This window comes from Xyrauchen texanus, chromosome 13 (assembly GCF_025860055.1).
Source record: "Xyrauchen texanus isolate HMW12.3.18 chromosome 13, RBS_HiC_50CHRs, whole genome shotgun sequence".
NCBI lineage: Eukaryota > Metazoa > Chordata > Actinopteri > Cypriniformes > Catostomidae > Xyrauchen > Xyrauchen texanus.
Genome location: NC_068288.1, coordinates 42,206,072 through 42,350,250, shown reverse-complemented (window position 1 = coordinate 42,350,250; position 144,179 = coordinate 42,206,072). Strand labels below are relative to the sequence as shown.

General features: G+C 38.0%; 3 protein-coding genes and 1 pseudogene across 3 annotated transcripts in view; 3 read left to right on the top strand and 1 right to left on the bottom strand.

Moving 5' to 3' along the window:
* LOC127654273 (RIPOR family member 3-like) overlaps positions 1 to 39,837 on the bottom strand; it is a 52,037-nt gene extending 12,200 nt beyond the window's left edge. Inside the window, exons 1-13 of the mRNA XM_052141395.1 lie at positions 39,577 to 39,837; positions 11,136 to 11,244; positions 7,851 to 8,000; positions 7,604 to 7,682; positions 7,422 to 7,445; positions 6,706 to 6,759; positions 6,455 to 6,604; positions 5,304 to 5,367; positions 5,166 to 5,209; positions 3,661 to 3,786; positions 3,141 to 3,286; positions 671 to 800; positions 147 to 359 (exon numbers count right to left, since the gene is read on the bottom strand). Coding sequence (XP_051997355.1) covers positions 147 to 359; positions 671 to 800; positions 3,141 to 3,286; positions 3,661 to 3,786; positions 5,166 to 5,209; positions 5,304 to 5,367; positions 6,455 to 6,604; positions 6,706 to 6,759; positions 7,422 to 7,445; positions 7,604 to 7,682; positions 7,851 to 8,000; positions 11,136 to 11,233 — 1,278 coding nt within the window. The 5' untranslated portion in view covers positions 11,234 to 11,244; positions 39,577 to 39,837. The remainder of the gene's footprint in view (positions 1 to 146; positions 360 to 670; positions 801 to 3,140; positions 3,287 to 3,660; positions 3,787 to 5,165; positions 5,210 to 5,303; positions 5,368 to 6,454; positions 6,605 to 6,705; positions 6,760 to 7,421; positions 7,446 to 7,603; positions 7,683 to 7,850; positions 8,001 to 11,135; positions 11,245 to 39,576) is intronic.
* A 6,072-nt stretch (positions 39,838 to 45,909) lies between these two features.
* LOC127654068 (chromodomain-helicase-DNA-binding protein 6-like) lies at positions 45,910 to 111,384 on the top strand. The gene is made up of 38 exons (XM_052141039.1): positions 45,910 to 45,999; positions 50,422 to 50,473; positions 68,277 to 68,788; positions 70,362 to 70,509; positions 73,097 to 73,246; positions 73,376 to 73,441; positions 75,150 to 75,208; positions 75,595 to 75,712; positions 76,219 to 76,305; positions 76,863 to 76,997; positions 77,222 to 77,343; positions 78,058 to 78,301; positions 78,430 to 78,606; positions 79,504 to 79,647; positions 79,871 to 80,126; positions 82,291 to 82,501; positions 84,407 to 84,602; positions 84,736 to 84,900; positions 85,928 to 86,107; positions 87,337 to 87,447; positions 87,878 to 88,080; positions 89,123 to 89,322; positions 90,357 to 90,516; positions 90,926 to 91,015; positions 91,129 to 91,232; positions 91,470 to 91,599; positions 91,691 to 91,766; positions 91,865 to 91,913; positions 92,872 to 93,127; positions 93,799 to 94,007; positions 94,108 to 95,943; positions 96,394 to 96,533; positions 98,001 to 98,216; positions 98,511 to 98,987; positions 101,236 to 101,457; positions 103,695 to 103,838; positions 103,920 to 104,024; positions 106,719 to 111,384. Exons 1-38 carry the CDS (start codon positions 45,977 to 45,979, stop codon positions 107,811 to 107,813), a joined length of 8,868 nt encoding a protein of 2,955 aa, XP_051996999.1. The 5' UTR covers positions 45,910 to 45,976; the 3' UTR covers positions 107,814 to 111,384.
* Positions 111,385 to 115,223: 3,839 nt separating this feature from the next.
* On the top strand, positions 115,224 to 138,294 carry LOC127654055 (retinoblastoma-like protein 1). Its single transcript, XM_052141004.1, has 22 exons — positions 115,224 to 115,498; positions 119,748 to 119,881; positions 120,804 to 121,004; positions 121,088 to 121,152; positions 121,287 to 121,415; positions 126,255 to 126,400; positions 126,558 to 126,622; positions 126,805 to 126,991; positions 127,642 to 127,808; positions 127,920 to 128,032; positions 128,121 to 128,224; positions 128,322 to 128,459; positions 130,209 to 130,373; positions 130,551 to 130,686; positions 130,845 to 131,078; positions 132,689 to 132,876; positions 132,990 to 133,166; positions 134,377 to 134,448; positions 134,646 to 134,730; positions 134,911 to 135,059; positions 135,171 to 135,335; positions 136,780 to 138,294. The coding sequence occupies exons 1-22, from the start codon at positions 115,340 to 115,342 to the stop codon at positions 136,948 to 136,950; spliced, it is 3,150 nt and encodes a 1,049-aa protein (XP_051996964.1). The 5' UTR covers positions 115,224 to 115,339; the 3' UTR covers positions 136,951 to 138,294.
* Positions 138,295 to 142,200: 3,906 nt separating this feature from the next.
* On the top strand, positions 142,201 to 142,679 carry LOC127653779 (ral guanine nucleotide dissociation stimulator-like; annotated as a pseudogene).
* Positions 142,680 to 144,179: the final 1,500 nt, after the last annotated feature.

The following is a 144,179-nucleotide window of genomic DNA, read 5'->3' as shown; positions in this document are numbered from 1 at the left end:
GTTAACATGGTTACAAATGACTAATAATTTGATAAGTTCCCTAGAAATAATGCACAATTAACTGCCTTTTTCTTCCCACTGACCTCTAAATGAAAAGGATTTTTTTAAAAACTAGTAAAATAAAAATAAATCACACAATTTCATACATCTCCTAGAGGTGTCTCCAGAAGATCGTGGTCCTGTAATTTGGTGTCCAGGGCAGGTTGGGGTGTGAGCGGTGGGTCGCATGTCCTCTCATAGGCTGGAGGAGTGAGGGCCTGGGTGGAATCAGCCAGGTAGCTAAGTAAAGTCACGCCCCTAGATTCCCGAGAGCCAATGGAGAAAGAGCCATCTGCATCCTGTAACTGACGCATCATCGACTATAGCACAAAGAGACGAATCAAACCATGTGATGTTATGTAAACTCTTCAGTAGAAAGGCCAGTATAAGAAATCACCTTAGAAATGTTTACAGCAATTTATAGGTATTTAAAGGTGAGAAGTAGAATATTTGCTCCATTAGCAGTAGGCCTACTAGTGTTTACACTCTTTAGGGAGTCAACTTAAAATGGCTTTGTTGTCTGCATAGTAAACTAGGACAAGATAAATTATTTTAACGTCTGAAAAATTACACATTTCAACTTTTCTGTAGACATGCAGAGAGTGTGTGTGGATGTAGTTCATAAACTCACTAAAAAGTATTTCTCTGTGAAATTGGGTGTACTGGGAGGTGTCCAGCTATATACAGATCCTTTTCTACTGTGGATCGACTGGCGACTGACAGACGCTGTGATGGGCCGCACCTCACTGCTATCAAATGGACTGCAAGAGAAAAAGACAAAAAGTGAGAGAGAAAGAATGTCGTCAAAAGACTGGTTCTAATCAGTTTCGTTAACTGAAATAAAAACCTAATTTAATAATAAAAAAAACATTGCACCGCGTGCACGGGTCGCAAGCTGTTTTCATGCTGTGCTGAGGTTCGGTCACTTTGGTAAGGTCTCGGATATGTGTGTGGCTGAACTCTCACTCAAGTGTCCTGTCTCGTCTTGTTTGTCTATTGGAATGGGTGCATATCGCCTCATTGTCTTAGCAGTGTGTGCTCATGCAATTCAGATGTTTTGCCTTCTTGAAAGAGCATGTGTCTTTGTTATTGAGTCTGTATCGCTGCATGCTTCTCTGTCTTATTTCACAACCCGCTTCCTTGTTTGATTCAAGAGGGTCCTGATCACTCTGTCTGTGTTTATTATGCAATACAACATGCTGACAGCGCATTATCCCTAACACATCTGATGGTTCTGTGTTATAGCAACCATGTACCTAATAACAACTTAATAATAAATGCTCATTGACATGGTCACTTTGTTTTACTCTATGAAAAAGTAATACAAATGTATAGCTAAACTCTCAGGTTTTGAATACAGGTGATGTGTTGTGTGGCAGTGTGTCATTTGACATAACTGGATGATGGAGTCTGACACTGTTGAGAATAACCAGAACCGCAGGAAATGAGGTCACACACAACGGCAAGAAGAGACACTGAACAGGCTGTTCGATGTGTTTAATTTAGTGACGCTGTAAAAAGAGGCTGTGAAAAATCATTTGAACCTGGACTGTGTAAAATGAAAGTTGATCTGTGTGTTTAAGAGAGAGACGAGTTAGTGATGGACTGTTTATCCCACCCCTCTCTCGCTCCCTCTGCAGTCAGCTGTTCTTCCACAGCTGGTGTGTGTTAGCTGATAGCAGAGCCTCACTTACAGGTTGTGTGTTTGTATGAGAGATAGAGAAAATGATCTACAATATGCTGTTAATAGCACTCTTACTGTAAGTTGTCAACAGCTTTAAGACTGTGTGCTTGCAAATTCAAACGTTGGTACACTAAACTAGCCTTAAACATGCTATTAAAGGAATGTTCCGGGTTCAGTACAAGTTAAGCTCTATACTTTTGAACAGTCAGTTTTTGGACATTTATGGATTGGCATCATTAATTGTAAGAGCCTCACTGTAACCCAGATTTTAAGGGAATCGAGGAACGAGTCTAAATGAATTTCTGTGGTAATTAACATGATGCACACCAATGTTGTCTTAAAGGGATAGTTCACCCCAAAAATTCTCTCATAATTTACTCACCCTCATGCCATTCCAGATGTGTATGACTTTCTTTTTCTGCTGAACTCAAATGAAGCCTTTTTAGAAGAATATCTCAGCTCTGTATATATGTGCATACAATGCAAGTGAATGGTGACTAGAAATCAGAAGGTCCAAAAAGGACATTAAAACTTGAGACACAAAAACTTCAGTGGTTTAATCCATGTCTTCTGAAGCGATATTCTAGGTTTGGGTGAGAAACAGATCAATATATTTTTTATATAAATCTCCACCTCTCCACCAGCCCCAACCAGTAGGTGGCTAAATATGAAAATGAAAGTCACTTCCACACCAGAATGTTGACGTGAACGTGGAGATTCATAGTAAAAAAGGACTTTAATATCGATCTGTTTCTCACCCACACCTAGCATGTTGCTTCTGAAGACATGGATTAAACCAATGAAGTTTTAGAGGTTACTTTCATGCTGCCTTTATTTCCTTTTTGGACATTCTGAGTTATGTGGTCACCATGTACTAGCATTATGAGGACCAACAGGGCTGAGGTATTCTTATTTCAATCTTTGTTTGTGTTCTGCAGAAGAAAGATAGTCATACACATCTGGGATGGCATGAGGGAGAATAAATGATACATTTCATTTTTGGGTGAACTATTCCTTTAACTTGTATTGAAGCCTTTTCATTGAGTTCAGTAAAAGTTATTTAACTCCAGTGACTTATTATTATTATTATTATTATTATTAGTAGTAGTAGTAGTAGTAGTAGTATTTTTTTCAATTTCTATATAGACACATACCTTGACAAAGTCTTGACTACAAAGAAAAAAGGAAAAAACCTATTGAACATGACCACCATTATTGAAGAAGAAAAAAAAAAGTTTATTGAACACGTTAAGCATGTTATCACACTACGTAGTATGGTGGAAGTTGCACAATGGAACCTGTTAGATATTGACACTGATTTGAGAAGGATACCTCATTCTATATATATGAAATATCATCCAAAGAACAGAAATACTGTTTTACTTTCATCTTTCAAACACAACACATGTGCACTTACTTCCAAACCACCTCTAGTTGTAGCTTGATGGTTCCCAGTTCTGTAATGTCGACAACCATCATCTGCGGTCGTACTGTGAAAAATGCTGCACTCCTACACATCACCATGCCCACAAGGATGGAGCTCAACCCCTTGACCTCTGTTACCTATAGGATTGTTCAATATTTGTGATCTCATTTTGAATAAAGTGACTATTAAGTGTATAGGAAGATATAGAGTAATAAGTCATTTTTATTTGAACCATTTGTTTCGCCATCTTGATTTTCATCTATAGACAGTGAGACCTTTTATAAACATCATGCTGTTCGCCAAAAAGCTTCAGAGAATCTGTTAAACATCTCTATAGGTCTCTCTCTCTGGAGTCTGTGGGTGGACTCATATGAAACTCTATCTAGGTCTACCAAACAATATATGGACAAAAGGCCTAGAAGTGTCTGTCATCTGTCATCTCAACCCCCACAGGTGACCTTGACAGGAAGTGGTATTTGCGCAGGTGTATGTGTGATGTGGACAAGCTCACCTTGATCTCAAAGTTCCCGTGGATGTGAGGGAGGAAGGCCATTTCCTCTTCATCCCACAGCTGTCTGTCATCCGTCTGGATCCGCCCTCTGATTTTCCATCGCTGTCGGCCCAATCGGATCAACACCTAGACAGAATGAGCTGTTCAATGCAAGGGCGTAGCAGCCGCAATGGAGCTTATCAAGTGTAACATTAAGATATGACATAAGATACACTTTCCACTTCTTGAAATGTCTATGTTAATGTATCACATGATTCACATGTATTGAAACATTCATTTATTCAGACGAACGAAAATTTTGTTTCATGCAGATATTAATGATAGTTTAAACGGCCTGGTTCGCTGCTTGGATTGTCAAGGACTGACCGTCATGATTTGTGAATCAGAGGAACCTTTGATCCTGATACTGAAGTTTTGATACTGGCTGATTGAATACATGCTTCAGAGGAAGATTTTACTAGATGAGCACTCGACGGGAAGAAAACGCTGGATTTACGTGAGGTTTGTGAATCGCATCTATTTAAACAAGATATCTGCACATTTTCAGATTGTATATAATATAAGTTTTATTGATATTTTCAAAATCAATAAAAATATTTTATTTGGGAACAAAAAATTCCCCAAAAATGCACTTTTTTGGGCTTCAAAATCTGAGGTACCATTCACTCCCATTATAAAGTTGGGAAGAGCCAGGATATTTTTCATATCACATTTTAGCAATTTATCATAAAGTGCTTCACCAAACATAAACACTCTGTAAAAGACAACACATTCACACTGTAATAAAAGCAAATCTATACAAATATGTTTTTAGACAAGACTTAAAACAAACACAGATTCAGCAGTATCCCCTGGTAAGCTGTTTCATCACCTTTCTGGATCTTGGAACAGTCAACAGTTCACGATAAGAAGATCTAAGGTGTCTAACTGTTTCTTTTAAGGTCTTAAAAGTTCATATTCTGGCACCAAACCATGTAAGGTTTACTTACGTTCCTACTTACATGCTTACACTTATATTCCAAGTCTTCTGAAGCCATACAATTTCTTTGGGTGAGAAACAGACTGAAGTGTTTGTTGTTATAGACTGAAAATCTTCCCATGCTTCGTGACTCTGAAATCTCATAAGCATTTTCACATAGTCCAACAGGTATGTCTCAGATCGGTTAGGAGACACGCAATAACAAATGGTGTCACCAAAGGAAAAAAACAACTTAAAATGTTCTCTGTTTCTCACACAAAGCTATCATATAGATTCAGAAGACTTCATTTATATGGACTACTTTCATAGTGCTTTATTGTCATTTTTGGAGTTTGCCAACGTCCATTCTCATTCACTTTCATTGTACAAGAAAGACCAATGTGGACATTTTGCTAAACATTTCATTTTGTGTTCCACAGAAGAAAGTCATTTTTGGAATGATGTGAGGGTGAGTAGATGACAGAATTTTTATTACATTTTCAAGTATAACAACAGTAACTGGTTGAGATGGGTTAAAGCTCCTCACCTCATACTGATCTCCGGGGCACAGCCGAGCGAAGCCTATCAACCCTGCCTCAGAAAAAGAAAATGAGATGGAGAGGAATTTTTAAGAGATAAATGTTCCTCAGCAACTCAGATTCCTCAGATGGCAGGTGCTTTGTACCTTTCATTTTGATTTGTAGTTCTCCCAGCAGGATTTCCAGTTCTCCTTCCATTGCACACATGTCCTGCAGGTCAAGATGAGTGTTAAAGGGATAGTTCTCCCAAAAAAAGTTCTCTCATTATTCACTCACCCGCATGCCATCCCAGATGTGTATGACATTCTTTCTTCTGCAGAACACAAAGATTCATAGGAGAAAATCTCAGCTCTATAGGTCCAGTAGGAGTTACATTTTGTTCTGTTCTCACCCAAAATCAATCGGATCACTTCAGAAGACATGGATTAAACCACTGGAGTCTTGTGGATTACTTTTATACTGCCTTTATGTGCTTTTTGGAGCTTTAAAGTTTAAGTCACCATTCACTTGCATTGTATGGACCTACAGAGCTAAAATATTCTTCTAAAAATCTACGTTTGTGTTCTGCAGAAGAAAGACAGTCATACACATCTGGGATAGCATGAGAGTGAGTAGCATAAATTATTTTACACTTTTATATTTGGGTGAACTATTCCTTTAAGTAAAGACATTTCTGAACTGAGACTGAAGTTTAGTGTCTCCTTTAGGCTGATTAAGTTTAAATGTTGCAAGTTAAAGTGCACTTTTTCTAAAATTTCTTTGGAAACACTCTTATTAAAGAATGCAATGCAGTACAGTGATTTTACCATGAGTAAGGGGTGTTCACAGGTATAAGTTCCATAAAAGTCATGGAAATTCATCAGTTAAAAAAAAAGTGTGCCGACCCTTTTGTTTTATTCAAGTCAAAAACATTATTATGACTGAATAAGCCTGATAACACTAAATTACACCAGTAAAAGTAATTTAAAGGGGTCAGATAGGTAGAAATAGATCCTTAAAAGTGAAATGTGTCATTTCTGTGCCACTATAGCTTCAACAAACATAAAAACCATCAAACATGTTTCCCAGAACACTCTCCATCTTCCATTGGTTTAACAAACAGATAGCCCAGCCTCAAACTCACGCCATTGGTTGAGCCAATGTTGCTGGATCAGGCTGGTCGGGATGATCAAACAAACCGAGCAATGCTGTGAATGTGCCCCAGAATCACGGTATTTGTACTTTTCAGGAAAATCAACCTACAAATGACTTACTTATAGTTGTTTTGTGTGTGTAGTGTGTCCATGAGAGGCTTTACCTCCAGACTGTGCCTGTGATTACGATTCAGCTCCAGTAAACTCTCTCTAGATTGCCGTGAAGAAGGAGAAAGTGAGAATGCCCTCCTCATGTTCAAAGCCCCTTGGCACAATCTCCACTGGATACAATAGGACTCATACAGTTCCTCTACCTGGTAAAAAAACACACACAACCACACTCGCAGTACAGTGAGATATATTGATACTATGCAATTTGAAGAGATCAAATGAAATGAATATTTTCAGGTGTTACCTTACTAATCTGAAACTCTAGACGTCGTATGTATCTCTCTAAGGCTCGTATCTCCTGTTGTTGGCAAGCAGAAGGTAAAACATAATTGGGTCATTGACAAATAAGGTTGTCCAAGATACAAATGAGAAAATCAAATTTAAAATGCAAAAGAAAAAATGATGAAATGGCTTTAAAAATGTGATGTAACTATCAAGTAAAAGATACAGTAAAAATACAGTACTTTCCTATCACCTTAAGAGTGTACAGACATAATCATTCTTTTCAAAAATAGTTTTCAAACATATTTTTTAAGGTACAAATATTTATTTATTTATTTTTTAGTCAAAAATATTAAAAGTTTACTTAAGGGTTACTCCTTTTGACCTGAACATAATGTGCATTTTCATTAAAATGTCAAAATAAAGTCAGAATAAAAATAAATAATAATAATAATAATGAGTACTTATTTATTATAATATTTTCTTATAATATATACTTATAATATAAAACAATTATAATAATACAAAATTATTCCAAAATACTAATGCCAACATTTTTCTTTCTTTCTTTATTTTTATTTTTTTCATTTTAGTTTCTAATGAGACTTCTATTTAATTTGCTGCATTCAGGTGGTCACACCACTTTTTTGACTTTAAGTCATAGAAGTATTTACATGTTTCCACTCAAAATATCAAACTACACGCATATATATATATATATTGCTAAGGAAAACGTACCTTTTCCAAGTCATAGAAAAAAGCCTGAGGAATAAATAACAGAAGATATTTTTTAATTGAACAATTTGTATTAAAAAAATGAATTAATTTCTTAGATCTTGGGAATTTTTAAGATAATTTGTAAGTAGATTAAGAATAGAGTAGCTAATGTTGGTCCAGGATAAATGTAGACCATGTCTCACCAGTCTGGAGTTTCTCTTCATGTCTCTGTGCTGGGATGACAGGAAGTCCAGCTCTGTTTGATGGTTTTCCAAGTAGTCCCTATATATATATATATATATATATATATATATATATATATATATATATATATAATGAGGCACAAAGATATCATTAAAATTCACAAAATCCAAAGAACTGTGAATTTGAACAGTTACATGTTGTTATTAATATGCAGAGCACTCTTATTTGAACAAACATTACACATACGTGAGTCCTTTTCTCAAGGCCTGGAAGATTCTGTCCACCTGTTCTGGCTGTTGACCCCAGATACTGCTGCCCATCCGGCTAGAAGAGGAAATTTTGGAAGGTTTCCCTGCCACGACTTTTGTACGGAGAGAACTGCGAGCCGAGGAAAGTCTGCAGAGTGAGAAAGAATAGGTGATAGATGAGGAACGAAGGGAAAATTAAGATTATTATTAGTATTCATCCTTATGCAATTTTATGGGCAACTTTTCTTTTCATAAAGGTCACATTAAAACTGACTTTGAAACTTTTTATCAGGCCTTCATAATTGATTTTTGCCAAAAACCAAAGTTTCAGGATTGAACTAAGTTTAAAACTATGATTATCTAAACAGAGTGAAATAAACATAAACCATTTCAATATTTATTATGCAAAAATGATTTCTATCAATGACTGTCCCACAGTTGTGTCCTTTCCACAAAAAAGCTCCAAAAAGCACATAAAAGCAGCATAAAAGTAATCCATACGATTCCATTGGATAATTCCATATCTAAATTCCTTTTTACTATAAATCTCCACCTTTGACCAGCTCAAACCAGAAGGTGGCGATATGCAAGAAGAATGCAAATTAATAAGACCAAAAGAAAAGAATGTGAAAGTGGACATTCAATGTAAAAATAGGACTTAAATGTTGATCTGTTTCTCACCCACACCTATGATATCGCTTCTGAACACATGGATTAAATTATCTTAATTTGTGTTCTGCAGAAGAAGGAAAGGCATACACATCTGGGATGGTGTGAGAGTGAGTAAATGATGAGAGAATTTTCATTTTGGGGTGCACTATCCCTTTAAATAAATGCAAATAAACTTTCGGTACATCTAAGAATCCTCCACTTGGCGAAGTTTCATCACATGCTTTCTACAGCACTTCCCATAGGTGTGATGATAGGAAGCACCCACAATAAAATCAGCATAATCTTCTCCATTTCTGCCTGAACAACCATGTTCTAGCAGTGAATGCTCAGCCAGCAAGCATAACAAACCCAATGACTCTGCAATGCACTGTAAATAAACAATTGTCTTTGCTCCAGGGAATGCATTCCTCAGCACTGCTCTGGGGGTCAACACATAACACAAGCCCTGGCTCTCACATCAGCATATGCATTCCTGCCTTCAACACTGACATCTCTGGTGTAACTCGAGAGGCCTCAGTGGACAATGACAGATGTGTCACTTTTTCAGGATAAAAGAGATACACAATGTTTACTCAAGACTTCCTCTGCTGATGTACAACGTTTTATTTGCGTGTTTGAATAGGGCAGTCAATCTATTCAAATGTTTGATGTAAGTAAATAAATTAAACGCAGATTAATTAATCGCAATTAATCACATACTTAACATAAATAATGCATACATGTAAAAAAATAAAATAATATATATATATATATAAATGCATATAATGTAAAAATTCAGATTGAAATATATTGCATTATTGTTGCAGACGAGTAAAGCACTGATTGGTCAATACAAAAAGTTACTTTAGAAGTCAATAATGTAAATTATTTATTCCTGTATATTTAAAAACAGGCCTACAGCCCACAGCAATCCATTTTGCAAATGAGTTTGTCAATCTGTCCAGTTCTTACAGGACGCGTTCTTGCATTCTGTCTGCACTATTTGTAATTGTTTGGTCCATGTGCAAATGCATCAAACTGACATTTTCGAGTCTCACTGGTTGTCAGCATCATAAACACAGTGTTTTTTAGATGCTGTGTCAAGATAAAAGTTGTTGAAACTTTGTAAATTGTATCTCGAGAACCTTGCATTCTGTTGTGCTTTGTCAGGCTGTCAAGAACGTGTCCTGAATATGACTGCCTGCCAGATTCTGACTCCCCACTATCTGACTGGCTCTTATCCTTAAAACCCACCCTTACATTCACCCTTAACCCTAACCTCATTGGTCCCTACTCCTTACCCTCTATAGCCCTTACCTACACCTACCCCTAAACATTAGGATACTAGGGAGTCAAACTTCGGCACAGCACCACCTCTCATTCTGTGGCTGTGCTGCTTGTGAATTTGATTAGACGTGCTGACTGCCCCCTACTGATGTGTCTCATAAAAACACAAAGTTGCATGTAGTTCACGCTTGAATTGCTCCAATAGAAGGAAAATACATACTTTTATTTTGGAGTATACGTATGGGTTAGGGAGCATGCTAACATTATTGAATATGTTCTTTTTTTATATATTTAATTGCACTACTTTAACGTGTTCAACCGACAGTCCTAGATTTGGTGTTGCATTAGAATAGCTATTTAAACAGCTTAAACCAGCCTATGGTGGGTTTGTGGTCTTAGCTGGTTTAAGCTTGTATAGCTGGTATCACAGCCTGGCAAAGCTGGTGTAACTGTTCAGCCTGTGCACAAATTCAATCTAAAACAGCTTGGCCAAGCTGGCAGACCAGCTCGCCAACTTAGGCTGGTTTAAGTGGCTTTTTTTCCAACAAGGATAAAATAAAAAAATAACTCTAAAACACATTCTGTTACATACTGCAGAACAAATAGAAAAGGCATGTTCGCGTGATATATTTGCTTGCATGAATTAGTCAATACCAAACAAATTTGTATACATTGTCTAGATAAGTAAACTGAGTGACTATGAACGACTTGAGGTGACGATGTTGAAAATGTAGTGAATTCAGACATAAGATCATTGGTATGAACTGCTCATTTGACTATGCCCAAAAATCTAATATTTAACAGAAGCAGAATATAGTCTAAAAGAATGGAAAGTCAGTACTTTAGTATTCTGAAAATCCTATAGAGAATACAAATCCTGTGACAATCTACAAAAGTCAAAAGAATGCTTGTAGTCTGTTTCGCTATAACTAAAAAATCCTTGATTTTATAGGAGGATTATAGGATTATTTTCTTGGATGGAAATGCAAGAATGTAGTGTTATTGTGACATATACATTGAAACCCTGCACAACAGCATTAATGCACACACAAACACACACATACACACAGAAGCAGCTGTGCTTACTTATGTAAGCTGTCACACTGCACACAAAGAATGCTTGAACCCGAGTCTGACCTGAACATCCTCTCAGGACCTTTGGTTCTTGAAATAACTATTCCCATTATGTAACGCTTGCTTGCTTATATTTAGGATTGTGTGGAATTTTTGAATTACAACCATGGGCAATTAAAAAAAATAATTTAATCACATCAGATATACAGTATAAATTCTGTTTCAAAAACAAGTGAGATGTATTCTATCTAGTGCTCATTCTAGTGCTTACCGTCTCCGGCCACCAAGTGTGTTAACTCCAGTAAAGGAACGGCTCCTCTGTACCATCCTGCCTTCAGCCGGACAATCAAACTTAAGCTTTACTGACATCTCGTCTCCACCTATAACACACACAAATATTGCGCAGTATACTTCAATTATGTCAGTAGGGGAAAAAAAAATATTTAAAGGAATAGTTCACCCAAAAATTCAAATTCTCTCATCATTTACTTACTCTCAAGCCATCCCAGAAGTGTGTAACTTTCTTTCTTCTTCAATAGACAAATGGAGATTTTTAGTAGAATAAATCAGCTCTGTAGGTCCTTACAATGCAAGTGAATGGTGACCAAAACATTGAAGCTCCAAAAAGCACATAAAGGCAGCATAAAAGTAATCCACACGACTCCAGTGGAAGCGACTCCATTGAAAGCGACTCTGAAGCGAACTAATCAGTTTTAGGAAAGAACATAACAAAAGAGAACTCCTTTTTCACTATAAATTTGACAGCAACTGTTTCTTGGTAATCATGATTTCAAGATTGATTACATTTCCGAGTGCCATCTAGTGCTGTGCACATGTGTTAAGTACAAGAAAGTGTCATAGAGCTTGAAATCATGATGGTGCCTACAAACTGCAATGGCACGATGTACATTGAAAAGTAAGTTTTTACCAAAAACGATAGGATCACTTCAGAAGACATGGATTAAACCACTGGAGTCATATGGATTATTTTTATGCTGCCTTTACTTGATTTTTAGAGCTTTAAAATGTTGGTCACCATTCACTTGCATTGTATGCATTTACTTGCATTTGTGTTCTGCAGAAGAAAGAAAGTCTTACATATTTGAGTCTCAAAAATTATTTTACATTTTTTTATTTTTGGGTGAACTGTTCCTTTATAGGTCCTAGTCCAATAGAAATTGGTTGATTCAACCAAAAATGAAAATTCTGTCATCATTTAATCAAATTTAGGTAATTCTAAACCCCTTGACAAGAAGATAAACGTGTGATGCTGAATTTTAACACAGTTTTTTTCCCCTTTCAGTTAAAGTGAATGGTAACCAGTGCTGGATGTAATTTGATTACAAAGTATTTAGTTACTGTAATCTAATTATTTTTAGTAGTGTAGAAACAGTAGTGTAACACATTACATTTTAAATTTGTGCAAACAGATTAAAGTTACAGACTTACACATAAGTTAATTATTTTTGAAGGATCCAATGAGTTTTAAAAGCAACATGTGTGTGTGTGTGTGTGTGTGTGTGGCTTCAAGAGAGCAAACATACATCTGTCTTGTACTTCATTAATGTTGTTCTTTATTTCTTTCATATTATTTATAATACATATTAAATTCAATTTTACTTCAAAATTAATTTTCTTTTATATCGTTTCTTGCTATTGCTATGCATTATTATTTCCATTTAATCTAATGTTGCTGTATTGTCTTCAAGAGTAAAAGATAAAAGAGTTGTCTACATTTCAAGGTCTTCAACATCGCAGGATAATGTTGTGACGCAGTAGGTTTCCATTGCCGTTGTTTGGTATAATAACACTTGTTAAAGTTGTGTTGGTCAGACGAGGTCAGACTGAGCATTAAGATTATTCAAAACATTCTGCTCATTTTCACCATCACTTTGTCTCCTCCCAACTCTTTGGCTAATAGAAGAGTTAACAGGCTGTTAATTTTGACTGTTTTTTTTATATCAGACTAAACTCTGATATCTGATATTACATTTGACCTGTGGCCTAGTGGTTAGTGCATATACTATAGACAGGCTGATCTGGGTTGCTCATGTGATGATGCAGGTTTGAGTCTAGCCTGTATTGCGTCCCAATCCCATCCCACTTTCAGAATTTCCATCTTTTGCAGTGATAAATAGTGATCAAAAGCCCCCTGAAAAATTAAATATGTGCTCCTACTCTTGATGACCCCTTGGTATGATTCTCCAACTGATATGACAGAGCGTCTATAACCTCAGTGACAGCCTCCCCATTCTTCTACATGAGAAATGTCCATGTCTCTGTTCTGTCTCTCATCATCCTATTCCTTTCTCTGTTATTGTAAACAGTTTATCAGACACCGAGGCAGCAAAACCCCTACAGTGCCCCCCGAAATTATTATAGTTTATTAAAGTTTAAGAAAACTTTTTAAGGTAATCTAAAAATAGCACAATGCGCTTTTCCCAGCGCATTTCAAAATACATCTCACTGCATTAGATAGCACAATAAGTTTCTCAAAAAATAAATAAAAATTCAACACAAGCATGCTTTTCCAAGCAAAACATTTCACATGAAAAGTTTTAAATTATACACCTACAGAGCTGAGATATTCTAAAAACCTTTGTTTGTGTCCTGCCTTAGAAAGAAAGTCTTACACAACTTGGATGGCATCAGGATGAGTAAATGTTGACAGAATTTTCATTTTTGGGTGAACTAAATATTTAAGTGCCCAGATCATTTTTGGGGCCACTGTGACCTTGTAGATCTCCTTTCTTATCTTCTCAGTGGCCAAGGCACTGCTGCTGGTTGTAGTCTTTGTCTTTTGCACCTGTTTGGCTAAGGACAAAATTGAGTTGACAGAGACATAACACTCATTGTGTGTATCCAAATGGAGTAGAAGAGAGAATGTTGTAAATGTTTTGGTTTGCATGTAAACAGATCACAGAGAAGCATTATAATAGCACATGACATTGTTCACCCAAATAAATAATTTACTCACTCTTGTGGTGTTCCAAACCTGTATGACAGAAACATTTTACTGAATATTCTGGTTCTCCTTTTCAAAACAGTGGCAGTTGATAAGGGCTCACTTTAAAGCTTCAAAGGGCAAAACATAAAAAATTTCAATTCTTATAATTTACTTCCCCTCATCCCATCCCAAATGTGTATTTTCTTTCTTCTGAAGATCACAAATGAAGATTTTAAGAAGAATATCTCAGCTCTGTAGGTCCATACAATGTAAGTGAGTGGTGACTAAAACTTTGAAGCTCCAAAAAGCACATAAATGCAGCATAAAAGTAATCCACACAACTCCAGTGGTTTAATCCATGTCTTCTGAAGCGATCCAGTCAATTTTGGATGAGAAAAGACCAAATATAACTTACACTTCCTAGCACCATCTAGCGCTCAGTGCATGCATCAAGCACTAGGTAGTGTAATCGAGCTTAAAATCATGATTGCCAATGTAACGGGAGTCAGCTAGTGTGTAAACCTCACTCTCCTGACCTCAAGAGGTGCACTAGCGACTGACGCTAGGGGCTGTAGCCTTTAGCCTCCTTATTAGCACACCCGCCTCCCACGCCGGAGACGTCAGTTTGAGTCCCGTTTGGAGCAGGGCGATCAGGACCGGTTACAATGGTGCCGTGACCCGGATGGGAGTTAGGTTTAGGGGTTGTGAGTGTAACGGGAGCCAGCTGGTAGATAGCTGTGCTGTGTGTAAACCTCACTCTCCTGACCTCAAGAGGTGCACTAGCGACTGACGCTAGAGGCTGTAGCCTTTAGCCTCCTTGTTAGCACACCCGCCTCCCACGCCGAAGATGTCAGTTTGAGTCCTGTTCGGAGCAGGGCGATCAGGACCGGTTACACCAAGTAGACTGCTGATGTCAATATTTACAGTAAAAAAGGAGTTCTATTTTGTTCTGTTCTCACCCAAAACCAATTGGATCGTTTTAGAGGACAAGGATCAAAGAACTGGAGTTGTATGGATTACTTTTATGCTGCCTTACTGTGCTTTTTGGAGCTTAAAGTTTTGGTCCCCATTCACTTCCATTGTATGGACCTACAGAGAGGAAATATTCTTCTAAAAATCTTCATTTGTGTTCTGCGGAAGAAAGTAAGTCACACATCAGGTATTGCATGAGGGTGAGTAAATGAAATGAGAATTTTCATTTTTGGGTGAACTAACCCCATCATAAAAGTAGTCCATGCAACTTGTGTGTCATGTTCTTAAGTCCTCTGTAGGCATACAATAGGTTTTGGTGACGAACAAAATGATTTTTAAGTCATTGAAGTGGTCATTTTGAGAGCATGAGAGAAACTTGTTCACATCTGTGTTCTCGTGAGAACTTGCATTGTTTTTTTCTTCACTAAACACATTTGGAAGATGTTTTTATCCAAAGGGACTTACATTGGTATACAAGATACACATTTTAACAGTTTGTCTGCTCCCTAGGAATCGACCTATGACCTTGGAGTGGCTAACGCTGGTGTTCTACTAGTTGAGCCACAGGAATCCAAAATATATATTGATAAACATATCAATATACATATTTGCAAATGACATCTCCAGTCTAGTGTCTATAGCAAATATACACATATGCAATATATACTGTATATATTTAAATGTTGTATGCACACAACATTCTCAGTGGGATACACAGCAAGACTTCTGAGGGCTGGCCAAGGAAAATATTAGCACAGGGATCATGTCTAGCATGAGAAACTGCAATACTAAAACTTTTTTCCATTTGTTTTTTGGCAGAAGGAAGAAAAACAGAAGGGTGGATAGGGGAGGTATCATGGATGTATTGGCAGGAACCATGTTTCTGAGCATGATTGCTGTAATACCAACAAACGCAGGGAAATTTGGTTTGGATTGTTGTTGCACTGCAGCCATGTGGGATAATTGAACATGGCGAGAGTGTTAACACTTACTGATAACGTTAAGCGTTCAAGTATGTGAATCTTCCTGGAAACAGCTTGATTGCCATCGATCATTTGTACAGGGGACTCATGCGATTTGCGCCAAAGGGAATAGATTGCAAGTCCAGAGCACACAAAGCCAAGGATCAAGAAAAGCACAGGATAATGATGGCATCAAAGGGAGGGAAGGTTCAAATTGTATCCCATAGACTTACACTGAAGAAGGGACTCGATCCATGTCTAGGGACCAGAGGATTGTGACTCCTTTTTCCACCCAAGATACACATTTTATTTATGTGCTAAACAATTTGCGAATCAAGTAGCGTTTCCATCACGTGTGTTTAAAGGAATAGTTAACCCAAAAATGAAAATTCTCTCATCATTTACACACACTCATACTCATCCCAGATGTGTGTAACTTTCTTTTTTCTGCAGAACACAAAAGAAGATATTTAGAAGAATATTTAAGCTCTGTAGTTCCTTTAAAATCAATGAATGGTGGCCAAAACTTTGAATCTCCAAAAATCACAAAGCCAACATTAAAGTAATCCTGGTTAAATCAAAGTCTTTAGAAGTGATATGATAGGTGTGGGTGAGAAACAGATAAATATTTAAGTCCTTTTTTACTATAAATATCCACTTTCACTTTTTACCACCTTCTTTTGTTTTTTGGCAATTCACGTTCTTCATGTATATCGCCACCTACTGGTTTGGGCTGGTCAAAGTTGGAGATTTATAGTAAAAAAAAAATCAATATTGATCTGTTTCTCACCCACACCTATCATATCACTTCAGAAAATATAGATTTAACCACAGGAGTCTTATGCTTACTTTAATTCTGCTTGTGAATTTTGAAGATTCAAAGTTCTGGTCAGTATTCACTTGCATTATATGGACCTACAGAGATGAGATATTCTTCAAAATATCTTTGTTTGTGTTCTGCAGAACATAGAAAGTCATACACATCTGGGATGGCATTAGGGGGAGTAAATGATGACAGAATTTTCAGTTTTTGTGAATGATCACTTTAAGAGAACAAAATTGTCACTTCTGGGGAAATTGGTGCAAAATAGAAATTTAAGCCAAACTTCATGTTTGCTAGCAACAGATATCTTATGTCGCGTCAGACAGTTCTGGGAGATAAAAGTAGTAAATTATTTTCATGACAGGTTATGAGTCCAGCATTTCAGAATAGTAAGATTAACATTTCAGATGCTATGCGATAATATTGTTTATATTCTCTGAGCAAATTATGTGTTCAAATAGATTGTTGAGGCATAGTCACATGACTTTTTTAATGCACATATTTATTTCTATATAAATTCTATATATTTGATAAATTAGTTTCCATTGATTTATGCAAATGTCATCTTACAAAAAAAATATCATAATAACTAAAAAAATTATCCACTACAGGTGGGCGTATAAGTGTTAATGTGTATTTTGGAGATTTTCGTTGTATCTTGGTTTTTTAAATTTTTAATGCAACGTTCCAAAATGTACATCAAAATTTGGATGGAAATATGGATGCAAACCAAGCTGTAGACACTTGGCTGTGGACTCTTGGCTTGGGCCAGTGAGCAACTATTTGGCAACCACCTTGAAATCCAATTATTGTAAATAGATTCAGATACATTATTTAGAATGTGACATCAGAAAACTTTATTAGTTCCTTGGATACGTTCACTTGGCATTAAACCTTCAACCATTGCATTAGCCTATATTCTTAACCTTGAAACTACCACCATGTTTGAGATAACCCTTAAGAAACTCTATACCCACATCCCTCAGAATCTTTACTTGTAAATGTTTGAAACGGGAATGAGTTTTTAATGACACCCATTAATATGCTGATATGCAGCATGCCTTACATCAGCGCCTCAGATAGGACCCACAATCCTCAGTTTCAAAGCTAACTTCAACGCTTAAACTTGTGCGACCCCATGTCCTCATGTGTGGACTGTGTTATTTGTCTTAACTATACACCTTGCAAAATTGTGTTTCATTTAAACTGACTGATCTCAGTTCAGGACACTCTGGGCTGTCATTAAAGGGTTACACTTTTAACGGAGTCATGTGACAAAACAACATGCCGCCGATCTCAGCGGAGTTTGTCTTTGGGAGAAACGCCAACAAAACTACATCTGGTAAGAAACCTCATTAAGTTTTTTATTTTGCATCCGGTCATTCCATCCTTGAAACATGTCTGACCTCCAGGAAATCCAGCTATTCCCATCAGACGATAAACTCTCTTTTCTTCCAAACACACCAACAATCTCCTCTCATGCAAGATTGGATCCTTCTTTGCCAAGCACGGATAGCCCTTCTGAGCGTTCAAGCTGCAAAACCCAGCTCTCACCTCCTCCTCCAAGGCAGCAAGCTTTAACTGCGTCTCGTTCCCCATCTTCCAGGACTTCATCTCCTCATTCTCTCGCCGTTACTCCTTCATGTCCAGTTTTATCTGCAACAACTTGCAGTTCGCGACAGCCGAACCCGACATAGTAGAAGCCCCCATCAACAAAGAAATAGATTCTGGATCCACGATTGGTCATTTCGATTCCCCCATTTGAATTGTTCCTCAGAAGTCCAATTGGAGTAGCCACTAGGAAATTCTCTGGTAAAAAAAAAAGCCGCTTTCTCATCCATCTATCTGCCACTCATGGCAATTCCCAACCCAGTATCAACAGTCTTATTTCACTAGATGAATCCTCCTTGCACTACCACAATATAGACCAAGCTATAACCCTCATTAAAATTGCCGGTTTCAGAGCTTGGCTACCAAAAGAAGATATAACTTCAGCTTTTAAAATTATTCCTATTCTCCCCGATTTCTGGCATCTCTTTGGAATTCGCTGGCACGATCAATTCTACAAAACAATTATGCAATCCCCTACCTCATTCATCTCCTTGATGACTTCCTCGTCATTTCCCCAAGCCATTTTCCTGCAACAAAACATTTAACAAAAATGTCTTCTCTGAACTAGGAGTTCCCCTCTCTCCCAAGAAAACCTCGGGCCATCTACATCCCTGTAATTCCTCGGAATCCTCCTAGATTCTAACAAATTCCAAGCCTCCCTTCCCAAAGAAAAAAATAGACAGAATTATCATGATTGCATTAAATCTACTAGAAGAAACCCAAGCACGATTTGCTTTCTCTCCTAGGCCAATTAAATTTCACTATGCGCATAATTCCCTAAGGCTGGCTTTTTATTTCCCACCTGCTTACACTCGCTACCTCAGCTCCAGATCTAGATGACATCATTCATTTCATTTGAGGACTTCCTTCCCCATCTGTGACATTTGAGAGCCCATGTACCTTTGACTCATGGGCTCCATGTCATGGACCCAGCTCATAGCTCCACATGGTGCAGCAGCGCCTGCTCACGACTCCAGATCGATAAACACAGTGGCAAGATGTGTTAGCCTTTCAAATTTTATGCAGCCCCAGCTGACACTGCCACTGCAGTACTCACTCCTGTCTAAAAATAGAAAAATGCTGCAGCGTAGTGCGTCCCAGCATTAAACTCCATACAGCTCCCCCGCAAATGGCAGCTCCCTCCAATGCTCAACAGTGCCCCGCTCACAGCTCCCACAGAAACTAGGCAACCACCATCCCTTGCCATATATCTTCATCCCTTTCAATTTACGCCTTATGGGGGGTTCTTCCATACTTCCAAGCCAAATAATCATCTACATCAATTCAACCTCTAAGCACCCCTTTACGTTCAACATGCTGTCCTAAACTCCTTCTGCATTTTTGAGGGGTACTTCAGAGCTTGAGTTAAAGCTGCTTCCTTGAACCCCTCCACCATGGACCGCAAGCCAAATAAGTTTAACCTTAATAGCTTAAAGCTTATATGGGCAAACAAACTTGTGAAATGAAGTTCCTAAACGTACGTTTGGCAGGAACGAGCCCATCTAATATTTCAATTAACAACCAGAGTATATAAGCTACTGCTTACCTCTCCTTGATCTCAGTTGTTTCCAGTATCCCTCCACTTCCCCAACTCCACCTTTACCCAAGGCATCTTTCCCCAATCAATCATCTCCTATATTAATAGTCCCGGGGGTACTTCAGAGCTCGAATTGAAGCTGCTTCCTCGATCCCCTCCACCATGGACAGCAAGCCAAATAAGTTTAACCTTAATAGTTTAAAGATTATATGGGTAAACGAACTCGTGAAACCTGATTGAGTCAAAAGACTCTAGTTTCATCCGATATGCCATTTAAAAAACTTTATTTTTACGAATCGTCACACTGTTAAACACAATGAAATTATATTCATTATTATATGAATTGCGCATTATCACATTGAGAATTAATGGGTTCATCAAAAAGCTGGAAAGAGTTGCTTTCAGAGGCTTTATATGGAGTTAGGATGAAAATAAGGTGCATTTCGAACTGTTCTGAGACCAGTGCAGACAGACAGCACACAGGAGGTTAAGTCATTCACTAAATAGGGAGCAAGAGGGTGAGGGAGCATCCTGTAGCTTTTCTATGCAGCCAAGTGCATTCACTCCTAACATCCAGTCAAAAGTTCAGTTTCAGGCTGCAGATGATGTTTGGAACATGGAACAATGTTAATCAGTACATATATTTAACATATAATCCTAAATTTTATTTTAACATAGTTGGCAGTGATTGGATGATGCTGCCCATTACTTTGAATCAGAAATAATTATGCTTATTTCTGATTGGTAAAATGCTTCAGCAATGGCTAGCACTTGTTTGTTTGATAGTGCAAAGAGAGAACATTTTTTAATGATTTTATTGCAAATTTTATTGCAAAAGTAGAAAAGAACATTGTAACATAAAAGTCAAATCAAGTTTTCATAGATCTCGGTGGAACCTCCTTAGCTTCTATGGAGTGGTGGTGGTGTAGTTGGCTAAAGCACTAAACTTTTAAGCAGAAGGTTGTTGGTTCGAGCCCCACAGCCACCACCATTGTGTCCTTGAGCAAGGCACTTAAGGGTTGCTCTGGGGGGATTGTCCCTGTAATAAGTGCACTGTAAGTTGCTTTGGATAAAAGTGTCTGCCAAATGCATAATTATAAATACAATTTTTATTTGTGATTTCCAAATACACATTGTTCCAAAGCAGCTTTACAGAAAATCATCTGTAATGACTGTAACATCTAAAATGAACATGAATAACCAGTGTAGAGTCCACCTCCAAAGTCTCACCAACATGAGAAACTCTAAAGCATTTCGATGTGGATTTTTCTGAGCTGTACCGTATGTTGTATATTAAGAAAGATTTGTGAGCTCCTTGATTGGAGATTTTTGTTCTGACTTTTGTATTTTATGGTTTATGATTCTGCTGTGAACTGGAACTCACACTTGAGTCATAGTTTTTCTCTTTTAAATAACTTTGAGGAAAGAGGGCTCAGGGGGGTCATAGCTGTGAGTGAACTCTGCCCCCCTCAGAGTAAACCCCAGAGAAAGAATACGCACACACACTTACCCTATCGATTTAGCCTGGAACAAAGCCATGGATGACACATATACTTGAATAAAAAAAAGACTTGACATAGAACATTAATTAATGTAGAGTTGAAACGTTGCTGTGCTTGGAGAAAAACCATCACCTCATTGATATTACCCAATAAAAAACCATACCACAAACAGGACTGAAAAACAGATGGAAAAGCAAGATTTGTTAGTATCATCAAGAGGATAAGCACGGAAAGCAAGTAGGGAAGCCAGTTACTGCAACATTTCAAGGCTACATCCACATTAATCTCTATAAACAGCGTTTTCATTTCGTCATAGTAAAAGTGTTTCAATGCAATAAGAAAGTATTGACAGTGCAAAAAATAAGTGTTTATAAACTGTTAATCCACTGTTTAACTCGTGATTTGTGTGAAAGTTAATAAAACTGCTGTTGTAGTGCCTCTAGTGTTTATTTCACCAGAAAACTGAAGCGAAACAGAACGAGTCACATAAAAATGCTTTTGCAAAAATGCAGTTATAGTAAAATGCTTACTATGAGACCAGGTTGCATTTATCCTTAACAACGCTATCGAAGTGGATAGCAGGCACAACAACACTGCTACAACATGGGCCACCATCTTGATTGTTTTGGTTTGAATGGATCACATGACTGCATCACATGGCAACATCCTCATTTTCTATGATTCCAATTTCCCAGTCCACACTACAGTGCGAACACTGAGGTTTCAAATGTTTTGTCTTTAAAGTCTTTAATGGGAATATTTTGTGGTGCTTGCTCTAACGTTGGCTGGCTACAGGTAGACGAAGAGACGATGATGAGTGACAAACACAAGTGCAGTTTATTTACAAGGTGTATTCCAAAACATGACAATGATAACCAATGAACACTAAGGACTCTAAACAAGATAACAAGTCTACTAAGAACCTAATGAAACAATGAACCAATAGGGACAAGACACAAGAACTTGGGAAACACATGACAAGATCACATGGCAAGGAAACAGGAACAAACATGGCATAGAACTAATTTAAAGTAAAAGACATGAACAAAAACACATACAATCCTGACATATCCCCCAAAATGACTTGACATGGTTACATGGCAGGACATGGGAACACTGTTAAACAAGGTGTTGGCGTGGTCTGGTGAAAACATATGGGGGGCCATGAGAAGCTCAAGGGGTGGAGTCACGGAAGGCGGAGCCATGAGAGGCTTGAAGGGTATAGCCATGGAGAACTGGATATCTGGAGAGTAGCCGAAGACTCAAAAGTGCCAAGATGGAGCCGGCGGTAGGGAGGACCAAGGCGGCACCGGAGATTCGGAGGAACAAGGTGGAGCTGGGGGATCGGAAGTAGGGATGGAGGTCCACAGTGGAGCTGAAGGATTGGAGAGCCAAGGAGGAGCCAGGTGATCATCAGACAAAGGAGGAGCTGGAGTGATGAGGGACCCCGTTAAAGCCGACAGGCTGAAGGACCGTGGTGGAGCTGAGGGAACGTAGAGCCAACGAGGAACTATGGCTTGGCGGCCACCTCCCCCACATTGAATGATTAACCACTATTAGTAGGGCAATGTTGATATACTGAGCCAGGCTGTGGGCACTCTATGCGCCTGGCATCAGGAAAGAGATTGACTCATTCAGTCCAAAGCGAAAAAAGTCCTTGGGGGAAATCTCATTAAAATTCTTCAAACTTTTTCTTGGCGTGGGGGAAGTAACTGAACCGCTGGGTTCATCTTGGTGGGTCGAGTATTCTGTAACGTTGGCTGGCCACAGGTTGGTGAAAAGACGATGACGATGAAGTGCAGTTTATTTACAAGGTGTATTACAAAACATGAATCCAAACGTGAGAACAAACATAAACGAACTGACTTGACTTGAAAAGCTGTACACCAACAAAAAAAAAAAACATTTGACAATGGCAAACATGAGGGTTAAATAATAAGACTTGGGAGAGCACATGACAATGAGAACCAATTGACACTTAGGACTCTAAACAAGATAACAAGACTGCTAACAACCTAATGTAACAATGTGGAAAATATCCCACAGATTTACTCCCGAGCCATATCTAGGGACTAGAATATCATAGAGACTTGGGGGTGGGCTAAAGTTAAAAATCACTAGTAACACCTTAGCAACCATATAGCAATGCCCTGCCAACCAACAACAACAACCTAGCATCACAATTTTTACACGGGCAAGCACAAATCTAGTTACCACTAGAAGTTAATAAGACTTATGAAATGGAGTTCATGAATTTGTAAACGTGCCAATAACCTTCTGTTTAAGGGTAGATATTCTTTGGTAGTAAAAGAGAAACGTGTGAGACAGAGAGCAAGGCGTACAAGACAATGCAGAAATTTGCCTTGGGAGAAACAGGTTGCTAGCGCCTCAAGTGTTCATTTCACCAGGAAACTGCCACGATACAATGAGCAACGGAAAAAATATTTAGCTAAAATGTAGGTATGATAATGTGATTCCAGGAGGCCCAGTTGGATGTGTCCATAATACTAACTCTTTTACTTGATTTACTTGGAAATTAACCGATCTGTTCATAGGTGCATAAGCTTAACCTGTTTTTGTTTACCATAAAGAACTACATTTCATTTAATTTAATTTGAGACATAAGCAGCTTGATTAGATTTAAAGATCCAATGAAATAGAATGATGAATGCCATTTTCAATTCTGTGTTAAATTATTTCCTATTGAAGGAGGAAGTTGGGGTGGTACATATTGAAGAGTTTGTCCTTTTTTAAGTAGCCAATAGCCTTTAGTTTACAGCCCATCGGAACTACATTTGACAATTAATATCAAAATGAACAAATTCCAGCCGCTTTATCACCAATTTATAGCTGGGAAATTAAATAAAATACAAGCATTAAGGGCTGTTCACAGCGAACGTGTTTTTGTATCCACCTGTGCTTTTTTGCCCAATTGTTTTAAGTAAACGCGGTAGATGTATGGGTTGAACCGTTGCGCTGCGTCCAGCTCTTTTTTCAACACCCCGCACAGGAGTAGGCATTTTTAGACACCATGTCAGGTAAAAATTAACAACAACTTTTAAAAGAGCATCTCGAGACACCTACCTTCTGTTATATGTGTTGCAGTGATTCTAGCTTTCTTAGCGCAATAACGCGATTTATCTGAATGGCCTCTTAGTGTCACAAAAGGCACACAGGCGAAGAGAATTTGAATGGACAATGTTTTTTTCACTCCCGTATGAACAAGAATATGTCATGTATAATATCATGCATATGTTTGGTCCGTTTTACCAGAAAAGAAAGTCTGTACATTTGCATATTCAAAGCTAACAGAGTTGGACTAAAAGCCAAAAAACTGTTTCCATGGGGTCTATAAGATTATTCTGTAAGGGTTAAAACTCAGAAGTTGGTTTTCTGCATGCCAAGCCATCACTTCTTTTAAAGATCTTCTAAACTTGAACAGTGTCACAAAACTTAAGACTAGTTTTAGGACCATGAAATTCTTTGGCCTCATTCTCGTTATTGCAATGTAATAAATGAAAGAATACATAAAAAAATAAAATATATATATATATATATATATATATATATATATATATATATATATATATATATATATATATATAAAATTATTTTTTATTTTTTTATTTTTTGTTATATGATAGTATGCGTTGTGCTTTCTGTAACTAAACTTTTTATAAATTGTACTCAGGCATTCATTGCCAGTTATACAGTATTGAGAATATATTGTCAATCACATTAAGAATAATTGGAAATTATAAAAACTCTTTATGCATTATTATGATTATGAGAATTATTATATTCTATTATAACAGAAAAGAATAGAAAATTAAATTATAATACCTATGAATAATAATTCTCTCTCTCTCTCTCTCTCTCTCTCTCTCTCTCTCTCTCTCTCTCTCTCTGTCCAATCTTTCCTTTTCTTTCTCTCAAATATACACATGCATGAATGTTAACAGTCATTAGATGCAGGCAGTTATAATGAGATGGCCCAAGAATGTCTGGCAGGTCATAAACATCCGTGTTAATGTGGTAACTTAAAGCCACATGTTTCACTATTACAACAAACAAGCTCGTAATTCCTCCTTAAACACAAAATATGGCAAAGCTTAGCGTGTTCAAGGATAAAGGGGATAGTCTTTATATAAGAACTCCCGATGTTTGGTGGTTGAGTGGAATGTTTTCGCCAGATGTATTTCTCTCTTTGACCTATCATGATTCATGACTTTGTCTCTCAGTAATCAGTTCCTGATTTCTGTCCCATATATCGACTGCACCAAACAAGGTTCCTCGGTATTCTCATGATAATAATACTGAACGATTGCTTATCATTTATTGATAATATTTATGAGAATGTTTATCTTATACAAGTAAACCTTTGTGAAGGATCATACACTGTAAAAGTACAATTGTATGTAACTGAGGTTTGCTACATGCTAACAAGCTATGAGCAAAAATAACAAATATACAAGCAACAAATATAATGCCTCAGTTAAATGTGAATTACAGTTTACAGACAGCAAACATGGTTTGTAAATAACTGCATCACTTGCATGAACATTTATACAAATCATGGTAAAAACGGTTTTACCAAAACAGTCTGATGGCAACTTGAAATTGAAGATATCACACCACTTCGCTCATACAAAAAGGTACGACTTTTGTTCCCTGTCACAGAGTGAAACCCTTTTTGTCATCTTTCTGTGTCCAAGGACTCTTATGTTGAAACGTTCCAAGGACTCTTGTGTTGAAATGTATTTTGGTCTTCCTCATCAAGCCTGTGTTCCTGATTTCATCCCTCATTGTTTCCAGTCATCTCTTGTTTAGTCCTTAGTCTTCATGTGTATATAAAGCTCTCATGTTTCCCTTAGTCTTTGTTGGTTCTTGTTCATTTATATGCATGTTAGTCTAGGAATGTTGCATACATAGTTAGTCAGCCATTTCCCTTTTGCTCAAATGCTTTATTTTCATTATTGTTTCTTCATCTTCTGAGTACCATATTAACACTCTCTCATCTCGTCTTTCCCAGTAACGTGACAGAAGAACCGACCTACCAAAGATGGATCCAGCAGAACAAATCGATCGACTCACACAAGGGACTTCTTCGGTGTATGATTATTGTGTAAGGTTTTGGAGCTTGGCCATTTAAGTGAGCTGGGGTAAGAGAATTCTCAGAACCATGTTCTGGTTAGGACTGAATAAACCTGTGAGGGAGATGGTCCCTTTGGACTGTGATGGTCTGCCCCTTGGTGACTTCATTGCTAACATCGTAATGGCTGGTCTTCTGCTATCGTTCTGGCGCCCGCCGCCAAGGTCAACAAGCCCACGCCCGAAGCTGTGTCCATTCAAGAACCAGCTTTCATGACTGCTCCAGCCCTAGAGGAATTTTTGGGGGGAGGCTAATCTGGTTCCAGTGGTCTCCGAGCTCCAACGGAGACAACTTTCTCCCCAGCCTTGGTGGTCCTACAGATCTCCTCCGAGCCTCCCATGACTCTGCCTTCCTTCGTTGAGCACCCCATGGCTCCGTCCGCCTCTTCTGATACTCCTCCAACATCTCCTGAGCTTCCTCCGGCTCCTCCTGGAACTCAAATCCCTGTTGCTCCTTCGGCTCTGCCTCCGGCTCCTCCTCTGGAGTCTCAAACCTCTGCACCTCCCAAAACCGCCAGACACCTTTCCCTTCCTGGAGTCTCCTCCCTGGCCTCATGGCCATCCGCAGTCTCATCCCTGGAAAGGAGTCGCCCTTTGGGGGGGGGCTTATAAATATAAGTGGCTATAACTTTACACAGAAAGGTTAGCTAGTGATTTTATCTCACTTAAGTAATGTTATTATCTGTAAGTGTATATATACTGTACCATGTAGCACCATGGTCCTGGAGGAACGTTGTCTTGTTTTGCTGTGTACTGTACTAACTGTATATGGTTGAAACGACAATAAAAACCACTTGACTTGACTTGACTTGACTTGACCAAAGGCAAACATCCCTGAGCAACAAATTTGGTTGATTTGGCTTTTGTGCAATAACAAACAAAAAAGATTTGTAAAATTTTTGGTATCTGATCTCATTAACCAGTTTATGGCAGCCAAGAAATTGGTCAGTGTCTCAAAAGTTCAGGACCTAATCAAGTCTCCTCACCAGTGGCTTAACTAAGTTACGTTTTATAATTTGAGTTACATTTACATTTATGCATTTGACAGAAGCTTTTATCCAAAGCGACTTACAGAGCCCTCATTACAGGGACAATCCCCCCAGAGCAACCTGGAGTTAAGTCCCTTGCACAAGGACATAATGGTGGTGGCTGTGGGGATCACACCGACAACCTTCTGCTTAACATTTTAGTGCTTTAGCCCACTACACCACCACCACTCCATCTCATGATGTCTTCAATCTGATAACATGAAGAAAACACTATTGTATGTGTTACTATAATGAAGCAAATTAGTGAAATGGTAAAGCTCTGAGCCAATTAAAGTAGGATTTTGCCAAAAGATGTTGGTTAACATTTTGTCAATTGTTTCTCTCATCCACATTACATCCCATGCTGACTTCTGGTGAGGACAGAACATTGGCTTCTATGTTTGTCAAGCTCTGAAAATGTTCATGGATAACATGAAGTAGACCAGGTTTTAGGGGTTATACAGAAGTTTTGGGTTTGTCACCACACGATTTGTTCCATAGACTGTCATGAGGTTGAACAGGTTTAATGCTGCTTGGTCACATCCTGTGCTTGCAGGCCTCTGTTTTTTTTTTTTTTTTTTTTTTATTTAATCTGTCAATATTGTTGGCCCTTCCTGAAGACAAGATCTTTTATCTTTGCCATTTGTGCAGTTGCAATAGCATTTGTTATGTTTGCATGTAAGGCTTTAACACACTTGAGTTCCTCTAAAGTGATACTTGGTTTAAAGTGCCACCTGTAACATCCTACTTTCGACAAGCAGAATCACGGTGATGCTTATTCAGTATGTGTAGAGTCACAAAACAGAACTAAAGGCCAAAGTAAACTTCGGTTTTCCATGTGTCGTCACAGTGACAGTCACAGAAACAAATGCAGAACAGCACGAAATGATTTATTTGATTAATAGGGGAAATGCATTTCTTGGAATGTCTTCAGCTCCATTCTTTGTGCGTAAACAAATCCAAATGAGTACCACTGTCTGATTGAAAGTACAAGAGAGATGTTTCAAAGCAGACCCTGGAAAGGCCAACAAAAGGTTCAATTAAGGATTATTTTATTCATTTGTTTATTTTCGCTCTGACTGCATTTTTGTTGAGTTTTAATAGATCCCAGAGCTTTGGCAGAACTGTGCATCCTGTTTGTGTGTGCCATAGGGGTTTAACTGTGTGAGAGGCAGTCTTTATTTACGAGTTTCCTTTTTTCCCACTGTAATAGTTTTGTAGTGATGTTCCTACTGTGCTTCAAGTAAAGAACTCTTCCATGAGAATCGGTCCTCAGTTATAAGGTGACTGATATGCAGCCCTCAAATGTGATTTTAATGCAAATATCATTGGAATCTTGTGGTTTAATTCAAGGTAATTGGTTTGTGCCTATGCAAAACTTGTTGCCATATTGCTAGGTTTTTCTAGGTGGTTGTCAGGGTCTTGCTTTGTGGCTGCTCAGATGTTGTGTTGTTACTAGGGCATTTCTAGGTAGTTGCTTGGGTGTTTTGGTCTGGTTTGATGGGCTGGTCATTGTTTACTGGCAATGAGACTGTTGAGATACTGAGATGGTTCACCCAAAAGTGAAAATTCCATCATAATTGGTTGCCCCCTGCCCTCCCTTCAAGAACTGTACACTTCACTCTGGACCCCACTCACCCAGCCCAGTACCTTATTGAACTGTTGCCTTCCGGTCGGCACTACAGAGCACTGAGCACCAGAACTGTCAGGCACAAGAACAGTTTTTTTCCCTCAGGTTATCAACTCATGAACAGTTAAAACTGACCCATTGAGCAATAACTATGTGCAATATACAGCTTAGTCTATTTATAATTATCTAACATATCCTACATCTTCTGCCATTACATTCCATGTGAATTTTATGTTATTTTGATTAATTCATGTTTAATTTCTTCTTTAAAAAAAATCTTAATCTATTCTTTTAACACTCTCTCTGACCTTCCTCTCTACTTGTGCATCTCTGAGCAATTTACAACTTTGTATTAGCACTTCCCTTATTACTGCCTCCTTAGGATGATTCGCATCTGTTGTATTCCTTATTTGTAAGACATTTTGGATAAAAGCGTGTGCTAAATGAATACATTTAAATGTAATTGGGCAGCCACGAAGGATCTTGATATTAGTCTAATGACGCAGTCTTGTGTAAATATATATTGGGCAAATAAAAAGCGCATTTAAATTATCGCAACATTCACGCTAGTGCTTAATTTTATATTGCCAGCAAAATCATTGCAACTATATCATGAATATTCAATATGTCACACATGCAGCCCTCATTTGGAACATCATGAGGGTGATTAAATGATGACGGAATATGAATGTTTTGGTGAACTTTCGCTATTTCTACCCTCTGTGTACTGGTGCTTTAAATAACCCAGAATCAAGAACTTGTTTAATCTCCAAAGACCCATATAACCAACTTGAAAACCCTCGAGGAAAATAGTTCTTGATAAGAACATGACACTTCAAAGAACCTTTGAAGAACCTTTCCACGTTCTCTACTCAATAGCTTTTAGCAAAATCAGTAACAAGTGTTTTTACAAAGTGGGGCTTTCCGCCCTGGCTTCGGTCCACTTGTGTCCACCTCACTTTAAGTTCTTGACCAAAACCATTGTACTTTTGGCTTCATGTTTGATGTGTAAATCCTGCCTTTCTTCTACACTTCCTGAACTTCTCTCCTTTGTTTTTCTTGTGTAAATGAATACAGTGTTAAAACATTCGATAAAAAAAGAAATGCTCATCGAGGATGAGAGTGTATTGGAAATGTGGGTATCTCAGCAGGGTGTACCTTCTCTGAAGTCAATGACTGCATGTTATGAAAACAGTGTTCTCTCTCGTCCTCGCACACACAAGTTTGCATGCGTGTTCGTTCTTATTCACATGCCCATGCCACACCTTTACAAAATGTAATCTCAGCTTACATTCCTATACTTTTTTAAGTAATATAAACAGGGTACACTAAACTACAGATTACAGAATACATGCTGTAAAATGTAATTTGTAACATATTCCTTTAGATTACTCAAGGTCAGTAACCTATTTTAAATATTTTGGATTAGTTCTTCAGCACTGGTAGATTTTTTCACTTGTTTTGACTATAAAAACTCTGCACGCATGTTAAAAATACATTCTCTGGAAAATCTAAATATCTAATGCAGTGTTGTTTCTAAAACAAATGACAATAAAATGCAACGTAATCTCTTCAGTAATCAAAATACTTTTAGCATGTAACTGTATTCTAAATACCAATGATTTAAACTGTAACTGTAGTGCAATTCAGTTACTTATATTTTGTATTTTAAATACGTAATCCCGTTACATGTATTCTGTTACTCCCCAACCCTGAATATAAACATAAGGAAATTGTTTTCATATCTGATTGCAGAAAAACAACTTCCACCTCTCCTACTTTACATTTCCAAATGCTTATATGTAACAGATATGAAAGCGTCTTACCCCCTATGGTATACCATGAGTGTGGAAATACACACACAGAGACTCGCAGTCAGATCTTGCAGCCCACATTGTAGCCTCTGAAATTTATAAAGTGAGTTTCAGTTTTTTCTTCTGACATCTCAACAGAGAGACATATGCTGCGGGCACTTAAACATGCGTGACCAAATTTGGGGATTTCAAGACTGTGACAGTTTACTTCCAACAATCCAAACTTACATTTTAACATACAATTAAACTATAGCTTAAAGCAGGTTTGTGAACACCATAGACATTGACACATTATTCTTACACCTATTTATATAAGTATCATTGGTATCATTGACATTAGGCCAAAAAAAAAAAAATTCTAATTTGCAATCTTCATTTGAACAAACCTTAAAAATTCTGAAAATCACAAGATACATTTTTTCAACACTTGCTGTCTTATGTCTTAAGATAATGTAAACAGACAAAAAAGCAAATATGTATAAAAACATCATACTTTGTGTAAATGCTGCCTCTTAAATGTGCCACATGATCTCACAGGTATTAAGCCTGTTGTTCCCTATCTGTCACTCACTCGACGTTGTGTCAATGTAGTGACTCTAGGGGTCACTCTTGGGAGCCCCAAACACCTCTGGTGAGTGGAATTTGCATGCGGTCCCCCTGACATACGGGTATAAAAGGAGTGCAACCACTCATTCAGATTTATTCTTTGAGCCAATCGGTGTTGAAACATTTGACTGCCAATCCATTCACCTCTGCAAGAGAAAGCAAAGAGCGCACTCCGATACTGCTGGATTTTAGAGCGCATCACAGTAGTTTCTCCCCCTCACAGAAGTGCAGAGAACCCCCTGGGCACTTCGGCAACATGTGTTGAGCACTAAATGAGTATATTTCTCCTTAAAAAGAGAGTATATTCCCTAAAAGATGGGAAGCATCTTTTTAAAAATGCCTTTCCTGTTATGTGGAGTTCCTGGTTGCAGTCGTTATCTCTCCACTTCTGATGGTCACGATTGCTTCCTTACGTGCCTGGGCTCCAGACACGCTGAGACAGCGTGCGTGGATGGTTAATGTCGGCACTGCGAGAACATGACCATGGCCATGTTGCGATCGCAGCTTTCCTTCCTCAGAGGGAAAGCCACTCCAGCCGCTCCTCGCCTCGGTTCTACAGCCCGCCTGCACAAGACCGCGACGGTTAGCGCTGGGGGTGATTTGGGGACATTAATGGAAGTAATTCCAGGTGATCCCCACAGACCTCCCATTCCCCAGCATGCTTGTATGCCCCGGTTGAGTTCTGTGATGAGCCAGGCAGCCCACTACAGAGCGGATTTGACCTCTCATTCGGCACTCAGGAGGAGGATGAGATATCAATAGCAGTGTCCTGTTGGAGGCTGATGCCGAGCTGATGGCCATGCTTGCCCAGGTTGCCGCGAGCGTCGAGCTAGAGTAAAACCCTCCACCCTGCCCTGAACCCTCACGGCTTGATGATCACACCACTCACGTCCTAGGCTCCCATCCAAGGCCTGTAAGACCACGTCATCTCTGACGGTGAAGGCTTACAGTGCTGCAGGGCAAGTCACCTCCGCTCTGCATGCCATGGCCCTCCTGCAGGTCCACCAGGCCAAGGCACGAGGGTGGTCCTGACCCGGGAGTAATTAAGGAGCTGCGCTCGGTAACTGACGAAGGTCATAGCGCGGGCTCTCGGGCAGACAATGTCCACGGTGGTGTTCCAGAAGCTGCACCTTTAGCTCAACCTGGTTTAAATGAGGGATGCTGACAAGATTCGCTTCCTTGCAGCCCCCGTTTCCCAGGCTAGCATTTTCAGTGACACCATCGAAGATATCGCACAGCAGTTTTCAATGGTAAAGTAGCAGACCGAGGGTAAGAGGGTTCCCCTAGAGCAGATCTCCAGGTGAGTCGTCGTCAACTGCCTCGAGTTGCTTGCGATACTGATAGCCCTGCAGAGGCTTCAACCATTGATCCAGGGCAAGCATGTGTTGGTCCAGATGGACAAAACAGTGATGGTATCGTACATAAACCGCCATGGCGTTTGTGCTTGCCCCGCATGTCGCAACTCGCCCACATTCTCCTCCTCTGGAGCCAGCAGCGGCTCAAGTCACTGTGGGCCACTCATATCCCGGCAAACTCAATCGCACAGCGGACACGCTGTCACAGCAGGTGATGCTCAGGGGAAAGTTGAGGCTCCACCCCATGTGGTCTGGCTGATTGGGAGTCGATTCAGTGAGGCACAGGTAGACCTGTTTGCCTCCCGGGAGTCCTCCCAATGCCCGCTGTGTTATTCCCTGTCCGTTCCCCTCGGCAAAGACACACTGGCACACAGCTGGCCCCGGGGTCTGTGTAAGTATGCATATCCCCCATTGAGCCTACTTGCACAGACGTTTTGCAAGGTCAGGGAGGACGAGGAACAGGTTGAATCCTCCTAGGTCGCACCTCGTTCCCTCATGGGACATCTCTGTGGTCCTTCTGGGCCTACAGAGAGCCCCTTTTGAGCCCTTAGATTCAGTTGAGCTTAAAGCCCTCTCACTGAAGATGGCCCTCCTGACTGCGCTCACCTCCATCAAGAGGGTTGGGGATCTGCAAGCATTCTCTGTCAGCGATACGTGCCTAGAGTTCGGTCTGGCGTACTCTCACGTGATCCTGAGACCTGGCCGGGCTATGTGCCCAAGATTCCCACTACCCCCTTTAAAGATCAGGTGGTGAAACTTCAAGCGCTGCCCCGGGAGGAGGCAGACCCAGCCTTGTCGCTTGCTGTGTCCGGAACGCGCTTTGCATATCTATTTGGACCGTACGGGGAGCTTTAAACACTCCTAGCAGCTCTATGTCTGTTTCGGGGGACAGCAGAAGGGGAACGCTATCTCCAAACAAAGGATTTCCCACTGGATTGTGGATGCCATTACGTTGGTATACCAAGCCTAGGGTGCGCCATCCCCTTTGGAACAATGAACGCACTCTACTAGGAGCGTAGCCTACTCCTGGGCCTTGGCCAATGGCGCCTCTATAACAGACATCTGTAGAACAGCGGGCTGGGCAACACCCAATACCTTCGCAAGATTTTATAATCTCTGGGTTGAGCCAGTTTCGTCCTCTGTGTTGGTAGGTACAAATAGGTAAGGATACAGGCAGTTGGCCGGGTGTACCGTTGGCACCCAAGCACCTTTCCCCTTCCGAGGGGAAGACGTGTGCTCTTTCATCCATGTGAGCTCCTGGGATTGGTGAACCCTGAATTCTTCCCTCAGCACCTGCGGCGAGCAAATACTAGGTATACTTAATTTTGCTACATTTCATTACTTCCATTCCAAATGTTTTATGTTTACTTCAATACTTGATACTGTTGTTAAAAACTTCAAGCACTGTTTTCTTAATTTGTATCATTGTTCTGTTGTTTTTTTTCTTTTCTCCATTGCTTTTAGTTTGTTTCTTTGATCATTAGGCCTATTACTGACTTTGTTTACATGTCTTGAATGATTGCTTGATAACTTTAAACAAGGTTAACTTAAATAAGTTAGTTTTCTGTTGTGGTATCGAAATTAGTGTTGAGAATCATCAAATTGCTTCCATATGTAAGTGTTACCGGTCCTGCTTGACCTGATCCGAACTGGCGTCTCCAGCATGGGATGCGGGTGCGCCAACGAGGAGACTACAGGCTACAGCCTCTAGCATTAGGCACTAGTATGCTTTTTGAGGCTAGGGGAGTGAGGTTTACACACACTGCACAGCACATACAAGCTGGCTACCTTTACATAAGCAAAATGGATATTGTAAAGGATAAATACCCAAAATAGTCGGAATCTTATCAAATGAAGAGCTTATATATTATTATCGAATTGAATTGGGAAATCTGTGTCAATACCCAGTCCTACACACAAGTATTTGTGGGCCAAGCTTGAATATGCGCAAGCACCAATGAGATTTGAGTAGATGACAATATTTTAAGTGAATAATGGATTACATTTCAGTCTGTTCCTCACATAAAGCTGTCGTATGGCTTCAGAAGGTTTGGTATAAATCATACATACAGTACAATGTCATAATAGACTAGTGGTTCCCAACACTGTTCCCTGAGGCCCCCCAGCACTACACATTTTGGATATATCCCCAATCAAACACCTGATTCAACTAATTAGCTGATTAGTGGAGACTCAAAGACCTGAATTGTGCATCAGAAAAGGGAGATATACAAAATGTGCAGTGTTGGGGGGCCTCCAGGAACAGGGTTGGAAACCACAGGACTACCTAAAAAATGAAAATTCTCTTATCATTTACTCACCCTCATGCCATCCCAGATGTGTATGACTTTCTTTCTTCAGCAGAACACAAATGAAGATCTTTAGAAGAATATCTCAGGTCTTTGGGTCTGCAAAGCGCAAGTGAATGGGTACCAAATTTTGAAGCTCCAAAATGCACATAAAGGCAGCATAAAAGTAATCAATATGACTTCAGTGGTTAAATCTACAGTACATATATCCAGAAGCAATATTATAGGTGTGGGTGAGTCATATGGATTACTTTAACGCTGGCTTTATGCGCTTTTGGAGGTACAAAATGTTTAAAAATTTACCCATTCATCAGCATTGTGAGGACCTAATAGAGCTAAAGTTTTCTTCTAAAAATCAGCAGAAGAAAGTCAGTCATACACATCTGGGATAGCATGAGGGTTAGTAAATGATGAGAGAATTTCCATTTTTGGGTGAACTGTCCCTTTAAATTATTTTATTTTAGCTTTCATTGTATAGAAAAGAGCAGCATTAACAGCATTCCTAACATTTACTTTTATGTTCCACAGAACACATGAAAGCCATACAAATTTGGACCGACATTATAGGGAGTGAATGATGACAGAATTGAAATGTTTGGTAAACTATTCCTTTAAGAATGTCAGTTGTCTACCCAATAGTTCCTGATTAATCAGTGTGAGCTGGTGAGCATCTGATAAAGGTTTCAGACAGATAGTCATTTGTTTTTGCACCTGGCCATATGCTATCTGAAGAAGATGACCAGTTTACTTTGGATGAACTGCCTATGTGTGTAAGTGTAGATAGTGTGGGACACAAAGACATGAATGCACGCATACACACACATGGTCGTACATAATCAGGATGCAAGAGTTTTGTACAGTATAGAAATGGGAATCATTATACGGATTTGGTTCTATTTCCTGAACAGAAAAGCCAATGGATTCACAAAGCATTCTAGAATGTTTATGTTGTGGGTTTAAATTCAAATTAGAGGGTGTGTTTAATTCTCACAGGCAACATTAAAGTCGAAATGGCTTTCGAAATCATCGCTGCCTGGGAAAGCCCCACCAGCTCACACAGATGTTGAAGAATCAGTTACTGTAGCTCTGAGAACCAAAACAAATTTATTAGAAAATTTTCCAGGCACAATTAATCAGTTTCAGCAAATTAGATTATTGTAAAAATGTACAGTGTAAATGTCATAATATATGAGTATGGCAATCATTCAGTACTTTCAATCAAAGGATGGTCTGACCATCTGGTACGGTCACTGTACCACGGTACTGCAACAGTACTGTATTTAGTTAGGGATATAATTTATCAGGCATCTCTAAATCTTCAAATATCATTATGTCCATAAAAAGCTATCATAAGACATTTTATCACATTATATTGTATATTATCCATAAAAGGCCTCTATGGAAGGATGTAACATTACATTTCTTTCCTTATTTCCATATTTAGGGTGAACCATCACAATCCCTCACTCGCTGAGATATAACATAAACACAACTACCAAGTCGTCCAAATCTCTGACAGGTTTCTTAATGCAACATGACAATCCTGTAACTTGGCTATCAATGGCTGTCAACTTATTTCCTTTCACACCTGCTGCTTATGATTGGAATCACAGATTCCCAGATTCTTTTATAGGGTGTTGCTGTCCATTCAGATGGAAACAAAGGCAGAGGAGAGCAAGAAAAGAGATTAAAGGACATATTTGATAAAAAAATATTAATTGTGTCATCATTTATACACCCATGTTCCAACCATATATAACTTTCTTTCTACTGCTGAACACAATATTATACTGTGTTATATATAATATTATATTATATATAAATCCTGGACACTCATTTGCATACTATGAAAATGAATGGGGACTGGGTCTGTCAAGCTCCAAAATAGCAAAAAGTTTGTATGACTAGTGCACCATATTACAAGTCTTCTTAAAGGGACAGTTCACCCAGAAATTAAAATTCTCTCATTTATTCACCCTCATGCCATCCCAAATGTGTATGGCTTTCTTGCTTCTGCAGAAAACAAATTAAGATTTCAAACTGGTCTCCTGTGCCTGTATGGGCTTTTTGGAGCTTCAAAGTTTTGGTCACCATTCACTTGCACTGTATGGACCTACAGAGCTGAGATATTCCACTAAAAATCTTCATTTATGTTCTACAGAAGAAAGAAAGTCGTACACATTTGGGATGACATGAGGGTGAGTAAATGATACAGGGTTTTTGTCTTCATTTTTGGGTGAACTATTACTTTGTCATATGATAGATTTATTTGATGAAAATACATTATTCACTTGATGCTGGAATGGAGTTGACATGCCAGTTTTTTAGTACATAAGACTTTCATTTGAGAGGTTCTGCAGATAAGGATATCAGTGAGTAATGAATTACATTTCGGTCTGCTGCTCACAGGGAGATATCGTATGACATAAGAAGTAAGACAAGATACGTTTAATGCATTACTTTTATGATACTTTTCTTGTGATTTTTTATTACTATTTTACCGCTTGACAGGTCCAGTCCCCATTCAACTTTGTAAAACAAAAAAGGACGGCAAGGGGATTCACCTTAAAAATTAACCTATTGTGTTCCACAGAAGATAGATGGAAATGGAAAGTCTTACTGTTTTGAAACACCATGACAGTGATTATGAAAGAATGCTCAGAAGCATTTTGAGATAGCTCATTTGTAGTGAAGTTTCATATTCCCACAAGAGGGACATCACACAGAGAGAGAGAGCGCTAGTGTATTTAGGAAAATGGAGAGATGAGTTAACTATGATTGTGGAGTGTAAATTGAAAAACGTGAGAAGCCTCTCTGTGAGCTCATATTTTGAGGCCAATGAAACCTGTTTTTTTTTTGTCCACAACAGCTGGTTTGCATTAGAGCATGCCAAAGAACTCAGTTGAACATCATTTGTCATTGTGGAGAGGTTAGCAGTCTTTCAGTGCCTTTGGTCAGAGAAAATAAAAGTGAAGGTTTTTAATGAGTTTAGGATGATAATTTTACAGTCTGTACATTTCTCAATTCATGACTGTTTGTAAAGGTATTCTAACATACTGCTCCCTATTTCTGCAGTAAATAATCATACTGTGTGCAGTATGCAGATTTTCTACATCCATGAAATACCCATAAGACCTGCTTCATTTGCCATAGTGAATAAGAACTTGAAACATTCTCACCCAAATCAATCATATTGCTTCAGAAGACATGGATTACACCACTGGAGTGAATTACGTTTATGCTGCCTTTATGGAGCTTGACAATTTTAGGCCCAATTGACTCATATTGAACCAACAGTCTGCATAAAGACTCCATTAGCACCCCGTGGAACATGTATATTATAATCCTATTTGTTTTGTGTGCATTTGTCAGAAAGCTAGTCACTTGAATATGTCCCATTTGAATCCCCAGCGCTCTCAGTAGTTCAGAGATACATTGTTACATTTCCCAAGAACACAAAACATTAATGCACACAAGAAAGGAGCGTCCAACTTTTGGTTCTTTCAGCCAATCCGTCCAGTGAACCTCCTCCCGGTCCAAATGCCACAGGTGACAGCACCACAAAAAGACTTCCCCATACAAATGTAAAACAAAATAGTGTAATACATTAAGCATTCATGCTGCCTTAAAATTTTAATTTGCATCAACTTAAGAGGGAAAGTTCTTTAAACAACAGAAAGTTGACTTAAATCAATATAAACTGTTAAATAAGCTTAATATCCTTTTAAGTAAACTTTACTTTCTTAGTTCAATCAGCTTCATTGTAATTACATTAAACTACACATAGAAGATTATCATTTAGTTCTAGTGATAAACATAGAAGTACACACTGTCAGAGGTCCCGTACACTGCCATTTGATAGTAAATGGCCAGTTGATGATCAGAAAACATCCCTCTATTAAATTCAGACACGATAAGAAGCACCCATACTATAAAGAAAAAACGTTTTATTATATATTTGTCCATATTTTCATGCACATACATCACATGTATGAATACACTTATTAGATAGTCCTTTTGTGATAACTGGCATTTGCACTGACACCCTTTTATAGCAGTAAGAGTAATAATTAAAATGTCTTAAAGGGGCAGTTCACCCAAAAATGAAATTCTGTTGAGCCTCTGTTGCTACATGGGCTGGTTGGGATTCTCAAAAAAACAGGGCAATGTTTTGATTGAGTTTACTCTTATATATCATAGTTGTCTGTGAAACATAAGTAGAATAGGAGAAAGTATTTCAACATCAAAAACTGACACACCTTAAAGTTTTAGAAACCTGCTTTTTGTCTTGCCTGGAAAAACATCACATTTCACTCGCTCAGCAAATAACATTTTCTTTTTCTTGCTATAAACTGAAAACAAAGGACAGCTCAAATAAAGATACAATCCACATTCAAAAAGGACAGTACCTGATTTGTAGTCTGTAGTCATAATATTAACGAATAACAGCACATGTTTCTCTTACCTTATTCAAAGCCCTTCTATTCCAGAGCCGGTTCACGTCTGACTACTAAGCGAATGCTCATGTGGGTTCATCTCTGCAGCAGTGTGCATGCATGTGTTTGTGTGTTGCTACAAATTTCTGTTCACTCCTGATAACGTGCGTTTCTCGCCACGAGACTCCAGGACACAGAAATGACACCTGATTCTGAGAAACTGCCTTTAGATGGCAAAACAAAAAGCGACTGAAAGCATCAACTACAGTATTTCTTAACGCATCCTCAACTTGCCCAGTCTCAAAATGATCTTTGTTCTGCTCCGGCTTTAACTTTTACACTACCTCTCTCTTTTTCCCCTCCCATTTTTCTTCATATGAGCCTTACTGCAGGTCATGTACCATGTCATTTCTGCTCAGTCACACCAGGCTAGCAACACATCAAAGCTGTAAATCTAGAATTCTTTCATTCTTTTCTTGGCAGCTCTTGCACATTTGGCAGTGCGACTGCACTGAAAAATTTGAACTGTTTCCTTGTAAACTCTATAAGTCCATTAAACATTCTGTGAATACACAGAAGAGATATTTGGCCATCACCCCCAAGGGCTGGGGTTTAAATTAAACTGTACTGCTTTTTACATATTTTCTGGAGGAATCATTCTTTTTAATAGGTGTATGGGGTATGCATACTGGATTCTGAATGGGCAGACAGATATGAGTGAAAGATATATCTGCTGAATATACACTCATTTAAATAATAAATGGGAAAGAAATATCACAAAAGAGATTTTTTTTCTCCTTGGCAGTAAGGCAAGGCAACTTTATTTATGTAGCACATTTCATACACAATGGCAATACAAAGTGCTTTACAGAATTAGTAATACATTTAGTGCATCACAGTGCTCAGTGAATAAACACACAATGCTAATAAATCCTGTGCATGTGAACACGCTTATGTGTAAGATGCTCACTGAACCGCTGCTATTCTGAAACATACAGTACCATTTTAGCAATTGTTTTTCATATCAATGTAAACAATTGTAAATAGTACAAATGATCCATATGAACAACAAACATGTAATAAAATGTGAAATAAATGTATAACTATATAAATATTTAAAGGGACAGTCATCCATTATGAAATACTTAAACTTCAACAAACACTGTAAATACTAAAGAAATGAATAATATTGCAACTGAAGAATGTGAATATATATTGGGTCTTTACGACATAAAGCTGAGTGAATGATAACAAAATTAGCATTTTGGGGTGAACTATTTAAAAGAAAGGACAACATACAGTATAATTAATAAAGGTTAGAAATTCAGCAGAATGACAAGTTCTGGCTAATATTATGTAACTTCTGCCCTCTGCTGGTTTGACATTAACATCATCTGTAAACAGTGTCTCTTTTGTGTTTTATCAAAATTATAAATTGAATATTAACAAATAAAGTACTAACTTTGACAGATTGAATTAGCATAAGTGTATTTCAAGTGTGCTTGCACCAACTTTATAAAATACCACTTGGCACCCCTGATGTTAAAATCAGTAAATCTGTAATGTTAATCAGATGCATGATAATGTGTTTAGTGTGATTTGCATATGTGAGTGAAAATGTATGTAAAAACATTACCCACAAGGTTGTGAACCATTTTAACAGGACAATATTTTATATTGTCACTAAATGTAATTCTTTTTTATTTTTGCAAGACATGGTCATAGGTTGTACATGGCTGCTTGATCTAGGCTAACTAGTCTTCTTTCTTGCTTGCTTTCTCTCTCACTCACTCACATTATAGGTTGTGACGATGAAACAGATGGTTCATGAATCGGCAGCTGAGAGCAACCTTAATCAAGATGAACGTGAGAGGTGAAAAAACACAAGAACATCCTTTTTTCTGCAATGCTGAAGGTAAACCCCTTTAAAGACAGACTCAACAGAGCTATTCCCTGTGCTTGTCCTTAAAGCTGCTGTAAGCAATCTTTTTGGATTACCACAGATCAAATGTCCCTACTTCCTAACAGATATCACTGAAATGAATGCATGTCTTAAGAAACCACACGTCTCTGAAAGGCTCTTTAAACAGCAATAATGTGGGTGGAAAATACAGATCCCACTTTGTGAAAGGCACAGAAGTGCTTGTATCTACTTAGGAAGCTAAGTAGATACAAGGGGATAAAACTGTACTTACGTAACTACATTGTTTTACATATGTTTTTTTGAATCTCTCTTAACTTTTGCTATAATCTGCTGGTTTTATGGAATTAATTTAAAAGTACAAGCGCAGTTGCAGTGAATTTGGGATCAGTTATTATGGGTGTAGGTCAACTAAGTCTGTCTCTATATGTGAAAAACAGCTCTTAAGAAGGCTTTGACTACATATTAAATGATTCTGCTCATATCTTTCACTCAGAATTTGAAGTCATCCCTTCAGGTAAATGATACAGAGCTCCTAAATTTAGGACTGTAAGAGCTTCAATATGTTTATCTGAGGTAGGGGATGATAAGTAAGAAGGTCATTTATATAAAGGTTGAAATATGGTGCTGTACTACTTTATTTTCATTTTGATACTTTTATAGATTTGTATCTGTTTTGTTTTATTCTGTATATTGTAGTTTCTATTGGGAAGACACGCAGGCTTGAGTGAGGTTTAAGATGACATTTATTTGATGAATGTAAAACAGAAATGTAATGTCTCTCTTTGGTGTAGGCCCCATCTGGCGGTCCGAGGGAGTTGTACTCGGAACCGTCATATCCAGCCGGAGATAGGAGACAAGGGCGAGGAGCATACCCCCGTGCGGGACGGGGCTCAACTGGTGGTGGTGGGGTGGTGGAGGTTGCCGTGTTAGCACACTGAAACAGCAATGTGATAGATTGTGAGCAGACTTATAAAGCAATGACTTACATGCGATTGGCTAGGAGTTACCCAGCTAATGATGTGATGATGTACAGCTGCTAGTCTTCCCGCTAGAACTACGCTGCGCTTTCATGTATGAAGTGTATGTGTTTGTCACCAGATGCTGCAACAGAAATTGCCCTTTGAAGGGACATTAAAGATTTACTAACTAAACAGAATCTGAGTGCAGCCTGCATTTTTCTTTCTTTGGAGCTGTCCTAATGAACTTCTAAAAACGAACTGTATACACACTGGCGGCCAAAAGGTTTGGAATAATGTACAGAGTTTGCAGTTTCAGAGGAAATTGGTATTTTAATTCACCAAAGTAGCATTCAACTGATCACAATGTATAGTCAGGACATTAAAAACAGCACCATCACTATTAAAAAATTTTTTTTATCAAATCTAGACAGGCACAATTTCCAGGAGCCATCACTCCAACAACTTATCCTTGAGTAATCATGCTAAATTGCTAATTTAATACTAGAAAATCACTTGCCATTATATTAAACACAGTTGAAAGCTATTTGGTTTGTTAAATGAAGCTTAACATTGTCTTTGTGTTTGTTTTTTAATTGCCACAGTATCCAATAGACTGGCATGTCTTAAGGTCAAGATTAGGTCAAAAACCGCCACGGGCTGTGCATTTTAAGTCTAGGCTTTCAGTGCGATTCACGCCATTAAGAAAACACAGTTTCACAATGAATAAGACTGTGTGAATAATCATACATTATGTGGCAGTCAACTAATAATACCAACTGACATTTTAAAAACATGTCCACGCATGAAAGCTAGAACTTGACAAGACACTTAATGCTCAAGCAAACCTAATTTTAACTGCAGTATGACTGTTTTGTGAAATGAACGCCAAAAATCATAATTTTTCACATAAATCTACCAAGGAGGTCTATAATACCTGGAAAAATATATCTAATAATATTTGCGATTTAAATGTTGCTTGCAGTAAATTTCATTTTGTCAGGGTTATACGGTTATGCTGCGTTCCATTCAAGTTGGATGTGAGATATTCCTACTTGATATCTCCAACCATAAATGCATTCGCAGGGCTCTATCAATCAGTTAATAAAGTGATTAATAATCAGTTATAATTAGGGGGAAAAAGACCATCAACTGCCTTCCTATTTCTACAAACACTACTTTTATAATACAATACATGCATGTATGACTTTTTTTCTCTAGTTCCATACAATGCAAGTGATGGTGACAAGAACTTTGAAGCTCCAAAAAGCACATAAAGGCAGCATAAAATGATCTATAAAACTCTTTAATCTGAAGGTTTAATCAATGCCTTCTGAAGTGATCCAATCAATTTTGGGTGAGAACAGAGCAAAATACAACTCCTTTTTCAGTATAAATCTTACACTTCCTAGTACTTGATGCATGCACAGAGTGCAAGATGGGGCTAGACAGTGTAATCTGGCATGAAATCATAATCACCTATGTAACTTTTGGAGCTTTAAGATTTTGGTCACATTCACTTGCATTGCCTGGACCTACAGAGCTGAGATATCTTTTTTCTTTTTATTTTATCTTAATTTGTGTCCTGCAGAAGAAAGAAAGTCATACACATCTGGGATGGTCCGGATGTCATGAGGGTGAGTAAATTATGAGAGATTTAAAATTTTTAGGTGAACTATTCATTTATGAAAGCACCATTCAATGTCAATCAAATAAATGGTCTTCACTTACATAGCGCTTTTTTTTTTTTTTTTTTACCTTTTAGAGGTTATAAAGCCCTTTACATTGTGTCTCATTCACACACCAATGGAGGCAGAGCTGCCATGCAAGGTGCTAGCCTGACATTGGGAGCAACTTGGGGTTCAGTGTCTTGCCCAAGGACACTTCGGCATGTGGAGTCATGTGGGCCAGGAACTGACCCGCCAACCCTGCGATTGGCAGCCGACCTGCTCTACCATCTGAGCCACAGCTGCCCCTATATGTGACATAGATTAATTAACAATTGCTTAGTGCCAAAGTCTCTTAATCTGGTCTTCAGAGGTCCCCAGAGTCATTTCAAAAGTGTAAATCTACAATACTCTGGCTAAGTAAATAAGTTGTTTGATTCAGTAGTGTAATTCGGCCAAAATGTACTGTGACGTTACAATAGTACAATAATAGCATCTGATGGAAATACCATGGTACATTGTTATATTACAAAAGTACCAAAAATATAATTTTGTATTGTATGGATACTTTTGTGTAGGGATACCATGCGGGGTACTGAATGATTATTAACATACCGTAATACTGAGGTACATGTCCAAAACACCATACCAAAATATGTTTTTGCTATATGGTTAGTTAAAGGCAAGCAACATAGTAGTCATGGTGATTTGAAACTACATAAAACATTACGAACAGGTAGACCCTACTGTGGCAGTAGTACCATGGTACTGAATAGTTACTATATTCATATGCAATGGTATTTACCTGGTACTCCAAGGTAACTCAAAGAATACCATGGAACAGTCCAAACAGCATGGTATTGCCATGGTATGTCAAAAAGACCACGGTATTACCATAATACCATATCCAAAACACTACACTGGTACCATGGTACTTTTTGGTAAGTGCAAGGAAGTAAACCTACATTTGCATAACCAAGACTGAATGATGCACAACGTTAAGTTTTCAGACACTCTATCGAGATTTCAGAAACCCAAGACATCACAAAATTATAACCCCTGTTATCCTCACATCCGGGATATGCAACATGAGCAAAGACGTGGAATGTAATTTTTTTTTCTCCTCTCTCAGACGCCGTAATGATGGAGTAAAAGCAGCACGATTGGTGGATGCAAGCAAGAAGAAATATAAAACCCAACAGCACAGCATAGCTTTAGCACTCCCGGATGCGACTCGATAAACGCGAATGAATCCTTTCCGCAAGACCCCTCAGACAAACGCGTGTCGCGTGCTTTCGGTCATCAGCGAAGAATTTAAACAGGGAAACCTCCTGAAATGCACAGAAAAGACCCACATCCACACAAGGGGCTAAAAGTGCACAATGGTTGCAGGCGGTATGTGTCTCTCAGACAAGCTTACTAGCACAGCATCGCTTGCGTGACAGCTCACAGACCAATAGGAACATCCAGCGGCCCAGCTGCGCTCACATGCGGCCAATGGCGAATAGCAGAACCCGGGCCTAAACGCAAGTTAGGCTGTTGTCGCAGGCGGCCAGCGCTAAACTTCACCAAATAATAGCTGTTTGTATTTTGGCTGCCGCAGTAGCCATTTTAGGTAAGCACATCTTTAAACTTTTGTATTTTTAGCGCGTCGCGCGCAGAGACGTGCGAAGAAGGTGGCGCGCGGACGCGTCAAACTCATGCGTCCCGTCATGAATGAACGGCTCTTGTGCGTTAGGATTAAAGAAATTGCACTGAGTTTTTTCCCTTCCCCGACCCCCACCCCCTCTAATTTTTTATGCATTTTTCTAAACTGTCATGGCGTTTAGTGTCCTTGAAAATAAATGCGGAGAAGGCAACGTGTAGGTTTTCACGGTAGCTGATGTCCGGAGCCGGCGTGTCCAGGTAGGTGAGGTCGCGTTTGATGGTCCCTCCGCGGAGTTTGAGCGGCTCTTCGCACATGTAACGCCTGAGATATAGACCGCTTTGCCGTGACATTACAGTTAGCACGCTGGCTAGCGCCCTACAGGGGCTAATATATGGGACACGATGTTGGTGTCTTTATAAGAGTGTTTTTATAAGTGGAGTGGTAAGTTTGGCATCTGTTGAGGCACAAAGCATCCCATGACTGGTATCAAGTACAAGGAACAATGTAACTTCTTGCACTCCTGTGGTTTACTTCAACCCGTTGCAATTAATGTGTTATTACGGATTTATATCTCTAATAATGTTTAATTTCTGCCACAACTTTTTTCTTCTTCTTCCTTGTACAGTTAAAATTGTATCACAGGTAGATTGTCACCTGTCTTAACTCAAGGAATGGGGAAGTTGCTATCTAGGGGCCTGACTGTTTTTTTAGTGACACCAATGGAATTAGTGTGTTTTTACAGATTTATTTTTTATAACGATGTTTCATTTTAGTCTCAACTTTGTTTTTTCTTCTCAGTATACTGAAAATTGTACCACAGCTAGATTGACACCAATCTTAACTCAAGGGATGGGTTTTGCTATCTAGGGGCCCAGCTGGTTTTGGTGCAACCCCATTGGAATTAATGTGTTTTTACGTATTTAAGTAATATTTTTTATCCCTTTTCTCCACAATTTGGAATGCCAAATTCCCACTACTTAGTAGGTCCTTGTGGTGGTGCGGTTACTCACCTAAATCCAGGTGGCGGAGGACAAGTCTCAGTTGCCTCCGCTTCTGAGACAGTCAATCCGTGCATCTTATCATGTGGCTCATTGGGCATGACACCGCGGAGACTCCCAGCACGTGGAGGCTCATGCTACTTACCATGTGCCCCATTGAGAGCGAGAACCACTAATCATGACCACGAGGAGGTTACCCCATGTGACTCTACCCTCCCTAGCAACCGGTCCAATTTGGTTGCTTTGGAGACCTGGCTGGAGTCACTCAGCACACCCTGGATTTGAACTCACAACTCCAGGGGTGGTCAGCATCAATACTCACTGAGCTACCCAGGACCCCTTAAATTAATATTAATGTTTCATTTTAGTCTTAAATTTGTTTTTCTTCTTAGCATACTGAAACTTGTTTCACAGGTAGATTGTCACCTGTCTTAACTCAAGAAATGGGGTAGTTGCTGTCTAGGGGCCCAGCTGGTTTTGGTGTAATCGCATTGGAATTAGCATTTTATTTTTATAGATTTATGTTAATAATATTATTAAATTATTTGGCAAACCTTAATGTTTTTTTTTCTTAGTACTCTGGGAACTGTATTAACTTGTGGAATGGGTTTGTTGGTATCAAGGGGCCCACCTTTTTTGTAGTATTTGTCATTGTTTTTAGGTTAAATATGATTTGCATTAGGGCTGCTCGATTAAGGCAAAAATCATAATTAGCCTATGATTATTTTGGTCAATATTGAGATCATGATTATGTAACACGATTACTCATTGACTTTGGAAATGTCATGCATTTATTGATTTTTAACAGTGGATTTCCTTGAACTTGACTTGTAAACTGCACTGGGTAGGGGAGGAGGCTATTGTCATATTGTAATTATTTCATGTCATGTATGGTAGTCAAATAAAGGAAAGCCTCCATCTCCATCATTTACAGCAGGGGTGCTCATAGATCTATGGAATGAGATCTACATTTTTCATCATGTTATTGCAGCAAGATCTACCATGTACAATAAAGGCAATACATTATCACAATACCAAAATGTCAGTAGTCGGTAGTGAAAGTAGACGATTCTCAATACCAGCTTCAAAACCATAACATTTATGCATTTAATAACAAATAATAACACTAACTAATGTTAATTATGAAAGAATGGTTCCAAGTTCTTAAAGGGTAAGTTCACCCAAAAATGTACTCACCCTCAACCATATGACTTTCTTCTTTCAGTCAAACACAATCAGAGTTTTATTAAAAAATATCCTGGCTCTTCCAAGCTTTATATTGGGAGTGAATGGTACCTTAGATTTTGAAGCCCAAAAAAGCGCATCCATCCATCAAAAAAGTAATCCATACGGCTCCAGGGAGTTAATAAAGGCCTTCTGAAGTGAAGTGATGCATTTTTGTAAGGAAAATATCCATATTTTAAACTTTACAAACTAATCGCTGGCTTCCGTTCACGAGAGAGTCGAGTGTATGACGTAGGCGTTGCATAAGCTCCGGTGAAAAGTGACGAACTCGGAAGTGCAGAGGATATTGGAAGATAGTGATTATTATAGATTATAGCTCCTAAAGTAAATGTACATTGTTTGTAAGGAGTTTTAGATATTATTTTGGAAAATATGCCAAAAAGACTCATTAAAAACATGTATAATGGGCTAAGACTACACTCTCACATTTATGTTCACTTTAATCCATCTTTAACTCACAAAGACAAACTTTCTCTTCTTAATAGAGCTTTCTTCATGATAAGATACACACAGTGAAAATGACACACTTATTATGATTCTCTATGTCGCGGGCCATCACGTTATAATCTAACTGCAGCAAACGCATACGAGTGACGAGAGTCCCCGCGCAAGAGTGTGCATCAGCATGGAGAAGATTCAATCTTTTCCCCGGTCATTTCATGCAACTCATAAACGCGGCTTTAACCACACAGAGAAATACCAGTTTCTGAGTTTATTTTCATAACCCCCTTCCTTATTATTTGAACTTTAACAAAGGATGCTTTAAAGATATATCTTTGGGGTGTTTCATTGCAAACGGAACGTGGCACAATAATTGTTTTATCTCGATTATCTAATTTTCATAATCGTTGGAAGCCAAAATCGTAATTGAAAATGACATTTTATTAATAGGCCCAGCCCTAGTTTGCATAAGCAAAGTTATCAATGCCTGTAATTTTGGACACATGAAGTGAAATCTTTGTAACAGGTGGTTATAGTTTAAAGCCGGTTATGTTAAAGGTGACTCATTTTGATTTCAGTTTTACCCCAATGCAATGCAAATGAGTACATGACCTTGACCTATTCTCTACACTGAAAACCCTAATAAATTAAGTTGACTACTCAACTGATTGAGTAAACTCTTTCCCTCAATTGAATTAGTTATTGGTGTCTCCAAAATTTGTGTTCATATAGAATGAACTTAAATATTAACGTTTAGGTAACTAGATGTAGGTAGGCTTAACTCAGATTTGCTATTTAAATGTTGTTATTTCAAATTAATAATTATAATGAATAGACTTAAATTTAGAACATGCTATAGCATAGCCTAAAAAATGCTTATATGCCTGTACTTCAGTTTCACATGCACAAGGTGAACTGAGATAGTGTTAACAGGGTCCATCTTGGCCAAAGGGGACACAGATCACCTAATAGTGTCAACTCACGAAACAACTATTGCAACAAAACAACACAAATAATACTTCAAAAGAGCTAAAACCTCTATAAATTCTTAATAACAACTATTTAATAGCTACCATAAATTCCCTTTGACTGCGCAAACATAATTAAATAATAACATCTCAAGGTGTTGAGAGTAACAACAACAACTTACATATATATAGCGCTTTTCTCAAACTCAAAGCGCTTTACATAGTATAGGGGGGAATCTCCTCAACCACCACCAGTGTGCAGCATCCACCTGGATGATGCGACGGCAGCCATAGTGCGCCAGAACGCCCACCACACACCAGCTATTGGTGGAGAGGAGATGGTAGAGTGATGTAGCCAATTCAGGGATGGAGATTATTAGGAGGCCATGATAGATAGGGGCCAATGGGGGAATTTGGCCAGGACACCGGGGTTAAACCCCTACGTTGGGGGGTATTAATGGGGGTATTCTCCATTGCCTTAATTTTGTACTCAATAGTTGGAGTTATAAACACTTCAAATCTTAAAATTCTAGGAACTTATATATTTGAGTTATGAGCTTAATTAAGACAACTTGATTTTTCCAGTAATGACAAGTTACTTGATAAAAATGCTTTTTATTTTATATTTATGTTTATGTTTGATTTGTGATAAGACATGTGTACAAAAAGTTATTGTTTGCTTGAACTAATGCATGCAGGCTCACAATTTGTCTTCATAACATTGGAGACTGTCCCCAATTTTCCATCTATTTATTTATTATTTATTTCAGAGTCTTAAGAATGCGATGACATGGATTTCAGTTTGCACTGCCTTTGTTTTTGTTTATTGAAACAAATTGATGCCTATTTTGAACTTGTGTACATGCTTGATAGACTATCATATTCTTTATGTTAATAAATGGGCTACACAGCAAATTATTAAGACTTGAATACACATATTAACTATCTAAAGTATAAGTTGTGTTTTATTTGCTTAAGATAATTGTTATTTTTTCTATTCATGTGTCCTTGTGTCTCTGTATTACAGACGCAGACACGTAGTTCCAGAAAAAATGAAAATACAAAAGAAAGACAAGCAGGTAAGTTTATCGTTATATATGCTTTGATCAGAAGCTGTATGAGAGTTTCCTTTTTCTCTCTATATATATCTGTCTCTCAGTGTCTATATCTATCTCACATCAAAATGCAAAAATAGCATAAATACTATAGTTAGGCTAGCCCTTGCACTGTAGCTATACAGTACCTCTTTACCGAAATATTTACACCCTTATTTTTTCTTAAATATGTATCTTTTTACTTTTGCTTTGTTTTTCCTTATCTATCTTATTAGTTAGACAAGCTCACTCTAGTGCTATTCTTTCTAGTGTCAGGTGCTAATTGATGCTGACAGCATCTGACATTATGGGTTTATGTTCAGAATTTCTGTTTTAGAAGTTGCATAGTACAATAAATATGCCGCACACCCTTGAAAATTGTTCACAATAACATTGTTTTGTATCTTCCCAGAAGAAGAAAAATGTAATGATCAACTTTGTCTCAGATGTATCTCCTTAAATTCTTTAGATTTTCTTTCTAATGGGCTTTTAAGACTCCTTCAGTCCATTTCCACATTTAGGTCAAGCCCTAGTGCCCTTTTGTTCACCTTTTTAGAACCAGAGATAAAAAGATTCAAGACTTGGAATTCAGTCAGATTCAAGTCACAATGTTGAGGATGTGTTCAATTAAAGCTTTAAGCAATGAGATGCTGTGCATTACAGCGATTTTAACAGAGGTAAGGCAAGCTCAACAGCTTCTTCCCTCAGGCTGTGAGAGCCCTCATCATCCAGCACCCAGCCAAGCATCATAGTATCTTGGGGCATAAATAATATAGAATTCAACAGATGTGCCGTTGTAACTGAGTCGGAACTGTCTGTTGTATAAAAGAAACTTGAGACTCAACTTTGCAGCTCTGCATACAATGGGTTAAGCCTAACATACCTAAACAGAGTGCTCAAAGGTGCTGCAAAATATTTACATCGATCTTCAAATGTTTTATTTCCTCAAAGTAGTCATATTGGCATTAATCACCATTACTGCTACATTTACAATTAATTCACACCATCTGTGCCTGTTGTATTATAAGTTGGAGCATATCTCTCTGTGATTTACATATTGGCCCTGTGTGCACTTGGTATTAACATCCGTTTCAGGTGTTCCAAATCTCAAATGGACAGCCAAGACAAATTGTCATTTAACATTTATCTCTAATGCATCTCTTGTTACCACATCTGATTTTGTGACTACATCACTTCAGTGTTGTACTGAATGTTAATTTTAGACATATTGAAAATCTTATGGATGCATATATAATGTATTTTAATTAGGGTGACCAATTTGACGTGTTAAATCAGTGCGATTTATTATATAAACAATTATGCGTTAAAAAAATTAACCATCAGAGCAATTCACGCTTTAAGTACCTCCTGGTTTCAGCAGGGGGCATTAAGCTAAACTTCAGCTGTAGTTAACCTGCAGCTGTACAGACAAATCACACTAAGGCTTGTTTGACACTAGTGGCAGCACAAGATGAGAACGCATTCTTGCGATAAGCTTGATGGAGCACAACTCAGAATGCAGGGGTCTCAAGATGTGCTTTTCTAAGTTTCAAACCATGTTTAACTTGACTCAGTGACCTAAAACGCAGCCAAAGATGCTCCAAAAGCATCCATCTGATGCAGGTGCACATTGACGCGTCCTTAGAAAAGTAATAAATTAATCTCAGACAAATTGACAAATTTAATTTCAAAATGGATTGCTGTGGACTGTAGGCTAATGATAGGCTTATATGTTTAATAATATGGAAACAAATAATACAAAAAACTTCTAAAGCGACTTTTTGTATTGTCTTATCAATGCTTTACATGTCATTGTAATAGTTTGAATCATTCAACTCATAATATATGTTACTTTTATAATTATTTAAATATAACTTAAATTATTTAATAAATTATAAATGTAATTCTTGTTATTTGAGGGCCTTTCTCTACTAATGGTTATACAAGTTATTAATTGCAATTAATTTGACTAATTAATCATGTACTTTAATTAATTAGATTTTTAAAAAAATATCAATTGACTGCCCTATTTCTAATATTATCAAGCTTTGTCTATAATTAGAGCCAATGAACTTACAAAATAAATCATGATTTATATCCAATTTTTAAAAAGATTATAAAGAATTTGAATGCAGAACTTGACTTGACAACTAAAATCACCTTTACATCATTACATCATGATTACTGTACATTCAATTTAAAGATCTAAAGTCTTGAGACTTGACTCTGAATTGCTTAACAATGACATGAAAATGACCCATGAAACAACTTAAAATAATAAAAAAAAATAAAAAAACATTGAGAGGTATATGGACTTTTTCATTTCTTTTTTTTAAGCTTATGTGTGCAACTCAGTCACTTATCCCGGCGAAACATGCAGAGTCAACTAAGTAAGCCATTGGAACACTGTTGCTCTGTCAAAATATTCCTCTGTTTGTTTGATTCCTCTGTCTGCTTTAATTATGTCATAAGTAGCATCTTAGTTTGAATTTACCTATATAGTAAACTTTGCTTGTCAAGATTTAGGATGCTTTAGATGTAGAAAACAGTTCCCACATAAAATGTATTGACACCAATACAATGCACAATAGGGTACAACGGGGCTAAAGGCTCCCCAGGGTAAAAGGCTCCATTTATTTATTTTTTCCCAAAACACTATATAGCAACAAAAACTCCCACAGGACTTTCCTAAACACCTGTTCGTCACTATGCACTGCAAAATATCCCTGATCCCTGAGATAATTGAGTGTACTGTCTAAAGTTTGATTTTGAGGCAATTTGATCACATTTTTTATATATTTTAAATATTGCAAATTTATGTAGCTAAAGAAAATCCCTGAAATTAACACATTTCTTTTGAGACAAAATACTTAATTATCATTTTCAGTTTTGTTTAAGGTCATAAAAAAATATTTTTTTTCAATAATTGTCCAATAAGTGAAAGGATGGTATTTGGGGCAAAAAGTCCCCCTGGTGTAGGGGCTAATGCCTCTTACTCTTAAGTGGGGTGAGATTTGTTATGAACTTTTTCAAAGTGGACTCACATTGACTCATAGGTTGACCAATCATAATAGAGATTAGTTTGTTTATGGAATAATTGAGATGTAATAAAATGCCAAATGTGTTTGAAATTAACAGGAAATTGTTGACGTTTTCTGAAGAAGTTATTTTGTGTAAGCATCATCATAATTTGTTACTCAAAAAATCATAATGCTGTCTCAAAATTATTTGCATTAGTTGACAAATTTTGCACTATAAATATTGCACCTATATCTACACAATATCACTTTAAACCCCTTATGGGCCTTTTACCGCAAGTGTGGGAGCCTTTTACCCCAGGTGTGGGGTTAAAGGCTCCCTCACCACCTCTTTTTAAAAGCTGAATTTGAATCAAAACAACCTTCTGTTATAATTTTCTTTTCACACAAATTATGTTGTTCCATCAATTTTCAATATGCATAAATAATCTTTTGATACATTTTTTGGCCAGAAAAAAAGCTACATTTCCTTAAGGGGACCTTTAGCCCTGTTGTACCCTACACATTTTTGAACATTGAGTAAATGCCTCTTATCACTGAGAAGGCCTAACTGCATATCCTCATGTGCCTGTCTGTTTTCACACACATGAGACCACAGTAATTAGTACAAAGAAATCAATTGTGACATTTATGAGTTCTGAATAATTCCCAGCCAACTTTGTGATCATATAGCATTGGATGAACATAAATCAATGTCAACATCACTCAAACTACTTCTATCTGTCAGTTAGAAGATGCCAGAAAATGTAAGACACACACGCTTCTCAAATACAGATAAGGTTGACTGTTGCATCTGGAATTATGCATGTTTTTTTCAGTCATTTTATGCTGGCAAATGTTTATTTACCCATATAAAAGAGAAAGAAATTCGTTTATTTATTTTGTTAGGAAAATTAGTATATACACAAGCACATAATTTTGTAATTTGAGCAGTGAATGGGACAAGTTGTGTTGAGGTTTGTATGTTTTTCGGACACTGCAAGCCCTGTGTTTCACAGCATATTTTCCGGGGGGGAAAAATAAATAAGAATGTGAACTGATTTTCCATATTTTTATTTCAAGTGTGTATTATAGAATGGCTTACAGGCTCACTAATGTCACCAGTTCTGTTGTATTTTGCATATATTCCAATCAATTTCTTCCAATAATTCCAGATGCAGTATATGCACATGTTTAATATACCATGCATTATTAAAAATCAGCAAAGTCAAATATATTTTCTGATGGGTTCGTTTCATGTTACAACAGTGTGTAAATGCAGAAGACACACCCATATCTGTGATTTGCTCAGTCATTGCTTATCCTGTGTGAATCAACGTAAACCTTATAGTAACCCCAGTAATAATTATTTAGGCTTTAGGGGGGAAAATGCAACGTCCAAATTGTGCTCGTCACTGATTATGTGAATTCGATTATTTCCTGGTTTCATTGCGGTATCCGAACCCGGGTCACTCACGCTGGAAACGTAACTCGCAAAAATGTCTGAAAGAAGATGCCACTTGTCGGTGAGTCGGCATAATCTGGCCGATCCTAGGGTACCAGAACTCTCTGAAACAACATGCCAATTTCTAGGGATGCACCGAAATTAAAATTCTGGGCCGAAACCGAAAATCCAGGATGCACTTGGCCGAAAACCGAAACTGAAATTTAAGGAATTTTTTTTTTATTTTTGTGTATAATTGTATTAATATTATACTTTTTCATTAATTTCAAGAATTTAATGAATCTGAATTGAAAAACTACAAACCAATAAAATAAATCACACTTTTATTGAAAGTAACACACCAATATTGGACAAAAAATATATTAAAACATTATTAAATATTATTCTTCATTCAGTTCTGTAAAAATCTAATTTTACAGATTTTATTAACAATTATCCAAATAATGTAAAGTTTTAGAAAACTATTATATGCAAAACAACAGTCAAGTAATTAACTTAGCTAACATCTTTCAAAAAGTTTAAATATGCAACAGTAATTTTAATTGAAACAAAAAGGCAGAACGGCAGAGGGCCTCTGTTCCACTGATCTATATATAACTATAATATATAATTATATATATAGATCAGTGCTCTATTCTGTTTATGTAAACGTATGTACACTTTAAGAACATTATTGTGCAAAACAACAGTGCAAAACAGCAGTAATTGAACTAAATCCAACCTCAACTGTAAACGACAGATGTATCCTCGAGTGAAGAACAAGTGTAATGTAATTGCAATACACATCAAATTGGACCGCTTTCTATTTAACTACAAGTGACAGGTTTCTCTTCAAGAACAAAAGTTGCTAAACTTTCTGACAGTCTCTCCTGTCAGAACGCTCATCAAGAACATGAGATGCTGCACTGAATAGTCTCTCACTCTCTGTGCTGGTGCTTGGGCAGATAAATACCTGTGCGGAATCCGTGCAAGCAAAGGAAAGCGGTCTTTGTTTATGCGACCGTAGTCAAGGGGATTGTCGCTTCTGGCGTAGTTCAGCTAGATACGTCTCAAGTTGTGGTGTAGCTGCGCTAGTTGTGGCACTGCTGTGGATCGGGGCGCTTTCCTGTAGAATCTCTTGCTGTACTCTGTGTATATATCTTGAAAGTTCTGCTGAACAAACACTGCAGATCGCAAATGTGATGTCCTTATCAGAAACTTTGAAGAATTTCCACACCGCTGACATGATCGGCCTTTGTTTGGTAGCGCCGTGATAAGGGCTAGATCGATCCAGAGTGAAATCAGAGCACTGAGGGGCGGGGCGAGGAGGTATATATTTTCGGCTCATATTTTCGGCCTTTTTTCTCTTTCGGCCGAAAACCGAAATTGCCATTTTCGGCCGAAATTTTTCGGGAGCCTAAATTTCAGGGCATCCCTTCCAATTTCTCATCTTGTTGTGGTTAGAAAAATCTGGCTACACACGTTCAGTGCTCGAGCACTCTGCTGATGACGAGATTTGCGTAATGCGTCTGACTCAACAATAGTTTGGGCTTAAGTGAGCAATTCTCATTCTGTGGCTGCGCTGCTCAGGGGGCATAATACATTTTTTAATGCGTTTTTAATATAATTAATCGCACTAATTTAACGTGTTAAATAAAAAAAATATTTAAGGGATGTCCCAGTACTGGTATCGGTATCTGTTCCGATTCCGAACTCATGTACTGGTACTAATACTTGTTAAAAATGCTCTGATACCAAAAACAATACCATCTGACGTACGAATCTGCCATCATAACGTCAGAGCTCATTGGTCAAAACAACACAGAAACTCATTGATGCATTAAACACTAACAAGCACAAGTTTACAAAACATAATGCTCACTAGCAAAATTAAATGGAAAATTAGGATGGAAATTTCACATTAAATGAAATTAGGCTTAAGTCTTGCAAATAGTTACACAAGCAGCAACATATTGTCAGTCGTACAAGGAATTTGAGGTAAGGGACACATACCTGATCTGAGTCTGACTGAACTTCAATCACAAAATTGTACATGAAACATGAAAGTTTTGGCCAGAGCAGTGTGTCTCCCTTTGTATTATATATTGAATGGCTTGCCATTTAAACAGTGTGCCAAAGTACATCAACATTATCAAATAAAGTTGATGGACTTTGGGACACTGCTTAAATGGCAAGTTTATTTTAGTGGTCGACCGATGTGGGTTTTTTAATGGCCGATGCTGATATCCAGAGAGCAGGGTGGCCGATAGGCTGATACAATGCCAATATATAACAATTAAATATAGTAAATAAAATAAACATAAAATTGCTAAAAACTAAACTCTTATTTAGCACTATATTATTTATTCAAGTTCACACAAAACTTTAACTTTGTAAAAAATAATCTAAAAAAAATTATATTGTATTTTAAATGGTAGATAGCAGTTTCTTCTGATTTCTGTTTAGTCTTCAAATTGTAGTCATTTATTTGCACATGAAGAAAATGTTAATATATTACAAAGAAGGAAATAACAGTACACACACAGGGTTTTTCCTGGCTCAAAATAAGGTAGAGGTGGGACCATGCTGATCATGTGCACACATACACTTGTCCATGCATCCACTGGCTGAAGCAAACACTTACAAGTAACATATTTTAGGTGTTATAATAATTAGATGATTGCAGAAAATGACAATTATCAACTCGTAGCATATTTAATTAAAAAAATCTAACCTGTTCAACATTAAATTAATTAAATACAACATAACGGCTAATGTGTTCATTTCTAGTTAACAAACAGCAAACTTGTTTAACCTCTTAAACCGATAATAAGATCATCTCTGATCTCAGGTATGTGGGTGGGAATGCTGGGAAGGGAAGATATGTCAAGTCAAGTCAAGTCAAGTGGTTTTTATTGTCGTTTCAACCATATACAGTTAGTACAGTACACAGCAAAACGAGACAATGTTCCTCCAGGACCATGGTGCTACATAAAAACAACAAAGGACCAACATAGGACCACATGAGACTACACAACGAAATAAAATACCTATATAAACTACCTATATATACCTATATAAAGTGCACGTGCAAACATGTGCAAAAAGTACAGGACAGTACAACAAATTACTGACAATGAACAGGACAATAGACAGTGCAGCGCCGACCAGTACTCAGTAGTGCAAAAAGATGACAGTTTCTAAAATGTAAACATAACATACTATGAGATAGTGTTCTATGCACATAGCAGTTATTGAGGTAGCAGACAGTTATAAAGTGACAGTTATTAAAGTGCAACTCAGGACACGTGTGTGTCAAACCAGTCTCTGAGTATTGAGAAGTCTGATGGCTTGGGGAAGAAGCTGTTACACAGTCTGGTCGTGAGGGCCCGAATGCTTCGGTACCTCTTGCCAGACGGGAGGAGGGTAAAGAGTTTGTGTGAGGGGTGTGTGGGGTCGTCCACAATGCTGGTTGCTTTGTGGATACAGTGTTTTTTGTAAATGTCTTTGATGGAGGGAAGAGAGACCCCAATGATCTTCTCAGCTGTCCTCACTATCCTCTGCAGGGCTTTGCGGTCCGAAGCGGTGCAAGTCCCAAACCAGGCAGTGATGCAGCTGCTCAGGATGCTCTCAATAGTCCCTCTATAGAATGTAGTGAGGATGGGGGTTGGGAGATGTGCTTTCCTCAGCCTTCGAAGAAAGTAGAGACGCTGCTGGGCTTTCTTGGTGATAGAGCTGGTGTTGAGGGACCAGGTGAGGTTCTCCGCCAGGTGAACACCGAGAAATTTGGTGCTCTTGACGATCTCCACAGAGGAGCCGTCGATGTTCAGCGGAGTGTGTTCACCTTGTGCTCTCCTAAAGTCAACAACCATCTCTTTTGTTTTGTCGACATTCAGGGACAGGTTGTTGGCTCTACACCAGTTCAGTCAGCCGCTGCACCTCCTCTCTGTATGCTGACTCGTCGTTCTTGCTGATGAGACCCACCACGGTCGTGTCATCGGCGAACTTGATGATGTGATTCGAGCTGTGCATTTCTGCACAGTCGTGAGTCAGCAGAGTGAACAGCAGTGGACTGAGCACACAGCCCTGGGGGCCCCAGTGCTCAGTGTGGTGGTGGTGGAGATGCTGTTCCCGATCCGGACTGACTGAGGTCTCCCAGTCAGGAAGTCCAGGATCCAGTTGTAGAGGGAGGTGTCCAGGCCCAGCAGGTTCAGCTTTCCAATCAGGTGCTGGGGAATGATTGTGTTGAATGCTGAGCTGAAATCTATGAACAGCATTCTAACGTATGAGTCCTTATTGTCTAGGTGGGTGAGGGCCAGATGGAGGGTTGTGGTGATGGCATCGTCCGTTGAACGGTTTGAACGATCACGCAAACTGCAGTGGGTCTAGTGAGGGGGCAGCTGGGTCATAATCTGCCTCATGACGAGCCTCTCGAAGCACTTCATGATGATGGGTGTAAGTGCGACGGGACGGTAGTCGTTGAGGCAGGACACTGAAGACTTCTTTGGCATGGGGATGATGGTGGTGGCCTTGAAGCACGTTGGAACAACGGCGCTGCTCAGAGAGATGTTGAAGATGTCGGTAAGAACATCTGCTAGCTGGTCTGCACATCCTCTGAGCACTCTGCCAGGAATGTTGTCTGGTCCAGCAGCCTTGTAAAGGCCAATCGGCCACTGTTTTACAGCTTGGATTAGACCGATCGCTTAGATTGACAGGTCTTGATTTACCATGCACACAACTGAAACAGTGCTGGATATTATTACTTTTTACTTACTCTGTGTAATTATATTTCTGGTTTATTTTGGCATTTACAGATGTAAGTAGTTCTTAGGTTCAGTAAAACCCTCAGATCACCTGTTTGGAGAGTTTTTTTAGACTTTTGATAAAAAAGGCTTCCTTGGTTCCAAATTCCATAACTTGCTTTGAGATAACAATACAACATTTTGCCCAGATACAGTTGACATAATTGTTTTCATCATGTCAAGCGTGAATAATTAACAAAATGAATAAATAAACTGCATCACTTTCTCAGCAGTGTTGTAACATAAGAGCCTCCAAACATGAGATGTTTGCATTTTTGAGAAAATCAAGATTATGCGTGGTTAGTAATTTTTAAGTCACTAAAATAAGGCCATGAACACATAACAGATTTTGTAGACTCCAGTTTTCGCTCACAAAATTTACTTTTGTGAGACACTTTTTGTGTTAGAAAGGCCGTATCGGATCACGCTCTTCTTCTGAGGTAAATTCACAGTGTGTCTTCTTCCAAAAACAATAATGAGCTCAAACGGAAAAGACTGTACATTTAGCTGGTTTCATACGGATTACCCAATCAAAGAATATTTATTTTCTATTTAAATTAGTTCAGTTAAAAGTAGACAATTCAAGCTTTCTATAGACATATTTATCATGTCTGCGAGGCAAGTATATGCTGAGTTTTGGTCATTTTTGTGACGCGCTCCAGACAGAAGTTCACGAAGACCGAGACAGCAGAAACCTGTATGATGCTGTTATTGTGAGTGTACACAAATAAAAGTAAACCCTTTATAGGTTTGAATGATTTCTTAGGGTGTGTTCACACTTGACAGGTATGGTTCGATTAAAATGAACTCTGGTGCGATTGCTCTGTTAGTGCGGTTCATTTGAACAAGTGTGAACGCTGCCATCCGAACCTTGGTGCGCACTAAACAAGCGAACCGAGACCACCTGAAAATTGGGTCTCGGTCCGCTTCCGAACGAACTCTGGTATGGTTCCATTGATATATGAATGAATTAAACAGACCAAAAACAGGAAGTAATTTGCCTAATACTGACCTCAAGCATACCTGGTTCTTCTCATCATAGGAGCTATGTTTCCCATTACAGTTCGGTACTGGTGTTGGAATCGCCCGTCAGCGGTCCTTGCAGCATATCTTCATTTGTGTGTACAAAGGAGGAATTCCTGCTGTTGTTTTGACTCCTTAACACATTTTATTAACTCTTCATTTGTTCTCAGCTGGTAAAAATACCACCATATGTACATCCAACGAGCGAATTTCGCCAGCATTGTTTTGGATGTTCAGTAAGTTCTGTCAAAAAATATACATCATAAAAGCTGTCCAATCAGGTCGTGACTTTTCCCTGATGCCTTTGTATTGTTAGGTTCGGTGTTAAAAATGCCAGTTTGAACACTAAACGAACCAGGACTAAATATATCATTTTCATTTTTGGTCCGGACCAAGAGAACCAATATATCGATATAAAAAAAACAACTCAAACAGGAGCAATTCAAGTATTTGGGGGCATTTTCAACCCTGCATGATGCTATTTTGAGCCAACGCCTGATTAGCTTGCATGTTGTTGAGCTTAATGGAGGGCTATTGACTATGTTCTGCTAGCACTATGGGGGTTTAATTTCACAGCAATGGCAAACAATGTTGATGTTTAGGGCAAACATTATCCTTACCTGGCTGTCACAAATGAAGGCTGGTCAGGTAGACTTCGATGCTGCTCCCAAAAAAATATTTGTCGCATAAGTTTTGGTTTATCGCAAAAGAATTATGCCCTTAAGCCGTTTCCATACACAAATGTGTATTTAACGCTAATTCTCCTCTGTAGTTTTGGTAACACAGTACACACAGTAGTCCAGCAACCATGGATAGCAATCGTATTTTCTCAAAAAATACACATTCAAACCAATTGCACATACAGTTCATAGTGAATAAGACATTTACTTACAGTACATGTGAAGCGCATTTACCTTGAAGTTGCACTAGAGACTATTTAGCAGAGACGGGCCACTTCTATTCAAATGAATGGGACAAATTAGAACGGTCAACTGCAGCCAGCGGTCAACAGATGTAGATAGGAAGTGCAAATGCAAACAGGCACTTCTCGGTGCCCTCAAGAAACAAATCTGCCAAAGCGGAAAATTTATCGGCAGATGCCAATGATTAAAAAAGTCAGAATATCAACGATAATAACCATGATTTCTCTGTGAATATAAACACCCAAAACATCAAATTATCAAAGAACATAAAAACAACTACACTCACAAAACATTAAAATACAAAATAATTAGTGTCACACAATAAAAGTTTCATGTTATTCACTTAGTAAGATGGACAAGCTTATTACACAGCTCTCTGGAATACTCAATTCTGATTGGTCAATCATGCTATCGAGTGTCATTCCTGAAGGACAACTGCATGTTAAGTGATATCAGAGCAGTCATTCCAGAATCATGAGTTGCCTTTTCTATCTCTTAAATCACTTTGCAATTTCTACTAGTAAGCTAATAAAATAATTTAAAATGCACATTTCATGTACATTTACTTATGTATTTGGCAAGTGGTCTTGTAATAAACGGGAGTCATTAAAACTCATTTTTTAAACACTGCACAGATTTCATATTAGCAAACTATAGTTTTAACTAAACTAAGGTGTTTAGGACATCTACTATGTGCATGAATGTTTCCAACAATTGTTTACAGACAGATTGAATCACTTTTAATCAATTATATCACAATTCCAGTGGGTCAGAAGTGTACATACACTAAGTTAACTGTGCCTTTAAGCAGCTTGGAAAATTCCAGAAAATGGTGTCAAGCCTTTAGACAATTAGCCCATTAGCTTCTAATAGGAGGTGTACTGAATTTGAAGGCCTATCTTCAAACTCATAATGGGGAAATAAAAAAAAATCAACCAAGACCTCAGAAAAATAATTGTTGACCTCCACAATCTGGTTCATCCTTGGGAGCAATTTCCAAACATCTGAAGGTACAACGTTCATCTGTCCAAACAATACTACGCAAGTATGAACACCATGGGACCACATAGCCATCACACTGCTCAGAAAGGAGACGCATTCTGTCCCTAGAGATGAATGCAGTTTGGTGCGATAAGTGCAAATCAATCCCAGAACAACAGCAAAGGACCTTGTGAAGATGCTGGAGGAAACAGGGAGACAAGTATCTATATCCACAGTAAAACAAGTCCTATATCGACATAACCTGAAAGGCTGCACTGCAAGGAAGAACCCACTGCTCCAAAACCACCATAAAAAAGCCAGGCTACAGTTTGCAAGTGCACATGGGGACAAAGATCATACTTTTTGGAGAAATGTGCTCTGGTCTAATGAAACAATAATTGAACTGTTTGGCCATAATGACAATCGTTATGTTTGGAGGAAAAAGGGTGAGACTTGCAAGCTGAAGAACACCATCCCAACTGTGAAGCATGGGGTGGCAGCATCATGTTGTGGGGGTGCTTTGCTGCAGTAGGGACTGGTGCACTTCACAAAATAGATGGCATCATGAGGAAGGAAAATTATGTGGATATATTGAAGTAACATCTCAAGACATTAGCCAGGAAGTTAAAGCTTGATCGCAAATGGGTCTTTTAAATGGACAATTACCCCAAGCATACCTCCAAAGTTGTAGCAAAATGGATTACGGACAACAAAGTCAAGGTATTAGAGTGACCATCACAAAGCCCTGACCTCAATCTGATAGAAAATGTGTGGGCAGAACTGAAAAAGCATGAGCAAGCAAGGATGCATGCAAACCTCAGTTACATCAGTTCTGTCTGGAGGAATGGGCCAAAATTCCAGCATCTTATTGTGAGAAAATGTGGAAGGCTACCAAAAAGGTTTGACTCAAGTTAAACAATGTAAAGGCAATGTTACCAAAAACGAATAAAGTGTATGTAAACTTGTGACACACTGGGAATGTGATTAAAGAAATAAAAGCTTTCACATTCTTAAAATAAAGTAGTGATCCTAACTGACATAAGACAGGGAATGTTTTCTACAATTAATTGTCAGGAATTGTGAAAAACAGAGTTTAAATGTATTTGGCTGAGATGTATGTAAACTTCTGACTTCAACTGTATCAATGCAAATCAACATTCCATGTACATGTATTTATGTATTTGTCAAGTACCCGATTATTATGCAGGATAATCCACATTCAAATGGAAATTAATAAAAAATAAACCACTTCATGGTGATACAAAACGTCAGGGTTTATTTTGTGATAACGAACAGCTGACTGCACATTATTCCTTATATATCCCCCACCCCAATGTCATGATATGGTCAGATTTCAGTCGTACACAGTCATACTGGGATGGCATCAGGGTAAGTGAATAATGAGAAAATAAATTTCTTTGGGTGAACTATTCCTTTCACATCAAAAAAAACATCTTTAGAACATAATGTAAACCAGATTACTGCTTTATTAACCAACAAGACATAACACATTTATAAAAGCCAAAAAACACTTTTATGTACACCCATTCTCCCCCTCAGTTCTCTGGCAGTTTCGAAACAGCTCTCTAATGCAAATGTTCTGCATTTTGATTTGAATTTCAGTGGTGTGAAAATCTAAATTGGACTGATTTGTTGAAACTTGCTTTATTCCCTCTCTGTGAGACAGATGAATTAAAGTATAGTTCCTAAAAGCCCTGGGCAGCTTCAGCATCAGGCCTTGTTGGAAAGCTAGCTGGAAATCAGACCAAATTTAGCTCTATTATTTGATTTTGATCAATTTAAAACAATGTCAATGGGAGTTTTACTGTTGAGTCTGATGAGAGAGATATATTTTTTTATGAAGGTTTCTTTACATTTCATTTCAAATTGCAGAAGAGTCTCACTTCTACATTTACATTTATGCATTTGGCAGACGCTTTTATCCAAAGCGACTTACAGTGCCCTATTACAGGGACAATCCCCCCGGAGCAACCTGGAGTTAAGTGCCTTGCTCAAGGACACAATGGTGGTGGCTGTGGGGATCGAACCAGCAACCTTGTGATTACCAATTATGTGCCTTAGCCCACTACGCCAGCTCCCCTTGGCTACTAGAATAAAGTCAGGTCAACTTTGCAGCTTATTCTAGACAAGAACTGGCCAATAGAGCACAACAGTATGGTTCCATAAGTAAAAACATAATTTTTTCCAAAGGGGGATTGATTATTAACGATAACTTAAACCTTTAAAGACAGAGCTATCGTGAGCTTTATGCTTCAATGGTATATGCTTCTGCTGAAGCCACCTGCCCAAATTAACCTTTTTTTTTTACATTTTATGGAATTTCTGGTGAAGAAATACACTACCCATGATGCTGTGGGGGGAAATGCACCAATCGTGGAGAATCAAGAGCCAAAAGAGCTCTGCAACCATCGCCTACTTCCTTGGCACATTGCAAATTATGTATACAGTATACTTTATATATTGTATATTCATTCCAAACTTAGAATCAACAACAAAAAAGTCAATAGTTGTTATAGTTTTTTCATTGTTTTAAATTCGATTGTGTCATTATTTATGTTTTATGGGATTGTAGTTCATTCACTCATGAAAGAACATAAATACACACTCTTGAACCTTTTGCCTTTTTGTCCAAATTTCAAGCTTTTGCCTCAAATGAAAGTTTGTAATGTTGTAACTCACTTAGTTGGTTTGGTTCATGGCTTAGTACTCTTTTATGAAGGATTTAGTGAAGTCCTTATGGAAAACAAATTACGGGAAAATACTCTCAGAACAAGGATGGCTGAAAAAGGGGGCATGCACTGATTCAATCTGTTATTCAGAAAAGAGACCATCAGACAGACATGCAAAATGATCAACCACAGTTTGCTTTTGTACTTTTTCTTAAGGGCGGTGGGAAAACATGAAATCTGATATAACTGAGAACAGACAGGAATGTACTGTTGAGCACAACATTATGTCATTTTCTTGCTTCTAAGCGCCTCAAACAAAACTGAATATATGTCAGCTTTGTCAAATTCAGCGACCAGATCCTCCTCTAAAGCTCTAATTGTAACAGCCCTATACCTTTCCCACTGGACTTATAAAAACTTCCCAGAATTTGTATAAAGCCAGCCAATCAGATCAGAGCTTGCTATCATCAAAAGGGATAGTAGTTCATCTCAAACTGTAATTTTACTGAATCCCTGAGCAAAACATTTACATTTATGCATTTGGCAGACGCTTTTATCCAAAGCGACTTACTGTGCACTTATTACAGGGACAATCCCCCGGAGCAACCTGGAGTTAAGTGCCTTGCTCAAGGGCCCAACAGTGACATCTTGGTGGTGCTTGGGCTTGAACCCCCGACCTTCTGGTCAGTAACCCTGAGCCTCAACCACTGAGCCACCACTGCCTCAACTAATGCTATAATTAATACTTGTATGATTATAATTTTTGTAATTATTACGAAGGCTCATGGTTGCTAACATTTTAAAGATGTAAGTGCATTTGATAGATGCGTATTAGCAGGAAAGATCCTTCTGAGAATGGTATGTTCAGGTTTCTTTTTTCTGGAAGAGATGGAGCTGGCATTGACTAAACTGCAGCTGTCGCGTTTGGGAGTTGGGTGTTGGTATTGATTCATAGGGAATTTGACTGCAGACAGCAAGTGTGTGTCTGTGTGTATGTGTGTGTGTATGCGGTTGGCAGATTTGCCTGGCAAGCATGCATACTGCAGCACGTCACGGGAATAGTCTGTAGTGTTTGCGCATGCCTATATGAAAGTGAGAATATGAATGAATTTTTTGTGTGTTTGTATGTATAGGTTTGCGGGCATATGCATGTAATAAGCAGAAAGAGATTGTTGAAGAGATTAAAGAAAAAGTGAATTAAATGGTACAAAGTGAAAAGGATTGTTAGTTTCAAATTATTCATCCTGTCTTCATAATGAGAGCTTAAAAACCACATCAGTATTTTACCCCTTGTAGAAATCGTTAATTTTGCCTTCTGTAAACAACAAGGTCGATGCTTTACAGACCCGTTTATGTTGCCGCTTCCCACAGCTTGGGCCCGAACCTGTTACCATGACAACGGCCCTGATTCCAGTCCGCTTGCTTTGGAAAGCATGTGATTAATTGACATTATCCCCATACCTGCCTGCAGTCGCATGCTTGGTTGCAGAGTGAGTGTGTCTGTATGTGTGTGCATGAGTGCTTGCACATGCTCATGCTGTTCCACATGTGTGCTGCATCACTAGATAAAAATAAACGTTCTGTGCGGAATAAGAGGCACTGGGCTAAATGTGTACCAGAAACAGGAAGTTTTTTTTAATGTAAAGAAAAACTTAATAATGTGTCCTAAAATAACCCAGTGTTTAATAATTGCTTGGGCATCTTTAAGTTCCACCAGAGTCCAAATATATGTCCAAAGAACATATACATTTTCCATATTATGTTTTTAGCAGGACTGGGTAAAAATAATGATTTTCCAATGCATCGTGTTCTTCATTTGATCGATTTCAATATCGATTCTTAAATCCCAAGATTGATGCGCAACTCTCTACAAGTAAATCACTCGCAAATGAGACCAAATTTCTTGCTATGCAAATAAAAATATCTGTGATTAGGTACCTGACTGTGAAATATTCAAAATTCAGTCACCAGTGATTGAGTAGTATAGTGACGAAGAAGTTCAGCATCCTTTCACTGCATATTGAGAGTAAATGTTTGGTTTGACTTGTTCCGTGTAATGCATGTCCAAGGATGAGATCCAAATGATCTATTTGTCATTGAATAATGTCTCTTTTTTTTAAGTCCTTTTTGTTCTTTACAGTCAGTTGTTGTTAAAAAAACATTTAATTCTAATCACGAATTGCACGGATTACGCAAGGATGCCATTCGAGTCGTCTCTCGTTAATATGCGCTCATTTACAGATACTCTTTATGAACTGCCAGATTTCTTAAAGAGACAGTACAGATTTTAGCACATGTTCTACAAATTAATGTAAATACGTGTAAATAGGATTAATTATGTATTAATCAATAAACACGTAAAAAAAAAAAATAATTAAATGTGACAAAAAAATTACATTTTCATAATGTACCTAGTTAGACGCTTTCCTATATAATTAACAGTATTTGCTGGGAGAGAATTTATTTTATATGTACCGGTAATCAAAATGGACATTGTAACCCAAATATACCTATATGAATCGATATAGATTTGAATATAATAGTTAGTAGAATTGAATCGATTGTTCGTCATTCAGAATCGAATTGGGAAATCTTAGCCCTATTTTGTTGTAGGACTTTGAATTGAGAATAAGAAGTAAAAGGACAATGAACACTTAATTTGCACTGATTTCAATGCTTCCATATTCACTAATCAGTCAAGCAGACATGTTTATCGGCTAGTAATCATCATAATCATGTCCAATAATTACAGATAATCTCAAGGCCAGTTTAGACTGTATTTGTTAGGATTGAAGAGCTTGACCAGTAAAGTCATGATGGGTCTGACTGGTTAAAACAACAGAAATAGTGTTTAATTTGAGAAACAGATCGTTTATTGTCTTCTAAGCAGACTCTGTTGTATTTGCAGACGTCTGCCACCCACATACTAAAGCACACTCCATCCGCTGCTGCCTCAAATGCATCTGACAAAAACGCACAAACAACATTTCCCATCGGCCACTTGGGCAAAGATCAGTTGCGAATCATTGGAGGGCCGCCCAATCACTGCATGACTCACGCAAAGCACTCTACAGCCAGCAGCCAGAGTCTCCGCCCATCATCCTCACCAATCAGCAGCGAGGAGGACGATGGAGGGGGTGGGGCCAGAGTGAAGAAGAAACGGAGGAAAAAAGACAACAAAGAGTTTGAGTGGCAAAAAGGAGAGAGCGACGTTAAACCAAAGAGAAAGGAGCAAAAGGAGGGGAAGGGGATTCTTCCAAGGACATCAAAAGCAGCGAAGGAGCAAAAGGATCACAAGAAGAGGGAGGTGAAAGCACAAAAAGAGGTCAAAAAGGTCAAGAAAGGTCAAGAGGGGAAAGTAAAAACACAGGCCAAGAATGCTGCAACACATCCACCCTCTAAGAGAGGGAGGAAGCCAAAGTGAGTTCAATATAGTTGTAGTTCCGCACTGTCAAATCAGAAGGATCTTAAAAGGATAATTCACCCAAAAATGAAACTTCGGACATAATTTACTCAGCCTCATGTCGTTCCACAACCATAATACATAACAGCGGCAGTTGATAGTGATTTTAGAGCTTAAAATCAAGACTCACAAACATCTAAAAAGAAGTCTGTGCAATTTGTGAGCCATATCTTCTGGAGGAATGCAATATTTTTTTATGGTGAACAGACCAGAATTTAAGTTGTTATTTACAATCAAATCATATAAACAGCACATAAATCAAATAAGCGACTCGTCAACATCATCAAACATCATTGGTTCTTGTGTCTTGATGGCATGATGTTTGGTCAAAAGATGCATGAGAACCAATGAGATTTTATGGTATTGATGTTTTGGCATATTGGAGTTGTGCACTGTTTACTTGATCTATGATTTGATGCACTACTATTATTAAATTTTTGGGTGCATTTTTAAAGGAATAGTTATTAAAAAAAATGAAAATTCTCTCATGATTTACTTCCACTCATGCCTTCGCATATATATGCCTATCTTCTGCAGAACACAATTTATAATTTGTATTCTATATATAATCACATCTCTCTAGGTCCACGCAATGCAAGTGAATGGTGACCAAAACTTTGAAGCTCCAAAAAGCACTTAAAGGCATTATAAAAGTAATCCATAAGACTCCAGTGGTTTAATCCATATCTTCTAGTCAGTTTAAATATTGACATCCGCAGTCTTGGTGATCATGATTTTAAGTTCAGTTACACTTCATAGTTCTTGCCGCATGCGCAGAGTGCTAGATGGCGTTAAGAAGTATAAGCAAGCTTGAAGTCATGGTCACCAAAGAGACTGTTGATGTCAAATTTATAGTGCGTTCTTACCCAAAACAGATTAGATCGCTTCAGAAGACATGGATTAAACCACTAGACTGTTATGCTACCTTTATGTGCTTTTTGGAGCTTCAGAGTTCTGGTCACTGTTAACTTGTACTGTATAGACATACAGAGCTGAAATATTCTTCTAAAAATCTTTGTGTTCAGCAGTAGAAAGAAAGCCATAGACATCTGGGAAAGCATGAGTGTGAGTGAATGAGAGAATTTTTTGGTGAACCACTCCTTTAAGCTTTAAAGTGAGTCCTTATCAACTACTGTTGTATGGAAATCAGTGACTGTCACACGCTTTACAGTATATCCTTTTGTGTTCTGCTGAAGAAAGTAAGTCATATGGTTTCAGAATGAGAACGAGAGTAAATAATGACAGAAGTTTCATTTTTGGGTGAACAGTTCCTTTAAATTTGGGATTTCATTTGGTGTCTCTTTGTGTTTATCATTGTACACAGTTGCATTCATCTCTGCAGGACATTGACGTAACACATACTTCAAGAGATAGTTCACCTTTATCATATCCTGGATGAATTTCTTTCTTCCTTGGAACATAAAAGGAGAATTTAGCAAAATGTCCTGGGTGTAATACTAAAAGAGATAATTGCAAATCCATGTAGATGTAAGGTGGATTTTGATTTTCTTTTTGGGCTGTGTGCTGCAGAGAGCAGGGTGCCATTCCTCCAGAGAAGAAGAAGAAAGGAAAGAGGAAAAGTGATGCTCTACTGGAGCCAGTGGAGAGCGATGACACAGCCTCTCTCAGCACGCTCGCCACTGGAGGGGAGGAAAGCACTGATGCCATGGACAACACCGTGAGTTCCTCCGCCCCTGTCCTGTTTAACTGATCTACATTGGTCCTTTGTGTTTTTCTTGTGCTGGTTACTTGTGCATCATGCTGTATTTTACACAAATTCAAAAAACTTAAAGGAATAAATTACCTTCAAAAATGAAAATTCTCTCATCATTTACTCGCCCTCATGCCATCCCAGATGTGTATGACTTTCTTTTTAGAGGAATTTCTCAGCTCTGTAGGTCTGTACAATGCAAGTGAATGGGTGCCATTATTTTGAAGCTCCAAAAATCACATAATCACATAAAGCAGCATAAATGTAATCCAAAAGAATAATTAATCAGTGTCCTCAGAAGTTAAATGATAGTTGTGGGTGAGAAACGGATCACTTTCACATTCTTCTTCTTTTTGTTTTTTTTGGTGATTCTCATTCTTCATGCAAATCGCCACCTTCTGGGTAGGGAGATGAATTTCTAGCAAAAAAGGACGTGACAATTTGATCTGTTTCTCATCCACACCTATCATATCAATTCTGAAGAAATGTATTAAAACACTGGAGTCATATGGATTACTTTTATGATGCCCTTATGTGCTTTTTGGAATTTAAAAATGTTGGCACCCATTCACTTGCATTGTATGGATCTACAGAGCTAAAATATTCTTCTTAAAATCATAATTTGTGTTCTGCAGATGAAAGAAAGTCATACACATCTGGGATGGCAGAAGGGTGAGTAAATGAGAGAATTTTCATTTTTGAGTGAATTATCCCTTTAAATAGAACTTAAAGGACTGTTCTGGGTTTAATACAAGTTAAAGGAATAGTTCACATCGTTTACTCACCCACATGTTGTTCCAAACCCATTTGACTGTCTTCCGTGGAACACAAAAGTAGATGTTAGACAGTATTTTATTCTCAGTCACCATTCACTTTCATTGCATTGTTTTCCATAAAGAAGTGAATGGTTACTGAGGCTGAACAGTTCCACAGAATAAAGAAAGTCATGCAGGTTTGGAACGATATGAGGCTGAATTAATGATGACAAAATATAAATTGTTTTGGTTGAATTAATCTATGCCATACTGTTTATTACCACATGAGTTAATTTTGCCTCTTCCCTCAGTTTGTAAATACAAGCAAAAATCGTGTTTAACAGTAAAGCACTTACAATGGAAGTCTATGTGGCAAGGCACCAGAATAAACATTAGAATAAACACTGTTTCAAAATTATAGCCATAAGACTTTGTCTTAAGACTTAAACATTATATGTGTTAGCATGAGACCAGTGTGATACATTTAGTTGTTATGCTTGTCAGTGTGAAGCTGTATCCAACTTCTGCAAGATACGAGCAAGGAGACCAAAAAGGGATGTGATGGAAATAATGATTGACAAAGTACTAATGACTTAACAGCTCAAATGACAAATATACTGTATTTACTGAAGAATTTACAAAATAAAAGCTACACATTTCTTGTTTTAAACATTCTAAAATGCTGGCCTCAGAAACTTTCATTTTAAGTGCAATACTGTAAACACAATAAAATGTTGAAATTATTGTCTGTAGCTGAGTTTCCATCCACTTATTTTTATGCGCATTTTGGGATATTGTGTAAAAACTGCTGGATGGAAACACTAGTATGATGTGGCAGACCTCTGCTTTTCCTACAAAGGAGGAAGTGGGAGCCCTGTGACCAATCCACGTAAGACACTTTTATTGACACTTTTCAGTGTACAACAAAACTCTGCTTTTCAGCATCACATAAAATACACACACACACACACACTGCTTTTCAGCAGTCACGTCCAACACACTGAAACACACAGACAGCTTTGTGCATCTCTCTCTCTCTCTCTCTCTCTCTCTCTCTCTCTCGAACAGCGGCTCTGACTCATCTTTAATCTCTCTCCTGGCTGATTGAGATAATTCTCCCCCAGCCATCCATCCTTATCGCTCGGCCCCACCCTGCTCGCCACATATGCAAATAAATCTCCAAAATGTGCATCAAAAACGTATAGGCTCACTCGAGGTGGATACATTTTTTATTCTATAAGAAATGCGCACAAACTATAATGGAAAGACATTTACCAAATAAACTCCTTTTGAATTTATTGGGAATACAAGATGCGGAAAAACTTTCAAAAAAGTAATGTGACTGAATAATTTGTTCATAACTGGACTAACCAGCAGACCAAAGTATGCAAAGTGTTTGTAGAGCAATAAGTCTAATACAAACTTTAACTGTGCTGTAGAGCAGGTTTATTGACACTTTTGTAAAATGTCTTATAGGTCTTATAGTCATAAGGAAGGAGGAACACACACATAGTGCTCCCAGAACTGAGACGCACTGTCGCTTACAAACATGATAAAAAGTTATTGGGATGGAAATGCAGTTTTTATTGGCACATTGTTTGTGTGATTATGTTTTTTTGCATGACATTGTGACATGCTGTTGTTAGTTTAAATTTAATTCAACCCAGAATTTTCCTTTAATCTCATTGAATTTGAACTCTTTCTGTCTGTCTTTCTTTCTTTCTTGCTTTCTTTTTCTGTTTTCTTTCTTTCTTCCTTCCTTCCTTCTTGTTCTTGTCCCTCTCTGTTTCTCTCGGCAGAAGAGGCGTTCAGGGCGTCAGGTGAAGAGGCGGAAGTATAATGAAGATCTTGATTTCAAGGTCGTGGATGATGATGGGGAGACAATCGCTGTTTTGGGTTCAGGCCGAATTCCTGCTCTATCTTCCACTACCCTCGCCTGGCAGGCTGAGGTAACCGTGGCAACATCTGCAATTACGCCACAACACGCACCTGCCCTACTTCTAAAAGAGCAGAGCAAACAAACACACACACACACACACACACACACAAAGGAATAATTCCCACTTTCTTTTTCCCAGGAACCCCCTGAAGATGAAGCTAACATCATTGAGAAAATACTCTCTGTACGAACGGTCAAGAAAGAGGTAAAGGTTACACCCGTCATGCTTATTTTTCCCCAATTATGATCTCAGAAAATATATTATAGAATCCATGAAATCAAAATTGGCTTTTAGTCCTTGTCTATTTGCTTTAAGGCAATTATATGCTAGTGAACTCTTAAATTTTGACAATATTAACTTTTAGCAGGAGTGCTCGTTTTAGGATTGACCTCTTGGAGGAAAACAGACCACAAATACTGATGATTCATGCTCCACTAAACAGATTTTTGTCCCATATGCTCTCTTGCGTGAAAATGTACTGCCTTATAATAACAATAGGCTCGTTTCAGATGCCAAACACCTCGCCTTGAAAGTAGACGAGAGCAGGCTGGTGCAGTCGGGGGAGGAGTGAAATAAGAGCTGTTAAGTCGGACAGTTCTCACATCTCGTAGTGGATCAGTCGCTACGAGATCAAAGGCAGATATCGCGTGATTCACGTTCATGTGCTTTGTTGTTAATAAAGTGGATGCAATTTAAATTCTGTTACTTTTAAATTAAAATAAATATGATGTACAAGACACTCAATGTACCTGTTATTTAATTCCCCCCATAAGAAGTGTCTTTTCATCTATTTTTTGTTTAATAAAGACCTGTATTTCCGATATTTCAGAAATATGATACCAGTCACATATCCCATACAGAGATTGCACTGTCATAGTGTTGAGAACATTTACATATAATTTATACACATACAAACATATTAGAGATAACAACAAACAAAACATCAATGAGCAAGTAATTTCCCCATCATGCTTGCAGTTCGCTCCGCTCAGGAAAACTGTGCCACCTGCCTGCTACAACTGCGGCCACTTTGCTGGATATTTTTTGACATGCGTCATCATGACATCACAACGAGTCGGATTTCTACCCGTCATGCACCAGCCGCTGATCACCGTTGATCGGTTTTGCGCAGAACTTGCTCATCTCAAACGAACCTAATTTCAACCCAGCAGCAATAGTAGGTAGCAAATCAAGGTTCAAGGCTCTGAAGTAAACTAAAAGCTATTGGCTATGTAGGAACAAAATGGATTTAAGATTTCCCACCCTAACTTCCTTTTTCAATTGACCCATTTCAGTGACGTCACTTTTCGCTGCAGCCGCCATATTTGTGACTATTAGCGGGAGGAAACAATGACGGTGAATGGAAAAACACCCGAACAAGAATCAAGAAAAACATCAAAAAAATGCTTTTGATCCATGCCAAGCCCCAAGAAAAGGGACTAACATATATTGCTAAATTGGACTTTCGCGGACATTTAAAGATATTTTATCTATGATTCATCTCCTTACACCAGTGAGTTTGATGTGTGACCGGCGAGTACACGCCCACCAGTACATCACTGTAAACATCTCACATTCAGAAGTTACATATGTTTTTGTGTTGTTTTCAGGTCTGATTTAGTCACAGTCTTAAAAATGTCTGTGATGATCCCGTCTGTGTGAATGTAGGAGCTACTTTTAACTCCTGGCGAAGGTTTTTGTAGCATCTCACACTGCCGTATATTGAAGTTATATGGAATTTTTGTCACAAACATGGCGGCACGGTCGTACATTTACGTCACATGAAACAGGTTAATAGAACTATGTCAAAAGAGAAGAGAAAAAAACATCTCTTTTTGCAGTATTATTAGTTTTATCTTTTTTGTTATGAGGTTTCATTACAATACAAACCAGAAGTCTTTATTTTGTGTAGACATCTCCCGATGAAGCACCAGAAGAGTTGGAGGAGTTTTATGTCAAGTACAGAAATTTGTAAGTCTACTCATGATCTTCCTACTCTCAGCTTGTCAAACTGTCAGAGCAAATCTAGAGTGTGAATGTTTAATGCATTACTTCAAATAATGTATGCATAAAATGATCAATCTGATAATTGTGGGAATATATCCTGCCGCATGAAATCACTTGCTGAATTGACAGTAGAGTGATTTGTCTGCTGTCGACAAGGCTTTATTTTTGGTTTAGTTCTGAAAATGACCAACCTATACAGAAAAATATAAGTTCAGGCAAACAAAACACTGTAAGGACTTAGTCTAAACATCATAACTGCTAAATGCAGAACTTTTAGAACTGATTGTCACAGCCTGTTCAATGTTTTTACGGCACATTGCCAGATATGAAAGTATTTTCTCATTTGGCAGCTCCTATCTGCACTGTAAATGGGCAACCTTGGAGGAACTGGAGAAAGACCCACGCATTCACCAAAAAATCAAACGCTTCAGAAACAAGCATGCACAAATGAAGCACATTTTCACTGAGGTGGGTCTGCCAGAGCACACTGCAATTTGTTTGTTGCTCGTTTAGAATGGAAACTGGAATGCATTTAGGATTTATTAAATTTTTTGTAATGCATCAAAGTTACATTTCTGCTGTGCTTTCTAAAACTTGTTCTAAAAGAATGAAATGTATAGCTCAAAGTTGCAGTTTCAGTTGAAGTTTATTTTTTCAGTTAATATACTGAGACAACTAAATGTAAGCCATTTGTAGGTGTAAACACTGTGTCGCTATCAAAACACTTCTCTGTTTGTTTGAGCATCCTGACCAGCCTGACATAACAACATTGGCTCAACCAATTACTTGTGTGTCTGACCAATGGAAAATGAGGAGTGAGTCTTTGGGAAAACCTTTTAGAAACAATCATTATTTTTGCAATTCTCTGATGAAGTTAGTGGCACAGAAATTACACACTAACCATAAATCAACAGTTTTCAGAACGCAGACTGCTTGATTGCCTTATCTTGTCCTGCCTTATCTTTTCACCACAGCCGGATGAAGACCTCTTTAATCCGGACTACATCGAGGTTGATCGAGTTTTAGAGATCGCCATCACTACAGATACAGAAACAGGAGAGGTGAGCTTTTTAAGTGATCTCTTGTAAACAGTATTTCAGTCATGGCATCTCTCGGAAAGGCTCTCTAGAACCTACACAAACATACTGAGTTGAGCATGTGACTTGCTACTGCTTCTGCTCAGTTAGAAAAACACAAGACATGCTGCATTGAGCATGTTGGACGTGCTGCTGCATAATTAGACATACATTTAATCCCCATGCTGCAGATGTAGAAGGGTGGAGCTGGGGAGGAGGAGGGTTTCATGGAAAACTCTTGTAGCACGATGCAGTGAAACTTATCTGCACATTGAGCTGATTGGCTACCCAATTACACATCAAAGGACCTATGAGCTTACTATGAGAAGCTGACTGGTTTGACATATCACATGTGTGCAGGTTGATTGGCTAAGAGATAACACGTTCAAATAACGTATCAGCTTGAGGGCTAGTTGTGGTGCCAGTCTTTTGATTAATTAAATCTACATTGATAATCTTTATGAAATCTACATGGCTATTGATGATATCCATGTGATATTTGAAGTGTTATATGTGCATTTTCAATGTTTGAATGTTTCCAGGAAGTTACACACTACCTGGTGAAATGGTGCTCCTTGTCATACGAGGAGAGCACTTGGGAGCTACAAGAAGATGTTGACCCTGTGAAAATCGTAGAGTTTGAAGACCTCAAGAGAATTCCAGAAATCAAGCATGTGGTAAGCTCACAAATGCAATTGAATGGAATTTTCTATTTTTTTTTAAGATGTACTGCTGTATTGGACATTTTATACAGTGTGTTTGCACTGCATGCAATATTATTTTGTGTTTCAATTCTGTTTTATCCTCCCATTTAGTGCTCTAATAATTTTGATATTCTTTACCATATTTATCTTAAACTAGAAGAAGAAATGGCAGCTCTGTCCTCTCTGTTTTAATACAGGAGAGGCCTCTACCAGAACAGTGGCAGAAACTGGAGAAAACCAGAGAATATAGAATTGGGAACCAGCTTCGAGAATACCAGTTGGAAGGAATGAATTGGCTACTTTTCAACTGGTACAACAGGTGAAAAGACTTTTCAGGGCTTCAAGGTTTCACCCAGAATCCTGATACTATGTCAAGCTTTTAAGATGCTACTTGAATAATTACATGAAAATACTAATTTGAAAGCAATAGTTCAACCAAAAATGAAAATTCTCATATCATGAACTCATGCCATTCCAGATGTGTATGACGTTCTTTCTTTTGCAGAACACAAATTGAGATTTTTAAAAAGAGTATCTCTGCTCTGTAGGTCCATACAACGCAAGTGAATTTTCATTTTTGAGTAAACTTTTTCTTTAATAAACTAATATTAATTTGCACTGTCATACAATGTTTTTATTGAAATTATCTCATTATAAGCAATGTTCATGGTTACTAAAAGCAAATAAAAAAGCATTTTTTTTTACAAACTGTATGATGTGTAAACAACTTTATATAAAAAAAAATATTTTTTATTTATTTATTTATATATTCTTGCCAATATATTAAAATAAGTAAACACAGTTACTGGAAGTAATTTTCATTGTAGTTTACACAATTAAACTAGCTGAATTTCCTGCAAATTACACTGTTGTTAAACATACATGTCAACTTTGGCAGCCCTAATAAAAAAAGATTATTTTAATGATGATAATGATCAGAATTTGATTCTGCAGAAAGATGCTGATGTGACCAATTCCAAGTCAGTTCATTCAGAATTGTAATCTTGACCAAAAAAGCTTTCTCTGGATATAGGAAGAACTGTATTCTGGCTGATGAAATGGGCCTGGGGAAGACCATCCAGTCCATCACGTTCCTGTATGAGATTTTCTTCATGGGTTTTAGAGGACCCTTCCTCATCATTGCCCCTCTCTCTACCATCACTAACTGGGAGAGAGAGTTTCGCACCTGGACAGAAATGAACGTCATCGTTTATCACGGCAGTCAGATCAGCCGGCAGATGATCCAGCAGTATGAGATGCACCACCGAGATGAACAGGTAAGTCAGACAGGCAGATAAGGGAAGAGTGTTTAAGTTATAGAGAGGTAGTGATTTTACAACTGTTAGGTGTAGTTTATATTTGTTTGTACAGTCTGTTTCTCATAACCAGTATCTTGCTCCTTCAGGGAAATATAGTGCTTGGCCAGTTTAAGTTTCATGGAGTGATCACTACATTTGAAATGATAATGGCAGACTGTCCCGAACTGAAGAAGATTAACTGGCGCTGTGTGGTGATCGATGAGGCTCATCGCCTTAAAAACCGCAACTGTAAACTGCTGGAGGGGCTCAAACTCATGAACCTGGTCAGTTTAATAGGCTTACACCGATGCTTGTTTGGTTATTTGTGTGCTGCTATGTGGTATTGTTAAATTTGTCAAAGGAATAGTTCACCCAAAAATTAAAATTCTGTCATCATTTATTCACACTCATGCCATCTCAGATGTGTTCGAATCATTTGTGTTCTGCAGAAGAAAATAAGTTATACACATCTGGGATGGCATGAGAGTGAGTAAATGATGAGAGAATTTTCATTTTTGGGTAAACTGTTCTTTTATGGCCTGTTTACAATAAGTCAGGTGCAACTAAGTGACATACTAAGTGTAATACATATATGTATTTGATATATATAAACATATATAAAATATATTTACTCTTCACATAGAGATGTTTGACCCAGGGTTTATGTGTCATTGTATCTACATTATCGATTCGGAGAATTCAGGTGTAAATGCAGAAAAGAGGAAGTGTAGCTCATGGCAAGGTGGTCCCTGTTGTGCACATCTAATTTAGCTACTCAGTTCGGCTTCACTGCATGTACATGCATACATCCTCTCCCAGCACAAAATAAGTAATCTCCTCTCACTGTAAATATCACTGCAGTATGGCAAGTGTGTGAAAGTTAAGAAACATTTTGATGCAGTGCTCTGTTATCCTAACTCTAACAGCTGAATGGGCATCCTCATTGAATAGCAGTGGGTTCTTTGAATATACTTCATATATCAGTGCCGTGCATTTTTATATAGAGACATACACAATTTTATCATAGCCGTGGCTTAGTGGTAAGTGCACATGCTCTCACGTATTTAGTTGTGGTGCATATCCTCTTAGAGTCTTAGAAATTACACACTTACTTACACATGTAAAAAATAAAACAGTCCGTTGAACTCTCTGTTCTGGTGCGTATTTTGTCTCTTCTCCAGGAACACAAAGTTCTTCTGACAGGAACCCCTCTGCAGAACTCAGTTGAGGAGCTTTTCAGTCTGCTGAACTTCCTCGAACCCTTACAGTTCCCTTCTGAGACTACTTTTCTGGAGGAGTTTGGAGACCTGAAAACTGAGGAGCAGGTATGAGAACCACTTACTCCAACCCTCAAATTGTTGTGAGGAAGCTTATTTACAGTAAGAAAGACAATATGTTAGAATCTTGCCAAAAAAGCGAAGTGTAACTAAATTAAACTGGACCTGTTTGAATGCAACCACTTTGCCTTGATTAGCAAACACTGAAATAGGTGTTCTGATTTGGGTGTTAATTTAACTTTTAACCTGAAAATAACTCACAAACCTACAGGTTAAGAAGCTGCAGGCCATTCTGAAGCCTATGATGTTGAGAAGATTAAAGGATGATGTGGAAAAGAATCTGGCCCCCAAAGAAGAGACAATCATCGAGGTGGAGCTCACTAACATTCAGAAGAAGTACTACCGAGCCATTCTGGAAAAGAACTTCGCATTCCTTGCTAAAGGAGCAAACCAGCACAACATGCCCAACCTCATCAACACAATGATGGAGCTTCGCAAGTGTTGCAATCACCCATACCTCATCACAGGTACACACAAACACGCATGCATTACAGTTGTGGTTTGGAGTGTAGTCTAACGTCACTTTCACACTAGAGATTTTGGTGCAGACCCAAGTTCCATTTACCATAACATTTGTAGTCAGTTGTTGTCTTGTTTACCAGTAGACATCTATGCACCCTTAAAACAAAGGTACAGTACATTTATTGAAGAAACAAAATAACAAGATAGAGAAATGTTCTGCTTAAAACAAGAAAAAAACCTTTGCCTATGGGTAATAAAAAAATTATGTTAATTACCACAAAAAATATTTTTGATTGTAAAGCACTTCAAATGGAAGTGAATGAGGCCAGTCCATGAATATTCAAGTACACACTGTTTCAATATATTAGTGTTAACATGACGTGTAATAATGTAAAAAATCATGTTTTACGTGATTTTAGAGTGATAAAATCGCTTAAAGGTTTACAGCGTTTCATCACCATTACAACGAAGTTGAAATTTTGGCTATAAATTGACACTTATAAGGTTAATAAATTATTTTATCACACAAAAATCATGTTATCATGTATATTGTTTACATCTTATGATGATAATTTTGAAACAGTGTGTATTTTAATGTTTACGGACTGGCCCCAGAGACTTCTATTGTAAGTGCCTCACTGTAACCCAAATTTTTGCTTCTTTTTTTGTAAAGTGAGGGACAATTTGAAAATATTTTTTATGGCAATCAAAAGTATGCCACAAAAGCTGTCGATTGAACTTAACTAATTATAATGAATACAAGTACATTTTTCTCACTATGTCTCAATATTTAAATCACTACCTGTTGTTATAATGTCTCATAACACACTCACTATGATGCTGTGAACTCTTTATTTACTATTGCCTTTACTAAGACCTGAATCAACAAGTAGATGAATTAACATCAACATGTTCATATGGGAATGAGGACTGAAACAGTTAATCCATTTGTGAGTAAAACTGTTTACTTACGGTTTTGCGTCGGGTCCAATAGAGTTTTTAATTGCCCCATCTTTAATAATGCTCATTCAAAAACAGTTCCTTTACAAAGCTTGATTCATGTATTGACTTGTTCACAAGCAATCAACACTGATATCAGCTGAAAAAACAATCCACGGTGAAATGTTCGCAATACGTGAACGTAATACAACCCATGGTGATGTTGGGTGCTTCAACAGGCCAAAGCAGAGATGCTGGTCTTCACATCTCACATCTTCCGTGTTTGTTTATATACAGAACGGCATGTGTTTCTCCCAGTCATTGGCAGTAGAAGAACGAGACACATTTTAAAAGTTGCGCTTGTACCGCTCTTAAAACGTGGCGACCATTGCCGGAAACGTATCAAAACGATGTAAGACATCCATCTAGTGCATGTTTACAAAAGAGTGTCAATTAAAAATAGCACAGATGGGTGCAAAAATGGTCCATGACGTTTTCAAAACAGCAAGAAACAGCGCAGCTGAATGAAACAGAATAGAGTTGTAACTTGACATTGCATCTTTTAAAAGCAGCATGAGATGAATGATAACAGTCAAAGCAGTGTAGAAAAAACATTTAAATCCAGATAGACACATTAATGTGTCCTGTGTGCGTCCCTTTAAAAGTGTAAATGATTCTCCCATGACAGGCCCTCTCTCCTCTTCACCTGTGACTGATTGAGTGGGGCCAAGGGTGCAATGACGAAAAATAGGCGTTGATGAAGCAGTCATATACAGATGTATTTGGTTCCACAAATTCCAAACGGTTCATTTCTGAAGCCTGGTTTAAATAAATGCTCTTTTTCCATAGAGAAAAAAACTCTGGGTATCCTGTCTGGGTACCTTGTGTCATTATTACAAGTGACCTGGCAACAAAGTGTTTTGATTTTTTCAATCATTTTATCAAAAGTTTGATAAAGTGTGTTCGAAAACTATTACTGCCGTAGGCACTCATTGGAAAATAGCAAATGTGTGTCAGAGTAATGGCAGCCCAGAAACAGTTGCTAAGACAGGATTGGTCAGAAATGCTTTTAAGGCTCAGCTTAGCAAAGGGTCACTTAATTTCTTATGTTATTTTGAAAACGTTCCAAGTGTGAAAATGACAATTCGTGAAAAATCATTGTTGCAGTTCTCTACATTTGCTCTAATTTGTAGCACTGAAATAGACTCCTAAAATCTTTCTTTTTCTCAGGTGCTGAAGAAAAGATTCTTGAGAGCTTCAGGAAAACCTACAGTCCAGATGCAGTAGATTTTCAACTCCAGGCCATGATCCAGGCTGCCGGTAAACTAGTACTTATCGACAAACTACTGCCCAAACTCTTGTCCGGGGGACATAAGGTGCTGGTGTTTTCACAGATGGTCCGATGTCTGGATATACTGGAGGACTACCTCATTCAGAGGAGGTGACACAACTGGTTATTACTAAGTGCCATTAGTCACTTTTCTAAAAAAGTTAATATTCTATTCATATTATTTATGTTTTTAAGTTCACTAAAGGTCGAGATGAAATCAAAATGGACCTTTTCATCAGTATTTACGATTCATTACACATTATGCCTATTGCCATCAAAATGTAAAGACTTGCCTCTTAAACAACTTTCCTTTTTGACTGACTTCACAAAAGCTCCACATGGGGGAATTTTTTTTTTACCAAATACAGTTGCTGTTTAGATATTGTTTTGGACAACTGTAGGTAAGGCAGTCTTTCTAAAATCTTCCCAATAGGTAACACAGTACTTTAAAGTTAACATACCGTACATTTAATAAAGGTTACAGCAATATTAGCAAATAACAGTAGGTTTTTCAAAAATAAGTGTTTTTCAGTGGATACATTAATATTTGGAAGAACACTTCCAAGTCCCAGCATTTTGTTCTCATTGAGTTTTCTGTTTCGTGTAGAAGTGTGTCACATTGCTAATGCCATGTTGACTTTAAAGGGGCACTTTATAGTTGTCATTTTTTTGCATGTCATTTTGGACATACACTTACACCTAGGGGCCTGGATGAAGCATTTTTCAAACACAACAGTTTTCAGTTACAAATGCCATTGACAGGTCATGTGATCATAACATGGCAGCCCCTATAAGGGGACCCTCTCAATGTGGAATAAAACAGCTTTCATAACAGGATTCCCGAAGATCTTTAAAAAATCTTTTAAAATATTTTTCCCAAATGTAAGGTCAGAAAAAAGTATTAAATATCTTCAATGATACAACATAAGTCTTAATTATCATTTAAAGAGGTCTTAAATTTGGAGTCGGAAAGACGTGGTATGACCTAATGTGATTATTAAACTTCAAAGAATATGATTTATTATATAAGTGCATGTGCTGCGTCCTTCAAAATGAAAACACGGCTCTGTATTTTTTCCAAGCTTGTGAATGTTTCCAGCTGTTGCAGAGCATTTAACAATCATTTGGCTTTATCAGAAATGTATTACAAGTGATCACTAATGATCAACTGTAGATGATGATGATATAGTGTTGATGAAATATTATAATGTTTAGCTTTTAATTATTTATAAGGTAATAAGCTGTAGATAATTGTAGATGTGCACGTTTTATTTCCCTTATTTGTTTGAATGAGCAGCTGGAAGCAGTGAAGCGCAAACATTTCAAAATAAGAGTCCCCGGTGTATTTCGGCCTTTAAAGTAAAACCGGAAAACTTTTTTTCGTAGTTAATGGTATTTTGGTTGCACCATAAACTGCATCTGGAATTTAATTAAATGTGGACTCTTGTCTGGCCCTCACCATCACAGGAAGGAAAGACTAGGAACATTTAATTTCGGCTACCAATTTTAAAAACTATTGGCAGATTCATTGCTTTTCTTTCAACACATTATCGTATCAGCAAAACCCAATATTTGTCAAGCTCTAATTTGTATTTATTTATATAATGGTACATAAACCAATTGTAATGTGATCTAAATATTTTACATTTACGGATTGACCCCATTCACTGCCATTGTAAGTGTTTCACTGTGACCCAGATTTTTATTATTTTGTTATTTTTTAAGAAAAGGGGTTTCAAGTCTAAATACATTTTTGTTGTAATCAACATTATGGCACAAATACTGTTGACTGGGCTTAACTTGTATTGAACCTAGAATATTCCTTTTATCAAGAACCTAATTTAGTATTTATCACAATATTGTGACACAACAGTAAGAAACGTATGAGAACCATGATAAAAAATGAAAGTGTGGGCTAGTAGTTTTAATCCATAATTACTTAAATATAGATTCAAAAGAGAAATCAATCAGCACATGACTTCCCATAATTCCCTACAATGTGTATGATACATATAGGTATACGTACGAGCGCATTGATGGGAGAGTTCGAGGGAATCTACGGCAGGCGGCCATCGATCGCTTCAGTAAGGTGGATTCTGACCGTTTTGTATTCCTCCTCTGCACACGAGCAGGAGGGCTGGGCATCAACCTCACTGCCGCTGACACCTGTATCATATTCGACTCTGACTGGAACCCGCAGAATGACTTGCAGGTGAGCTGTGTAGGATCTTTTGTCGAATGCTACTGGTAGCAATGAAGCTATTTAAAATCGTATCATAGTTTCAGTTTGATATTTTCAAGATGTTTTATATTTAAAACTACAAAACATGCTTTGAATTCCACAGGCTCAAGCTCGCTGCCACCGGATCGGTCAAAGCAAAGCGGTAAAAGTGTATCGCCTTATTACGAGGAACTCGTACGAGAGGGAGATGTTTGATAAGGCCAGTCTGAAACTGGGATTGGATAAGGCTGTTCTACAGGACATCAACCGTAAGGGCAGTCTCAATGGGGTGAGTGATTTATAGCCACTAGAAGTGTGCCGTTTTGATTAGGCAAACACAGGATTCATAATTAGCCTGTTGCCACATGAAGTTTGGATTCCTAGATAGTCTTCTTATAGTACACTCAATTTTTCACTGAGATAATAGTTGTTAGATGCATCACATTCATTGAGCTTTTAGTTGATTGTTTTCGCTTGTCTTTGATTCCATTTCAAATCCATGTCAAAAACCAAGTTTCCACGTCAAAAAAAAAGGTTAAAAAAAAGTTACGATTTCAACTATGCCTTATTATGCAATTATAAAGTATTATTTATCATTTTTATTTTTGTTTATTTTATTTTCAATTTTATTTATCATTATTATTTTTACACATTTAATTTTTCAATCTTTTTTTCATTTATTTGTTTCCACTCCATTTTACTCTTATTATGATTTCAACTATGCATTATTATGTAGTTTTATATTTTTATTTATTTGCATTTTTATTATTTGTTTTAGTCAATTAAGTTATTTTATTTTTTCAAATTATAATTTTTTTTAATTAATTTTTTTACTCCATTGTGATTTCAACCATGCATTATTTTTCAATTTAAAATTTGTATTTTTATTATTATTTTATTTTTATTTTATGTTAATTAATTTATTACATGTTTTTTATAATTTTGTAATTTTGTTTTTACTCCATTTTACTCCATTGCGATTTAAAATAAGTATTATTTTGCATTTTTATTTTTGTTTATTTTATTTTTAATTTTATTTGTTATCATTATTATTTTTACAAATGTAATTTTTCAATCTTTTTTTAATTTATTTGCTTCCACTCCATTTTACTCTTATTACGATTTCAACAATGCTTTATTTTGCTATTCCTAAATATAATCATATTATATAATATTGCCAGTAACTTTATTATCTCACCACAGCCAATTTTTACTCTCATTTTTCTTTTCATCTTTCTGTTCTTTGCATTATTGTTGTTTATTTATGGAGTCCCTATACTTACATTGACAACATTGAATGTGCTCTCCTGTTTCAGGTTCAGCAGCTGTCTAAGATGGAGGTGGAAGATCTCCTCCGGAAGGGAGCGTATGGAGCGCTGATGGACGAGGAAGACGAGGGCTCTAAATTTTGCGAGGAAGACATTGATCAGATCCTGCAGCGACGCACACAGACCATCACAATCCAGTCTGAGGGGAAAGGATCAACGTTTGCCAAGGTACACATCTGGTATTTATTTTTAAGGTATACCGGATATCTGTCTAACATACTGAACAAAGTCACACCAGTTAAAAACAGATATTTGTGGGTGGCCTTGTAGTTTAAGATCTGGCCTTATAGCCAAAAGGTGGCATGTTCTCGTTAGTGTGAAAGTTGTTGAAATGGTACATTTAAAGGGATAGTTCACCCAAAACTGAAAATTCTCTCATCATTTACTCACTCTCATGCCATCCCAGATGTGTATGACTTTCTTTCTTCTACAGAACACAAATGAAGACAGGGCTCGAAAATATGGACTGCCCGATGGCCCGGGGCCAGTTAGAGAGATAAATCTGTCACTTTCCCAATCGGGCCAGTGCTGCATTTCTAACATTAGTGCAAGCAGAAATCAAGTGAGAGAGCTCACAAATTACATGGAGTGAACAAAGTTGGAGCACTCAGATAGGAGCGAGCGTGATTATATTTAGCTCGCAAAGACGCATGAGCTCATAATTTACTGGACGCAGCGAGGCAGTCACGTGAGTGCACAAGAGTGTGGAGACACTGAGCGCACTCTTCTAGAACTGCCCTTGCTTTTTTTCAAGTGTCTAAGCAGCAGCAATTACCAATGTGTAGAAAATAGCAGGGAAAAAAGACTCACTTCATGAATTTTGGAGTGGGATTGCATGTCTTACGCAACATTTTAAGGATCCCAGCACATTCACTGTTCACAGTGCGTGAAATTCCCTGTATTTATCCCCACATGTTGGTGAAAATTTGTAATCCACACATTGGAACACAAGAAATCAACACTTTCTTTATGTTGGACTGTAAATTCATCTCTCATCATCTCTTTCCATGCTGCATAGAAACTGTTTAACGTGCATGCGCTCTAATAAAGGGAAGGAGCGCTAGTATTTTTTGCACAGTAAATACAAAAAAAGCGCATTTATTACATAAACATTGTTTTCAAAACAGCTTACTGAAAACGCCTCCTGTTAATCAAATCACATTTCCTACGAATGGCTTACTTATAGTTGTCTCTGCATATTAAGCTGGGATAGGAGAAAGTATTTTAACAACGAAAAGTTACATACTTCAGCTTTTAATATTAAAAGAAAAAAGTTATATATCCCAGTCAACGCTGACTGGATATTTGTTACGTGCCCCTGCCCCTGCCCCTGCTCCTGCTTTTATTTTCTCTTCCTTTCCTTGTGCTGATAATACTTTTTTATTTGTCAATCCTAGGCTAGCTTTGTGTCTTCAGGGAACCGTACAGACATTTCTCTGGATGATCCAAACTTCTGGCAGAAGTGGGCCAAAATTGCTGAGCTGGAAATTGACTCCAAGGCAGAAAAGGTACCATACCTGATGGTTAAAAACCTCAAGCTTTGCATACGAACTCACTGCGACTCAGGTGGTGTAGTGCCACAGAATCATCCCACAGACTGCCCCAGAGAGAGCGAGAGAGGGGCTGATTTGAACATCAGGCTCTTGTTATAGTCAAAACAGATGGGTTACATTAATGAAAAAACCTTCAGCCAAACAACTGCAGTGAGTTATGAATGTGGAAACTCAGAATGTTTACATATAGGTGGTTGATGTTTGAAGGAATAGTTCACACTAAAATGAAAATTCTGTCTTTGTCTACTCACCCTAATGTCGTTCTAAAGTTGAGAAAATCTTGATATCTGTCCTACCCCTGTGGCAAAATCTGTTTACAGTATATATATTAAATATATTTTTACATATGTGTTGTAAACAGCATGGTTGTCTGTGTCTCGTTTAGGAGAGTCTGGTGATTGACACGCCTCGTGTACGGAAGCAGACGCGCCACTATAACTCTTTTGAGGATGATGAGCTGATGGAGTTCTCTGAACTGGACAGCGACTCAGAGGAACGACCCTGTCGCACAAGACGCCTCAGCGATCGCAACAGACGCTACCTCCGAGCAGAGTGCTTCAGAGTGGAGAAGAACCTGCTCATTTTTGGGTCAGTCCTTCATCTGTTTTGCTGGGCCTCTTAGGATGACACTGGTGGCCCCAAATTGTGTGTAAAGGTGCTAGGCCGGCTCTGACCCACCTCTGATGCGGCTTTCATTCTGTGTAAATGTAATGCTGCATCATCAGTGGCTAATATAAGAATAGTTGGACTCAGTCAGTAAGTCCAGATCTGCAAGTTACAGTACATGTCTAAATGTGCATTTTTCAGTTGTTGCATTATTATAGCTGCATCTGGCAAGCATAGCCAAAAAAACGTTTTTGCATTATTAAAGCAATTGTTCCAAATAAATTAGTCCCCATTTTCTCAACCTCATGTAATCAAAAAATTTTTTTTAGAAGAATATCAGCTCTGTTGGTCCATACAATGCAAGAGAATGGTGGATAAAACTTTGAAGCTCCAAAAAGAACATATGGGCAACATAAAAGTCAATTTTGGATGAGAACTTATCAAAATGTGATTGCTTTTTCACTATAAACCTTGACATCATGCCTTGAGACTGCAATGACAAGATATACAGTGAATAAGGAGTTATAATTGGTCTGTTATCACCCAAAACTCTTTGGATCGCTTCAGAAGACATGGATTAAACCACTGGAGTTTTATGGATTACTTTTATGCTGCCTTGATACCTTTTTGGAGCTTCAAAGTTTTGGTCACTATTCACTTAATTTGTATGTACCTACAGATCTGACATGTTCTTCTCAATATCTTAATTTCTGTTCTTCAGAAGAATGAAAGTCATACAGATCTGGGATGGCATGAGGGTGAGTAAATGATGAGAGAATTTTAATTTTTAAGTGAATTATCCCTTTAATATAATAATGTGATCACTTTCTGTAAACAAGTACAAGATAAATAAAAATAAACGTGTACAATTTTCTTTACATTATGCAAAAAGTGTCACATAGAAGCTATAAATTAACCTGTATTATGGTTTCAAGGGTCATGCACTGAGGAATCAGTTGAATTGGAAGCGCAAGAGAGATCTTTCACTCAAACAAATAGTGTGACTTGATTTTGTGTTCTGAAGGTGGGGGCGATGGAAGGAGATTCTCAATCATGGCCGTTTTAAATGGCACCTGACAGAGAGAGATATGGAGGTGTTGTGCAGAGCTCTGCTGGTCTACTGCGTTCGGCATTACAAAGGAGACGACAAAATCAAGAGCTTCATATGGGACCTCATCACACCCACTAAAGACGGACACAACCAAGCACTGCAAAACCACTCAGGTAATTAGTACTGTTCCACTCCTATCTAAATTTGTTCAGTGCCTGAGAAAATTTCAAATCATAGAGAAAAATTGATTTCCAATATATTCAGGGTTCAATACAAGTTAAGCGCAATTGACAGCATTTGTGGCATGATATTGATTACCACAAACATTAATTTCGACTCGTTCCTGCTTTTCTTTAATACAAGCAAAAGTATGGGTTCAAGTGGCACTTACAATGGAAGTGAATGGAGCTAATTATTTTGTTAAAATACTTCTTTTGCAAAAGTATTGCCACAAGATTTAAACAATATTTGTGTTAACACAATTTTAGCTTGATACTGTGATACAATCACTTACTATCTTTTTCTGTGTAGTTATATGCAATTGTACAACTTCATTTCCATGACGATGTAACACACCCTAAATTGACTGTAAAAATTACGATTTAAACAACTTTACAGCTCAAATAATTTATTTGTTTTTACAGAAGAATTAATGTAAGTGTTTTCATAACATCATAAGCTTCACATTTCTGTGTTTAAACCCTCCAAAAATGTGCCCTATGCACTTCCATTGTAAGTGCCACTCTGTTACCCTGGAATTGTATTTATTTATTTTTTATGAGTTGATGAGTTGAAATACATTTTTGTCAACGCTTTCTCCGTGATACAGTATTTCATTGTGTGCATCGTAAAATGTTTAATATATTACTTATGACTTTGAACTTGAGCAATTTGTTGCTCTCTCGGCTCAGATAACATTTAATTAGGGCTGAACGGTTAATCAAAATAAAATTGAAAATGCGATATTGCGTAGTGCGATTATCAAACCTCAAGGGCTGCGATTTAATAAAATAAATAAATAATCTGCACGGCTGCTCACTGCGCTTACTTATTGTTGTTGTATATATTAAATATGCATTTATACATACTTATATTTACAACTAATCTTTAAAATATTTGAATATTGCAGTCTGATGACTGCTTTTGCATAATTCCTGAAAAACAGTCCAAAGGTTTAGCATTAATTTCTTACCTTTCACCTGTCCAGGTCTGTCTGCTCCTGTTCCGCGGGGTCGTAAAGGCAAGAAGCTGAAGAACCAGTTGAGTCCACCTGAGCTAAATAATGCTGACTGGCTGGTCCACTGTAACCCAGAGGTGGTACTGCAGGACGACAGCTACAAGAAACACCTCAAACAACACTGCAACAAGTGAGCCGTCTTAAAGAATACCAAGCAGCACCTTCAATATTAGATTCTTAATTGGCATGCAGACATACAATTTTGGCACTTGTCCTGGACACCTTATAACCAAAGATTAGTGATAGACCAATAAATATTGGCCATGCTGATTAATCAGCCAATATTTGGCCATTTTGAACCATGCCAGCTGGGCCAATTAAGAGAAGTGTTAGTTTCCCCTTGTATTATTAAATATGGTGATTTAAAATAAGTGTAAAATGTACTTACATGCTCATGTGGGAGACTTTGCCTTGAGTCTACGTTGAATCATTTTTCTCTTCCCATGGAGTAACCTGAGGTTAAGCATCACTGATTGTATCTTGTGAATGCGCTCTGATGTTGTCTTTTCATTTATATATATATATTGTGTCACGGACAGGGTGCTGCTGAGGGTACGGATGCTCTACTATCTGAAGGTTGAAGTTCTGGGTGAAGCTGCAACTCAGGCTCTTGAAGGAATCCCTGCCAGGTGCTACATTTATCTGAATGCATCTTACCCCCTCATAGACCAAAAGAATGATACTTCAAGCATGTGTCATTGTAGAGTGGCTTGATATGTGAGGATATATGTGTTTTCTGCAGTAAACTGGAGGTAACACTGCCTGATATCGATTACATTGAGATCCCAACTATCTGGTGGGATGCTGAGGCGGATAAATCGCTGCTTATTGGAGTCCACAAACATGGTGAGATAAAAGACTAACATTATTGGTCTGAAATGTTAGTTCATATACACATAATTAGTTTATACGAACGTGATTTTTTTATGTTGTGAAATGTTAGTTCACATGAACTTCACTTTTTACTGGTGTGAAATGTTACAGTTCATATTGACATTGTCTTGTTTTTCATCATGTGGAAGAACTTGCGTTTCCTTTTTTTTCTTTTTTGTTTGTTCTGACCTCTCTCTATGTCCCATGTAGGGTATGAGCGGTATAATGCCATGCGTGCAGACCCTGCTCTTTGTTTCCTGGAGCGGGTTGGTATGCCTGATGTCACCGCACTGACAGTAGAACAAGGAGGAGTAGAAGCAATTTCTGATGCACCTGACAGGTAACATCCTTTGAAATTAGCACCTTGACCATAAGATATGAGCAGTATAACAGTTTCCACCAATTGATTGTTACAATGGTTACTTCTGCAGTGTCAACAAAAGTGATGAAATAAAAGACGAGGCCGACATGAAGTCTGAAGATTCAGAAGAGAAAGGAGAGATCAAGGTAGAAATAGGAAATCAAAGAAATGTGAAGTCTGATGACGCTTAGTGTTTTAACCAAGTACTGGGACTGTTCATTGAAGTTTCGTTTTGTTTATGAAGGAGGAACTCATGTCAGAGGAAACAGGGAAGAATGACAATACGGTGACAGGTATTCCTTACCTACTTATTCATTTTTCTACATTCCTGATTGAACAATATAGTACTGTTTGTTCATACTGTTAAGGGGAGGTCACACTAGATTTCAAGCACACAAATCATTGCCGGACCCTGTAACTTATATGGGCAACAGGAGGTGATGTCATGCTTGATGGCTTCTATTTTGAATAAATTATAATAAACTAAATATACCGTCTACCCTAATTTCATACAACAGTGCAAACCATGCAGCTTTTCTTTTAAGATGAAGTGTACACTTTTCAATTGTTCTCATGCAGACCCATCATAATTAGATTTTATTTTTCATCCAAGAGTTCAATCTGTAATGTCTAGATATTAGATTAGTCAATTGTATCTTTTTTATGCAAATTCACAGCTCAGAGTTCACCAAACTTGAACTTTAGAACACAGCAAGGGCTTAAAGGGATAGTTCACCCATAAGGGCAAATTCTCTCATTATATATTCACTCTCATGCCATCCCAGATGTGTATGACATTATTTCTTCTGCAGAACACAAATGAAGATTTTTAGAAGAATAAATAATTCTTCTATAGTGATCTGTTTCACACCAATCATATTGCTTCAGAAGACATTGATTTAACCATTTGAGTCATATGGATTACTTTTATGCTGCCTTTATGTCCTTTTTGGACCTTCTGAGGTCTGGTCACTATTGACTTGGCATTATATGGACCAACTGAGATAGAGCTGAGATATTCTTCTAAAAATATTTGTTCGTGTTCAGCAGAAGAAAGAAAGTCATATACATCTGAGATGGCATGAGGGTGACTAAATGATGAGTATTTACATTTTTGGGTGAACCAACCATTTAAGTACCTGCTGTCCCTCCTTCACATTCATATGAATGGAATTAGAAATCTAGTGTGACCTCAGCTTAAGTTTGATTTACAACAGATTGAGTGAGTTAAAAGTTTCATGTCTTTTGGAGGGTGCATTGTGGCATCTCTCGCAGGAGATCTTATTGCAGAAGTGACAGAGCAAGGGCGGGTACAGTGGCCGGCAGGCTCGGCTCTTACGGCCCGATTACGACGACTCATCACCGCCTATCAGCGTTACACTCGCCGTGAACCTCTTCGTCATGATTTCCTCTTGCACGAGGGAATTGCGCCTGTGGCCTGGCAAATTGGAGACTTTAGGCACTGCACAACTGAGCCCGACCCACTCTTTCTGGAGTGGCAACGAAGGTTAGTGTTGTTAATACTTAAAGTCTAATAATCTAACTCCTTAAATCTGGCATGCACAAGTCAGTATCTGTATTTGGAATAGAAACTTCTTTGGGGGGGAAAACGTTTTAAATAAGTTTGAAGGGGATTATGCCAAATTCTCAATTTATCTTTATTATTTATCTGTCAAAAATAAATATAAAAATAAAAATAATTTGATAATATAAAACAAATGTAGAACCAAGGAAAATGATTCAGCATGACTATATACAAGAAAATATGCTAGCAGCTTTGCAGAGAATCTTATTCCACAAGATTGGGATTGCAAGAGAAATGGATGCAATAGAAGCTCATGAAGGTAATCTTAAGTCAAAGATGTTTGAACTGTATTGTATGAAGAGATTAGTTTTAATTTTCTTTTGAAGGTGGAAATGATGATGAGATGTCACTGCAATGAGTTTCTGCAGGAGAGCTTTACAAAGTCTAGGGACAATGATACCGAAAGACCTGCCACCTGTGGAGAACAGTCAGAACTTATGTATAATTCGTTATTTTTAGAGGTCCTGAGGGTCTAGGAGCTAAATATTTTAAATATAATAAGAATTTTATACTTTGCTGAATCTAAATTCAAAGTTTGTTGTAGATTAAGTGTTTATGCCCTTCCTAGGATAGCATATTTATTTTGCACACAGGTGGACACGACGTGAGCAGGCTGACTTCTATCGTACCGTGTCCTCGTTTGGTGTAGTGTATGACCCAGAGAAGAAAACTTTCGACTGGTGCCAGTTCCGGGCCCTTGCTCGTTTGGAGAGGAAAACAGACGAAAGTTTGGAGAGATACTTCTATAGCTTCGTTTCTATGTGTCGCACTGCCTGTAGACTGCCGCCCAGAAAAGATGAAGGTACAATGAGAATCGATAATGAGAATTTAATTGCTTGGAAGATGTAAAATTAGCTCAGTTTGTCATAAGTGATTCATAAATTTGTTATTCTTTTGCTTAGGTCTTGTTGACCCTGCATTGATAGTGGAGCCCATTACAGAAGAGCGAGCTGCCAGAACATTATACCGTATTGAGCTTTTGAGAAAGGTCCGTGAGCAGGTATTGCGTCACCCACTTCTGGGGGCACGGCTGCAGCTCTGTCGCCCTAGTCTTTACTTGCCCGTATGGTGGGAGTGTGGTAAACATGATCGTGATCTTCTTATTGGCGTTGCAAAGCATGGCTTGAGCCGAACAGACTTCTACATCCTCAATGACCCTCAGCTCTCCTTCTTGGAGGCCCACCAGAACTATGTTCACAAAGAAAACCACAGATATCCAGGTTTGCCACATCCCCCATGCTGCTTGTATGATGCCAACCTTGGGCATTGTCACTCCCCACAACCTCCTGAGTACCAACCGACACCCTCACACCATACACAAACACTCATTCATACTCCTGGGCATCACCAGTCGGAGTCTGGAAGCATTAGAACCAGGGATGGGTTTTTGGATTGTCCTTCATTAGATGATTCTCTGGAGTTAGGGTCTTTACAACATGACAGCTTGACTTCAGACCCACTACATAGCAAGTCTGGTAAAGAGGTCTTTAATGGATTCCCGTTCAATTCTGCAACTGGTGGCCAGAATATGCTAAACTCATATGGCGTGCAAGGAGATCTAAATGGAACTCAAGGAGACATGGCGGACTCCATTGCTGGGAAGCTTCGTAGCGATGTTCTAGTAGGAGAGCAAGGTTCCTCCGAGGAGACTGGCTTAATGGCTCCTTCTGTAGAGCTGGATGAACTTCAGACTCCATGGGAGAGCTCAGACCATGCTGAAACATCTGACATGTTCAACGAGGCCGATCCCATTCTGGGAGCACAAGCATTGGAAACAGAATTTCTGGATGCTCCTCAACCAGAAGATGGAAGAGATGGTGAGGAACCACTCACAGACTGTTTGAGCATGCCCAGTTCAGACTCCCAAAGCAACCCTGTCGAGCCGCTTGCACCTAGCTTCATGTTGTTCAAAGATCTTAATGTCAACGAGACTTCTGTTGATCAGACAGATCTGTCTGCTGGCCTTCCAGAATATATTCCACCACCACCCCTTGGTCTCCCGGATGCAGACCCCATTAGTGAGGACCAAGACGACAAGCTTAGTGATTCCAACATCACACACTGCGTTCCCAGTCCAGAAGATGGAGCTGAGATTTTAGGGTTCCATTTTGAGAAAGAAGAACTTTCTCCAGATGATGGTCTTGCAGGGGCTGGTCCTCAAACGAAGGACACTCATGATGGGATAAACCAGATGCCTTCAATGGAGTCTCCTAGGGAGAGCTGTCTTGAGGAATCCCAGACAATGGTATGCAAGGTGCCATTTGAGGAATCAATTGAAGACCACTTCAAAGATCCCTGTGAAATGCCTTCGGAAGAATCTTACAAAAAGCGTGAAAAAGTGCCTTTGGAGGAGCCTTATGATTTGACCTGTGATGAGACCCTGCAGGAACCTTGCGAAGGATACCAGCAAAACTCAACGGAGCAACAATTATTGGAGGAACTCCCTGAAGAACCCTGCAAAGAACCATCAGAGCCTATAGATGAAACTACTCTCTTAACAAATTACCCTTTGCCCTCTTCACTCCCAACTTCACCCTCTGTTCCCACTACATTACCCGACACGTCTGTATCTCCAGGCCTCGATGCGGTCCCCAATATCAAACAAGAGTTCCTCATGGATCCAGTGTTGTCAGATGTGAAGCCTGAGCCAGATAGCACTACACAAACTCCTCACCTTGAGCAGACTGAGGTTCTAGAAGTGAAGGACAAGATAAAGGATGAGGATGCAAAAGCACCAGGTATTGTCTGACTTCAGCTTTCTGCCTTTTTCAGGTTTGGTCATGCACATTGTCTGTTCTAAGGAAATATCATGTTAAAATAGAAAGTTGATGAGCACAAAGGTTAGTTGCTCCAAAGAGTTTCAGTGCTAGAATTCAGGTGAAATGATTAATCTTTCCTTAAGTAATATCTGGGATATTTCCTTCAATGGAATATATATATGTTATGAATATAGTTATGAATCACTAGATAGATAGATAGATAGAACAGACAAAAAGAAGACAATTTTTGACATACAGTAGGAGTATAAAGCTATAAAGTTATTGTGAATAGCAAAGCCCAGATAATTAGATTTTGGAAGAATTTGATAAGCTTATACTGAAATCTTTGTCTTTTGCAGACAAGGTATCTTGACAAATCACAGTTTGAGATGTTGTGTCATACTTTGAATACTGATTATTTATTTGTAGCATTATTGGGAGATGTTGAAGCACCACGTTTCGCGCTGCCCATGTGTGAGATGGCAGACAGTGTTCAAGAATTAAGGGAGCCAACCATTGCTCAGCTTCTACAGGAGAAAGCCCTTTTCTCCTTCTCTGAGTGGCCTAAGGTATTGCCATATTGGTCATTATGTTTCCTCTTTTTTCTGTATTGTCTTTACTAAGCTCACACTTCAAGTTCTTTGTATTATTTTTGTATTTTATTTTTTGCTTTTGGAGGTGGGCTCTTTTGACTTTGACCCAGTAAGTAACCACCTAGCAACAACCCATCATTGCAATAGCAACACACTAACATCGCTCAGAACACCTTAGCGACTAGAAAGCAACACCCTGGCAGCCACTAAAGGTAGACCGATATATCGGTTTTACCGATTAATCTGTGCTGATAGTTGCTTTTTGGAACGATTGATTATCTGCAAAAATCTATGCCGATTTATATATTATTTTATTTTATTTTTTTGTTCCTCATCAATGAACCTTATCTGGTGTAATATATATATATATATATAAAAATTAGGGCTGTCAATGGATTACAATTTTTAATCAAATTAATTACATGGTGTCCCTATTAATTAATCGCGATTAATCGCACATACAAATGTTCGCACATACAAACTAGTTAAAATAGAGGTACGTACAAACAAACAAAATTTTCTCCAAAATACTACAGCGTGGACACGTTCCCAAAAAATGTGAGGGTCAGATTAATCTACAGCATTACAGAAGGAGCAAAGTGGATCTATTTCATGAAGCATGTTTCTTAAATAAAGATTGACTGGGTAAAAACGGTGTAACAGTTTAAAGGACACCTCCTTAACCTTGTTGGTAATTAAATATTTGTGAGGTAAAGACCGTACGACCTGCATCAGACATGCTTGTGTCGCGTCTCGGGTGTGTTGCGTCATAAAAGTAAAATGTTTAGGTCACTGTGTCGAGTTAAATATAGTTTAATACTTAATCTTTAAACATATCTTGAGATCCCTTGGTTCACACGTTTATGTTGTGTGTCCGCTGAAGAGTTGTTAATGTTTTGTTCACTGTAATAAACTGCACATTGCTCACGCAGCTGAAATTTCACTTACTGCCCTCTGGAGTAAACAGGTGGTACTACAATCTTGAATCTCTCAGGAAAGCATTGCGATTAAATGCGTAAATTTTTTTAACACGTTATTGTTTGTAAAATTAATCGCACATTATTAACGCGTTAAATCGACAGCCCTAATATAAATATAATATATAAATAAAAAAATCTGCTTCAGGTGAATATTTAGGCGATAAAAAGCTTCATTTTGCAAGTACTTACAGATAGAGCAATGTAACAGAGCCAAGTCTCTGTCATTTCAAAATAAAAATCCAACGTTTTACATCAAATCTTTAATTCTGGTTAATATTAGGATTTTGCTTGCACAATAATCTGCTTTTGGGATTTTGATTTTGGAAATGTTGTATCATTCTATAAATCGAATAAAATAAAAAAATCTTGTCAATTAATCGTCTATCTGCTAGCACTAGAAGTGTACCAGTCAGACCAATTTGACCCATTCCTTACACTGTACTTTGTCTTTCTCTCTCCAAAGGACAGAGTGATCATCAACCGTATTGACAGCGTCTGCCACACTATCTTAAAGGGGAAGTGGCCTTCTTCTAGTCAGCAGTATGAGTCTCCAAGCTCATTGGCTAACACCTGTGTTCCCAGCAGTGCCCATCAGAGGGCAGGATTTCTGGCCACCAGAATCCCTCCATCTCAGAGCCTTAACTTCAACCTGCCACACACTGTACCCCACGTACCCAAAGTAGGTTTGAGATTACGTCTTCAGACATGAGTGTTTAAAAAAGGATGCCTGATGGTCCTAAAAAGAATTAATGTGTCAAAAGTACCTATATGAAATTTGTACCTATATCACCCAGCCATGATCACCATTTATACATTTGAACTGATCATTTTGATGTGGTCCGTTAACAACATGCTAATTTATAACCTGATTATGACATTTTTACCTTACCAAATTATTTTAGTAAAATTTGTATTAGAAGTTTCAAATGTATTTACCTAAGTATTTATTTATTTGCATATCTTGTCCCCACAGGAGCGGTTAGTGAACCCTACTTTCCTCCCTGAACTGAAACGGCCTAGACGTAGCTTTGAATTCGAGGTAGACGTCCTCGCCAAACCAAGCCATCTTGGAGAAAAGATCCAAGGTGGCGTGCCTCATCATGCTAATGCGCTACTCCTTAACGGGTGGCAAGAGGCAGCCATGGACCTATCCAAACCAACAGAGCTCACAGTTGGTGGAGAAAGTGGGCCAATCGGTCACATGAGCCACACCGTTCAGTCAGCCCCTCACAAAATCACTGGGATAGGCACCATACAGGGCTCGCTTGGCTTGGATATGGCTGGCATTTTGCAGGCTGGCCTGATTCACCCTGTCACAGGGCAGATTGTCAATGGCAGTCTCCGGCGTGATGATTCAATGTTGAGACGGAGGAGGGGACGAAGAAGAAACGTGGAGAATCCTGACCTGAGCTTTATGAAAGGACGAGGCATGAACTTACCAGAACAACAGGTTTGTGGAATCAATCAACAGATCTTAGAGGCAATTTCCTCAAATTGTTCAAAATAGATTTTAGAAGTTAGAAAAAATAAATAAATACGACAACATGTGGGTTGTAGATTTTGCCAAAATTAATGTTACAGGTTCAGTACAAATTAAGATCAATCGAATGCATTTGTCGCATAATCTTCCATGCTTTATTTATGGTACATTGGTAAATCTTGTATTCTGGTTAACACAGTAATGCCATTAAATTTCATCTCACTAACTCATGTTGACACATGTAATCTTTATGTCTTGTGGCTATACTTTTGAAACAGTGCATATTCTTTAATGTTTATGAACTGGCCTCATTTAATTCCATTGTAAGTGCCTTACTGTATGTGCAATTGTTTTGTTTTGCCACAGATGTTGCTGATTGAGCTTAACTAGTATTAAACCCAGAACGTTCCTTTAAGATCACTAGGGGCTAACTAGTTTGGGACCAAATGTTGGTTTGTACTTATTGATAAACATATATCTTCCATATTGATACATTTTGTTATGCTAACTTTTGTAACAGGGTTGATCAATGCAGTCACCAGTAACATTTTTGTAAAATTTGAGAAAATGTCATTTAAACACAGTTGTATTCCCACCTGATGTAGAAACCTTGCTGTCTTTATAACATATTGTTTTTGCCTCCTTTTCATGAAAGTAATAAGCCCTTGAGGCTGTAGGTTACATGTTTACCATGGTTAAGGGATTTTGAGGCACTTCACTTTGCATCGTGGTAAAATGTATGTAACACACTGCCTGGTTTATTGATTTAAAGGGATAGTTCACCCAAAAATGAAAATTCTCTCATTATTCACTCACCCTCATGATATCACAGGTATGTATGAATTTCTTCACCAGAGCACATTTGAAGAAAATGTAAAAAATATCTAATGCATGTGTATGGTGATTTAACTTTTGAAGCTCAAAACATTATAAACATTCAGCATAAACGTCATCCATATTACTTCAGCTGTTAAAGTAATGTCTTCTAAAGCAACACGATTGCTTTTGATGCAAAAAAGATAAATATTTAAGTACTTTTAAATCATGCTTCTGTTCTGCAGCAGTATGAGCGTGTGGCGTAAGCGTGTGGCTTAAACGTATTGGCATTTGAAACACGCGAGACGGTTCTCGCGGATCCATAAAAAGTTTTAAAACGTCTTAAATTCAGTTTTCCCAAATTTAAGATCAGGCAAAGTCTTAAATATTTTAAATTAATCAACAGAAGTCTTAATTATCATTTAAAGAGGTTTACATTTGTATTTATTTATATAATGGTACACATACCAATTTTAATGTAATATAAATGTAGAAAACGTGTCTTCAGTATTTTAAACTTGCATATAGCCTACCCTGTTTTACTGATAAGCAATGTTAAGATTATGTTGAATGTGTGCCCCTGCCAGTTTAACTTTGACTCAGCTCTTTATCCTAAACTTCCTTAGGAGAAATAGAACAGACATAAAGAAGACAATTGTTGACATACAGTAGGAGTATAAAGGTCTTTAAAAGTCTTAAATGTGATTTCAAAAACTCTGCAGCAACCCTGCGAGAACTGAGGCACGTATGTCACAGCCGGAAGAGCAGCGCTGCTTGCAAGTGAGAAGGAGGAGCGCTGTAGAGTAGCTTTGTTGGTTTTGGTTTAGATCTATATTTATCTGTTTCTTAACCCACAATGGTGCATTTGTGTGCTTATCCTGGATGTCTCAACCGAGTGGAGAATATGAAATGACTTCAGTATCATGGCAAAGCGAATATGTCACACAAGAAACCGAGTGGTCTCCACCCTCTCCTGAAGCTGACCGGAAGCGATTATTTAGTGTTAAAATGTACTTAAATATTGATCTTTTGATCTTCACACCAAAAGTGATCCTATCGCTTTAGAAGACATTAATTTGCCCGCTGGAGTCGTATGGAGGATGTTTATGCTGACTGTCTGTGATTTCTTTTGAGCTTCAAAAATTGGATCACCATCCACATGCATATTAAGGACCTACTTAGCTAAGACATTTTTCATATTTTCTTCAAATATATTCTGGTGAATAAAGAAAGTCATACACACCTTGGATATCATGAGGTTGAGTAAATAATGAGAGAATTTTCATTTTTGGGTGAACTATCCCTTTAACTTGGAGAGGTGGAAATGGAGAATTTGGATATATAAGATACCTTTATAATGATAACACTGAATAGCCGTTGAATGTGTTTGAATACTCCACAGAGCGGATCAGAGAGTATCAGCCACCCTGTTGTGTCCTCTACATCCTCTCAGTCAGAGTGCTCTCCAGCAACCCCAGCTGCACTTCCTCCACATCCTCCAGCACCTCCTGCAGACTCAGAGACCCTTAATGTCAGCATGGACAGGGAAGCGGCCAATAAAGGCCTAATGGAATGGCTCAGACAAAACCCTAACTATAACATGGAGCTTTCAGCTTTTCCAACGGTCAGTTACAAGTAAAACTAAAACTGCTGATAGCAACACATTTCTCATGTTTCTGTAACACTTTGTGCATTTACATGTAGAACAAAAAATTTGAAAACTATCAAACATCCACTCATTATAGAAACCTGTTTAAAGGGTTTACAATGCAAAGACAATGCTGGAAAAACATATTTATATATACCAATCTTACCTTAAACCGGAAAATTGCTATTTTGCCATCATTTACTCACCCTTGTGTTTCTTTCTTCCGTACAACACTAAAGCATATGTTAGGCAGAATGTGAACACTAATCATCATTAGAGGTTGACCAATAGTGGATTTTGAAAATACAAAATTTAAGGTAGTAGAAAAGGCTTAATTAATTGATGATTAATCATCTGTTTCAATTTTTGTAAAATCGATTTAAAGAATAAAAACAAATTTCTTCGCCATTCTTTAATACGGCAGTGCACAGACAGAGGCTATAAGAGTTCAAAATGAATAAAATCCCAAATGTAGTTACCATAATAATCAGAAAAAATATATGAATTTGGTGCATACAGTATGACATATAAACAAGTCAGAAACACACCAGGGACTCTTATATTTAAGTATTAACCAAATTAAGCTTTTTATTGCCTATATATTTCTCCAAATGATGTTTAATGGATGAACAAATTGTGAAGGTTTACCATTATTCACAAGATATGAAGTTGGAGACTGTAACCCGCACAAGAAGAGACAGCCACAATGTCGATGAAAACTGCTTTTATTTATTAGCAGGCAAAAGTACAACAGGGTAAATCCAGAAGAAGAGTGGTCCGGGGGAGCGCAAGGTCGAGGCCGGGGAATCAGGATATGGTAAAGGGCAAATCTACGAAAGAGTGGTCGAGGAAAGCGTAGGGTCGAAGCCGGGGAAGTCAGAATAGTAGAACGGGTAAACAAGCGAGTTGAATAGACAGGGGAGCTAGGGGAACACTAGAGCTGGCAAAGCGAAGGGGTAAACTAAACAATAACCAACAAGAGTGAGACGAAAGGGTTGTGATATATATAGGGGAAAAAACGAGCGGTGCAGGTGAAACGAATAACCAGGTAATTGGGACGAATACAGGTGAAACTAATACTCTGGTGATTGGGAGCGTGCATGAGAGCCAGAGGGGGGTGAGCGTGTGAGCTCGGGGAGCGAGCCTGTGAGCTCGATGAAGCGGGGAGAACTAGAGGAGCGGGGTTCGTTACAGAGACAGTATGTACTGTTTGTGCTGACAGGGACATTGCCATATATAATCACATTTTAAAACAATTGATGATCTAATCAAAATAACAAAATATGCATATAAGTGAGAATAAAATTATGGACAAATATTGTTCTAAAATGTGATTTTAAAAACACTGCAGTAACCCTGCACTATAACATTTGTATAATTTCACATGTTATTATTCAGAAAAACAAGTGGTGAAAGTTTATAAAATGCGCTCAGCCTGTGTTAAGAGATTTCACACACACACACACAAACACATACTGGTCTGAACAGCTTCTGAGTTCGCTTCGCATTTTTCCACCATAAAAGCAGATCCTCGTCTGTTGGTTTGCATGACTCCAATAAGAACTGAATACAAATAGAATAGAATTCAATAAGCATCAAAATATTACAAGCATTGGTTTTTAATATAACTTGGCTCAGCTTTAGAAGCACAGATGCCATGATATATATTCACTCATCCAACATCTCAACAACACGTGTCCACAGCGCTCTCCCAGTGGACTCAAATGTAACTGCGATATTTGGTTAGAGAGTTAGAGGGAAAACGGGGAAATGCACATGGCAGGGAAATGGAGAAAGTAAAATTAATTTGTGACAATTGAGTAGTGTTTTAAATACTCGAGCAGCTGGTGCAGAACGAGTACTTGATTAATCGTGCACATCCCTATTTTAAAGAAATTTCTACAAATTTAAAAAAGTCTTTGCCAAAGTTGAACATTTTAGTGGGTGGAGATAACCTTGTGGAAAAGGAATCTTTAGTTTAATACCAGACAGAGATGGCCTATGAACATGTGTCACTCAAATGGCCTTATTACTGTTATTGCCTTGGAAAAAGTGTACTTCCTCTGACATGGGTGCACCATATAAAGAAAACTTTGCTTAATTACAAGTAGTGTGGTTGACAACACTGTTTTTATCAAATAAATAAATAAAAACTGCTAAGTTTGAGGTTTTGGTGTTTTAATCTTATTTAAAGGTTTTTATGTCTTTCTCAGTCTCCGACCGCAAGCATGTTGCACAATTTCTTGGATCGACCAAAGCAGAGAAGGCATCGCTGCAAAGACCCCACCAAGATCGACATCAACTCCCTGACTGGAGAAGAGAGAGTCCCAGTTGTACACAGAAGCACCGGCCGCAGGGTAACAACAATATACAAACATACTCCTGTACTTGTCACTTGATTTTATTAAACGTTAATTCTACAATTCCTGTGGTCACAGCTTGGAGGCGCTATGGCTCCAGCCATTAAAGAACTCTCCCGATGGCTGGATGCAAACTCAGAGTACTCTGTGGCTCCTGATTGGTCGGATGTGGTGAAGCACTCGGTAAATTACTTTACTGAATTAAACTAAATAAAATGTATTTTTTCCCTTTAATTCAGTGAATGTCATTTAGAAGTATATAATCATTAGATTCAACGTTTATCAAAATAATCATTAGTTGCAGCCCTAATAATAATAAATATCGCTGGAAGCAGCAATTATGGGGCCAAGCACCAGCATGGCAACCACTGCAAAACACTAAGCACAATCCAAAGAACTCATGGATTATCAAATGACATAAAGAAATCTCCCAAGGTTCCCTCCCAAGGATGGGTTTGAACCTGCAACTTTTTTCAACTATCCAATTGACAATCGACTGTACTAGAGTGGAACATCACTAATGGTCACCAATTGGACATACCAGGATGAGAATTAGCACACCTGCAGTTGCTGATATTGTATTTGCATTCAGAATTGAGAGTACAACATCGTTGCTGAGATAATACATTTTATACATCAAAGTTGTTTGAACTGAAGCAGGAATTTGGCAACCATATATTAGAGTAAGCAAAATGTGAAGCCTCAAAGCTCAACAGAAGTACAATTTTTAAAAGCATTCTTTATCAGACTTGAACTTATACACTTTAAAACCATTGTCCAATACTCTAACCACTAGGCCACAGAGATTATACAGCTCATCTATTCCAAAGGAAATTTCTAAGCTAAGAGTATGAAAAGATAGCTTAGAAAATCTTGTTAAAGCAAAGCAGTTTGGAATTGAAGCAGGAATTCTTCAATGTATTACAGCGTACATATAAGTACAATATCAAGACTCACAGGACAAAAAAGTGAACATTTTAAAACCATCCTCAGCAGGAATTGAACTTGTAGCCTTTTGAAACAAAGTCCAATGCTTTAACCACTAGGTCAGTCAGCTTACACATCCAAACATTGCCAAAGTCACATTCCAAGCCAGAAGTACAAAACAACTGCTAATAATTTTTTTTTAGAGGTATTTGCTTTTGAATTCAAGCAGGAATTATGCAATGTAGTACATCTTACGTAGTTGTAAGGTCAACATGAAGAATTAGAGGTCAACAGAAGTATAAAATTAAAAACCAACCTTTGCTAGAATAAAACTCAGAACATTTTGAGCAATGGTCAAATGTATTACATGTATGCTTTGCATTTTACATTTATGCTTTTGATAGGCGCATTTATCCAAAACGACTTACAGGGACAATCCACCCAGAGCAACTTAGTTAAGTGCCTTGCTCAAAAAAACAGTGGAGGTGGGGATTAAACCTGCCAGCTTCTGCTTACCAGTTCTGTGCTTTAACCCACTCCACCACCACTCCATGCTTTTAACCACTTGACATTTCAGTTGAAATGCCAAAGAGACTTGACATGTTTAGAGCTAACAAACAAATGTTTCATTAAAGACAATACAAAGACCTCCAGTATAAGATTACTAACATAAACTCTAACTCTAATTTGAACCCAAGACCCTTTGAACTATAAATCAGTATTTTAACACACTGAGCCACTCAGTTGACATTGAGTGGCAAAGAGACTTCCTGAGGTTAGAGTCAGCACAAAAGTGTACGTTATCTTTTGAACTATAGGTGGCGCTGTCTCCAAACTGTTCAAGTATTATCAGGACATGATGTTGATGATGCATTCCAATTTTCTTTTAAATCTAACAATGCTTTTAAAATATATATCATGTTTTAATAAAATTCAATTTGGCGGAGGGACAGTATGGATATCGTTGAAACCTCATGACCCACAGAATCCAAAGACACCAACGTCATGATTTTAGGACATACGGTTCCAAGGGTACAGGCAAAAAGATCAATTTTGATATATAGTTTGACCCATAGGTCTCCAAACTGTGCATATACCCTCAGACCATGGTCTTGATGAAGCATACCAAGATGAATTTCAATACGACAAACCATTTATGAGATATAGCCTCAAATAAATTTTTACGTCAACGATGTTAACTTTGCGATGCCGTTAATTTTAAACCAAGGCACCCAGAAAAATATTTATTGTAATTTCTGTGCAGCTCAGTCTGGAGATTATTTTGAGACATTGTTTGGGAAAATCAGACCAACTTTGGAGGTTGTGAAATGTCATAATCCAAGATGGTGGCTACTGTAATGGGCAGAGTTTTGATGTAATGACTCTATTACAATCATCAAGAGGAGAGTAAAAAGATAGTTCACAAAATACGCACAAAAGAAAACAGATTTTTTTGACATGGTGGTGGCACTATACAGTTTGTCCTAGAGACACCACATTTTGTGTCAGTGTGCCACCTCTATCAGTGTGCCGAATTTAATAATTTTCTTATGTAGCGTTCATAGGGCTGCCATTAACTCAGACAGAATAATAATAATACAGAAAACTAACTATAACAATAGGTGCCTTGCACCTTCAGTGCTTGGCCCCTAATAATAATAATACTAAAGGATACAATAGGGACTACAGCACCTTCGGTGCTTGGCCCTTAAAAATATTTAGCTTCTGACAAATTTTTAAAGCCATGATGATATAAACAGCTATTTTTGTGTTGGGGCCAGTGACAATTTTGGTAAGGCAAGTACAAATCCGAAACATTTGCCTGACTGGGCCGGTAGAAAAATTCCTTAGCATTAAGCCCTGATATATATATTCATTGATTTATTGATTACATTGAAATAATGCACACATTGTAAACTAATATGAAATTTGTATATCCCACTATCCTAGGGCTTTCTCCCAGAGGGCAAATTTACCCGCATCCTCACTGGACCCGTGTCTCGGGATCCCGGTCCACGTAGAAGAGGAAGGCGACCCCGCAGTGAGATGCCCAAAACCCCTGAGCTCGCTGCTGCTATGGGTCCACTTTTCATGAATGGTGGGCTCATTGGCAGCATGGATCTGATTAGTTTACCCAATCTCCGCAATGTCCCTGGCATCCCGTTAACCGGGATCATGGGCTTCCCACACGGTTTTGCCACTGCTGTACCGGCGGGAGAGGAAGCCAAGAACGGACTTGGAATGCTGCCAATGATGCTCCACGGCATGGCAGCCGTGCAGTCGCCTATATACAGCACTCACATGAGCGGTATGATGAGTCAGCCTCTATCCACAGCAACGTCTACGACATCCACTGCGACTGCATCCTCCAACTCGGCAAGCTTAACTTCTACGAACTCTGCAACCGTAACCTCAACCTCAAGCCCAGCGGACAGTTTTGATGCCACACCTCAGCGGGACAACGCAAGCCCTCTGGTGAGTATGGAAAACGGGAGCAAAGAGGAGACAAAGCAAGGAGGGGAAGAGAGGAAAATTATGTCCTGCTCAGTCACTACTGCAACGGTCAATAGTGGGAGTAGTAGCATCACGAGCACTGGAAGCCATTTGACCTTTAACCCCTTTCTGATCCCGGGAATGTCACATAGTCTGCTGTACCCGCATATGTTCTTACCACCCGGCAGTATAATGGCACTGCCAGCTATGCCCACGGCAGACAGCACAGGAAGCCCCAAGAAGAAGAGGAAGAAGGTTCGGGAGGAAGGACTGGTGGAAGGAAGTGGGAATACCTCCGAGCAAGTGGACAGCGTGGAAGTGAAGGCGGTAAAAGACGAACAAAAGACGCCTGAAATAAAAAGTGAAGAGGGCATATTTGTAGAAGATCGACCTGATGTAGAATTATATCAGGTCAAATTTCATGATTCTTCTGACCCTAAAAAAGATCCCTCTGAGGAAACGAGAACTGAGAATAATGAAATGGAGGAAAAGAGGGAGAAAGGAGAGGAAACTGAGCAAAACAGTAAAGGCTCATGTGATGGTGGAGAATAGAATGTGTCCTCACTTTTGGGCAACAGTGCTTTTGTGTGTCATGTCTGTAAACATTTGTGTATAGAACTATGATTATCAACTTATTGTTCATAGGTCTGTCCAGTCAAACTTTTAATTTCACAAACCTTCTGGGTGTATGTTAAAAATTTGACACTAAAAGCATTTAAAAGGTCTCAATTCTACAAAGGGACGACATCATGTGTGGTGTTAGAATGGTCCTTTTGCATCATGTGAATGGAAACTCCAATGATTCTCTCAGTTGATGGAGAATGTTCTTTGTTTTCAATGCTTGAGAAAGAGGTTGCAACCCCAGCGCTTTTAATCAGATTCCCAGATTCTCCGAAAGCAGTTAAATGTTGATATCGTGAAAAATGGAGGCCAGTCTCACTTTTAAATGTTGTTTGTATGATCACAGTCATTGGTAAATAAGACCTAGATTAGTGTTTTGAAACATTTCTCAAAATAATGTAAAGGAAAAACACTTCCCATTGGTAGATTACCAGCAGAACTGGTAATTTTTGGATGGACCACAGTATTCTGTTCTTAGTTTATTGCTGCTATGTATTCATTCTAGTGACTATAGAAGCAAAAGATTTTAATGTGAATCTTTACAAAGCTATAGATGGCTTGTGTGCAACATGGTGAGTGCAATGGAAACTCCGAAAGCAAGGCTTCAAATTGATAGCAAAGAACAATCCTGAGATTGATATATTTTGTTTTGTTAATTTTTTTTATTTATTAATTCTGTGGTTTCCTTAGTAACCTTATTAAAATGCTCCAATGTTGATTTTACTTATCATTTATAAAGATGGTTATATACAAAGGAGTGCTTAACGTCCAAGGGCAAAGTGTTAGTGCCATAGATGGGACTCTGTTCTAGAGTAAAAAGGCGTAAAGGTTCAAAGATGATACATAGGGGATCGTAACTAAAACGTGAGAACTGTTCCTAAAGTGCATTTTAGTGAATTTAAGTTATTTTTTACCCAAAATTGAAAATGCTGTCATTGTTTACTCACCTTCATGTCATTTTAAACTTGTATGACTTTCTTTGTTATTGAACACAAAAAGAAATATTTCTACTTTTTCATTGCAAATGGATATTCAAACAATTTCTTATTTTATGTTTTGCATGTATATTAAAGTAAAAACTAGTTTTGAAAGAAATGAAGTTGAGTAATTGTTGATAGAATTTTCTTTTTTTGTTAAACTATTTTTAAAGACAAATAAATTATTTACAGATCCCCTTTTTTCTGTTCACTAAAGGGTTGATGGGGCAACAGGAAGTCAGACTGTCTTTTTCTCGTTGAGTTTCACAGCTCTCATTTTCTCTGGTATATTTGAAAATACTGTAGACTAAAAACTACCCAGACTTTTGAAAACATGTAAATCTATTTCGCTGTATATTGCTGATACTTTTGTTTACAAGCACATGTTATTTTATTTTTTCTTACCAGTATGTTGCTGCATATTGGGGGGAAAACTTCAAAACAAAAATCAGTTTCTTTTAATTGAAAAAGAACTAAGTAGAGGGAACTTTACACTAGAAGAAAACAGATAATTTAACTAATTTTCTCCCCCGAACTCAACAGGGTCACTCTTTTGCGGGAGCAGTTCATTTCCCGACGTCTCATCTTATTCACTTTTTTGTGTTTTCTGATGTGAAAACATTTTTGCACAGTCCTTTTGGTGAATGTTTACCTGTAAGTGTGTTTTGTCAGTTTGTTTTTGTGCGTTTGTGTGGACGCATGCGCACGCTCGCACATGTCACTTCCTGTACATTTTGACCTATGTAAGCCTGTACTGTATATTTCTTGTCTAAAATAATGGTCACCTTCAAAATCATGCTGTTGTTGCCTTGTCACTACTTGTGACACCATAATGTAATTTATTATACAATTTCATTTTCTTTCTACTTTGCCAAATTCACCAAATACAACTTTTCCCCTCTTACACATTGATTATTATTGTGTTAAATTTGCAATGCCTTATTTAGCATTTTATATGGATGTTTGTTACATCTTTATGTTGGAATATATATATCAGAGTACTTGTGTACAGTGTCAGCATTTTGGGAAGCAGTCTCGGTCACACTAGTTTCAAAGCAGTCGCTCTAGTTGTACAGATATTGGCCTCTATGAAGTGACATCTTGTGCATTTTGGGGTAAAACTTGTCAGGATTACATTGATGGTGAAGTTCAAATTATATAACATGGTATATTCTCTGTAGTGCTGTCAATTCATTCAATACAGTATTGCGAAGCACAGTCTATTGCAGAAATGTGTCATCACCTCTGGTCTTTCTCTATTGTCCCTATGCAGTTTTTCCAGTTATGTCTGGTCAACAAAAATGTAAATGTCCTTTTGACATTTCGAAAAGCTCATAACTCCATTAAAGGCCTTCAATACTTTAGCCAGTATATGTAAAACTGGAGCGGTCATAATCTTAGACTGAGAATGCTATTTTGCTGATTGTAATTGTATTGGTTTTATAAAATGTACAATTTGTTGGAACTGTAAAGTTTGAAATTGCTATAATCGTGTTGGGAACTCAAAACACTCCAGTTTAATTGAATTGGTGTTTCAGTTAAACTCCTCAGTGTAGTATTTGAGCTCATTTGAAGATCAATTCATATATATTCCATTTGTGTGTCCTAAAAACACTCCAGTCCACACTCATTTTGTTGTTCTTTTTCTTCATAAAAAAATCTGATAAATTTCCAAATCCCTGTATTTATTGTTTAACAATGTTTCCCTGTGTATTGCAATATGTAACAAGAAATTTGCTGTCTCCAGGTTTTGGATGTTTTCAGATATGGATGTCAAAACTGATCCACTTTTGATTCCCCAGCAAACACACACCTCCAGTTTTCATCATGAATTAATCAAAGGGAGATCATTGTTGCAGCTTTACATGGGTAACAACAGATTGGGATTTTGGGGTGCCAGTGTCATTTTGCTCAGTATCAATATTTTCAATTTTTCAAATATGCACGTCGTAGAAGACAGTTTGGGTTTTGCTTTGCCACTATGTCTGTTTTTGCATGCCAAGATCTGCTAATAAATCCCAGTCACATCTAAGGCAGTTCCCATACTTAAGTGTACACAAGGCAGGCGTTTCTTATAACAGAGCTGCTTGGCCAGATAGAATCAAACCTGGACTAAAGTCAGAGTACAAGGCGCATTAGAGCATCATGTACCATGTAGAAATGCAATCGTTGTTCAAGCACTTGTAGAAAAACGTTAAATGAATACATTTAATAATGGTCAGTGTTCACAACCAGGGTATCAAAATGGGTACTGTACTCCTAGTTCCATCGAAGCAAGTGCACCATATATGGGATGATTACGCTACTTAAGACAAAAAATTAACTTGTACTCTTGGTTTGAAATATGCAGCAATGCTGAAAGATATGGTGTTTTTTTTTTATATTATTTCTCTCTTTTTTCTTTATTTGGGATTATTGTTTTGTTCAAATAGCTCCTGTACACCGATGTGGACCAATCATATAATTCAACCGTATGTGATCTTTTATTGTGCAATAAAAGATGACTTTCAACTTTCAAGTCAACATATCTGATGTGGATTAGTTCATTGTATGACAAACAGATTTTTAGTTCTGGTTTATTGATGTTTCTATATACATTGTGCTGTAGTGAATTTAAATGTTTTTTAATACATTTCTAATAAGAAGCAATGCAATCTCTGTGCTGATTTTCATAAGTTAAATACCACTGATCAGTGGCTCACCAATGTTTAAAACTCTGTAAATTGTAAACATGGTTGAGTCCAGCAGGGTCTGTCGACATGTATTTATTGTATGAGATGCCAATTTAGTCTTAAAAGGCATTTGGGGCTTGTCTTACATTGACATGAATGTAAGCTGCCTTTTGGATATTAAATAAGCAGGGTTTCTGCTGTCTATGAGAACCTTGAATTTTTGTGATATACGGGCCTGGAAAAGTCATGGAAATTAAATAGTAAGTCAAAAAAAATAATCAAATTATGGTCAACTCTGAAGTGTATTTTTTGGCTCATTTACAAGAAACCGATTTGTGTGTGTGTAAATTATATTAATGCTTAAATGCATGGTTGTTTCTCTATTACATAACAAACATTATTAAATACTTCAGATCTGTAGCAAGCCGGCACATATATATATGACAAATGGATCTACAAAATAACCAGATTGTGAAAAATTTTCAAAACATTTTTGAGACTATTACAAAATAGTATAGCCATATATCAAAGAGACGATGCAACAAATATAGAACAGGATTAATTCCACACTGAAATTTTATGAGACACAACTGGCTGTCAAATGCATATTGAGCTACACATATGTATTTTCTAAGGCACGTCTAAATAGAAGCACAGATTATATCATTTCAGTAGTACACCCAAATGACAATAGCCAAATTATACTATTCGTGTGTTACACTTGCTATAGTTTACTTCCACATTGCTTTATCATGAAATAGCAATGTCAAATGTAAATCAAGTTAATCACTGAAACATCTGCGCCACCTTGAGTAACAAATAGCATGTATAAAATGTTTACACACATATGGAATACGAGGAGATTAGAGTGGCTAAAAGAAGCTATTCTGAAAAGCTGAAAAATATTGTTTTCAGCTAATGATCCTGCATCAGCATGGAGAGGCCTGAAAGACTTTACCAACTACAAGACACCATCCTCCAGCACTGTAGGGAATCAACAACTAGCTAACGACCTGAAATTGTTTTACTGTAGATTTGAAAAGCTCAGTCACACACCTGCTCCGACCTTCACAACACACACACATTTACACATCCTGCCACCACCCTCCTCCCCTCTCCTGCTACTCAACATACACTTAAGATATGTGAAGATGCTGTGTGCCGGGATATCTGGAAACAGAAGATAAGAAAAGCTCAGGGTCCAGATGGTGTTTCACCCACTTGTCTAAACTCCTGTGCTGACCAGCTGGCCCCCATCTTCACACAGATCACGAGCAGTGTGAAGTTCCCTGCTGCTTCAAATGCTCAACAATCATCCTCGTCCCTAAGAAACCCAAGATCGCAGGACATATTGACTACAGATCCATTGCTCTGATGTCTGTCTGACGAGGTGGAGGGCGTAGCTATTACGGCCAGCACTGAATCAGCTGATCAGCTGGAGAGCGCGATAAATGGGTGGCCGGAGACGCTGATTTAAGTGAGAGAGAGGCGCATGCGGCCGAGCTGCATATTTGTTTATGTTGGTTTTAAGTTTACCATTAAAGTTTATGTTTTGGGGCTTGGGTAGCTCAGCAAATATTGACACTGACTAACACCCTTGGAGTCACGAGTTCGAATCCAGGGTGTGCTGAGTGACTCCAGCCAGGTCTCCTAAGTAACCAAATTGGCCTGGTTGCTAGGAAGGGTGGATCGCTGAGAGTAGCATTAGCCTCCACATGCGGAGTCTCCATGGTGTCATGCATAACGAGCCATGTGATATGATGCGCAAAATTACGTCTCAGAAGTGGAGGCAACTGAGACTTGTCCTCCGCCACCCAGATTGAGGTGAATAACTGTGCCACCACGAGGACCTACTAAGTAGTGGGAATTGGGCATTCCAAATTATGAGAAAAGGGGATAAAGAAAAAGTTTATGTTTACTGTTCAGCCGGTTCCTGCCTCCTCCTTGCCTGTCCTTATATGGTTACAGTGCTGCCAGCCACCGAGAGCAGGAGGAACCGCGACCATCTGCAGAGAAGAGGAGGAGCAGTTCCATCCGTGAGAGGGTGAAGGAGCATGTCCGGGAGCCGGCAAGCAAGTTCTTCTCTCTCTCTCTCTCTCTCTCTCTCTCTCTCTCTCTCTCTCTCTCTCTGTGTTTCTGCTCCCCTCTTCCTCAGTCATCTGCCTCATCCAAGATGACAATGAGTCTGCATACAGAAGGGCAGTTGGACAGCTGGCCATCTAGTGCAGTCAAAACATCCTGGAGCTGAACATGTCTAAAACAGTGGAGATAATAGTGGACTTTAGGGGGAACACTCCAGCATTAACCCGCTAACCATTCTGAACAGCACTGTGGCAGCAGTTGAGTCATTCAGGTTCCTGGGCACTACCATCTCACAAGACCTTAAGTGGGAGGCCCACATTGACTCATTGAAAAAGGCCCGGCAGCGGTTGTACTTCCTTCAGTTGAGGAAGTTCAACCTGCCATAGGTACTGCTGATACAGTTCTACTCAGCAGTCATTGAGTCTGTCCTTTGAACTTCTGTAACTGTCTGGTTCAGCTACCAAGTCAGACATCAGAAGACTTCAAATGATAGTTCAGACTGCTGAGAGGATTATTGGTGCTCCCCTACCCACCCTGCTGGAACTGTACACATCCAGAGTGACGAAAAGGGCTGGTAAAATCACTCTTGACCCCATTCACAGCACACTTATTTTTCAAACTGTTGCCCTCTGGCCAGTGCCTCAGAGCACTGAGCACCAGCACAGGAACAGTATTTTCCCTCAGGCCATTTACCATATGAACAGGTAAAACTGCCCCCAATACTTTCCTTTGGCCAATACAACCATGTGCAATAATCAATCCATCCATTCCTACTTCTATCCATATTTCATTCATATTCTTTAACATATCCTACCTCTTCTTCAATACATTACATCCCCTGCACATCACTGTATAACAAAATTATTGCGTTATTGTATAGTTCTCTTTTTTTAATGTTATATCCTATTTTATTATTATTATTTTATGTCACTATATGTATATATGTTTAAATATATATGTTTATATGTATGTATATACGTTGCATTCACTGGAAGCTTCTTTCACCATGACAAATTTCTTGTGTGTGTAAGCATACTTGGCAATAAAGCTCATTCTGATTCTCTTCACAACTGACACATAGAAAATCACTGTGATATAATCATAAGTTAGATTTTATTAATTTTTTTTTAAACATGAACAACTGGCAACATCAGAATGGGAGGGGGGTTGTCAAAAGGAGTAGGAACTCAAGATAACTTGTTTTAGACAATTCAAAGAGTGTTTTAACAACGATTTATCATTTTGATATATGTTTGACAGGTTTCTGAAACACGTGGATACATGCGTTTTATTGTTTACAGTTAATAATAATAATACGAGTAAAACATTCTCAGGGGAAAGAATCCTTACAAAAGACGCATGTTACTCTTTGTAAATAATGACTTGCTGTATCAAGCAAGATTTTTATACTTTATTTAATGCCACAAAGATACAATGTGGTATTTCTACATATTGAAACGTAAGCTCTACACATTTGCTCTGCAGTGAGCAGCCTCTCAATCTTTGAAGAAGTTTAAATCACCCATGCTGCCTCACTGTCTTTGTTGTTGAAATGACGTCACGACTCTCACGCCCATGATTGGCCGAGTATAGTCCGTTTTCGCGCCATTCGTGTGTCTTGGCATTGTGGGATAGCATCAGGAGGTCTGCTGCGTTCCGTGTTGACTTCGTGTTTTACCGAAACACTTTTTCATTGGACATTAACGGATTTTAACGAATTTCAACAATGCGAGGAGATGAAACGGACTCGGAGTCCGTTAAATCAGACGACGGCGCGATTCGCGGAAGCCTCGAAGCGCTTTGTCAAGAGTTGAATATGGACGAAGAGACTGCGACAGAAGCGCTTCAGAACTTCAACTGCATCTGGAACACATACACACTAGAGGTTTACTTTTATTTCAATCATTTTACCTTTAAACTGCAGCGAAGTGACAGGAACAAGTGACATATCCTGCTTTGTTTCGTCTCATCATTGATGTTATAAGTTAAAAATCTAAAACGTCAAAAGTAGTTAGTGAAACTCTGGTTATCCCCAGTAGCATAACAAAAGTTTTTGGGGGAATTTTGATACTTTAACCTCACTTCCTAAAATACATCTATAATACACATAATAGTCCACAAAATAATTGCACTCGGGACTTTCAGGACAAAAACGTCTGCAATATTTGATCCTAGTGTCAATAAATCATGAATTCTATGCTTTCATTCCAGAGACCTGGCTTCAAAAATATATTTTCCACCATTTGGCACAATTTTCTCATGTTTAGCCTATGGAGCAAATATGTGCTTTTCCCCCTATTTTCTGTTTGCTGTATTATTGTGCACTTCAGGCCAATTGAATGAATGATGCAGCTAAAATTGTGTGTGTGTAAAAAACAACAACATTGGCATTATATAAACAAACTGGCATTTAACGGGGTAAATCCTGAAAATGAATGAATGAATATTTTGTAGTTATGATCAGGACTGATGTTAGTTAAAAAATCAGTGAAAGTAGAAAATAATATTAATATATATATATATATATATATATATATATATATTATAGCAGTTGTTTTACACTGACGATTTTGTCCACGAAGGACCTCTTTGGGTAACTTTTTTCTTTATTGATGCACAAGGATTAAGGACAATGCTGTATAACACATTGGCTATACCAACATTTTTCCATGACAGCATGAGTAGCATGAAAGTTGAGTTTTCATGTAGACTTCTAGATAAAAGCATACAATGCTGTTTGGTAGAGCCACCAGCTTTAAAGGAATAAGGTACCTAAAAGCAATTTCTAAAAAAATTTGCTAATATCCATATTTGGACATGCACCATGGTATTCTTTGAAGTACCTTAGTAAACACCACTTATAACCCCAGCACAACAACACGTTATTTGACGATTTACCTTGTGAATACATATATATATATATTTTTTTATATATATATATATTTTATTCCAAATCATACAATTGCAGAACGCTCCAAAAAAGTTGGTGTGCAGTCAATTGTTTACCGCTGTGTAACATCACCATTTCTTCTAATAACACTTAAGCATATGGGCACTGAAGACTAGTGCTGCATCCGACAAAAGGTTTTGCTAGTCGACTAGTATGCATTAGTTTAAGCCATTAGTCGACTAGTTGTTACATGTTTATGATATTAATTGAATTGCTTAAATATATATATTTTTGTGGGCATTAGAAAATGGTTTGAGTTCCAGGGCTGAGAAAGAATGTTATGTTACATTGCTAACACTGTTCTACATTATACTAAACCATAATAATGAGCTTTTAAAATGTACATTTCACAAGCGCACGAATGAAGCAAGCCACATTCTGAATGTGTCAGATTCTGAATGTGTCAGAAAAACCAGCAAGGAGAATGTCTTATCATTTAGTTAATTTATAGAGAGAAATGCACAGTAGGGTTGTGCCGACAGACGATGATCTCTGGGAACGACGATGGTCAGAGTGATTGCCGATAGCTGATGCCTTTGACGATCTCAAGACGATATTTGGCTCATTTTACCATGTATTAAATTATTATTAAGCTATTATTATTATCAGACATGTGCTTGAAGAAGCACATTTTATTATATTATTAAGAACAGATGACAGAATAGCCGTCTGTGTGCATGTCTGACATGCTGTTTTATGGAGGTGTGCAGTCTCATGGAAAACATGTATGTTTACTTTTATTTTTGTATTTTGAGTTTTTTTTTTTGCAAGAACAATATCGTCTATAAGTGATGCAAATGACCTCAGGAATCTCAGCTCAGTAGGTCCTTTGAGTTCAGTTCACGTTATTTCCACAGAGCAGTTAATTGTGACAACTCTTTAGCCTATACATCTATGATTTAAACATAAAATCGTACAAAAACACTCACCTCGATCCATGATTTATATTTCAGTGATTATTATCATCATTATAATTGTTTTTATGTCTTCATTTGAGTAAGTTATATTCCTCCTGCATGTTTGGACTTGCCTGATCATAAATGGGAAGGTGGTTACTTAATATATTATTTTTTGATCACTTCATTAATTTAATAGCTTTTTTCTTTCGTTTGGAGTGCAACTTGAATTTAGAAATGTATTTGATTTTTTTAAATTGTATAAATTAATACAATTTTCAATGCAAAATCACTAAAGCAAGAACATTCACCGATCCCTCAGCCTGGGGGTTGCCGATGTAATTGTATATTGGAAAATATACATAATATAATCGTGAAGGAGGGAACAAAACAAATTTATTCACACCATGGATTTTCCCAGACAACGAAATACCCGACCGGTGCACAGATTAATTAAGTTCTTTGCCTAAGAGATGTTGCCTTCCACAATTATTGTAAAGCCATCTTTCAAAAAGTTGATCAACACACATTTTAATTGCACTTAAGTTGTTTCCAGGTTCTTTTTAATTTTAGTTAAAATAAAAAATAAAGTTCAAAGTTTGAAATCAAGATGTCTTGCTTTGTGTAGGCTTAAACCCTAACCCTGCTTAAAGAAAATTATCCCATAGTACTACCTAGCGTCCAGCAAGCGGTAATACAGTTGTTCGTCGGTTTCCTGTGTAGTTTTTTTTTTTTCTGCGACCAATCAAAACTTGGTCGACCAAGACTCCTCTCATCGACTAACGTTTGATCGACTATTAGGGGCAGCCCTACTAAAGACACAAGTTTAAGTTTAGCAAACAGGATTTCCTTTTTCATGTCTTCAGCTATGGGACCTTCCTTGCTATATTTTGCTATTTATATTTATAATGTGCAACACATTCTCAATTGGAGGCAAGTCAGGACTGCAGGCCAATCTAGCACCCACACTCTCTGCTCCTGCAGCTATGCACTTGTAAACTGGGCAATATGTGGTTTGGCATTGTCCTGCTGGAAAAACACTTCTGAATGTGCATGATCGCCAGTCCTTCAGACGGCACTGTTTTCATGTTCATATATCTGTAATGGATGTCATGACTTGGGCTCGGGAATACTTCGGTAAACCTTTGTCAATTAACGTCATTTATCGCTGCATCCACAGATGAAAGTTAATGTTTTACTATGCAAAGTAGAACCAATATGTCAACACTGTCCATAAGGACTCTTGGCATGGTCTCATCTGAGATGGGAAGTACAGTGTAATCTTGTTTTGTTGTCCAATGAGTCCATATTTCAAATAGTTTTTGGAAAAACTTTGTCTTCTCCGAGCCAGAGAGGAAAAGGTCCTTCGTGTCAGGTCCAAGAGCTACAGTGTCTGGCATGGTATGTGACTTGGGGGTGTGTCCATGGCATTGGTAACTTGCACATCTATGAGGGCACCATTAATGCAGAAAGATATGTAAACATTTTGGAACTACATATACTGCCTTCCAGGCGCTGTCTTTTCCAGGGATGTCCTGGCATGTTCCAGCAAGACAACTCCAAACCATATACTGCCTGCATAAGTAGAAAGTGTGGGTGCTAGATTGACCAGCCTGCAGTCCTGAATTCTGGAATTGGGGTTTTAAATACCCTGACTCATGATTATGGTAATCAAACAGCACTTGTTTGACCTGTTCCATGATAGATGCTATTGTATTTTGATAATTTTTCATGGTAATACTATGGTATTCTTTGAGTACCTTGAGGTAGTATTTGAATATGATAGCAAAATACAGTATGATACCATTACTGTACCGCTACCATGGTAATGCGTGTGATAAGTGTTTTATGTAGACGTAGTTAAAGATCTCCAGTACTAGACTTGGTAAATCTTGTGAAAGCCAGTCACAAAGTACTGACATGTTGGTACCATGTTTTTTGGACATTACAATGATATTGATACTCATTACAATGAGTAATTTACGGTAGGTGAGCTTATTAACATCCAGAACTAGTGTGATTGGAATTTTACAGTGAATATTGTCATACAAAAAATAATTTAACAGGAAAACCCCTTCTAGGTCTACTAGTATGTTCAAGGCTTTACTGCTTTGTTGCATATTATTAACTTAAAAGAGGCATTCTGGTTTTGATTCGAACAACTGAGCCTTGATTTACAGTAAAACCATTCAAAACTTTAGTTTATATTTCATTCAAAGTTGAATTCACCCTCCAGCGTTATTGTAAGCATCTCAGTAGTCTTTGTGTCTTATCTGTGATTGTTTCAGGGTGATGTTGTTCACTGGCTGGCGTGTTCTCTGTATGCTGCCTGCAGGAAGAGCTCCATACCCACTGTAGGTCGTGGAGTGATGGAGGGCAACTGTGTTTCCCTGACAAGGATACTGCGCTCTTCTAAACTCAGGTAAACGCAGGTAATTTAATCTAGAGTCAAAAGATATATCAGTTTTACAGATTAATTGGTGCATATAGTTGTTGTTTTTTTTGGTCCATTATCTGCAAAAATGAATGCTGATAGTTGCCTATAGTTGTTTTTTTTTGTGTGTTTTTTTTTCATGCTTCTGCCCGTGCTGGAGTATTTTACATTTAAAATGTCTTTGATCTACAGTATATCTGTGGCTTCTTGAGGGAAATGCAGTTACAGAAATGCTCAAACCAGCCCATCTGGCACCTACAATCATCCATGCGATTATCTAATCAGACAATCTTGATGCTTCTGTGCATAAAATCATGCAGATGCGGGTCAGAAGCTTCAGTTAATGTTCACATCAACCATCAGAATGGGGGAAAAATGTGATCTCAGTGATTTGAACCATGGCATGATTGTTGGTGCCAGATGGGCTGGTTTGAATATTTCTGTAACTGATGATCTCCTGGGATTTTCACACACAACAGTATCTAGAATTTACTCAGAATTGGGTCAAAAACAAATGATTTGATGTTGTGGCAGATTGGTGTTTATGGATGGATGGACTTTGGACTCTTGTTTCCTCCCTGTTTGTGCCCATCATAGTAAGGAAAGACAAAACAATATTTGGCATGCTATAAATCGTTAAAAAAAAAGATTATCCAATTATCGGTTATCTGCCTTTTCCATTACCTCAGCTACTGCAGTCTGCAAAATCTACTATCATTTGACCTCTATCACTTGCAAAATGATGGGTTTTAAAGCAAGATGAACATTGTAACATCGTTGTAATTTCAGTTCAGAACCTGACTGGTAAATGTGCACATGTGTGGAAAATATATTGGTTTTAAATGTTTTTTTATGGATAATAAGTGCGAGTGTTGTTAACTCAAAAGATTTGTGTTCTGTGTCCTTTTAGTTTGATTCAGTTCTTCAGCAAGATGAAGAAATGGTTGGACATGTCAAATCTCTCGCAGGACTTCCGTAACCGTGTAGGTTGTCTAGAGCGCAACTTTGAAGTGTCGACAGTGATTTTTCGTAAATTTGAGCCAATATTTCTGGATGTGTTTCAAAATCCTCTGGGCGAACCTCCCCGCTTGCCAAGAAGCCGTAAACACCGGTAAATTCTCTCTGCCTACCTTCTATCTCTGTTCTCTCAGCTGATCTCAAAAAGAATAATAAACGAATGTATTTCCTCTTTAGGCGTCTTCCATGTCACATCAGTGATGTCTTTAAGTTCTGTTGGACGCTCTTTGTGTATACTAAAGGTAAGCTAACTAAAAACAGTACATTATCAGTTTAGATGAGACTAATAATGACAGATATGGCATAAACATTTGTTTGTCTAAAAGGTTCTGAATGCTACAATAAACTTGTGACATGATTGTTGCTTTGTTTGCAGGTAATTTCCGTATGATTGGAGATGATCTGGTCAACTCTTATCATCTCCTGCTCTGCTGTCTGGACTTGGTGTTTTGCAATGCTCTAATGTGCTCCAATTGGAAAGATCTAATTAATCTACATTTTACAGGTAAAGATCTCTTCAGCCACTTGAGTGTATTTAAAACAAAATGTTACTGTAAGGAAACAGGCCCCGTCAGCACATACATTGTGTCTCTAACTTCATATCTTGTTAAAAATAATAAACCTTATTCCTTATCCCATCTGATATATATATATATATATATACACACACTCACCTAAAGGATTATTAGGAACACCTGTTCAATTTCTCATTAATGCAATTATCTAATCAACCAATCACATGGCAGTTGCTTCAATGCATTTAGGGGTGTGGTCCTGGTCAAGACAATCTCCTGAACTCCAAACTGAATGTCAGAATGGGAAAGAAAGGTGATTTAAGCAATTTTGAGCGTGGCATGGTTGTTGGTGCCAGACGGGCCGGTCTGAGTATTTCACAATCTGCTCAGGTACTGGGATTTTCACGCACAACCATTTCTAGGGTTTACAAAGAATGGTGTGAAAAGGGAAAAACATCCAGTATGCGGCAGTCCTGTGGGCGAAAATGCCTTGTTGATGCTAGAGGTCAGAGGAGAATGGGCCGACTGATTCAAGCTGATAGAAGAGCAACTTTGCCTGAAAAAATACACTCGTTACAACTGAGGTATGCAGCAAAGCATTTGTGAAGCCACAACACGCACAACCTTGAGGCGGATGGGCTACAACAGCAGAAGACCCCACCGGGTACCACTCATCTCCACTACAAATAGGAAAAAGAGGCTACAATTTGCAAGAGCTCACCAAAATTGGACAGTTGAAGACTGGAAAAATTTTGCCTGGTCTGATGAGTCTCGATTTCTGTTGAGACATTCAGATGGTAGAGTCAGAATTTGGCATAAACAGAATGAGAACATGGATCCATCATGCCTTGCCATCATGCCTTGTTACCACTGTGCAGGCTGGTGGTGGTGGTGGTGTAATGGTGTGGGGGATGTTTTCTTGGCACACTTTAGGCCCCTTAGTGCCAATTGGGCATCGTTTAAATGCCACGGCCTACCTGAGCATTGTTTCTGACCATGTCCATCCCTTTATGGCCACCATGTACCCATCCTCAGATGGCTACTTCCAGCAGGATAATGCACCATATCACAAAGCTTGAATCATTTCAAATTGGTTTCTTGAACATGACAATGAGTTCACTGTACTAAAATGGCCCCCACAGTCACCAGATCTCAACCCAATAGAGCATCTTTGGGATGTGGTGGAACGGGAGCTTCGTTCCCTGGATGTGCATCCCACAAATCTCCATCAACTGCAAGATGCTATCCTATCAATATGGGCCAACATTTCTAAAGAATGCTTTCAGCACCTTGTTGAATCAATGCCACGTAGAATTAAGGCAGTTCTGAAGGCAAAAGGGGGTCAAACACAGTATTAGGATGGTGTTCCTAATAATCCTTTAGGTGAGTGTATATTAGGGCTGTCAATCGATTACAATTTTTAATCGAATTAATTACATGGTGTCCCGATTAATTAATCGCATATACAAATATTTGCTGAGAAAGCCCCTCATATAACAACAATAATTCAGTATATAATGATTAAATAATTATACAGTTATCTTTAAATTTTTTAAAATTATATATATATAAAAACAAATATTCAGATAATTAAAATGCATTAAATTCTTGTGGCAGAAGAGTTCATCATTGATAAGACCATTCAAAAAGCAGCTTTAGAAAACAATGTATTGTTTACTACCATATTACTGATCATAAGTCAATCATTGGCACACAGTTCACAGCAATCCATTTCACAAGTGAATTGGTCAATCAATTGGAGATTTATTATGAGGGCTTGTTTAAGGACCCGTCAATGTACACCTGCGTTAGACATTTTTTTTTTTTTTTTTTAGAAACAAGCCAGGGGTACACATAGTACACAATACTACAGATATATTTTACAATAATGCCAAGACATTATATTCATTACATAATACAATGGTTTTCAATGCTTTGGAGTTGATGGAGGTACAAAGAGTATTTAAATAATATTTCAAGTCTTTACAAAAAAGTGCAAATAGGGGCTTTATAGACATAAATTTACACTTATGTATAAAAAAAAACTTGGCAAGAAAAATAAACAGATTAATCAGAAAATATTAACTTAAGTTAACGAAACTGTGAAAACCAAATAAAACGTCTTTATAAAGCAAAGAAAAACTAGTTAAAATAGAGGTACGTACAAACAAACTTTTCATCACAGCATTACAGGAGCAGCAAAGTGGATCTATTTCATGAAGCATGTTTCTTAAATAAAGATTGACTGGGTAAAAACGGTGTAACAGTTTAAAGGACACCTCCTTAACCTTGTTGGTAATTAAATATTTGTGAGGTAAAGACCGTACGACCTGCGTCAGACATGCTTGTGTCGCGTCTCGGGTGTGTTGCGTCATAAAAATAAAATGTTTAGGTCACTATGTCGAGTTAAATATAGTTGAATACTCAATCTTTAAACACATCTTGAGATCCCTTAAAGATCGCATTTGCGCTCCAAGTGTTTTCTTCACTGTATAAACTGTGTTGCTCACACAGCTGAAATTTCAATTACTGACCTCTGAAGTAAACAGGTGGTACTACAAGCTTGAATTTCTCAGTTAAGCATTGCGATTAATTCAAATTAATTGCACGTTATTAACGCGTTAAATCGACAGCCCTAATACACACACACACAACCCTTCATCTGTTGAATATATATGTATATATTCTATAAAAAGTTTAATTTGGTGAATACATGTGTATATAGACCATTGAAATGCTCCTGTCTTTTGAAAATTAGTTCCATTGTGTTTCGGGCCTGTTTATATTTAAGGGATAGTTCATCCAAAAATGAAAATTCTCATGATTTTCTCACCCTCCTGGAATCCCAGATGTGTATGAATTTCTTCTGCAGAACACAAATAATGATTTTTAGAACAATATCTCAGCTCTGTAGGTCCTCACAATACAAGTGAATGGATGCCAAAATTTTTAAGCTCCAAAATCCACATAAAGGGAGCATTAAAGTAGTCTAGTGTTTCCCAAACTGGGGAACACATACCCCTGGCGGTACGTGAGGTGACAATGGGGGTGCGCGAATGACGTTCTGAGATTTACCATTCTTTCGATTTCATCAGTCTAAAATAACATTCAAACCTAGTTCATGTCTTTCTCACTGGCAAAAATGATTTCTGTGCCCTCTAGTGTAGAAACACCAAAATGGTGTCAGAAAAATATGCAATGAAATAATCCGTTATTTTGCAGTTAAATATGCATTTACTCATGTGTCGTGCATCACACAAGCATCTTTTTTGTCAGTCCAGTGCTAGGTGACGTAGCTTAGTGATAGCATGTAAAATAATTCACTGTTTTACCAGACCTGCACATGTTAGTCATCCACAATTTGTTTTTGTTTTTTTTGGCAGTTTAAAAAGTTTAGCTGCATAGGGAGTTTTGATTCTGATAGTATATGTTCATAAGCTTTGATGACAGGTGTCTGACATTCAGTAGCACCAAATAATTTTCCATATTCACAAGCAGTAAATTTCAATCACAATTGCTCAATTGTTTTTACATTGTTGCATGATGTTTTTTTCAGCAAATGAGCTCAACCTTGCTAACAGTGTCAATTGTGACATAAAAAGCACATTGAGGTGACTGCGCAATTACACAGATACTTACCCTCAATGCTCGAATTCGGCCGGCAATACCATACCTGGGGGGGGTTCAAGTTATGCAGTTATATCATATCTAGCATTCCCATCTCAATCTGTAAGTCATTTATTCACTCTACGTATATGATTAATATAACATGTACAAATATAACATGTAAAATATAAGGTAGTTGTTTTACAAAGAAAATTGTGTTAAACAGACATATTTTCAAATGACGTTGTGTGAATTTGATCTATGCGTTAGAGAGGGGGTACGTGAAAAGATGTTGAATGTTTGAAGGGGTACACCACTGTAAAAGGTTTTGGAACCACTGAAGTAGTCCATATGAATCCAGTAGTTAAATCCATGTCAGACACGAAGTGATAGGTGTGGGTGAGAAATGGATCAATATTTAACTCCCTGCTGCTTAAGGGCGATATGCATGAAGAATGTGAATCACAAAAAAACGGAAGAAGGTGAAAGTGAAGGAAAAATAACTTAAATATTTATATTAATCATATACGAGAGTCATCTGGAGTTCTTTAATGTTGCCCTTTAGTGGATTTTAGAGCTTAAAAATGTTGGCACGCATCCACTTGCATTGTATGGATCTGCAGAGCTGAAATATTCTTCTAAAGATTTTCGTTTGTGTTTAGCAGATGAAAGAAAGTAATCTGGGATGACATGAGGGTGAGTAAATGATGAGAATTTTAAATTTTGGGTGAACTAACCCTTTAAGTGTCATGCATTATGCTGTAAATCTTTATTCTAATTTTTTTCAGGTAATTATTGGACATTTGGTTGCACACATTGCATTTTGGATTTTATTAATTTTGAAATCTTGTAGCCTCTATGTCTGTGCCTGTCATAGGAAGGAAAGCCTAAGAAAATGTTTTAACATTTCATAAATCGATTTTTTTTAAAACTATCGGCTGATAAATCGGTTATCAGCCTTTTCCTCAACGTATCGACAAAATCCACTATCGTTCAACTTTTATTCTTAAGTATCTGTTGAATGAAATGGCAAAATCTCTAATTGCTGATTTACAGCCATGATAATTTGGGCAATTCAGTTTTCACAGTGCTAGTGCTCATGTGATGCAATCTGTAATTACAGTTGTACACAACCAGACACGTTACAGAAGAAACCTCGTAAGGATGATATTTGCATATGTGACTGCGGCATAAATAATAATTTGTTGCTTGTTTCACATTAGGTCTGCCCAAGGACACCGAAAACCTCAAAGAAATGCCATGCGTGATTGACAGGTTGTGTGAATTGCATGATGGGCTGGTGGTGGAGGCCAAAGGCATAAAGGAACACTATTTCAAACCCTACATAAAGATCCTGTTTGAGAAAAGAGTGAGAAATACATGCACACTTTTACAACCAGTCTACATTGCAAAAGAGTTGCTTGACACAACAAAACTAAATTGCTCACATCTACTCCAATTAAACTCATTATTCTGCGATCATGCTTCAATTATGTTGTTCTAAAAGTATTTCTTTTTTTCATCAGATTCTAAAAGGTGATACTGAGTCTTTTACTGAATTGCTTGACCCCCTAAACTTCCAAAACAACAAGTAAGCGTATATTTATCATAGAAATTGTTTTTGTGTGCTACAAAACTAGTTTTGTTTAAATGCCATTTAGTTTCACGAGCAGGGAATTACTGACAAAATGAAATTACATTTTTGAAAAAATCAATAGCTGACTTAAAGTAGCATAAAGAGATTGACAAATATTTTTTGTTTGTTTTTTCCAGTAAAGCCATAAATCGTGAGTATGAGGAATATGTTTTGACTGTGGGTGATTTTGACGAGCGAGTGTTTTTGGGTGCCGATGCGGATGAGGAGATCGGCACACCACGCAAATCCACTGCCGAACCTGCGTCAGGTCAACTCTCTGCTCGCATGCAGGTGGAGAACAACCTTCAGCAACACTTTGAGAAGGTAACAAAACATTCCCACCACTGCCACATTAGTGGAAAGAAATGTAATGGTTACCAATGTTCTGTTTGTAAGTCTTTTAAAGTTGATTTGTACCATAAATTATACCTAAAATTAGTGGTCAGCTGAATAGGTTTTTCAGTTGGTGACGGCATTGTAAAGCACACGTGTGTGTATATATATATTATACTAATATGGTATTAATAGTGAAAATTAACAATTGCTAAAAACAAATCGATTTTACATACAAGTGAAATTAGATGAAACTATTTTACTTGTTAGTTTTTGAAAACAAAACAAAAAAAGCATTATTAATGACAAGGCTGTCAATGGTGCCCAATGTCTGATATGCATATTACTACTAAAAATATTAAATATCAGTGGAAAATCCCCCCACATGTATATCATGTCAAAACAAACTGTCTGTCAAACATATTTTATTGATTGTAATATTTCTACTCCTTTGAGGAAGTTGTTGTATTCTGTTGAAACCCTTGAATAAGTTTATAATAATGTCAATCCAAATGTAATTTTAGTTTTTTTAGTAAAAATATTTTTTTCCAAACTACTTTAACCTGATTTTTGCATTAAAGCCATAGAAGCTGGCAAACAAACAAGAATATTAAAGGTTTCTGTCTTTTGTTTTTGTGCAGACGCGCTCCCTAGCTCCTTCTACGCCTCTAACGGGCCGTCGGTATTTGAAGGAAAAGGAGGTGTTGGTTACCCCTGTGTCTTCAGCCACTCAAAGTGTGAGCAGACTGCAGAGTATGGTGTCTGGACTCCGCAACACACCCAGTGATGCTCTGATACAGATCTTTAAGTAAGAATCCACCACAACCAACCAATGTTTTGAGATTTTATGAGCACATGGTGGATGCTTTAGTTCACATTGAAACATTCAGCATAACTTTGATATCACCTTGTTATACAGTTCCTGCTCTCGGAACCCCACTGAAGCTATTCTGAAGCGAGTGAAGACCCTGGGCGAGATGTTTAAAGAGGCCTACACGAAACCATCTGATGACCTACCAGGAGCACATATGGGTCAGACATACTGTGTACTTGAATAGTTCATTTCTAGCAATTAAATTTGGGTCATTCACTCACCCTAGTGTTGGGTTCTTATGTGTAGATTTTGCAGATAATCGTCTCAAGCTGGCTGAGATCTTGTACTTTAAGATACTGGAGAACATCATGACACAAGAGATGAAAAGACTACAGGGCAAAGACATGGCAGTAAGCCTGCTTGCTTGATAAAACTGCCATTTCATTTCCAGTGTTCACTGTCTGCTTTTATGTGAGATTAAACAGGATCTCTCCTGTTCTTTATCAGGTCCTTTTGGAGCAGGAGGTGCTGCATTGCTCTCTGATGGCGTGCTGTCTGGAGGTGGTGCTGTTCGCTTACAGCTCGCAAAGAACCTTCCCCTGGATTTTAGAAGTCTTCCAGATCCAAACTTTCTACTTTTACAAAGTATAAAAACCTATGTAAAATGATATTATTTATTTGCAGAGGGACACTTTGCAGTGTTTGGGGTTACATGTTGCAAGTGCAAGGCTCCAGAAAGACAATAAATGTTAGTAGAGTTTGCACTGATGTGACCACATTTGCTCAACTCTATTTGATCATATAGTGGAGACCAGGTCAAGTTGTCACACAGGGAAGACTATGTCTCAGTAATGATAAGATGTGGAGTAAAAAAACTTGCAGTTCAGTTTTTTGTTTCAAACGCCAAGTTCAAAACCCTCTTGAATTGGAATACAGTATTTTTTTTGTGAATGTTAATCTTCCAAGTAAATTTTCACTTATCATTTTTGTTACAGCCATCCATTAAGGGTCAACTATATTTTGAAGGCATATTTGAACCAACATTTTTAAATGGATATATTTATTAAAGGAATATTTTGGCTTTGATACAAATTAATCTCAATTGACAATATTGATTACCACAAACATTTATTTTGACTCATCCCGCCTTTTCTTAAAGAAAATTAATAAAAGCACAAATCTGGATTACAGTGAGGCATTAACAATGGAAGTGAATGGGGCCAATCCGTAAATGTTAAAATACTCACTATTTCAAAAGTATAGCCACAAGACATAAACAATATGCGTGTAAAAATGATTTTAGTGTGATTAAAAACACGTTCTAACTTTTTACAAATTTGTTGCCATGACAATGTAATGTCAACAAATCATAAAACTGAAGAAAAAGACATTTGAAGAAAAATTTCAGCTCAAATAATAAAAGTTTTTTAACGAAATAAAGTGCTTTGATAAAATTATAAGCTTCACATTTCTAACAACTCACATTTTTAAAACCTACAAAAATTGGCCCCATTCACTTCCATTGTAAGTGGCTCACTGCAGCCCAGATTTTTACTTTATTTATTTACTTTTTAAGAAAGGGTGGACAAGTAAAAATACATTTTTGTGGTAATCAATATTATGCCAAAAATGCTGTCGATTGAGCTGTACTTGTATTGAACCATGAATATTTCTTAAATTGGAATATTTATAGGCCAAATATTTTATTAGCTATTTTTGTGTTACCCTTTCCCTTTTTTTGTTTCATGAGTCTTTGTTTGTTTCATAATTGTTTCACTTTCTAAATTTAGCTGAAATGCTTAAAATATTTTATAGGCTGTGTAATGCAAATGTCAGTTTAAAAAGAGGTGTTGATTTTGTTTTGTGGTTGTGGCAGTGGGAAAATTTCCATTTTAGCTTTTTCTTGTTGCAAGGCTTCAAGGTATGTGGCTATGCAGAAATTGCCTTTCAAAAATCAACCTAACATGTGAAATATTCACTGGAGAAAAAAAGTGACAACTTGCTCTGGTCTACCCTAATATATTTTTTTCTGTTTGTTTTTTTTTGCATACAGGAAATACAAAAGTACAAAACAGTTTTAGATGATTAAATCATGCGTAAAAGTCTTGTGAAAGTTGGATGTCGTTGCTTAATGGTGATGATCATACTCCAGTAGTTCTCAACCTGTAAACAGGGCATGCAAGATGACTTGAAGTTACTTAAGTTAAAATAATTCAATATAATTAAAATGCTAAAATCGCAGAAAATCTAGATACAATCCAACATGCAAACAGTCATTATATCATTCCGCAAAACATTTGTAAAAGCACAAATGTCGGCATTACAGAAGCATAAAATGGAAGAAAGATGTCATTCAATTGAAGAGTATTAATGTATGTAGTGTTTTTTTTGTAGGTGATTGAGGTATTCATCCGCTCTGAGGAGAGTTTGTCCAGAGACATGGTGAAACATCTAAACAGTATAGAGGAGCAGGTGCTGGAAAGCAAAGCCTGGAGTAGAGACTCTGCCCTGTGGAACGCTCTCAACAACGACAGCAATAAATTACCCACTGTAGAAGAGGTATGTACACACCTGTAAATAACCCTGAATATTCTTTTAATTTAAGTGGATAATAATTTATGTATTTTTTTTTTACATAGTTTCTTGTGAGATCATAGTTTTCAGTAATCAGGTTTTTGATACAAAGAGGATGAAAACAAGCCCAGGACCTTGCTGCTTTTTATTTTTGTTTCTCAGGTGAATTTCCCCAGTAGTTTTGACACAGGCAACAGTACAGGGGGTCCCACTCACCTGCCATTGGTGGCGCTTTCCCCCATTATCCACCCTCGCATCAGAGAGGTCCGCACCGGCCTGGGATCCAGTGCACGCAAAGGTACCAAACACACATTTTACAGCATGTCTCAAACTTGTATGATGGCCTGATGAGTGGCTTGAGATCTCCATCTTATGAGAGTAGCTTTCATTCTTTAAATACTGAGTAAAGTCTCAAGAGTTCTATTTGATCATACTTGTCTGTTCTTTCTCTCTCAGATGTCCCTCAGTCTCCCATTTCGCTTCACGACCGCTACAGCTCTCCTGCCGCTGGCAGTGCTAAGAGACGCTTGTTTGGCGATGACCCTCCACCTCAGTCCCCAGTGAAGAGATTTTCAGTCACCCCAATCAAAATAATTCCCAGTTCCACAGAAAACCTGAACGCCACTGGCACAGCAACTGTCTTTTCCATGACAACTGGAACCGGCCAACAGCTGACTATTCCACTGCCAGGTATCACTTAGATTTTTTTTGGCTGTTGTATTTGCTGTTGATTTACAGGTTGTAAAAGATTATTGACTCATTTACATTTATTCATTTGGCAGATGCTTTTATCCAAAGCGACTTACAAAAGAGGAAAACATAAGCTAATCATCTTGAGGCAGTGGTACGAAAAGTGCCCCATTACAAAGTTTCACTATCATCAGAATAGTATACAAAACAGATTTAAGTGCAACAAGAAATGTAAATATTATTATTTATTTTTTTTAGTGACCGGTTAAGTGCTTTTGGAAAAGATGTGTTTTTAGCCGTTTTTTGAAGATCGAGAGTGAGTTAGCTTCCCGGATTGAGTTGGGAAGGTCATTCCACCAACGTGGTATGATGAAACTGAAAGTCCGGGAAAATGTTTTGGTGCCTCTTTGTTTTGGTAAGACACGGCGACGTTCCTTAGCCTACCGCAGGCTTCTGGTGGGAACGTAGCTCTGCATAAATGTTTTTAGGTATGCTGGAGCAGACCCAGTGACTGTTTTGTATGCCAGCATCAGGGCCTTGAATTTAGTATGTGCATGAACCGGCAGCCAGTGGAGAGAGACAAAGAGTGGTGTAACATGTGCTCTCTTAGGTTCATTAAAGACCAGATGTGCTGCTGCATTCTGGATCATTTGGAGAGGTCTAAGAGCACATGCAGGAAGACCTGCAATGAGAGCATTACAGTAGTCCAGTCTAGTTATGACAAGTGACTGAACGAGCAGTTGTGTGGCATGTACAGAGAGGAAGGGTCTTATCTTCCTGATATTGTAGAGTGTAAATCTACATGATCTTGCGGTCTTTGAAATGTGGTCTGTGAAATTTAGCTCATCAATGGTTACCCCTAGATTTCTGACCGTTTTGGAAGGTGAAACTGTAGTTGGACCCAGCTGCACGGTGATGTTGTGTTCAACAGCAGGTTTTGCTGGAAAGACAAGGAGTTCGGTCTTGGCTGGGTTGAGTTGAAGGTGGTGTTCCTTCATCCATGCTGAAATGTCTGCCAGACAGGCAGCGATTTGAGCGGTCACTGTGGTGTCGTTGGGCTGGAAAGACAAGTAGAGTTGCGTGTCATCAGCGTAGCAGTGGTAAGAGAAACCATGTGACTGGATGATGGGTCCCAGTGATGTTGTGTATATGGAGAAGAGAAGTGGCCCAAGCACTGATCCCTGAGGTACCCCAGTAAGTAACTGATGTGGCTTGGATACCTCCCCTCTCCAGGCTACCTCAAAGGACCTTTCTGAGAGATAAGAGTTGAACCAGTCAAGCACAGTTCCAGTGATGTCCAGTTTAGAGAGGGTGGAGAGTAGGATCTGATGGTTGACTGTGTCAAAGGCAGCAGAAAGGTCCAGCAGAATCAGAACGGATGATCTGGATCTGGACTCACTTTGAACAACTGTTTCCTCAGGGCAGTTATCATCTGACATCTTTGAAGTTTTGAAGTTGCTTTTGAAGTTAAATTATTTTATATGCTTTATATATATCAATAAATATGCCCAACAATTGTATGAAGTCATGCAAAATACTCACATTGGCAAGTGTGGCAAAAAGTGCACATGATGATGTTTATTGATATGCTGATATTCCTCGGTGTTCAGTGGTAAAGAATGAGATGGGCGGCTTCACTCTCATTCAGCTTCATGCCAATGAGTTGAACCCCCTCACTGCTCAAGTGTTGCTGGCCGCCTCCCCCAGCCGAACCATAGCTCCACCCACCGGACCAGAGACACACCCACATGTCATCAAACCCCGCCGTACCGGATCACTCGCACTCTTCTTCAGGAAGGTAAGGACAGATTCGTAAGCATTAAAAATAACTCTAATGCAATAAAAGGGTTGAGGTTGTTTGAATTGATGCAAGTGGAAATGTGTTTGCATGTTTATTGCTTGTTTTGTCAGGTGTATCATTTAGCCAGTGTGCGTCTGCGAGATCTGTGTATGAAGCTGGATATCTCAGCAGAGCTCCGGGGGAAGATCTGGACGTGTTTTGAACACTCTCTACTGCACTGCACTGACCTGATGAAGGACAGACATCTGGACCAACTTCTGCTCTGTGCCGTCTACATTATAGCAAAGGTACCAATCCAAGTTAGAGAGAAAACATTTTAATATAAGAAAAAAGTATACTCAACAGCTTAAGTAATAGCTCTTTAACCTCTTCAACTCAAATTTTTTGGCTACCGCTTACAAATTTTCACACACAAATTTAAAAAGCTCTTAAACATAAACATTGGACTAATATTATTTTATATATATATATATATATATATATATATATTAGGGCTGCAAGATTTGGACAAAAAGTCATATTGCGATTTGAACTGCGTTTTATGATGGTAAAGTTTTCCACATGTTCAACTGCAAAAAGGCTACTGGGGATTTCACACTTGAGCCCTCTTAAAAAGAACCAAACTGAGACCTTTTTTCAGTTCACCCACAAACAAATAAATGTATAAACAGTGAAACAAAGTCTTCTTCATATCCAAATGTTACCATCCACCATGTACCTGTTTTTGTCCATTTTGTGACAGGATCTCAGCCCACTAATCATCATCATTAGTTTTTGAAACACAAGTCAACTTGAATATTAGGGATGCTCCAATCAGGATTTTAATATCCGATACCGATCTCCAATTTTCTTAATTAAATCGCAGCCTTTGCAATTTAATAATCACACAAGGTCATATCATGGTTTCGATTTTATTTTGATTAATTGTGCAGCCGTAATTTTATATATAATAATGTGCCCCAAAAATGTGTGTACGTTTGTGCAAATCATTTTTCATCGAACTGCTTTACAGCAGGATTTTCAAAAAATTTGACACTTCAATTTGCTTGTTTGTTGATTCCATGGCTAATGCAGCAAAAGTTACCATTGTCTCTGATTGTATTCACGGAGACCAGAGATATGTCGGGGGCGGGGAGCAGCAGCAGCTCATTTGCATTTAATGAGACCCACGCGAGAACGGCGTGTTTTTGATTCCACCCAAAAAGTGAAATTGATTGATTGACTGATTAGATAATCGCATAGGTGATTGTTGGTGCCAGTAGTCTATTTATATTCTATGAGAAATTCAGATTCTAAGCTTTTAATCAAATGGTATCACACATGACTGGCTTCTGTGTACCCAGGGACTTTTATTTTGTAATAAAAAATGCATTATAGGCTCCTGGCCCCACCCACGGTACCGGGTCCATAGAGTTGAAGAGATTTATATTTAACTCCTACTATTTTCCAATTAGTAAATGTTGCATTTTCACGCATGTTCTCTCTCTTCTCTTTTAGATCACAAAGGAAGAGCACACCTTTCAGGATATTATGAAATGCTACCGAACTCAGCCTCAGGCCAACAGTCATGTGAGTTTAAATATGAGTCAGTTCTGCCAAACTGTGACATCATCATACAGGGAGAATTTTCCACTTTATTTGTATTATTTATTTTTTGTGCTTATTGTGGGTTTGCACACATAAAGGTAAAAAATGTCCTCTTGCTCCTGCATGTCCTACATCTTGTGATTTGTGTTGGCATAATCTGATTTCTTGTGTATTTCTAGGTGTACCGCAGTGTTTTACTGAAGAGGAGTCCCAGAGAGCAACAGGCAGATGAGAACATGGAAGTGGATCCACCAGCAGACCACTGTAAGAACAATGTGGACCAAGTCCCAAATCTCATGCTGTCTCTATTTTTTGTCTCTCTGACTTTCTACATATACCTTTTGTATGTCATCAACAATGTAACACATGCAGTAATCGTTCTTTTTAAGTTACCTGATTTTTATTGCATTTTTTAACGATTTATGAATCCATGTCTTTCATCAGCCAATGAGAGGACCGAATCAGCTGGAAGAACGGAGGCAGACAGTGAATCTGAGGAAAGAGGAGACCTCATCCAGTTCTACAACTCTGTTTACATTTTAAAGATACAATCATTCGCTCTCAGATACGCACATTCAACGCTTGACGGCAAGGTTGATGCACCACTTGTATTTAGACATCTATGATGCCTTTTATTAATTTTTATATTCTAGTCCGTTTAGAAAAATGTTTCTAACTGGTTATCTCCCTCTCTTTCTGGTAAGATGGAGGCTCCTCCATTATCTCCATTCCCCTCAGTTCGTGCTCAGCCTATATCTCCTCGTCGTGTGTCCCAGAAACACTCTATCTTTGTCTCACCTCGTAAGAATGGCTGCAGTCTCACCCCCAGTGCTGCCTACACGTACAAGTTCACTGGAAGCCCTTCCAAGGTTGGTCACACTTTAGTATTTGATAAACAGCATAAACATATTTTTTCTTAATTTATCAATAGTAAGTAATACATTAATATGGAGAGAAACAAACAAACTCCACAACTATGGATGAAAAATATGTTGAACTGTAGACTATTTTACTACTCATCAGTCAAGATAATTGGCATTTGCAGTGATACATGTACGGCTTACTAGTAGCGGTGTAAATGCTTTTGAACTGACTAGTGCTGCAACAATTAATCACTAATATTAATAATCGATAATGAAAACAATCAACAAGATTATTTGAGAGTTGTTTCTGTGTAATGTATAACTGGATTATTTTTTTAATCCATATATATTAGCTCAAAGTCTTGCCCATATTTCCCTTTTGCAAAACCGTATTTACTGTAAGTGAGTTTCCAATAAACAGACTTCACTGAGTGATCAAAAGAGAAATCGAGTGCTATCATTTTGTTGAAACTATGCAGTTTAATAATTGATGATGTTAGTTATCAAATTTATGTTTAAATGATATTGTAATTTTTAGAAACCTTAATACAAGACATATTTATTTTATTGGATTATAACATAATATTAGTCTCTAAAATTTCTATGAAGACAAATAGAATAGAAGAACAGGGCACTCTGCAAGAGATTGCATGCCCCCACAGAGCCCCCCACTGAACATCGTGTCAGTCTGGGATTACATGAAGAGACAGACGTAATGGAGACGGCCTAAATAGATAGAAGAACTGTGGTGAATTCTCCAAGACGCTTGGAACATCCTGTCTGCCAACAACCAAGAAAAACTGTGTCCAGGTGTACCTAGGAGAATTGGTGCTGTTTTAAAGGCAAAGATGGTCACACCAAATATTTTACTGGACTTTGTATGATGTTAATTGATAAATGAAAACTATTTATGAAGTCATCGTCACTACGCACAGCACTTTTGTTTTTAATAAAATACAGAAAATAAATCAAATAGATTTTATCCGATTAATCTAAATAATCGTTAGTTGCAGCACTAGAACTGACTAGAAGTTTCCATTATGATCCTTTGTCAAATGCAATTTGAAATGTGGGTGTGATTTAGTTTTCAATTTGATTAGATATGATAATTTTTTTTTAAATATGCTGGAGCACAAATGTAACTGGGAGGGATAATTCAAAATCCATACTGCAAGTGTACATTGAGGATTTGGTAGATTTTTACAACTGATAATGGGTCAAGAATTGTGTTTTGGATATGAAATGAACACTCAATACATTGGGTATTATTATAGTAATTACATTTATATATTTTTTTTTTCTTAAAGTCCGTAATTAACTTTTTTATCTAAGATAATACATGTAGGTGTTACAAATAAATTATTCATTTAATTAAAAACCTAATTAGTCTGACTGTATATGTCAATTGCATTTGTGAATCTCAAATGCCCGACTTCCTGTTTCCCCTCAGGAGCTGAATGACATTAATCAGATGATCCGTCAGGGTGGGGTGAGTAAAAAGAGAGCGTTCACCATGGAGGGAGACGAGACTGGGTCTCCATCAAAATGCCTCCGTCAAGAGAACGACGACGTGCTGCTCAAGCGCCTCCAGGATGTCGTCAGCGAGAGAGCGAGTCTCTAACCCATGACGTGACAATCTCGAATTGGTCAAGAAGCAAAACGGACCAATTATGAAGCCAAATACTTTCCTTTTGCAGTAACGATCGGAGTCTCTGATTGTTTGAAATGTGAGATCATCCAATGCCAGCCAGTCACATATGTGCAAAACAGCACTGATCAATCATATCACAGAACAATATCAAAGCCAAAAATCCACTTATCTTCAAAGACCAATAACATGCAGCTCCTGTATCATGATTGATTTATATTAACCAATCCCAAGTTGGGGTTTACTATACCAGGTTTTCTGAAGATGTCCGGTGTCGTTATACACTTGATTATTTTATAGACATTTTTATCATGTATTTTCATGATATGCAATGTACTTTTTGTAATTATTTGTATCTTTATTACAGAGATAATCTGTAGCCATAAACTTTCTCAATCAAAAGAGCCATAGAGTTGGCATCTTGTGTGTTAATGGAGATTTCCCAATCATTTGTGTCTCCTAACCTTCTGTATGTTGCTATAGTAAGATGTTAGAAAGACTAATTAAATCATTTGGAATGTTCGTGCTCAAGGGGCTTTATTGTATTCCAAACATTTTATTTTAGGAATTTGAGTTCTGGAGATATTTACTGGCATGTCGGACAGGGCTAATCTAACCTCTTAAATGTTTTGATATTTTTGGTGCCAGGTGATCCTGAAATATGTTTTGCAAATATACTACAAATACATGTGTAGTATCTACACATCTCAGTTTTAATTTTTCATTTCTTTTAATGTTTGTTTTCTAGAAAAGTTAAGATGTTTCTTTTTCCCCTCCCATCTCCAGAAATATTTAACCTTGCGCTGCATATAACATTAGCATTGTAATGTAAAGATGATTTGAAAATTCACCAAATTGGGCTGTAAAAAGGTGTGTGGTGTACAATGACTTGTTTAACTTTGTTCAACACTGTTTGGTTAACAGTGATCCTACTGTAATTGGATGATTTGATTCCACTCATGTTTTCTGACTAAATTAATGTTCAAAGTTTATTAGACACATGCTCAATGGAGTAGCAGTAGCACCTTATTTGTGAAAAAAATCTTGCTTAATATAACCCTGTAAGGTGTTTTTTTTTTTTTTTTTATAACTCCCACTTCTGATGTGTCTAACAAATTCAGAATTTTCCATTTGTGCTTTTGTATTTTACGCAATGTTCCGGTTATGTTTGTCTATACAAACATTATATTTTAAGAAATAATGGTCTTTCAGATTGTATGTTTTCCACCAAAAAATGACAAGTTTGTAAATTTGCTTTAATGTACGTGTTGGTTTGACCAAGAAGCTGTTTGTCTATTATACCCAGGCAGTGCCTTAGCATGTACATATTAATAAAAACAATTGTTTTTATCAATTTTATTCCCTATTTTTTTTTTTTTTTACACCAGAAGTAAACTAATTTAATTTTTCTCTTATGCTGAACTCACTAAAGTTTGTCCAAAAAATACAGGTTGAACAGCTGGCTCACTGGTGCAATCATAACAACCTGGAGCTGAACATACTCAAAACAGTGGAGATGCCCTCCGAGGCGGTTGAAAAAGGGGCCAGCGAGCCCTCCATGGTGGGGCTACAGTGCACCCATTGCCTGCAGCTGAGACAGGGAATTCAGAAGCTGCCCCTGAGACTGGGCCCACCTTTGACCTGTGGCCGAAACGGAGGAGCCACCCTTTTGCTTTAATGACAGCATGCACTTGAGCTGGCATAGACTAAAAAAGCATTGTTAGACGTTGTTCAAAGCCCGATTGTCCGTGTTATCCAGCATGATTTGATAATGTTGCGAGGAAAATTTTGTGTGCAACAGTGGAAGCCTGCAAGGAAATCTATTTTTTAATTAATTGTAAGCAAATTGCACAAGATGTTCAATGTACAAAATATTTTAAATGTTTGGAGTTTTACAGTTTGAGTGTATGCTGTCAGTTAAAATGGCACATACACAATATGTAGAAATTGCAAGTACAACCCCAACATTATTTATACCATGATCAATGGAAACATGGGTAAATGCTTCACACTGCAACCCCTCCTATGTTCAAGCCAAATCTATGCCCTTGGTTTAAACCCTCCAAAAATTGGCCCAATCACTTCCATTGTAAGTGCCTCACTGTAACCATGGGAATCATGGATTCTTGGATTTAGCAAAATTCCTTGAATGTGAATTAAACCAATGTTTCCGGCAAAACATTCTTACCATTACAAATCTTGAATTAAATTGAACTGGTTCTTGTAATCAGACAGCAGTCATTGTTTATCACAGGTGCAGTTTAAGAAGGTTTTGCTCTACTATTTCATGGGTGGCATTTGGTCCCAGCGAGACAAGAAGGGGAAAGAGCACCTGGCCCCATTTTTCGGGCCACTGTTGCTCAGTTTAACAGCATAGCCAATGCTATCATCGCCACCTGCCTGAGTAACAGTTCTTTGACACCCTTTCAGAGAGCAAAGCTCATAGAGCACTGGACATAAGTTGCCAATGTGAGGCACCACACTCAATTACTTTGTTTTAGGAACTAATGACTTGCTGTTGTATCTTAAAGGCTTCTTTTATAAACAATCCGTCTAAACTGTAAGTGTTTTACTGTCTCAGTTCATGAATATTTGTTTGTATATCTTGACATCAGAGGTGCCGTATCTTCAAGAGATTCTCCTCTCTGAAAGCCATCCTGTCAGCCCTCCAGAGCAACGCCATCCATCGACTGCAGAAGACCTGGATTGAGGTGTCCAGGAAAAAGTCTGTCAACACTGAGTCAGAGTTCAAAGAGTTTTTTTTCATGGCAACCAGATATCTGCATAGCAGAACTTGGCCTTTTGAAATCCAACTTAAAAGTTGACTTGAAACTGATATCTTCACAGGAGGGCACCTCAAAAACAGCCATCTTCAAGATGAACAAAGGAGCCCAAAGAAAACACCGGCAGCAAAGAGAAATGGTATGTACAGGTGAAACTCGAAAAATTAGAATATCGTGCAAAAGTTCATTAATTTCAGTAATTCAACTTAAAAGGTGAAACTAATATATTATATAGACTCATTACAAGCAAAGTAAGATATTTCAAGCCTTTATTTGATATAATTTTGATGATTATGGCTTACAGCTTATGAAAACCCCAAATTCAGAATCTCAGAAAATTAGAATATTGTGAAAAGGTTCAGTATTGTAGGCTCAAAGTGTCACACTCTAATCAGCTAAACACCTGCAAAGGGTTCCTGAGCCTTTAAATGGTCTCTCAGTCTGGTTCAGTTGAATTCACAATCATGGGGAAGACTGCTGACCTGACAGTTGTGCAGAAAACCATCATTGACACCCTCCACAAGGAGGGAAAGCCTCAAAAGGTAATTGCAAAAGAAGTTGGATGTTCTCAAAGTGCTGTATCAAAGCACATTAATAGAAAGTTAAGTGGAAGGGAAAAGTGTGGAAGAAAAAGGTGCACAAGCAGCAGGGATGACCGTAGCCTGGAGAGGATTGTCAGGAAAAGGCCATTCAAATGTGTGGGGGAGCTTCACAAGGAGTGGACTGAGGCTGGAGTTACGGCATCAAGAGCCACCACACACAGACGGGTCCTGGACATGGGATTCAAATGTCAAACGTCTTACCTGGGCTAAAGAAAAAAAGAACTGGTCTGTTGCTCAGTGGTCCAAAATCCTCTTTTCTGATGAGAGCAAATTTTGCATCTCATTTGGAAACCAAGGTCCCAGAGTCTGGAGGAAGAATGGAGAGGCACACAATCCAAGATGCTTGAAGTCCAGTGTGAAGTTTCCACAGTCTGTGTTGGTTTGGGGAGCCATGTCATCGGCTGGTGTTGGTCCACTGTGCTTTATTACGTCCAGAGTCAACGCAGCCGTCTACCTGGACATTTTAGAGCACTTCATGCTTCCTTCAGCAGACAAGCTTTATGGAGATGCTGACTTCATTTTCCAGCAGGACTTGGCACCTGCCCACACTGCCAAAAGTACCAAAACCTGGTTCAATGACCATGGTATTACTGTGCTTGATTGGCCAGCAAACTCGCCTGACCTTGAACCCCATAGAGAATCTATGGGGCATTGCTAAGAGAAAGATGGGAGACATGAGACCAAACAATGCAGAAGAGCTGAAGGCCGCTATTGAAGCATCTTGGTCTTCCATAACACCTCAGCAGTGCCACAGGCTGATAGCATCCATGCCACGCCGCATTGAGGCAGTAATTAATGCAAAAGGGGCCCAAACCAAGTACTGAGTACATATGCATGATTATACTTTTCAGAGGGCCGACATTTCTGTATTTAAAATCCTTTTTTTTATTGATTTCATGTAATATTCTAATTTTCTGAGATTCTGAATTTGGGGTTTTCATAAGCTGTAAGACATAATCATCAAAATTATATCAAATAAAAGCTTGAAATATCTTACTTTGCTTGTAATGAGTCTATATAATATATTAGTTTCACCTTTTAAGTTGAATTACTGAAATTAATGAACTTTTGCACGATATTCTAATTTTTCAAGTTTCACCTGTACAAGAAAGTTGTCAGTAAAGTGGTGTGGTGGTCGCGTAGTGGGTTAAAGCGCAGAACTGGCAAGCAGAAGGTTGCTGGTTTGCTCCCCACAGTCACCATTATTGTGTTCTTGAGCAAGACACTTAACTCCAGGTTGCTCCAGGGCAATTGTCCCTGTAATAAATGCACTGTAAGTCGTTTTGTATCTGCCAAATGCATAAATGTAAAGTGATGTCAGATTAACATGACAACAGGAAGTCAGACCTGTATCTTTATTTTATGTAACTCAAAGTCCAGTGCAACCGAGCTTCTATCTGTTCCTCTTCCAAAGTATTTGCACTTTCTAAATAGTCTTTTGTCATTTGCCCTGCATTAATATGCATTTTAATGAGCTTTAAACTCATCTTTCTTTATTTTTATAATAAGAATAATTTTTCATAAATTGCCCAGCTCTCTTAGGCATCCACCTCCTTATCTTAAATAAGCTTGGAACAGTCAAGTCAAGGCAAGTGGTTTTTATTGTCGTTTCAACCATATACAGTTAGTACAGTACACAGCAAAACGAGACAACGTTCTTCCAGGACCATGGTGCTACATAAAAACAACATAGGACAAACACAGCACCACATGAGACTACACAACTAAATAACATACCTATATATACTCTGGCTTCAGCTCCACCTCCTCAACTTTAGTCTCCATCTCCACCGGGCAGACCTCCCAGATTTCCAATCTCTACCTCTTCCTCTCCGTCAATGCCCTTGTACAACCAGCAGGTGAGCGACTTCAGCACCATCAGGGTCAACCTTGATGTAGACCATGGCAGTGTGTACAAGAGCATCCTGGTGAGTGAGAGACATAAGATCTGCATCATGTGATGTGAAGAACAGCCTTGCAGTATTTTCCATATCTTTGCATAATTCATCTTGAGATGAAACTGAACATGTACTTCAGGTGACCTGTCAAGACAAAACACCTTGTGTCATCAGGAGAATCATGGACCGACAGAGTGAGAAGTCAGAGGACTATGAACTGTTACAGAGAGCCTCAAAATAGCAAGGTAAAGAACATAAGTGGAGAGTGTGTTTAGTTTACAGTGAGACAGACTGACATTTACATTTTTGTTCTACTTTAACCCACAGAAGTCAGAATGACAGAAAAAGGAAATGTCTTTTATTCCATGAAAGCATCTGGCAATTATGACTTCTTACTGAGGAAATGCGGTGCTCTCTAGACCTGCCACTAACTCATCAGCCCAGTTTAATCCTCAAGGGCGTTTCCTCACATTTTACATTGATAACAACCTTACTCAAAAAGCACTCTTTTCCAATTGTCCAAATTAACATTTAGTAAATATTAGTCTCATTAGACAAATCTCTGTCATGTAGGATACGTCCAGCAAAAGGCGTTTGGAATTCCCACTTCTTATATTAAATTGGATGAAGTTGTCTTGGTTTCTCTAAGAAATTATTTCACCAATAATATATGAGATAGTTACTTGCAATGTTTTGCATCTTAAACAGTGGGTGCATTGCTCACCCTTTTTTGTTGTTTTGGCGTGTCTGAAATGTTCTTTAAGGAAAATGCCAGTGTTGAGATCACTTTAGACCCTTAGAAAACACATTTGTTATGTTCTTAATTTATTAACATTTCAGGGAAATATTACATCCTCAAATGTGGATGGTCAAAGCTACCCAAGTTTGTTCCAAAATAGTTCAATAAATTTGAATAGTTCAATGAAATTTATGAAATCTTGAATTGTGTAAGGAACACCAAAGTAAAGAAGCATCTGGACTACTATTAAGCCATACATTTCTACCCTTTTTTAGAGACTCTTGTGCCTGAATTCATTGCTTATCATAGGATATTTGTCTTAATACCCCTATTCATTTAGAATGGACTTTAAATATTACTTATCAGTGTCCTTATAAACATTGTCTTAATAACATTGTCTTCCCTATCCCGAGGCACATTAACCAGCTCTGACTGGGGGACCCCGAGGCGTTCCCAGGCCAGTGTGGAGATGTAATCTCTCCACCTAATCCTGGGTCTTCCCCGAGGCCTCCTCCCAGCTGGACGTGCCTGAAACACCTTCCTAGGGAGGCGCCCAGGGGGCATCCTTACCAGATGCCCAAAACACCTCAACTGACTGCTTTCGATGCAAAGGAGCAGCGGCTCTACTCCGAGCTCCTCAGGGATGACTGAGCTCCTCACCCAATCTCTAAGGGAGAAGCCCGCCACCCTTCTGAGGAAACCCATTTCGGCCACTTGTAGTCGCGACCTAGTTCTTTCGGTCATGACCCAGCCTTCAGGACCATAGGTGAGGGTAGGAATGAAAATTGACCTGGTAGGTGAAGAGCTTTGCCTTCCGGCTCAGCTCTCTTTTCTTGACAACAGTGCGATAGAGCGAGTGCAATACCACCTCCACTGCACCAATTCTCCGGCCAACCTCCCGCTCCAATGTCCCCTCACTCGTGAACAAGACCCGGAGGTACTTGAACTCCTTCACTTTGGGCAATATCTCCTTCCCTACCTGGAGTACGCACTCCATCGGTTTCCTGCTGAGAATCATGGCCTCAGATTTAGAGATTCAGATTCAATTTAAAAGTGTTTTACATATTTAATAGAATAAATAAAGGAGGAAATAGTGTTATGTCATGTTAGGCGTAACATGTACAGTCCGTGGTTTGGTATCTTCAAGGAATAGTTCACCCAAATATTAAAATTCTTTCAT

Coding starts and splice junctions, on each gene's coding strand:
- LOC127654068 (XM_052141039.1), top strand. CDS start 45,977: ATGTCCGGAGCCGGCGTGTCCAG. Junction 86,108..87,336: donor AAGGATCAACGTTTGCCAAG/GTACACATCTGG, acceptor TGTCAATCCTAG/GCTAGCTTTGTGTCTTCAGG. Junction 87,448..87,877: donor TTGACTCCAAGGCAGAAAAG/GTACCATACCTG, acceptor TGTCTCGTTTAG/GAGAGTCTGGTGATTGACAC.
- LOC127654055 (XM_052141004.1), top strand. CDS start 115,340: ATGCGAGGAGATGAAACGGACTCGGAGTCCGTTAAATCAGACGACGGC. Junction 115,499..119,747: donor GGAACACATACACACTAGAG/GTTTACTTTTAT, acceptor TGATTGTTTCAG/GGTGATGTTGTTCACTGGCT. Junction 132,877..132,989: donor TCGCACTCTTCTTCAGGAAG/GTAAGGACAGAT, acceptor TTGTTTTGTCAG/GTGTATCATTTAGCCAGTGT.